Source organism: Apteryx rowi, unplaced genomic scaffold, assembly GCF_003343035.1.
Source record: "Apteryx rowi isolate R43461 unplaced genomic scaffold, aptRow1 scaffold_259, whole genome shotgun sequence".
Lineage (NCBI taxonomy): Eukaryota > Metazoa > Chordata > Aves > Apterygiformes > Apterygidae > Apteryx > Apteryx rowi.
In genome coordinates, this window is record NW_020448963.1 from 1,107,050 (window position 1) to 1,240,916 (window position 133,867).

Sequence of the window (133,867 nt, forward strand, 5' to 3'; positions counted from 1 at the left end):
TCTAAGTGTCCCTTCGGCAAGAGGGATCATCTCTGATCTCCTTACAACCGCCTCCTAATAAATGTTCTCAGTACTTTTCCCCTGGACTGTTGTACTAAAACTTGTACCGAAGTTTTAACTCCTTCTGGAGCAAGGTTGACCCTACGTGTGCTAGAAATGTACCTACCACTGGGAGCGACAGAAAGAGCAGTAAGAAGGGGGGGTTGCACACTTATTTCCAAGGGCACAGTACTGCCTAGCTCCCGACAGCCTGGTGTGGACCTCTCCATCGGAGCTTCTCACCTGGGCTTCCTCCCAGGCCACCAGAAACAGGCAGGTGCCTTCTGACGTGGCGTGGCCGGGATCGCACCCCAGGCGCGACTATTTCACACCCCTGGTGGAAAGGAAATCTGGTGCCAAGCCCGCCGTCCGGGGCCAGGTGGGACGACTCCCACCTCTGCTCCCTCTCAAGCGGACCCAGACACCTCTTCTGTGGGAGCCGCCTTGCAGGGGGGAGGACGGGGCCTGCTACGAACACAGGAGACCTGCAGCTTGGACGAGAATTTAAAGCATTGCTGGCGACGACGGCTCTTGCTTGAGGCGCGCGGGCAGCTCGAGCGCCAGCTTGCTTGTCCCTCCATGGGAAACCCTGTCGGTCGGCTTTTCTTGGAGATGCGGCAGCCGCGGCCCAGGCTCTGCTTCCACAGCCAACTGTTGGCCAACACAGCCAAGCTCCGATAGCTTCAATGGCAGAGCTAAAGCACCAGGCGAACGCACGAATACTCAACAGCAGGGCAAAACAAACGTCGGCTCGACCCAGGGCCTGGGAAAAACAACAGAGTTCAGTATCCTTGGAGCAGAGGATGCTAAAACACTCGACGGCCCCTGTTTTGCAGAGAAGGTGCGTGAAAGTCCGTGAAGGTGCTTCTGTTTCGTGGTCACGGTGCACGGAAGAACCGGACGGTCCTGCCTGCATCAGCTGCGATGATCTGCTCAGCTGCCTGCCCGCTCCTCTCTGCAATGCTGTGAGAAAACGCTTCCAGCAGAGCTCCGCTCCCTGCTAGGCGCCGCGCCGCAGCCTGCGAGCTCAGCCGGACCCCGCTTCACCGCCACGTCTGCTATTAGCCCTTGCGGAGGGCTGGCACGGGACAAGCGAGCGGTGCGTATAGCCTCAAGAAGCGTGCAAAAGCAAGGCTTCACCGTTCTGCGCGCTCGCCCGGGAAGAGAGATTTCCTTAACGCAGAGGTTGCCTTCCCCCCAGACCCTGCTCTCCTTTCCGATTTGCAGCCACGGCACAAACATCCCCGCAGCTGGGACACCAACTGCAGGCTTGGACCAATTCCTCTTTGGAAAGTACTGAATGGAGCGGGAGCTGGGTTTATTTCTGTTGCCGTTTCAGTGCAATTTAGCAGCTGGAAACGAGGAAGAGACACCAGTGCCGCATGACCACAGCTTTCCACAGACCACGCGCTGGGCATCCCTGCAGCAGCGTTTAAATAAGCCGACGTTATTTCAGCAAGCCGCAATTACGTGATCGTTACCACAGGTGGCAACCGGAGCCCTTGGAAAATACAAGGGAAGGGGAAGACGCATTCCAGCGCGTTGCCTCGGCTATCTGCAGGGGTTTAGTCACACTTCTGGCAGCTGACTGGGCTAATCCGGCACTTGCTGCGGTTACTTGCCCGTCGCCGCAGCTCTCCTGCAACGGCTCCTTGCAGATAATCTATCCGCAGAGCTGGGCTGGGACACGGGCGGCGAAGCAGGTCCCCCCCCCGACCTCCAGCCCGCGAGGCCCAGGCTCCGTCCTGCGTTCGATGCAGCTCGCGATCAAACCGCTGCTCCGAGTCCGGAGCAGGGTGCGGGCTCTTGCACGAGCCTCTGGGTTAGCACCTTATTAAGAGAAGGCAGCGTGCAAAGAGCTCGCGCTCCTGCCGACGCTGTTTGGCCAGAGGTGCCGCTTAGGTGGCCTGGGATCAGGGAGCAGCACAGGGCCAACATCTGCCGAAGAGCAAAAGTCCAAGCTGATTGCTTCCGCCTTAAGAAATATAAGATGGATGCAAGAGCATGGGAGGGTTCGGGGAGGGGACGGTGGTCTGATTTTGAGCTTTGTGCCCATAAAGCTGAACCCGTTTGCATCCGCGAAACAAATCCAACACAAGTGACCAGTGCCGGGGGCACGGCCCTAACGGCTTTTCTGCTCTGCAGCGAATAATCCTGACAATCCCACCGGCTTCAGGTCCCTTCATCTGTAAAAGCAACTCGTGCTGGAGCTAAACGGAGCGGCAACAACCACGGACACCCTTCTGGCAGCAAGACGCTGACATCTGCAATGGGTTTGAAATGTTTTCAGGATGCTCAAGCAAGCTAACGGGACTTTTTAGAGGCCCCGTTTTCCTTTATCACAAAAAAATGAAGTTGTCTAGACTCGGGAGCGAAAGTGCTGCGCGACGCAGGAACGAAGCAATACCAGTATCAGTTACTACCGACTGAAACGCGCATCGTGCGCGCTTAGCGTGGGATTAAAGGGGTTGCAAACACCAACCCAAACTGCGGAGGAGCAGCCTGGAGCCTACGAGTCTGGCGGACCAGGACCGATGCACAAATCCTGCCCCACTTCTGCAGGAAGTTTCTCCTTTGATTAAGCGTGGTGAGGTGGCCCTGCACCATCTGGGCTTTGCTAAAATCATGTCTCCGTCACTGTTCCCTCCTCCAGCTTCCCCGGAGCCGTCGGCGGGCGCGCGGCTGGCTAGCGCTCTCGGGCAGGTGGCTCAGGAGCACCCGGGCTCTCGGCTCAAGAGCGGTCCGGGGAGAGGGACCCCGCCAAGCCCCCGGCAACGCAGAGCAAGGCTGAAATTCAGTTTCAGAGGGAGACGGCGCGAGGCAGAGCCCGCGCCGTGGTCTGCTCCCGGACCCCGAGGCACCAGGGCCGCTCGACGGAGCAAGGCTCAGCACCGAACGCGTTAACGCGGGCAGGCAGCGCAACGTGCGGCAGGGCCAGGCGCCTGGCCTCGCTCACGGAAACGGCAGGTCTGTTCCTGAGGAAGCTTCCCTAGAAAGAAACCCGCCTTCGGCAATGCCTGGCCTGGAAATGTGCTGTTTGAACGCTTAAGGTTTGGAGAAGCTTTAAGCGATAAGCAGGAACACAAGCGACGCCTCTGCTGCTCCTGCCGATGCCTTCCAAGGACCCGCACGGGAAGGTCTTCCTCACCGCCGACCCGCAGCCGTGCTCGGTTACTGGGGCCGCGCAGGACGCAGCTCGTCCCCGTTCCTCGCCCCCGCTGCCCGACTCCTGCTGAGCGAACGGCGCTCGCTGCAGCCCAGCGCGCGGGCCCGGAGGTCGGCGCTTCGGCCTCCTCCGGTGGGTCCTGCTGGGTCAGACGGGATGCGCAGAGCAGCGCTTTCCGACCACGCTTTCCCGCGGGAATCTCTTGCAATGATCTTCTGTTTCAGGTATCACTTAAGGCCAGACCGAAAACGTCCATAAAACTCCCTTCCCGGCCTCTGCAAACAGCAGCAGGGCGAGTTCCCGTCGCCCAGGAGCATTTCACGTCGACGGCTCAAGCAAGGAGGGAGCCCCGGGCGCTCACTGCTCCCGTTTCCTCCAGCCAGCGTCTTCCCTGCTCCTTCAGTCAAAGCATTCGAGCTTCCCAACCAATTTCCCTGCCCCTGACGACCTCCGATCCCTTCGGCTGTTCAAAGGCTCTAGCAAATTCTTCCTTTCCGTTTCCAGGCGGTCGTTAAATAAATCGCAGGCCGTATCCCGAGCCTTGCAGAGCGGCTCCGGGCTCGGGCGCTCCCACTTCCAGCCCATCATCCGCGGGGAAATCCATCAGGCGCACCCGCCGACTCGGCAGACGCTCGGCCTCGCTCGCACGCTTRCATCCTCCGGCCGCTGCAAACCATCGGGTTCCCGCTCCCGTGGCCCGCTGCGCGCACACCCGGAGAGGGGAAGCGGCCGAGGAGGAGGAACAAGCCGGGTGTCACACAAGCGGATACAGACATAGGCGTATATTAAGGGTGAGATTTTTTTTGCTTTTCATTAAGTTACTAAAAAAAAAAAAAAGAAAAAAGAAAAAAGAGAGAGACGAACAATGCTCTAGTGTTTTAGGCCATGGATTCTCCAGCTCGGATTCACGGCAGGGAACACGTTAACAGGGAAAGCGTCTCCTGGACGTCTCCCCCCTCCAGCCGCAACCAGGCACCCTCCTCCCTTCCCCTTGGTGATCAAATAACATCCTTATGCAAGTACAGCAATTGTTTACATGTAAAAGTAAGATTAGGAAAGTATTTAATGTAGTTGTAGCCTTTTTTTTTTTCCTTGTTTTTCTTTTCTTTTTTTTTTTAAAAAAAAGAAGTGATTTAGCAGCTGGAAAGAAAGAGACAGCATCACGTGAGCAGCGAGCGCTGCCCCGACCACCAGCARACGCTCCCCAGGTTACCGGCGCTCCGCGGACCACAGTTCACGTCTCAGGGCTTCGCAGACCCCGCAGACGGTACCAGGGTGACGCTTCTTCACAGTGAGAGCCAGCGGGACATCTTTGGTCGTTGGAGAGACGCGCGAGAGACTTACTGCACGCGGAAGCAGCGCGGAGGACCGCGCGGGACCGGGCCGCGGGCAATCCATGCCGGGGCCGGGCTCCGGCTTCGGCCGCCGCTCCGGGAGGAGCGCCGGATCGCTCGCAGCGCTTGCGTCGCCTCTTCCGCTTTCTTTCTTCGCCCCGGCGGGTCTTTGGGTTCCTTCGGCACAGCAAGGCAAGCGGCAGAGGCAAAGGGCCGGCGGGCGGTCACGGGGCTCGAAAGGCTGCGGCCTCCCGAGCCGCCGCTCTCCCAAGTCACCGGCGCGACGCCGCGGCTGGAAAAGCGCGGCCGGCAGCGGGCGCCGGGCGCGCGGGAAACGCGGCGGAGCCGCCGGCTGCTCCTCGGCCGTGAAGTTCTCTCCGCAGAAAAGGTCTCCCAAGCAGCAACCCCCTTCTCACAAGTGCTCTCACCCCTCTTTTTGGCAGACGCACACACGGACGCGCGCTAGCCGTACACAATTCGGATCCGCGCAAGGGAAAGGAAGCCGGCACCGCCCAGGAGAGGTGCGCACATTCAGCAGCTGTCAAAGGAGAAGTCGCTTTACTTTCTTTTAAACTTGCAATGTTTGTCTTTATTTTGTTCTTTATATTTTGAAAGTGAAAAGAAATAGTATTGAGTCAATTTCTTTTTTTCGTTTTTTTTTGTTTGTTTTTTGTTTTTTTAAATATTTGTTCTATGTATTTACAAGCCTTAAAGTTGCTCTAAAGGTTCTGAAAGTATCACTAGTACTTTTTTTTTTTTTTTCCCCAGGGTAGCACTGTTTTGAACGAGTTATTTTCGGAGCACTCTGGTCCGCAGCGGTTTTCTCAAATCCATTTTCCTTTCGTTCCAAGGTTATGTACGTTTTGATTACTATTTTCTTTTAAATTTCTGAAGCAAGCTGAGAGGCAGGCAGAAAAATCTGATGACAATTTAAAAAAAAAAAAATTTTTGATCTCTTCCTCATCTAGCTTACCCCAACCCCCTTGAAAGTTTTGCCTATTTATCATGCTTTGAAACAAAACTGAGGTGCGTATGAAGGGGAGGGAAATTTATTTCTCTGCTTTCGTTCTATTATACAATTTGTTTACAGAAACTGCAAATTTAAAAATTACACTGGCATTTGCAGTCCTTAAAATAATAAATTAAAAGTTTTCAACTTTTTTCTTTTTTTTTTTTTTTGCTAAACAGATTTGTTTCGCTTCGTGTTTTTGTAAGTATGAGTCCTTGTTTAAAAAGAAAAGAAAAAAAAAGATTAAAACAGAAAATATTTTCTATAAATAATACATGTATTTTGGTTTAGTGCTCCCGCCCTCAGGTTTGAAGTTTGCTTTTTTTTTTTTTTCAAGTACCTTTTTTTTCCTCCATGATCACCTTTGTGTTTATCTATTTTTACCTCTCCCACTCGTGCATGTGTGGGGGAAGGGGGGGGTCTGCGCGAGAATTGGCCTTGCTGCACTGTGATTGGCGAAGACGTGAAACTTTTTAAAAAAATACTTAAATTGTTTCTTTTTTTTTTTTTCCTCTGTATTTTAAGTTTTAATTATCCTCCGACTCCTCTTCAGCCTCCCGTAGCCACGTGAAGAACGCCGTGACGGATTTTAGCGCTACTCCTTTCCCGTTCTGCTCCGCCGGGTCCTTGCTGCTCTCCCACTTGTAGAAGGCATCCTCCGATATGACCTCCTCGTCATATAGGCAGTCAAAAAACATCCGCAACAAATCTGCAAGAAGGGAATAACGGGAGAGAACGCCTGTAAGTACGGCGCGGTTTCCGTCGGCGGACAAAGCCGCGCGGGTATGGACAAGGGGATTAACAGGACCTTTAAGGCAAGACATGCAGACACACGTAAAAGCAAGGCCTGTTACTAAATTATGGCTTCCTGGCTGCTTGGACACAGCTGAGAAGGAACCCAGGTCCCTCCGACTACACGCTCCGTAGAAACGGGAAAGCTGGGAAAGCAGCCGTGGCTGCGTATAACCTAGGCTTGGCCAGCAAACGGGATCCACAGCGGCCAGTGGCCCTCGCACGAGGCCGCCCGACCCGACAGCCTGGCTCCTCGCCGGCGCTGATGCTTGGGGCAGCGCTTGGTTTTGTGCGGCTCGGCAGGAGGGATAGCGAGCGACTACCGGAAACATTTACAGCTAAGTACGATCAAGTTGGATGTTCTGGTGCGCTCCTTCCTTCTGGGCTGCAGACTCCCCGGGTATTCCCATTTCTTTGGCAACCCCTCCACCCTTTCTCCATAAACACTTTCCTACAGTGTTTCTGGGACAAGACTCATCAGCTGTCCAACTCGTTTTATTCGCTCCAAGGCCACACACATCTGTGGTGCAGCACCGCAGTGCAATTGCGATGAGTGGTGCTCTCGCATGTCTAGCTATTGTAAACCTCGACAGATAATTCTCTGCGTTTTCCTCTCTTGGCGTCACAGAGATTTGTTCTTCCTTCTCTACGGCTGCTTACAGGAGCAACCAGGAGAAGAGCACACCTCCAGCCAAGCATCTGGGGAACCGGACTTCTCTAAAAGCCGAAAGCAGAAACTACTGCAAGCTGCTTTCTCTCATCTTCTACGTACAAATGTAAAAAGTTGGCTTCGCTGTCAGGAAAAGCACATGCTCTTCCAGACTCTTATCCCTAGGCTTTACTCTCATGGAAGCAACTTTCCCCTAGGCTCTCAGGATTGAAACCCCCAGCGCAGAGAGAACACTTACTAGGAGGCTGATCAAGTTTTACTATTGATGCTTGTAGTGCATAAAGTGCTTGTAGTTCCTTCTCTGTGTCTGAGTCTAGGTACTTGAGTAAGATCGGCACTCTCTGTTTGATAACAGCAGTGTCCACACGGAAGCTAGAAGAGTCCGCTGAAGAGAAGAGAAGAAAACAGCGTTAGCTTTGGTAGATGGCAGCAGGGGCAGCTCTTTTATCACCTTTATTTATTCAGATAGAAATCACAGATACGGGTTAGTGCGGAGAGAAAAAAGGATGAGACAAAATTAGGAAGTGAGTATCTCTGATCAATGGCTACTTCTGGAAGTCTTGATTCTTCTTACTGCCCAAACTCCACCAGTATCTCCGGTGGCCCCACCAGGTCCCTAGCCAGCCTGCTGACACGAGCAGCAGAATTACTACCGTACTGTGCAGTGCAAATCATCGCTTTCCCACAGACAACCGGGTGCCCAAAGCGCACACAACGGCTGGAGCGAAAATCTCAGCTACAGAGGAGCTTTGGAGAAAAGTACACCTTTTTCTAAAAACACTACAGCAGAAACAGAATCATAAACTGCGCATGACATAGGAAATCAGAAATATATTAAAATACGTGTTAGAAGTCCCCTTCCTTCAGCAGCAACATGGAGAAATTATTCAGCGGCTTTTAAGTAGAACAAGCTAAAAACACGACTAAGAGATTTTTAGAAAACAAAGAGAAAATATCTCAATTAGAGGCAAGATAGAAAAGTAAAACAACAAGCTGTTACCGAAACACCCCCAGCAGAGATGCATCAGGGAACCCTTACACATTTGTCATAAAATCCTGTGTCATTTAGCCATTAACATTCGGTGGCCTCCAAAAGATTCTGTTTTCTAGGAAGAAAGGAACTGGGTTGTGTCTTTCCGCTCACATCCACGCAGTGGCAAGATGAAATTCAGACCAATCCCTCCACCGAGCGTGACTCTTAGAGCTAGGAGCAGAAACGGGTGCTTTACAAGCACAATTTCTTTGCCTTGCCAGATGCCAACAGTAAAATTAAAGGAAACGATGTGAACGGGCCAGATGTTTCCACTGGCTAGCAGCGCTTTATTCAACCCCCCGAGGGTCTGGTGCTCACACTTCTTTTTTAGCAGCCCACCCTCTCCTTGCAGTTCCAACCGACTGCCCTACCCCTGGGGCGTTATGGCTCGATGCACATTCAARTAATCCATATAAACGCTCTTTCCAAAAATGCCACACTCTCGGGACATGAAAACTATTAACAAGCCAGAGATGCAAGCTGGCTTCTCCTCTTCTGCAGCCCACACTTCCAACTCACACGTGGCAACCGGCGGTGGCAGAGCACCCACGCGCCCTCGCTGCCACAGGAGTGGAAATGCTAATTATCTTAATAACGTCTAGCGCGTTTCCACCGTTGCTGGAAAAGAATCAATGAAAAATCTGACGTTACTCAGAGTCGTCTGAAATGTCTGCACAGGCAAAGGCACCGGGACGCTCTGGGGAAGGGGCCAGACCGGGAACGGAGAACACCATCACCAGCAAAGCGCCCGGCTGCCGCAGGCGGAGCGAACACCTCGCTCTGGGGCGCTGGGATTCAATATGCTGCAAAAATCTTAGGGGCGTGTTAAAAAGCAGCCTGAGAGGAGAAGAAAAAGTGATATGAACCTAAAAAAACGGGAAATAATTCTTGGCACATTTGATTGGTTTGTTTGGTGTTTGCATTGCAAATTACTCACCTATAATAGCTGCTTTGCAAACTGCTGTCATTAAAGCTCTAAGGAATGTAGGTGAACTCATCTGGCTTTCATCTAGATTAGCCTGAAATCAAGAGTAAATGGACCAGTTAAAAACACTCCAGCGCCTAAGAGCAACTGTTTCCAAAATCCGCTGCYGAATTTGGCAGGAAGTGTAAATTCAGCAAAAGCTGCTGCAGTAGGAAACCAGTTCACCCCTTTGCAGAAATCCAGCTTCCCCATTCCCCTCTTGAAAAGGGCTCAGGTACGTCAACACGCAACAACAGTTCTCCTGCGATCAGGACAACCTATTTCACCACTCCCACCAGCTAGTTTGTCGGCTAGAGAAACCAATCGAAAGGATGACGCCTGGCTTTTGCGGTGCCTTTTACGTTTTCTGAGCGTTTTACACTTCAGCACGTTTTATGGAATCCTCCTCGGTAGGAGATTTGCTTTGTATAGAAGGAAATTCAGGGAATGGCTACCTAACTCATCCCAACCTATAAAGAGAGCCTGGGGGTGTCCCTAGATTTTCAGTACCGCTTGCACTCTGCTCCCCTCACAGCAACAGAAAAAGGACATTTCTAGCACATCGCTCCAGCGACGGAAATAGCTGCAACGAAGCTGACCAAGGTTTAGCTGCAAGCAGAGATACAAATGCTTCAGGCTGAGTATCGTGTCAGAAGCAAGATTTAAAATCTAGCTTGGAGGATGCAGCTGAAGTTARAGGGCAAAAAAGATCAATGTTTTTTGTTGCTGACTTTTTTTGGGGTCTTTTTTTCTCTTTACGCTGCCTGGTCCAACACTGTGGGAAAGGTACACACGCTCTCAGTGGCGGTCCAGATGAGGGACATTTTTAAAGCATGGCAGAGCAYGCAGTTGGGCAGGGGGGAATTTGCGTAGGTCGTGTCACAGAAAACAGTGAGGYGCTTTTATCCCATATCTAGGGATAAAAACACTTGGAAAGGGAACACTAGGCAAGAGTGTAGCAACATACTTGGTCTATAACGCAACTGCTAACCAGAAGCAGCGTTTCAGAGTGAAAAGTCTACGGTATTTAAATCAGCAGTTACCCAGCAGTAAGGTAATACTGGTAAAACTCTTTTTTCTAAATGTTAATTTGAAATATTTGAGTAATTATATATAGATTTTAATTCTTTGAAAAYGTTGCCGGCACAGTCCCCATCATCATTAGCGTCCTGTGCTTGGAGAGGAGCAAAAAAAAATCAACGTGGTGTATTTATTTCTCAATTCTGACCGTGCCTAGCTCTGCCRTTTCTCGCTACCCTACCGTTTCCTTCGGAAAGCGCGGATGCACCACGGCAGCGCGACGCCGCCCTGCGAAACAAAGGACGCGAGACGGCCCGCCACGACGGTGATCCGTGTCTCAACCAGACACGTACAGGCAGGGGCCGCGGACGCCTGAGAACGTCTCACCTCCGGGGAACTCGCACGGCAATGAGGAAGCTGCCGTATGCCAGCGACTAGAGATTATAGTTGGCTCCCGGCTGTTTTCCCCAACGGGCAAGAATACCTTGGGCCTGGCACTGCATAAAAGTAACGGGAAGACCTGACAGCCCGCAGAGACGCTCCTTTGGATGAGAATGTGTTTATAAAAGCGGTTAACAAAACCGTGGGCAGGGAGGGTGAAAACGGTCTTTGTACCTCTACCCAGTCAAAGATTTGTTCATCGTTCGCCTTGTCCTCCACAATGAGTTTTTCTAGCTGTTTGTTCAGCTCTTCTGCAGAGAGTTCTTTCTCTGAAAGTGCTTCTGAGGAACYGGAACAGTCGGACTCCGTGAAGTCCAACTTCTGCAACATCAGAAGCGAGGAGSAGAATCAGTTAAATATACTTTCCTATGCTTAATCAAGACAGCAAGCTRCAGCTCGTTCTGCTTTCTGCAACTTTCCAACGCTAAGTTATCATTACAACAATTTACATACTTTCTTCTGTTCCAAAGATTATAAAGTGTTTTACAAACATGCAGGAATTACATTAACCAGCAAAGAAACTGTCACCTCCCCAAACAAACTCCAGCCCTGCACAATATGAGCGTGCACCATGTGTTGCTCAACTGAAACTAGGGGGAGCTGCAATGCAATTACCAGAGTGGGCTTTCGCTCAAAAAAACTGGAGCTAATGCCCCAGCTCTTGCAAAACGTGATAGAGGATCTACGGTCCCTTCACCGGTCGCCAGGTCTTGSTAATACATTTAAATTCCCACAGCACAGTACTTCTTAAGTACTAAAACGGGGCCTTGGTTCCCTTGGGGCTCTCAAGGAAGGCCTCCAGCACCTTCCTTTYGAGCACCCCGGCACCTGCTGCAAGGTGCCCTCCATCGGGCTCCTGCTATGGCCTGGCCCCTCTCTGCTGCGAAACCCTCTGGGATGATAATGCAAGGTGGGAAGAGGAAATAATTGCTATCATTTATTCCAGTCCGTCTGCAGATAGTCTRTTCTGCTTGTCGATTATCTACAAAATTCATTCTTGACTTCATTCCCCCCTTTTTGGGGAATACATCTACTAGAGGAAGCCAGCTGATGGGAGACGTGTGCCTGGGATCATGGAGGACAAGCCCAGCCCTCCCAGCGTTTCAGAAAGGAGGCGCTGMAAATAATCTAATCTCGACTCGATGACGGAGACACTTCTTTCCCACGTCCTGTGCCAACAACATGTGAGGACGGGAGGGAAGACAGACAGACAGACAGGACTGGGGACCAAAAATCAGCAGACCAACATCATCAAGCAGACGCTCGCTCTCAACTCACTTGTTCCGTGAGAAAGGTATGTACATCCTCCCCTTCAGGTAAGTAGTCCTTCCAACTGAGACCAGTCTCCCTCCATAAGGCTCCCACTTTCTTATGGCTCTAAAATACAAACAGTTTGCTCGTTTTAAAAGACTCGGCAGAAATCCTCGGGAGCTWACACAGGCTGGAACGGTGCAGCTGTGCCAGGAGAAATAAAGAACTGCTCAGCCACCAAACAAGATGCCTAGCAAAAAAGTGATCATGTTTGGAAATCCCGTGCAAGAGAAAATCGTATCTGCAATCCTGCCACAGGTATAAGTATCTCATGAAGTGGTCAGACACCACGGTGGTGTGTAATGAAACAAGGTGTAACGTGATACATGGGGTCTGCAACAACTTCAGCCAGGGATCACCTATGGAAAGYGGGTATATCTGAGTAAGGCACAGCGTCCCATGGCCGTGACAGAGCTGGCAGTTAGATGACTTAGATCCTTCTCCTGACTCTGCCATTAACTTACTCCATGACTCATTCTCCCATGCTTTGACATTAAGACACCGGTAAATTATCCACYAGAAAAATCATTATTTACATGGTTGTTTTCTGTGCAGACATCAAGCCTCAAATGCAGCTACATAATACCAAGTTCACTCTTCAGTTCCTAGAATTTATTGCAAACCTTGAGGAAAGCTCCTTTACAGTATGTACAGTACAACCTTTTGCATCTTCTAATGTCACGCTGACCTTTTGGTATCCCGTTCAAAACGGCGCGTATGCAATTCGGACAAGAATAAAAATGCTAGGGACAACCAGCTATTCTCACCCTAATGCTCTGCAGAAACATTTATCCCATAGCACCTACCCAAGGAGCGGGGGTCACTGTGCAGCCAAAGCTAAGCACTGACATAAAAGCAGCCTGATATTTTGAATTTTAATATACAGGTTAGTAAAGAGATAATTATGCTGAGTCCCTGCCGCAATTCATCAGAACCTGAATTAGGTGACTGATACCAGATGGAAATGCCTGACTCAAAATGCCCAAGCGCAAGTGTATCGGTCTAGACAAGATYGCATTAGAAAGCTGTGGCAGAAACAGAAACCCAAGCCTGTGCTTCAAGCCCCAGAGCACAGCAGCTTTTCTTTCAGAGAACAGAGGGAAAAAAATGCCAATCAACTGTCCAAACAAGCATTAAGACTAAAATAAATAAATAAAAAGCCACTATCCGCACTGCTAGACTGAAATGCTCCTGGAACAACCAACCTTGTTTGAATGCATGCTTTAAAAACAGGGAAGTGAGGGGATTTTACAGGGCTTAAAATAGACACTAGCCAAAGTGCACTATTTAACCGGATTGGGAAAAAAAAAARAMAAAAAAAAAAAAGACAAAAATGGAGACAAGAGTYACAGGGAAACCACCAAACTGTTTGGACACACAACTGTGCAACGTGTAAGAGAGCTCTAGAAGTTACAGGGTGAAAAGGTGTCGCTACCCCTAGTGCCGGGTGACTCTTAAGAGTTGGCAGGTTTAGTTTGGATAAGCACCCGGAAGTCTGAGAGGCCATCTGAAGCTTATCCGAACTCTCAGAACCTCTCCGATCTGCAAGAACAGCTCTCTCGCAAGATTTCCGGTACTTGCTGCTCCTGGTCAGCCCAGAAATACCTCGAGAATGTCCCTCTTGCAGTATTTCAGCACTCTAGCTTCTGGAAGAAGCCAGGTGCAAAGGTACCTGCAAAAGGGAAAAGCGATGAGAGAGAAAAGTTAACTCGACTTTTTGGAACCTCGTAAGGCTTGGTTTGAAACTGGGGATGGAGAGGCGGCTTTCCTAGGTTATCAGGATTATCCTAGGGTTTCCTAGGTTATCTGGATTGGCTGGCCCATCTCTAAATACCTCCACGTGGGGAATGTGAGCGTGTAGGCTTCATGCATAAACATGTACGTGCTGCATCCGGCTCAAAGCTACGAGCTGCGTACCTGGGCACTTACCATTTGTTTGCATAGAAGGTGCAAGATTTCAGCAAGCAAGACCCCGGCTCTTCCCACAGGAAGCAAAGGTTTGCTAAATTCTCTAGAATGAAAGAAAAACAGATATTTTTCCTTGTCATTTGAATTGTTCCTGAAGATCATCACAGAACAGTGCTCCAGAGCCAGAACACAAGGCAAGGGGTAGCAATTAAACTACTTAATCCCCAAATAGCCGTTACACATACAACAATACYGAAACTCTGGTCCTGGAAGCAGTTTCCATTTTTGTGTGTGAGGTTTTGTGCCCAYGTTTATGGCCACGTCCGGATGGTAGTTATTACACCCAGCGACATAAACACTCCTGCACGACACCTTGCTCTCCTCAAATCTAAGACAGGTTCTCAGAGCCTGAGCGTGCGCTTGCATGGCTCTACAACACCGGGGTATTTTGCAGTTCAACCGAAACAAATGGGACCGGAGCAGATCTATGGATAAAGCACTACTCCCTGCACCAAACAAAACGGTGACTGCAGAACAGAGAGCACCTTCCCCACCACTGCTTTCACCTCGGTGCAAACCTGAAGCCCTGAACAACACGCAGCGAGTCTCGCAAGCCAAGCCTCTAATCCTATCGCGTTTTATCTATCAACGGGACCCACGCCGCAAAAATGCGAGAGCATAGCTAGGCAGACAGCTCAGGCTCGACTGTCACTGAAAGAAAAACAACATTCCTTACTGTATAAGTTCTCTCATAGAGATTCCTCCTTCTTTTAACATGGGGGTCACCAACTCAGCTAGGTACAACCAAATATGGGGTATATCTATGGCCATATCATCTGCCATCTCCAAGGTATCTGAAAACCTTTAGAAAAAGAAGGAAAAATTTCAAGCATTAAATACAGTTCAATTTGAGACTCCTTTCCTGCAAAGTAAATCTGCGCTGTATTAAATCCTTTGTTTTAAAAGAGAACAACAGCATCCCCAAGATAGCAAAGAACACTACTGCCATCTAATAYTTTCAGCGGTTCAAAACTGCAGGGAGTTACGATCTCTAGGCAGAACCATGGAGAGTACTTGAAAAGGCAATGCCTTCCGTCAAACTGGCATCTGCAGAAGACCCATCCAGAAAAGCTTTATTTACAATAATTCCTCCATCCCAGCAATGTGTTGTTCACTAACTAGTAAAACCTGTAAGAGTAAAAGGCATTTTTGTCGATGAATACATAAGGTCTAATAAACGGAATCTCCTTAAAAAAGTCCAAACATTAACAGAAGGGGGATAAATAAGAACAGAAGTCCAAATGTGAGGTAGTCAGCAAAATGTTCAGCTAATTCTTGCATGAGCCATCAACYATCTAAAACACAACACAAGGAAAAGTTCGATAAAGCAGGAGGTGGTTTTGTTCTTCCTCCACAAATCCTTTGCTCAAACCGGTCAGAGAGCAGACGTCCAGAAGACAAAACGGGGTAGGCTGAATTGCGACCTCATCTAGACGAGGYTTCCAGAGTTGCTCAAAACTCTCCGTTCCCCATAAAAGCCTTGGAGGTGGCTCTGCATTCCACGCCTGCTGCAAGGCGATCCGGTTTTCTGGCTCTCCAGAGTTTTCAAACCGATCCRCTTCTCCCTTAAAACCTTGAAAATTCTGGGGTCCGTTTTACACGACTATCGATTAATTTCTTCCCTTGGGCACTAGCGTCAGAAACAGCTTTTAAGCGGAAACCGTCTCATTCGCTTTGTTCTTTACATCCGCCGCTACTACTTCGACTTAGGTTCGTCCCAGCGTTTCTGCCAGCAATTGGTTTCCTGTCGCGCATCTCCCCAGACCTGTGCTGGGACCAATACTCATACCACGACCTCTAATTACATGGTAATTTGTCTTGCGTGAGTAAGTCCCATCGTTTGCAGCCGCCTTCTCCTGCGCCCGCTGAACGCTGCGAAGGGCACTTGCCCTTTTCTCATTTCACGAGTGGTTTCGCTTTGTTTATGCCACACTCAGACCGCAGGTCCCGGGATTTCAGCAGGATCCCACTGATTTGGCAGCACGGCCACTTATCCACACCCTGGGAAATGCAGTAACGGCTTTAATCACGATCCATTATGGAAATGCATCACTTAGTGCGAGTCGTTTTGACCATCAGCGGCTGCATGAACACAGACAAGTGCACTCCCTGTGGATGTGTTTTTTACTGCTGCTCCCTGCAGTTTCCATCTCAGGCTGCCTCATCTTTTCCTGCGAGCTACTGGGTTTTGGCATCCCGAAAATCCCCGCCGGCCACGGCTGCAGGGAGATCACCATCAGAGCGGTCAGCGGTGCCAGCACAAGACACGATTCCAATAAAAGCAGCAAGTCAGGCTAAATACCTTGAAACTCATGATCTGGAAGCATTATTTCATCTGCCAGGGTTCTCTGGCTGCTTTTCATAGCTATTTCTGTTTAATCGCCCTAGTCTAAGCTCCAGCAAGGACCGAGGGGCGCAGGAGAGCACAACTGCTTTTACACCCGGACACCAGTTCAAATCCAGAGGCAGGACCACGAGAGCCGAAACGAGCAGGCGGTCGAAGTTCAGTTCTCCGAGGAAGGTGCGACCTGTTCGGTACCYGCATCGGGCACGTACGCGCCTTCTCAGCCCCCGGGGTCGCGGACACACTTCAGAGGCGAGTTGTCCCGAGAAAGGGCATCGTCCGGATGAAGCCTGTTTTACCACTGGAAGAGCAGCTGCGGTTTTGTGGCTGCCCGGGATTTCAGTCTACGGGGCTTCAAGGCATTAACGCCACTCAGCTATTTTATCTTCTTCCTCCCCCGTCCTAATCGCACTGAGTGACTTGCCAAAAGGCAAACGTTGACAAATACATCACAACACGAAAATATAAACACGCACATTTGGATATATACCTACAGATTTACTTATAAATAAATACTTATATAAATACTGAAGCATTTACATTCATTAAAGCATCTGAAATATTTAAAAGTCTATTAAAATATTGTATTACTTATACCTAAGCGGAAACGCTCTTTCACAAAGGATGCTCAGGATATTGCTGCTAGCAAACCAACGTGGGAAACGATTACTGGCCAACGCAAAGCGCAGCGTTTGCAACGAACGCTCAACAAAARTATCCGTGTGGATGTGCCGAATACAAACCCCTTGAAGAAATCCTGCTTGCTCAGCTTTCCTGACTGCACCAACTGATATAATAACTGGCCCATGTGATCCCTGGTGATCTGGCTCCTCTCGAGCGTCGACTCCACTCCCACTCGCACGAAAACAGGCAGCAGATTCTGGGCGTTCAGCTCCTCCACGCACTGCATCGCTTCCTGCTCAAACACCACAGAGCATCGTTTATTTTGTAAAATATCGAGYCAAGTCAAAAAGAGGGTATTAGGTTAGGTTCATTACTGGTCCAACCTGGCCCAGTAATTCTTATGCTACAAAAACATATCATATAAGGAAGCAGAAAATACAYGGGTAACATTCGGAGCAAAATTTCCTCTTTGTAAAGCGTCTGTTTTCTGGCACATGCATTTTGTAACTTAAGCAAATAAAACACTTAAACATAGGCTTTCAAAGCAATACTCAATGTCATACTTCAAAAACCTCCACTGTTGTCAGTGAAGATCTTCAGCTGACCCTTTAGGTTCAACCCAGCAGATCTCAGTGGAATTTCTGACTAAACGGACTGGCTCTTCTTCGCAGGTTTGGCCTTTAGCTAGCAAGAACTGGCAGCCCCAGGTGAGTTTCTGGAGGTCCTAAATGGCCTTTTTCAGGAGCTCGGCAGACCCAGACTGCGCACTCAGGTCAGAGCGTTTCCACCAGATGCACCTGACAGATCCCCGTGTCCAGAAGTTGGACTTTAAAGTCTACCTCAAAAAGAAAAAGGACTGGAGACTCCTTTCTTAACCAGCTAATGTAGTTAAGACCTGCTAGACACCATACCTGCAGACATTGTGAATCAAATTGTATTTTTTCTCCAAATCATGATTTAATAATTTCTCCTGATAACTAGATGTGAACCCAAAACCACCCATCCTTAGGAATCTTCTTTCTTYTTCTGATTTTAATTGGAAGCACTTTAAAGTGCAAGCGACAACTCTGCTTTTAGGGTGCYGAACCAGAATGCCCTGGCGCTGTCATTTCAAACTTCGCGGGTTTTTAGAATTTTTTTTTCAGCAAAAGATCAAATCAATCACCTTTTGCAGCAAATGTAACATTTTCTTGCAAACTCCCTGGACATGCAAAAAATCCATTTACAAGGGAAACAAAATTGCAACCTTTAACTAGGAAGTGATGACAGCTGCTCAGTAATTCTCAATGTTTATTAAAAATACTGTGGAGTAGTTTGTTCAATATTTAGTATTGCTTCATCTGCCTCTGGAACAGAACAGCACATGCTTTGATAACTGAATGAAAACCTCAGTTTATTTTCCCACTAGCTCTCCTGCTTCCAAAATTGCTATTATTATGGAGTTGCTCAGTGATTCATGACAGCTCCACATACATCTTGCTACTTAAAACACACAAAGTGGGCTATTTTTCCCTATTACTAGCAGGGGCGCAAAACAAGGTGGTGAGACACTGCCTGAAACCACCCCTGGAGCTGCGGCCGTCCAAATTTTAACAGGCCGCACCATTTCCATTACGCCTGGAACAGCTGGGTGCTTACAAAGACACCGTTCCTGGAGAGAAAACATACTCAAAGGCCCACGGCTGCCGACCTTGATGCTGAGCAAGGTTTTCATTTTGCTTACCTTAAAATCATTAATATGCAAGAACTCATCAATGATAGATTTGCATTTTCTCTCTATTTCCTCTTCTGAYAGCGAAGGCTTGTCTTGTACGGGAGCCGGGGGAGCTTCTGGCTTGGCTGGCAGTCACGCAGAGAGAAGAGACATTTGGAAAAGGAAAATGAGCACCATTTCCAGCAAGACGTTCTGAAAACACAAGTCACCTGTTCCTCCTCCCGGAGCCGTTCCTGCTGGCTGGACAGCAGCGGTCAACAAGCTAGATTTGCTATGGTAACCGAGAGGATGCTGATTTGGAAGCGGTGGACACTGAAACAACCAGTGTAGAGCGTTTCGTGTCTCACCATCAGTTATAGATAACTTCTTTCTCGGTTTAATTCCCTCTCTCTATATGAACCCTCTGTATTTCTGCAACTGAACCTTAGAAACACTTGGCAGTGGCACAGGATTTAACATCTTCAAAGCACTCTATCAACATTAAGTAATTAAACTTCAGGCTGTTAGAGCAGCTCCAACAGCACGCCAAAAATTTCTAGCCTGCTGACATTGACGAGCAGCGACCCAAAGCAATCTCCCGATCCCATTCCCACGTCTCCAGGAGAAAGGAAACCCCAAAGACCCGGTCCCCAAGAAGCCCTTTACAAACTTGCCTCCCAGAGCGAACCACCAAGACAAGACGAGCTGCGCTGTGGCAGCAGTTTGAGTTTTAGATGATTCCCAGAGACAGAGCCAAACACTGCGCTCGCTGCAAAGGCTCTGTCCCCCAGGAACGCCGCCTTCAACGTCCTCGATACTTTATCAGCTGGCAGGAGCACAAAGTGGGAGCTGCAGCACTGACAAGGGGACAACCCACCCCCGCGGGTGTTAGCACCCCTGCTGCACCGGGACCTGCCGGGAAAGAGGGCTGGCAACAGCACGGTGCTAAAAAAGTAACGTGCACAGTCTGCCCCAGACCCCAACCACGACTACGGCCCTGGGAAATGGTAAGAAAGCGCCGATACGGCCACCTGGGCAAGGAACGCTGGTGCTTCGGTAACACGGTGATAAGCACTTAAGAAGCACCTTGCACCGACTACACCATCCAGCAGGACTGACCACGGATTTTAGCCTTGTGGATGCAGCATATATAAATCCTGAAATCACTGGGATGTGCGGCATGCGGCAGCTTGGAGGAAACATGGCTCCAGGCGAACGCAAGTGGCACTGCGCCCAAAACGCTCGGCTCCGGCGCTGTGCCTTGGGACCATTCGAACAACCACCTCATCTGCTCTGGCCTGCCGAGAAGGCTACGTCCCAGAGATGGGGCGACTGAGAAAGCTGGACCCAGGCCCGTTTTTATCCTCTAGTTGTGCCCTTTTCTGTAAAGAGTTGGTGATTCGCTAACACAACACATACAAAACCGAATCCCCCCAAAATAACCAGGAAGACAAAACCAAATCCCCCCAAAATAACCAGGAAGACAAAACTGAATGCCCCCAAAATAACCAGGAAGACCTGGTATTCAAAGGCCTCTCCAAGCATATGACATTCTACGTCCTGAAACTCCTCAAACCTCCGTGACTTATCCCAGGAGACAGGTTTTAGATACACGAGATTGTCTGAGGATAAGTGCTCAGGAGTCTAAATCAGCTGTGTTACAAACCTTCAGGACAGATTTCAGCGATCGAAGCTCGACGCTGTGCCGCTGTGGGCCGAATATTCACATGGCTGCAGGGAAATCTGTCATTTTTACTGATAAATTCTCCCATAAGCAGCTTCATGCGTTCAGCAAGACTCCCTGCGCGTGCTCCAGCCCTCGCGGAAGAGCCGCTTACCAGATTCCTTGGCTTTGTTCCTGTCCATCTCCAAGGTGTTTCTATCCATCTCCATGCCGCCCGTCAACTGCTTCACCGTCTCCAGCATCTCTCTCCGCTGCTCCTCTTGCGCCTGATTGTCGAGCAGCAGCTCTTTACTGCTGCTGCCCCGGAGGAAGGTGTTTGGACGGGCGAGGGAAGGCGGGAGAGGTTTGTCGTTCTTCTCCCTGCCTGTGCTCCCGCGACTAAGGAACAAAAAACACACTCACTTAAAAGGTCACGGCACGAGAAACCCCTGCTCACAATGCTGCTGATGTTAAAGAAGATACTGAACAGCTTTCTAGTAACCGCAGGGAAAGAAAAAACAGCACCACAAAACCAGGAGGATTCTTGTCTCAGCTTTTTACAGTTGTAGCTACACAGAATATAATCAAAATCAGTTCAAGTCTCAGGGAGACACAAACACACCCAACACAAACATCCACAGAGCGGACAGGCAACGCCACTGCTTCCTAGAGAACACACGGCAAAGCAACGACCTCCTTACAGCACCGATTTCAAATGCAGAATGGTGAATTTTATAACGTAAAGGCACGCTTTTACTATGGGATTGTGTGAATCTCTCTTACCCATTTATTGAAAAATAGCTTCAGAAGAACGAAGGCTACCTGCAACAGGTGACAACCATCTGTCCTGCCAACGTGTCAAGTAATAAGATGGACAAGAAAGATGATAGCAAGATGGAATAACCTTCAGAGAAGCCAGATTTTTAGGTGAAATAGGAGGGGAGACGATTGGGGAAAACTTCGGAGGGACAGAACTGACCAAAAGAGTCTGGCAGTGGGCGCGTGTACATTTATAAATCATGTCAAGAGCTAATTATTAAGGGCTAATGCATGTTCCATGCTGCAAGCTGGAGCGGCCGTCCTGCCGAACCCCCGGGAGCGTGTGAGCGCTGCACAGCTTCACGGGCACATCGCACCGTGGGCAAGCGGGAGCAGGCTTGGACACAGCTAACGGGACGGGGTCAGAGAGAGCCGGAGCATGTGAAGAGCCTTGCTAAATCCGTGCCTCGTTTAGGCGTGTTTTTCTGGATAAATAAACCTCCTGACCTGGCTGAATTCATGACCGCTGAATCCAATCTCCATACATTACCATTTATTACATTTTATCCTGAGAGTTATTAAACTGTTATAAACTACCAGTAAGCATATCTTTTTTATCTAAAGGGTGATTGAAAAGTGAAAACTAAAACATTCATCAGAACTGCTTTAAAAATCAATACCAGCTGCCTCTCCTATGATATTATAAAAAATTGATGTGTTTTAAGTTAACTCAAACTACACAGGGGGAGAAAGGCCTGGCCATTCCCGGAAACGATTCAATGAAAATCTACTCTATCTGTGCGCTGGCAATTGGAGCAGCAAGGGAAAAGCGCAGGCATACAAACAGGGGAAGGGAAACGTCACCGGCAGACTGAACCTTACCTAGTTAAGGCCCTGCGAGAATCTAACTCTGAGGATGCAGATGAGGCAGATACGGATGAAACTGGAGGCTGCAGCGCAGAAAATCTGTTCAGACTAGTGGCACTTGGTCGTAAGGAGTCTGGGAGATTGCAAAGACAGCACAGGGAAGAGGGACAACAAGGTCAGTGACGAGAAGGCGTCGCAAAACCATTTAAACAACTGCTGCTGCTTTCAGAGCGATGGGGAGGGAAGCGAAGGGAAAGGGCTGGTCCTGCCCAGTAGCAAGGTTGAGGGTGAGGACCTGTCCTGACTTACCCATCTCGCTCGCCTTTGCTCCACCACTGCTGCCCTTTCCCCAGCTGCCCAACTGGGCTTTAGGCACAAGCTGAATCTTCTCATCTATTGTGGGCTGTAAAACACATCAATATATACAATCAAAGGGAAGTTACATTATTTTATAAACTGGGTGTTTTTTTGCAACAATCCCAGGGCACCTGCTTTGGGAATCCAAAAATGCATTTTTAACACATTCTTGGAAGACCGAGCTCTAGCCAAAGACAGAGGATGCACCTAAGTGCACCACAAATAGCCTCTTCCAAAGCGTAAATGAGATATTCACCATGACTGGGAGCTTCTTTCTGTTAGAAGCAATGGAGCTCAGTAGAGGAAAAAGCATGGTATATCAGTACTTGAAAAATGTTCAGTTTGTTTGTAAGGAATAAATTGGTTCTGCTGTCCACCCAACCTACCAGTAAAGGCTTTGGTGGGAATTTGCACAGCAAAGAGAATTCAGAGGGTGGAGAATGACAGTGGCTTGCGAAACAGGAAGCAAAAAGCTGGACTGAACTTCTGGATCGTGGTCCAAAACCACTGTACAAGTTGGCACTGCTCTTCTCAGGCTACCTGAACCTTTTGAGCTGGGAGTGTTGCCATCTGATACGTTAGGAACATTTTGTTTTAAATTTGAATCTGGCATCCCCATTCTACTAAGAAGACGGTATCCGAACTTGCATTCTCTTTTCATCACTTAATAAAATGCAGTTTTTTGAATTAGAGAACTTGCAGGTCACTAAAAGCATGAATCTTAGGAAATGTGCATGCGTACTGCTTTTCCTTGAAACAAACAAAACAGGAATGTTTAGAAGATGATGGCATTTTTCTCCGTGCTTTATTTATGTACACTACAAACTTACAGGATTTAAAATACCAAAACATTGCCCCAAACAACTTTTGACCTGCAAGTACCATAACAGGCTTTCCTAGATAGAAAGGTGCAACAAGGTGACACCTGGGCACTTTTGCAGCTCTGAAGGAGCTTTGCGCTGGTACCTACCTTGGTGATTTTAAGGAACTTGGTGGGGTCCAGCACTCGGCTGTTCTTCGCCCCCTGCACAGTGTTCCAACCGCCTTCATCGACCCGCTGGACACCTACCAAAAGACAGACACAGTTTCCTTTAGCTCCGTACCTGCTGGCTCCACAACCATCTCCCAATTCAACACGAGGAGGCACAGAAGACGGTGCAGTTTGTTAAGCCTCCAAGCAATTCTACGCCGAAATCATCAGGCACGTCTCTTGGGGTATTTCTTCAGACTGAGATGATAGAGCTGCTTTGCCTGCCTTTATTATTCCAAAATAGCCTTGATACAAGCAACAATATTTCCAAGGGTAGATTTTTGTAGTGTTGCTTCCTGCTTCAGGAATGATTGCCCCGTCTGTGTTGCTGGTATTCTGATAGGGCTGCACACACTGTGCCTTAACAGAAGCTCRCAAACGGAGAAGAAATGCCTTTCTGCTAACCAAACAGTGTGCTTGTCGCACAGATTTCCGCAGCGTTAGGCTGGGCTCAGTGCAGAATCATTCAAGCAGTCAAGAGCTCCTTACAAATGCATATTGCCTTTACACCTTTTTTTCACAGCACTCTCATTTAATAACCCTCAGCATTAAAGAATCTGAAGATTACTTTCTCCATGCTTGGCTCTGGCCCACAGTCTTTGCTTTCCCTGCCTGCTAACCCTTTTTACTTACCTTTATCCCCAGAATCCTTTCCGTAAAGTTCCCTCTGCACTTCTGCTCTCAGTGGCCATTTTACTTCTACCTTACTCCTATTTATACTGCAACGGGTATTTTAATGTCTTGCTAGCAGCGATTCATTTTAAAATTACTCTGTACTTTGACAAAATGATTTCCAGCCTTTCTGGAAGGGAAGAAAACCTGATCATTCCCACTGCCAACTGGTGCCTTGCTGCCTTCCTGCAGCTGCTGAGGCCAGACGAAACAAGGGGCAAGATTTAGCACTAGCACGAGGGAACATGATGCTTCAGAACCAAAGAGACTTGCACGTTTTGGTCCAATGCCTCTGAAAAGCATCAGCCACTCCAGCTGCCTCTTCAGGTAGTGTTAACTCAATGGCTGTTAACAATTTAAGGTAAGGCGAAGACACTCTTTTCCATGTCGAGTTAATATCTCACAACTTTAACAGCTACAGACAACATGGTTATGCGTGAAATAAGATGCTGTCCCGTGCAAGAACGGAGGGCAAATCTGACTCCTATACAGCAACTTCTTGTAACAGATTTCTGGCAGCCTGTCACAAAATGGAATATGGTTTGCATGAATAAAACCTAAGCGCTATTGGCCTGGGATGTTTATTTTTACCAAGGGATTTGCCCCAAAAGCCCCCACAGCCAATCCACAGCAAGTCTGTTCCACTTCCAGCCCCAGCCATAACCAGGCCCCAAATCCCTCTTGCTCATTACACATAGGAAAAAAACAGATTTTTTTTCTTTTAGGTGGGATCTGACTATGGCCCTTGGATGTGTAGCAGTGAAATGAGCAGCCAGCTCAGCTTTTACTTTACCCGGTCTCCTCTTCTCTTTGGTCATGAGTTGTTGGACCTTCCTCTGTTCTTCTTGCTCTTCAATCTTGGCTTCTTTATGAATCTGCTCAATGGTCTTCGGGCCCTGGTCTGCTCGCCGCGAAACCCAATTGCACTAGGAAAGCAAAAAAGCATGAGCTCAGCGCTATTTCCAGGGGAAAATAAATGGGATAGTTTGTTGTAAATGGGATATTTTTCCATTATTTCATCGTAAATAGGATATTTTAGACACTGCGAGAATGAGGCCTTCTCAGTAACCCTTCTAATGTATTAGCAGGCCTGCTCCCCAAGGGACATGGGGGGATTCTGGGTCACGCTGTTGACATGGTATCCTACAGCCACAGGTCAGAGCTATCACCGACTCTGGTACATATGTTGGTGGAGAACGGAGGCTGCAGTGGAGACCTGACTTTGGAGAGACACAACTGAATTCAAAACATTTCAGCCCTAAGCATCTTGCGCATTTCCAGCTTTCACACCTTTCTAGGTCCAGAGGAAAGAGATGGACTAGAGGGAGGTTGTTGTTACTCTCTCAGTTTATTACTGGCAGTGTTCACTGGAGCCATTCCTCCAAGCTTGAGGAAAAACCAAAAGAAAATAACAAAGAAGCAAGAAGTGACAGGGTTTGATCTGGAGATGGTGCTTTGTCACTTCAGGGATCGTGATGGCCGAGACAGGAATCCTGTAGAGGGAGGGAGAGCTGTCTCTCCTCAAGAACATTCCCACTGCTTGATGTGTCTACTCAGCCGCTAAGAGAGAGATTTCTTACCTTTTCTGTGGCCAGACTACTGGGGTGATAAAGAGCACAGACCTTCCTCCTTCAGCTACTGCTCTAAGTGCTGTAACCCCGGCTCTCATGGAAGAGTATTTCCAGCCCAGTTGCAATAGGGAATACGCTCTTTTACTTATCTCAGTGGGTACGTACCAGCCTTAGGTCTATTACGTCCTGAAGCATGAACCGAATCCTCGAAGATGTTTTCCTCTCTTTCACAATCTTCTCCATCTGATTAAAATACTGGTCCATGCGAGGCTACACAAGAGAAACCACATCATCAGCGTATATCAAAAGAAAAATAGAACGTGCCCTTGACAGGCCATCAGCAGGTCCTGTGCTACAGCACTGGAGCCATCACAGCGCCCGGCAGGGATCCGGGCACCCAGACTTGCTCTCCGGCAAAGCGCGCGCCGGGTCTCATACACACTCACGGGTGAGATTTGAGCGTGCACAGCCCAAAGCACAGTACAAAATCACACAAGCCTCATACACAGGCTTATTCCTTTTCTTCCAGAAAGTTATGATGTGATGGAATCCATATCAATCTGCACTAGAGACATGAAATGGCACCATAACTCAGGAAAGCCTTCATTAGGTCCAAGTTTCACTTGCCAGGCTCTTAAACTTCAGCCTTTTTCCCCAAATGGGAGCTCCAGCTGTTTTAAACAAAAAGTTGCAGGGCAGTTTTGTAAAAATAAAATATTTCCCACTCCCTTCATTAAAAACTAGTTAAATCCATTGCCTTACACTTAAAAAAAACAAGAAAAACCCTATTAAAATTTGGTACGGTCTTGCTCTGGAAAATTTCAGCTATGATGGCAAGTGTTTCCAAAGCTAAGAATGACGGGAAAAAAATATTTAAAATGGACTTTTTCCAGAAACTTTAATTATAACTATCGCTAACACTTCAGCCTCAATAGAAATGCGTAATAAAATGTCTCCCCCTTTAATAGGAAATAAATAAAAGATTCTCATTCAACCTTGATAAAAATCGACAAGACTGAAACAGCACCCAGGACTCATCTAATGTGACCTCAGCCACCGCTCAGAAGTCGGACCCCGTTTTCTTCCCAAAGCACGTGGAGAAATTGAATCCCCACCGGTGCCACTTTCACACCTGCATCGATAACGCACATGCTGTCACGTTAACAGCGCAAGGGATTTAGCCCCGGGGGATCAGCGGCAAACTAGGCTGTTTCAGTCAATGCTACACAACATGATTTGGGAAACTGTTTCTCCGAGGGTTCCCTGGACGGATCAGGATTGATCCCCTGCAATCCCTGCAGCCCGGCCCGCTGCAAGGAACTCCCTTCCCCAAGCAGCTGAAAGCAATTAGCTCAGTTTGCTTCCAAAGCCGAGTCCGACTGATTTCTGGCAAAACCCTGGAATGCTTTTTCATCCCAAGCCTGGCTTTTAGGAAGGCCAAGCGGACAGTCCGTGCCAGCTGAAGCTCATCTAGCGCGTAAGGCGCCGTGTTACATATCCATTGGGTGGGAAGTCGGGAGGAGGACACGGCTGCAGAACATCTGCTTCCTTCCAGCACAGCTGGAGGTGACGGCACAAGGCAAATGTAATTGCAAAGTTTCAGGGGGGAGTTTTGGCCGGTTAACGTTTTCTTAGATTAAACTTGAACACCACATTCAGTGGTACATTTCTTGGGTAATATAAACCCTCGAAAACAAGGAAGCCACTTTAAATCTTAAGATTTTGGAAACTACAGGTAAGAGGAGAATTCTATTCAGAAAAAATTAACTCACAGTATTTGTCAATCACTCATGACTGTGTACTCGGATGAAATATTTGGAAATATTTGGGAACAAGTAGCAACTGGAGAACACAATGACACAATGATACTGAATCTATTACAAAGGGGCTGAGAGAGAGAACGAGGCCAGGTCGTGACAAAACATCCACCGAAGAGCGGATGGTTTCCCAATGCCATAACAAAAATTGCTGATGAAAAAATAAATCCTCAAATAAAAACAGTGCACGCCCAATTTTCCATCCTTGTCTGGCCAGCCTCGTTTCTCCTCCCAGGTCCTGCCCTACCTTTGCTTTCTCAAAGTCCAGGTCCTTGCCAATGGTAGTTAGCAGGCGGCAAAGGCACTCGAGGGACTCCTCATCATGGTTCTTCAGCAGCTTTACCACGCAGTCATGCATGATGGCCTCCGTCAGCATTTTGAGTTTAAAAAGTTCGCCAATGAATTTAATATTCCCAATAGATCTCCGTCGGGCTTTGTCCTTGGCCTCTTCCAGCTCGTCATGGAGCCGTGTCTTCTCCTCTGGCTGTAAAACAGAAAAGGGAGCTCTAAAAAGCACGATCACAGAGCACAAAACTCTTTAAAAGATCCAGTTCTGCATTGTAGGTGCTTTTGACCTCGTTTATCCTCTTTCTCCTAAAGACCAAAAAGAGGCTTTTATAAAAGCACCAATCAAGGCAAATATTTTTTATTACACGCAGCCGCAGTGAGAGGGGGAAACTCTCAAGAACTCCAAAATTCCCCCCGAATCAATGAAAACGATCTCTTTGAAGACTGCCAGAGAGACCTCTGAGAATTTAGGGGGAAAAATACCACTTACAGTGGTAGCAGCTTCAAGTTCTTTCTGCTTCTTTTCAAAGACATCGTCGTCAGCTTTGTCTTTTTCAAATTCCTTCTGGCAACGATTCAACAGCAACTTGCGGAAATTTACTGTGCTCCCAGGTTTGTCTGCCATAGGTACTTTCAGCTGTAGGAAGAGGGAGAAGAAGCAAGATTGGCTATACACCGTGAATTACATTTTATTTTGCACTTCGTATTCAGCTGTACAAGCCTGCAAGGCTACGACAGTTAAGCATCGTGTCACGGTTTCCAGTGGCGTTTTAGATTTCATATGGAAAGCCGTGCTCCGAACTTGGCTGGCACCACCTCTGCCTGCAGACAGATTGCATTTCCATTCACGGGATCCTTTAAAGAGAGGCACCGCTTAAAAACAATTCTTGTTATGCAGCGAAGGCTCTGGAGTCACGCTCCTTCACTGCGTGTTATGGCAAACCACCGTCGGAGGGAGGAGGGGGTTATTTTGTTCTAACTTCAGCATCCAAAAGCCGGCTGTCCAAAGCTTGGCTCGGCACCTTGGGCTCCCCTTTGAAGCTAGAGAGAGAAATTGGACTTTCCAAGGATGACTCACTGCATCTTGTGACCAGGCAGAGCCAAGTGCTCGGTGTCCTCAACTCCAAACAACGCGTCACTCGTAAAGCCTTCTGCCTGCAGGCATGGCCAGCGAACGCACATGAGCAAAATCTCTGATGTAAATTATTATTTAAGTTTGGAAGCTAACATTTAACTCTGGTCTTGCCATGTTTCCATCACTGTCATTAAATTCATGGGGATAACAGGCAGTAAGGGGAACATCTACTCAGAGGAACTTTCCGTTTGACTGTTGCTGCTCTTACCGTTACAAGACATCTACACATGTTCGCATACGCCACCGAGAAGCTTGGCTCATCAATAGCCTTCTCGAAGACCAGGTCAATGACTCCTTTCAGTCTCTCTTCCGTGTCTACCGTCAGGTCTGTTACTTGCTTCATTAGTTGATTGAACATCTGGGGCGTCAACTTGTTTAAGATGCTTCGTACCTTGCGGAACAGCTCCTAAAACGACAGGGAAACCTTAAGCACAGAGCACAAACCGGGCGGATGGCGGCTTTCAGTAATGAGCTAGGATGCTTTTCAAAGGTGAGCAGTGGGGCTTTCCTATAGGACTTTCTCAGGTGCCAAATTGCGCACGAAACACACAGACCTCTGAACACACATGAACCCTAAAGCAGAGACCCTCCACACAGACATTGTGTTACTGCTCATCAGCAGGAAGCCAAACTGCAGTTGGTGCCTTACAAACCCACCAGAGCCTTGCTATCGGGGTCTCCTCTCTGCCTTCGAACGCAGAAGGAGAAGGCAAGTACCACAGTCTCTCGCTTTCCCCTAGGAAGGACCATCGCACTTATGGGCAAAGCCAAGCAGAGTGAGAGCACATTTGCTTGTCCCCTTGCAGACAAGTTCATCTCCAGTGCTAACCCAGCTCCCCAAATTCAAGGTATAGCAGGGCAGGAGTTTTGGAGGTGTCCAAGATGCTTGTCCAACGCTTTTTTTCAAGCACGACGGAGGCACAAAGCCCTTGCTATGACCCAAATGAAACACTCTTTTTATCGTCCGCTCAATACATAGAGGACAGACATCTCCAGGAGATGTTCTTGATCGCCTGGAGTTTAAATACTGCTTCACTTACCTGCTTTGCCCTTCTACGGCAGAAAGGGGGAACCTAGGGAAAGGAGGGTCCTCCGGCCAGAGCCAGCTTTTGTAAACACCCCCTCTCCACTCATCCCCCTGGAGAAAACATTTTCACTGAAAGCTAAAAGCGTTCGTTTGATATTAATTCAGCTACGAGAGACCAAGAAGCGGACATCTCCCTCAAAAGAGGTCATTGACCTTTCCTGTGCTTACTTCAAGGCAGGCTGTTTTTCCTTTTCTAGCCAGAGGGATAACTAGGTCAACAGGGCTTCAGTGAGCCCCGAGAACAGTATTCCAGGGTCCTTTCAGGATATCCCACCTTATCGTCCCAATCCGAAGTCTCGCCGCCAGGCATATATCATCACCCAGAGCGGCTGCCCGTGGAGGAAGGGAGGGGAGAAACGCACAGAGAAAGCTTCAGCCACAGCGTTTTGGGGCCGAGCAGGAGGAACTGAGGGAATCTTACAGAGGAACCTYGGCATTGCTGAGGTTCAGGACAGAAACGTAATTTAAAAGGGGATGAAAAGCAAGTTGTGCGCTGGGAGTTTGAGGTTGTCTGGTTTTGGATCAAGACAGAAATATTCTAGTAAAATAGTAATATTAAAAAAAAAATCCTAGAAGAGAGGTAGTAGGTTGTCTGGTCTATTTAGACTCCCTTCATTTACAAGGATTGCAATTTAAACTCCAGATCAAGAATAAAAACAAAAAAAATATCAAGGTAGGCCAAAGCTGGGATTCAAACTGGACTTTGGTTGCCCTTTTTYACTGTCTTATACAATAGCAAAGGCAAGTTACCGTCCTTCTTCTGCTGAGCTCACAGAAGGGGTTACTAAAGCTCTCACCTGGGTTTTGACATTTTCCGGGTCCTCGGTCTGGTTTTCCCTTTTCAGGCTCGGCTTCCAGGCGTTCTCCGCCTTCTTGAGATGGACATCCTCCTTCACGCACACGGTGATAATCTTCCTGGGCTCTCGCCTCTGGCCCGGCTGAGATCTCCTCGGTCCAACATTCAACAACTAGGACAAAAACATTCCTTGTTATATCCCCTTTTCAACTCGCAGCTCAAGAAAACACTCCGGGGGCTCAAGCGAACCCCTGCCGATAGCAACGCCGTCCGTCAGCGACTCATCCTATGATTTTTAGGATTCCCTCCGAGGCAACGCAGCRGTCCGGAGTGGTCGGAGGGGACACGAAGGCGCGAAATGCACTTCTCTCGGGCAGCCACCGCCGCGGCAGACGCGGGACTGTGCATCCGCGATGCTCCAGGCGCCGCTCGAGCACGGCCGAACGCAACCCTACCGACCAAAAGGAGCTCTCGAAAGCCGGAAACTGTGATGACATATTTAAGGATTGAACAAGTCCTTCAGAGGTGTATCTCAAACACGCCATCTCAAGCAATTTAGTGATATTTTTGGTAAATCTGTTGATTTATTATTATGGTTTTACCAGAGCTGGTTTCAAACAGAGCCGTTTTGAGTTAGGAGTTATATAAAACACCCTGAAAAGCACATCGATGCCTCTCCTATACTGAAGGAACATGAATCTTAATAGCTGCGGGTCAAAAACTTTCTGTAGCTTCGCAGGAGAAGAAAGGGAAACTTGGTCCTTCCTTGGAAAGAGCATCAGCCACTTCTCTGTACTCATCTATCACCTGATGCTCCTCGCAGCCAAATCCAGCAGGGAAACTGCTGCGAGCGCAGGAGAGATTTGCACCAGTTGTGCTAGCGACAGGGCGCGACAYGCACCCAAACGCCTTCCTCGTCATTGGGGATCTCCCAAAGAAACACTAAACACGTCGAGTGTTGCGCTGAGGTTTGCTTTTCCCCCTCACTCTCGCATTTCTGAGCTCATTTATTAGAAACGTCCAACCTCAGTGTAAAAATCAGTGCAGTAATAAAACCCCATTTTCAGCAGAAGTAACTAATCTCTTTGGCTGGCAGTACGCAACCTTTACATGAAAGCTGGGCCATTTGAAACACTGCTCCGTTCAACGGAGCAATCCACCCGCATCCCGGAGGCAAAACCATCCGCGTTATCCAAACGGCTAAACTGGGCACACAAGGAAAGTGCTTCTAGCCGGCGCCTCGCAGGCCACGTATCAGCCCAAAACACGCTTTTGCCCAGTGAAAAAAAAAACAACCTTCTTAAACACAAGAACTTTTATTTGCAATTTGAACCGCTTTGCTTTGGCGATGTCGATGCGCGCTGCTGCTGAAAGCGAACGAACGTAATCCCTGTCGCTGCTGGAGAATTTCGGGCTTCATGAAGTGACGACGCCAAGAGAAGAAAAGGTTGGCGAAGGATAATGATCCCACACGGCGATGGGCTTTGCACGCCAAGGCCGAGCCCGGGAGAGGGCTGCGTGGCACATGGCCGGTCGCCTACGCCGGCCCGCGCGGAAATAAGCCGGCGAGCTCGCGCCGTGATTGCAACGGAGCAGCGAGCCAGCGGCGCGCGGGACCTTGCCAACTCTTTGGGGCCTTGCACCTTCTTAAAACAGCGGTCAGCCACTGCCCAAGGTCCCTCCCCGCCTCGCTCGAGGGTCTCCCTGGCCCTTCCTCGACACGGGGGCGACGCAGCGCGATCTGCCCCGCGGCACCCGTCTCCGTCTCGGGAGCCATCTGCAGCCACGTAGGCTGCCCCGGTTCTGCCCACGTCCAGCCGGGCAAAGGCGACGCTTCCTTCCAGCTGAGAAATCAGGTCACCAGACCTCTTCACACAGCTCCTCGCCCGCAAAAACCTCGGCAACAGGAGCCAGGCTGGCAAAACGCCTGAAAAACCAATATGTTTGGGCTAACGTCCCCCAGGAACGCGGGCAAAGGCAAAGCGAGAGGACGCGTGGCCGTCCTGCTCCTCTCGCATGGAGGGGACTGGCCCGAAGGAGCCGCCGACCGCGGCCGGGCTGCGACGCCTGCGGAGAGAGGAGCCAAGGAGGCACGACGCTTCCTCACGTACGGGTCCACGGCAAGCCCAAGCGTTTGCTTTTAGAGCAAATAACCCCCCTCTGAAGGCAGTCGCTTTATTTGCGAAGACGACGGATGCCGAGACCCCTAGAGCATCTCCAGCACGTGCCAGCGGCAGACGCGGGCTGCGCCTGCGCTGGCTTCCTCAAATCTGACCATCTTAGAGAGCAGAGCTTTAAACGCAGCTAATATTAACAAAACAAAAGCTTTATGATTGCATTTTTTACACCTGTGAAGAAACTTAGTTCAGCCTGGCTGAATGTTTGATTAGGTTTAAAATCAGTGAACAGATGCCTCCCTCGAACGCTTAATAAAATAATATACAAATCAAATTCTTTTAACAGAAAACTGTTTTCTTTTGTTCTGAATTTACAAAGCAGCAAATTAAGCAGGTGCCTGAGTTCACGTCTGGCCTCCTTTTTGCAACCCACTCCAAAGAAACGACAGTATTTCCGCAGCACCTGCAATTCTAACGCTACAGCTTGCGCTGAAATAATATTTTCCACAAAGGCGCTGAGAAGTGCTCACCAGATGCTGCCACGTTAACCCAAATTACCTGTCTTCCAGGTGAACGGGGGGAAAAGGCAAGCAGAAAGAGACACAGGCAAGTCTCCCAAAGAGGTGCCGAAACCTCACAGTAACAAAATAAGGCACGGTGCCGTTTAAGAAACGTCCCAGACACCTGTTGGGAATGACACAGGCGGACGCATCCCGCCTTGGCGTGCGGGGAGGGATTGGTCTTTCCCAACCCTGTTTCTCTATTTTTGCGTCTTGTTAGCAGAGTGGGTTGCACTGATTTCTAAGTTTTTGTCTGTATCAAAAAAAGCTGCTTCGTTGTATTTTGTTCCTGCGTAATTACGCTCCTTGGGTTGTTTGATTGGACATTTGTTATTTCTAAAAACAGTCAGACAACGTGTTTATTTAAAAAAAAAGAAAAGGAAATAAAGACAAAGCCAAAGAAGCAAAATAAAAGATTCTCATCTGCTGAAAGCTGGTTAGCGCTGAGCTGCTCGACATTATTGCAAGGGCAAGGAATAGGCAGTGGGTTTTAATGGTTTATGGGCATGGCCTGGGTAGAGGTGGAATGACCGAGCGGACAGACAGCATAAACGCGGGTTTTGCCATGCTTTACGAGAAGATAACGTCTGATGTTGCGCCGGGCTGCAAACCCTCTCGTCCTGCAACGAACCGACATCCCGGGACAGCAGGCGTGTTAACGACCGTTACCTTCAAACCCTCCTCGAGGAAAACGCAAAGAAGGGCTCTACTCTTTAAAGGCGCAAATGTAAGATGTATGTTATGTGCTGAATGCTCCAAATGAACGGGGTAAGCAGCACTTACCTTTTCTCCCCCTTTCCACAGGTCTGCAAAGTGCAGACCCCTCGCGGATCCCGCTCAGGCCAACGTCCCAGCATGCCCTCAGCTGGTGCTGTCCCACCCACCACTGAAGACTGCCTAGAGGGGTACAATGCAAGTCTTGTTTCGTTTGTTTTTTTGGTTTTTCTTTTTTGTTTTGTTTTGTTTTTTTTTTTAAAACACTGTTGCACCTTTTTGTAAAGTTTTCTGCCGGTCGTTCTTTAATCAATAACGGGTGTTACGGAAAAAGGCAACTCTACAAAAAGGTGCAAAGATGGGGGGGAGAGGGGGGGATTCGGCTTACCCCTATCGGCAGGTTCCTCAATGGTGGGTGAGGCGAGACCAAGAGAGGGCATGCTGGGGAACCGCACCGAGCCAGGGAAGGCAATCCAGGGTTGCTCTGCACTTTGCAGGCCTGCGGAAAGAGAAAGAGCAACACCGACATTACCAAGGCGCCGAGAGGCTGGGGACATTCAGCGCATTAAAGGCCGGAAGGCGCCGGAGTACAACCTGCAGCCCACTGCGGAGTCGCTAAATATAAGGAAGCGATGTCCACCTCAAACAGCGCCAAGGTTTCGGGAGCGGGTCGTGCTCTGAGACAAACTGCGACACCGAAGCTACTCGAAGGCAAGGATGCGCGCCCCAGAACCGAGCCACCGGCCACAAGACCGCTCTCGAAACAGAAACATGACAGCAACGCAAAGTCTGCAGCAAAATCAACGGCTTTCGTCCCGAGCCTCCTGCAAACCTGCACACTTGGAAGTTAAGGTTATTTTGTGAGCTCTGTTCGAAACCAGTAGTTTTGAGAGAGAAACCGGAGTTGAGACCTTTTCCAGCTAAGCGGGGCAGCCTCCGTCCCCCGGCCGCGGCYGGCTCGGCCCCTTGGGAGGCACCGYGCTCCGAGACACCCGTGCCCCGAGAAGGAGCAACAGAAAGGCAAGGAGGAAGAATCCAGGGGCTGGATTTTCGGGTCTGGACAAAGCCAGATGCAGGGAAAAGAAGAAAAGGTGGAAGGAAAGCAGAGGATAAGGAAGGACGAGGAGGGATGAAGCGAACGAAGCAAAGCGACAAGTGGAAGAACAGAGGAAGCAGGAAAATACACAAGCTGTTTTGGTTAGTAAAATGTATTTGCTCTGTTGGCATCGTCTATAAAGGAGGTTCCTATGAGGATACACGCTAACATGCAGCTCGTATTATTGTATGAAGAATGTGTGTTCACACACATGCCACTGCCAGGATCTCATGTGGAAACATGTTTCCACGCATTTCTTGTGCAGGAGAAGGGAAAGGAGCGGATTAAATCCCTTTAAGACCAATACGTACCAGTTAAAAACATCCACACTGCCTTTCAATTTGCCTACATTTTGACGGCCGAGAAAATATCAACCTTGTGATCAGCCTGACAAAACCAGAACCACGGGAAGAAGCTGAGGAGGCCCAAAAACGTGAGGACGGACTCCATTGGTATTAAGGCCAGGTTTTGAATTAGCAAGTTGGGGAAAACTCACACTTCCAGATACGCTTCTTCCACCGGAGGTTTGCCTCCCAAAATCGGCAAAGGCTGGCGTGAAGTCTGGTCCTCGAGGCAGTATCCGAGGGTCCAGGGTTCTCAGGGGCAATTTTGGCTGATTGACCTGCGCAGAGGAGCAGCGACAAATCAACAAGAGCTGTTTAGTGCGTGYGGTAGCTGTCACAAACTCATCCAAGTCTACGACCTCTGCCCGTGCTGAAACATCAACCAGGACATATAGATTTAATATCCAAATTAGTGCTTTTAACAACCTGAACACGTTATATATCCACACTCACACTAAAAATCAATTTAAAATGTCTTACACAGGTGGCTACTGTGAAAATACACGACAGGGCTACGCAGGGCTCAAACGTTTCAAGGCTGAACGTGACTTACAGAGGACAAAGCAACGGCGACGTGGGCCTGTCTTCTGCAAAATAAATGCGCCAGGCTTGGTTCAGGATCGCAAAACTGCCATCTTCCCTCAAACAAATGTCTTTTGTGCTAACAAGACAGATGGCTGACCAAGCATGGGAAGCCCAAAAGTAGAGGGAACAGTGAGAAGCAACCACGGAAAACTAGTAGGTGGGTGAAATCATTTTGGGAACATAGCTGTGTTTTCCAATTTGTCTGTGCATGAAATTCAGAGCGGAAACGTTTCTGCACATAAGAATCACCAATCTCCCGATTCCTCCTCGAATCTTAAGGGTGAATACGGAGTGATCACATCAAAAGCAATGAAGTACGTTGCTCTAACCAAGAGCAGACTAAGGTCCTCGTGTCAGCACTTCAGGAATAACAACAGTAATTCAAAAAGTCCCGAAACACAGCTGAGAAAACCACACGTGTAGTAACGCTGGATAAAATCGCAGAACTGTTTCTGCAAGCGAGTCACGGTCTAAAGAGCTTTTATTAGACCGACTGATAAATCCGGACACGACTGTCTCAGGCCAACGGGAAAGCTCGCTTGCCCAAAAGCATGGCCCTGCTTCCTAACCGTAGAGCGGATCCAATAAGAGATACTGCCGCTCCCTTCAGTCTTGCTTTGCTTGGGTCTCCCAGGCTAGGAGACATCATTTTAAATTCTAATAACAACTCGGTATAACTTAACCCAGGTAAAGGCCATTCAAAGCGCTTCACTTTCTAAGTCGGCTGGGCGCAGTCAGTAGCCTCTGATGCCTTTACTTGCACAGTCTTGTGATGTGACTTTAGCAAAATATTTCCCCTCCCGGACAAAAATCTTGGTCAAAAAGACRGTCAAGGAATGAAGCATGCATTAACCCCCCAAAAAACACTGAGTTATTCCTCAGAGCACAAGCAAAAGCACGTGGCTCTGCTAGGGGCATCAGGAAACTCAAAACCTTTCTTCCACCCCAATTCGATTAAAAGCTTCCGAGCGTAGAGACGTTTAGTTATTAAAGAATTTGCACGCACCTGTTTTATGGGCTCTCCTCTCACCTTGTCGAGAACCACATCGCTTATGGGAGGCAGCCCTTCCGGCTTCTGGATGCAGGCGGGCATGAACTGGAAATCCAGTAAAAACTCCCGGTCGTACTGCTTCTTGCCTTCGGGGTCCAGGGGCTTCCACTGCTCTATAATGAGAGGAGCCGACTGAGATTCACAGGGAACAAAACCAACCGCGCTCTCGCTTCCGGGTCCTTCAGCCCCGTTAAAGGGCTTCCAGACCGGCCTGAAATCATTGCGACTGCGTCGAGTGCTTTCGAAAGACATCCGCTGAATTATGGATTAACTTCAAGATGTGCTTAACTAATGAATAGGTAAGCTAGTTTAAGTGTGGCGTAAACCATCGAGAGGCCTCTAGGTTTTCTCCTAACGATACAATATGGTCAAATTAATAAAAGAAAAGCAGTTCAGGTCTTTGTAGGAACAAAGCCGCACAGAAGTAACAGCAGCGGGTGCTTCCTCCCAGTATCGTGTCTGCCAGGCTCTCAAGGTCTTTCCTGATTTTGTTTTATGCTCTTAATTTCTGGCCTCCAAAGAAAATAACTTAATTTATTTTGAGGAAGCTTCGCCTGAATAATAAATGGCTTAAAAATTGGTAGCAACTGAAAGGTAAGACAATCTCAAGGTCTCTCTTAATGAAGTGAATTTATGGAGGTTCAGGACTACAAATTAAATATCTTAATGAATAACAACAAGAAAACCCCTTAGGTAGACCATATATAACGCTAACCAGCACAGAAAGCATTGCATCCTTTGAGCCTGCACTTAATTCTTTTACCAGAGGAATTGTGTATACCCACAGCTTAATACTAGAGCCCGGATCGAAAATGAAATGCGTTATTTTTGTTTTCCTTACTCTCCTCGAAATTTGAAGATCCACAGAATTGCTTAGCCAGGTAATTAAATACACATAAATGCACATGCTAATGAGCTTGTTATTTAGTACCCAATTAAAACTGCCAAATCTCTTATTTAAAAGGTACGTCTGCTTATGTGAAAGCTTCCTGGATCGTTCTCAGCCGGTGATCAAGGGCAACCAACTCCCCACCATTTCCACCGCGCCGCAGCCAACATCCACGCGCGCAACAGGTTCAAGCAATCGGGGATTTGCTTTTCCCGTTGCGCTCGGGCTCCGCAGGCTCCTCTTCTCTTCGTTGCCAGCCGCGGGAGGAAAGCAATTTTCCTCCCACGCTGCCCCAGAAGGTCTGAGGCTGGTGGTTAGCGAATCCCACCGGAACCGGCCACGGTGAAACGTTATCCCTCCCTTGCGGCACCATTGCAAACGTCCTTTTTCCCTCCGGGAGGATGCAAACGCGTTAGCCGGTCTTCAAGGCGGAGGAAAGCAGAAAAACAAGCAAGCACGCGAGAGAGCCCGCAACGGGATTTACCTGGTTTATACTGGTACACCGGCCCTTCGCTGGAGCTCTCCGCGAAGCCGGAGTTTGCGTCGGTGCCTTCTCCCTCGGAGACGCTCTCGGCACCGTTACGGACAGGTTCTGCTTCCTGCTCTCCGTTTTCCTCCACGGCTTTCACTTTCTTAAGTTCTGGGGGGTCTTTCTCCAGTGGGAACCCATGGCTCATCTTCTCCTGTTCGGATTCAAGTACTTTGTCACCTGAAAGTTCCTCTTCTACTTTAGGCTGAAGCACAGATGGAAACACAGAGGTTACGTTAAAAACACCCCGCCAAAACTCAAAACACGCCAAACGGCTCTTCAGAGATACATGCAGCACGTTTTGCTCGTAACAAGGACACATGCATCTTCAACAGTGACCTACAGATCTGTAATAAAGCCCAGAGCAACGGGGTGATTTATTGGAAGCCCTGCACTTTGTTCCCAGAGAAAACCCACTGCTAACGAACGGGGCGACCGGAAAGGCCGAGCGTCGCCCGTGCAACCTGCAGGAGCYAGCGAGAACGGACGGAAAAACCTGCTAAGCCCTAGAGTAGGGCAGTCCTGAGTAACAGCTAGCAATCAAAGCCCGTAAGGACAACCTCGCCTTCCGCTTTTCCTGGAGCTCGGCGGCTACTTTCAAAGGGAYGCGGTGCTCGGTTTGCCGGGCGCCGTTAAGTGCAAGCGTCCTGCTGCTAATTGGAGCGGCTTCCGAGCGAGGAGGCAACGTTGCATACAGCTGCAATTYCAGCATCTCCATTTCGGGAAAAACCGACACCTTTTTACAGTGTCCCTTGCTGTTAGTTTTAGAGCTCTCCAAGGACACAACCTTATTCTGAATTCAAAGCCGCGGAAGCGGTAGGAACTCACTTCCGCGGGGAGAAAGCGCAACGCATCCCTCCATGAAAGGAAAGACAGAATTGAGTTGGGATGCTCCAGAAGCAATCCTGGATCCTTTCGCCTGCCTACCTAAAAGCGCTGCATCTCAAAACGCTTTTTGCACGGTTTCAAGGAAACACCCCATAGAACTGCTGCATCCTTCTCCGAGCACATTTAGCATCAGCGAAAACGGTCCAGGGGACCAGACTCCTCCAATAAACGAGGAAGAAAACATAGAGAACGTACAAACTTGCTGGCGCAGCCCCAACAACGTCCTTCGCTCTCTGGCTCGAAAACRAGCGCAGAGGGATGCTTTTAATTTTCTTGCATTACCCAATCATCAGCTTTTCTGTTGAATATAGCCCAGCTGCCACAGTGGGATACTTTGCATGCGAGTGCGTTAAGCATCTCTTCCCCCCGCCAAACTGAGGGGAAAGCGCTTATATACTGTTCATTACGTGTAAATTATCCTATCTGCTGTTTCAGTGGAGAAACAGCCAACAGTTGCTTGCAAGAAGGACGAAGTACTATTAGCGACTGTCCCCTCTACGCAAGATCTACTCTGCAACGAGGTGCTTTCATAGTGGCAAGGTAAAACGATGCGTGTGGCAAGGAAAAGTTGTGGAGTAAATAGCGGAAGAATAATAACTGCACGAAGAAGGTCCTTCTGCAACACCCCCACCCAGCAGCGCAGGAGCAAGCCTGGACTTCTGGAGGGTTTTACTGAAAAGCCCGGGCCAGGGCTGGCGCGTGCAACGCACACCAGGATCGTCCCTAAAGACCTGCTCGACCGCAGTCATCTGCAAAATCCTGTCCGAGGAGAAGACCTGATTTTGGTTCAGCTTAACTTTGGCTTCAGGTGATAACACGCGAAGGACCGCAAAGCTCGGGGAACACATCTGGGAAAGATCTCGGAAGATCCTGCAGCACGGCACCCGCGGTGCCAGCGTCCTTCCCGGCCAGTGCCGCGGAGCTGCCTCTTCAAGCCGCAGCCGCAGAGACCCTACAACCCGCTGGGACAGATGATTTAGGACATTTCTTTCCTACCGTCTTCCCTAAGCTTCTCTTGCTGCAATCTAAACGCAACGTTATTTTCTACGGTGGGTTAAAATATGCCAAAAGACGGCTAGCGGATTAAAGCGTTTTTTTGGAAAGTTAGGAGGACTGTTAAGCGACGCTGGCTGGAACAGCTCTTGCTAGAGCGCTTAGGAAAGGCAAAAGTAAGGATGTCCGCTGGCGCCGGAGCGGACCTCAAGCGGCAGCACCCGCACCTTGGCACGGAGACGCCTCGCTGCTCCTGCCCTCCGGCGAGGCAATGGGCCGCGGCTGCCAGGCGAAGGGAGAGCTTTGCGGGCCATTAACGACCCTGCCTTCGTTAAAGCCGGGGGCCCCGGCTACGTAAGGACTTTTTGCAGGCCGCAGCGCGGCCTCGGGCAGAGCTGCGCCGCTTCGGAGCGCYGGAGACACTCGCCGTTCACCCAAACGTCACCCCGCGGCGGCTCCTCCGGCGGGCGGCAAACGCCGTGCCGGGGCCRCGACATCACAATGACRTCATTGTGCGGCACGGGACGCGCCRKCATCCGCGGGGCCCCGGGGCGGCGCCGCTCCAAAGGCTCCGAACCGGCCTTTTTCCATCTAATCCTTCACGGGAAGCATGGCAAGGGCTTGAACGCTGGGGGTGCTTTAATTGGGCAAGAACAMCACAAACTTTGGAGATTGAATGGGAACATGGGAAGAAGAGTTGTCTAAAGCACGTTGGGGACCATCCCACCGTTCCTGCCGTAAAGTCCGGCTTGGATGCCGGCGAGGGAGCTGGGAAGGAAGCCAAAAGGCCCTTCCAGAGGTTCGCCGAGCCGAGGAATAGGAAGAGCATCGCCGCTTACCTCCGCGTCCGCCTCCGCGGCCTCCTCGGCGGCTTGKGTCCGCTCTTTTGGTTTCTTCCACGTCTTTGGTGCAGTTAGAGCTGCCTGGGCTGCAATGCAAGCGGACACCGGTTACGACGCCACGTCGCCCCGAGCAGGTGCCGGCCAGGGACCCCGCAGGCCCTTCTTGCGCGCCGCCTCGAGCCACCCGGGGCAGCGGAGCAGCCGCGGCCACGCGGAGGACTCGGACGGCTTTACCCGCGCTCCGTTTAAATGCGGGAAGAACGAAGTGGTTAAGAGCAACGTTAAACCTGCGGCACCGTCTGCTCTGGCAACCTGGTTCTCCTGCAATAAAGTTTCAAAGCAGGTTATTAACGCCACCGTCCGTTTTCACCCGCCCATTGAATCAATGAAAACACCATATAATATTTCTAAGGTCAGCGCCGATTTACTCTGATCACTGTTTTTTTCCCCCCCCCCCGAAGGGTCAAAGAAACCACACGCTGCATCACGAAGAGACAAAAGCATTAATCCAATACGTCTGCAATCCGTTGGCGCCGCCACCACCTCGAACCCCGATCCCAGGCGCACGCGTACACTGAACGTGGATGCATTTCACCACCCAGGTTTCCTGCAAACGCATTTCCAGCTCAAGCCTTCGGCGTCTAACTTGCTTCCTAACCCCTAGGAAAGCAGGGCGCGCACGCAGTTTATCACCGCAAAACAGCGTTTCGAAAGGCTCCTCAGCTGCAGATCAATGAAAAGCGAGCGACTGGAGACAACATATATTCAGTATTTAATGGCAATCGGATCCTCAGTTGACGCCAACTGGTCCCACGTGCAAAGAGGAAACTGCGCTTAAGCTCCCCGTGCCCCAAAAGACGCCACCGGGCTTCAGCGGCTGGCGAGGAGCGCGTGGCTCGAGGGCGGCGAGAGACTTTCGGAAACACGGCAGCCTGCAGGCGTCGGGAGCACGAGCACGCCGGGCAGAAGGCAGAGCCGACGGGGAGCTTTGCTTTGCATGCTTAACCCTGCAAAGGCGGAGGTTAATAAAAAAGCGGCGCAATTCAAACAGTTTTGCAGAACTCCTGCGATTAAGGCTAGCGGCGACGTCCAACATCAGCAAGGCTTTGCTAAAGAAAAACACACACAGTTCATATTCTGCAATTAAAAACACACACTGGGGATTTTCTAGTGCTATTTCTTTTAAATCGGCGATCTGATAAATAGAATAAATATCAGAATAAATATCACCCTATTTTCCCCCTAGGGAAACCAAAGCGGAGGGAAACCAAAGCGTTTGCCTTCGGGCGCCCAGGAGGCTCGCGGAGGTGCTGGAGGAGAAATACCGGAGGTCTCTCGAACTCTAGCCCCCAGGACATATCCACCCGGCACTATCTGCAAATCGAGCCTCACGCTTTAACTTTAAGGCCTCGCGCAAAAAAAAAAAAAACCAAAATGCGACGTGGCCACCATGTCTCTGGGCAAGGGAAGGCTCAAGACGCTCTTGGTCTTTCTCACAATTTTCCGGTTCCCTGAATGGAGCGTATCAAATTAAGTGTCTCTGTGTGCACGTTCGCCATCGAAGCCTTTCCTCAAATGCAGGTTCTTTTTTTTTTTCTTTTTTTGCCAGCATTCGTACATTTTCCGAGCTCCTTTGCAGACTGCTTTGGCGCGTTAGGCGGTAATTGCTTTCCGTGGGAAAGCTGACACCGTCGGATCCCAGCACAGCGCTGTTTAACCAACACTATTTATTGCTGATAACTATTAAAAAAAAAAAAATTGGGGCTGTTAAGAATACAGCAAAGACCATCTCCTTACGTCTCACGGGAAAGGGAATATATTGCAGCGGGAGAGGAAAGGGAAAAGGGGGCACCTGATTCCTCTCTCCGGCTCCGTGCCGAGAGTGCGGGCAGATGTGCTCTTACATTATATTCCCAGCCGCTGCCCCTCGCTGCGTGTTAGCCGCCTCCGCAGCTACGATCCACAGGACTCCCGCTTCGCGTCAGCAGGAGTCAGCCGGGAACACCTTGCCTCGAAGCGCTCTGCTGAGAAATTAGCTCTGCAGGAAAAACGCCCTTTGAATTTCGGCGAGTATTAGGCTTTTTTGGCTCCCTTTGCTGCTACTTCTGCCCGGGACGGACATCCGTCTGTTATCTCCCTCTTCTCCTAACAGTCAGGATGGACAGAGGACATCGAGGCATTTGCAGCGTYTCTGGTGGGCTTCTCCTTCGCTAAATCCCCCTGCATCAACACGGGTTTTCCTGTCTTGTCCCTGGGAAATGTGGRTCCCTTACCACAGCCAGCAAAGTTGCTTGAGAAAAACTAGAATTTAATAACAAAAGCAACCGTACGCAGTCGCTGACTTACACCGAGTGCGATGGTTTTGGTGAGGATCACAGCTGAAAGCAGAGTTCCTCTTTTGATAACATCTGTATTTTTGTTTTCTTGCAACAGAGACGGGATTAATCATTTTAAAAGCCACGTGCTCTTGCCCTTTGCAGGTAACAGCATGGCCAATCCCAGAAATCTCGAGATATCGTTCATGCACGGGCAGAAGCGAGATCTGTTGGCTGAATACTTGCAATAGGACGAGCGTGTCTCATCCAGCCAGACCCTTTGCCGGGTGTTCAGAAGGGCAACGCAGTCACCAGCGAGAAACTGTACGCTCAGGGACGACGTACTGCTTGCCGGAGGAAAAAACCTGCACTTCTGTCGTTGGTTTAATGCTCTGAAACCCACCGACGAATCTTCCCCGTTTTGCAGGCAATTGCTATCGTGCAGGCTAATGCAATGTAAGACATGAAGAACGGAAGAAATACCTGAATATAGTGTAAAATAAATACCAAGCATATTCCGATCATTCCAAAATACGAATGTAACATAGATGCTCCCGTACGGATACTCTGACGTTGCAAGTCTGGTGAAAACCTAAAGCCAGTGGAAAAGAAACAGGAAGATTCCCATCGACCGCAACAGGGTCAGCTCTGGCCGGCTCCGGTCTCCTTAGGTGYGCCGTAAAAAATTCCTTATCTTGGGCTGTAAAAAAAGAGCTGCTGGATAGAGATGTTTAAGCAAAAGCCTCCATGGTCCGCATGTAATTCTTTCCATATATAGTATGGTAGAGCAAAAAAACATATTGCTTCTCCGACTTTTACAGGGACTTTCACCCACCCCTCAAATGCAGTCACCTCCAACGCCAAATACAGGGGACAAAGTCTTACCAATCCTGCCCACGACTTCAGGGAGGGAAGGGGATCGATTGAGCACTGAGAACCCCCCGAAGTGTTAGGATTATAAATACAGAAGGTAGAAATTTGCTGCGGGAGCAAAGCGAAGACGCCGGCAGTAGCTTCCCGCGGCGATTCGGTTACTCTTGGAGGCCTTTGCTCCGAATATTCGCCAAGTCAAACGAGACCAGTTCCCATTAAAGGGAATAAAGCGGCAGGATTTAACGCCAGGATGGGCAGCTACCTAAACCGCTCTGTAATAAGCCCACGCTTTGGCCGACAGCCCGCACGGCACTGGAAACYCCCAAGAAATATTGCTGAAAAATGACGGAGCTCCTGCTTAGCGGCACATGTTCAAGAATTCCAATTTCCATCCTATTTCCAGAGAGCATAAAGAAGCCTCATTATAGGATGGGGAAAGTATAAAAATCTGCCTTGGAGAGTATTTCTCCATCCTTGGGTACTCAACTTCTAACAGCAGTCACAGTTTCAAGCGGTGTTTTTGGCGACTCGAGAAACAGTTGTTTCTCGGTAGCTAAAACCAATTTATTGGCTAATGTGTGCTGCCTAGTCTAATGAAATTAGACCATTATAATTAATCCTCTGCATAATTAAAAACCCAAAATGCTGTATGCAAAAAAAAATTTTTTTTTTTAATTTAAACTACAGGACATTATAAAGCAAACGGTAACGCTGCAAGCTGGAAGCTGGCTGGGTAAAACCTTATTTATACCAAGAGCCCCATCTCTCTACTTTGTAAGGAAATTAATTTGTGTTATGAAGCAGCTCAGGTGGGAAGAACTGCAAGAGCAGCGAAATAACCTGAGCTGAATAAAAAAAAGAGAAAAACATTAATGGAAAAAAAAATCCGTAGTTGGCAGAGCAAAGGGATCTTTCTGCTCTTTTCTACATTTTGGATTCTCTTCAAGACACCGGACTGGTAAAATGCAGCGTATCGATCTCGCACAGCGTTACACAAACATGGAAGCAGGCCAGGCCCAGCTTTTCATATAAATTAATCCATATCGGAGCGCGGTAATAGATGCTACTGCCGCCATTAGACAGATATCATTTGCCTGCGAAAGGATTAACATATCACGGAGATCGCGATGAAGGTTTTCTGCTCCGTCAGAAGCCACCAGCGTCTCTGCACAAAACGGAGGGCGAAAAGCTGGCGTCTGGGGAAAAACCCTTCCCAAACCAGCCAGCGCGAGGGGAAGCCCTGGAGGACTGAATACGCTATAAACTTACCCAAAAAACATGTTAAAAACAATCAGCCTCAGATGCTTCTCCGAGTCTTCACGGGAGCTGCATCCGATCACTCGAGGCCTGAATCTCTCATTAAAAACGTGAAGTTGGAAATATTCAGGACAGTTAAATTATGGAAAATATTAAGTGTTTTGTTAAGGAAAAGGAAAAAAAAAAAACCTTACTTTTCCCTCAGTCTTGTCCAATCTTCACCTGTTTCATATTCAAAGGACATTTAACAATTAAAACAACCTCAGCTTTGCAATTTTGAAACGACTGCAAAACAGGGTCTAAAAGACTCGACACATTTATATGTTTAACACCGCTACGTAGGCGTAATAGGCACCTTTATAGTCTCTCAGACAGCTAAATGCAAGAAATTAATTGATTTAACTGATTTCCCACAGTTTCATTTCCAGGAACTCCTGAAAAAAGAAAAAAGCAGTTCTCTGTAGAAAATGCAGCAAAGAAAATAAGACTGTCTGAATTAATCTACTAAATGCTTAAAACAGTGATGAGACAGGACTCTGAAACCAAAGGCAGGTAACGACACTCACAGAAACAGCATCGATTTTTCAAAGGCAGCTTCAGAGCTTTTATTTTTCAGCTACTAAGTAATTCCTAAACAGCCCTTCCATCTGCAGAGTCCTGTTTTCGGAAAAACCCAAGAACAGCGAAACAAGGCAGAAGAGCCGAAACGAGGGGGAAGAGGGTGTTTTGCGTCCGTGTTGCTTTCGTTGAGGAAAACGGATGCACAGTTAATCAAGGCTGGGCAGATCTAGGTGTGTGACGCTCAGTATTTCAGGCACTTAAAATCGGTTTAATGGTCCGTTTCACTTACCCGCTTCCGATAACATCACGACATATTTTTATAGTTAGGAAAAAAAAAACCACCCACAGGTTCCCCCAAAACTGCTGGGGGTCACAACGGTGACCTGGCAYGGTTAGCTTTTCTCTGGCACATACAAAAGGAAACATCTAATAGAGAAACGACRCCTCTCCTTCATCCTCAAGTTGACCAAAACCACGAGGCCGAATGCTTACCTGGGACAGGACTCTTCCTAGAGTTCAAACTCGGAGACTCCGTGCTCTCCTCCGCTTGCCCATCTGCTTCGGTCTCTTCCTTCTTTTCAGTATCTTTTATGTCTTCGCTAAGAGTAGTTCTTGTGCTCTCCTCCTCTCCTTCTAAATCTCCCTGAAGACCAGGGAGGGCACTAGGAGACGGAAGAGGAGGTGGAGGAGGAGTCGTAGTGGTCACAGCAGCAGCAACGGACAGAGGAGGAGGAGGAGGAGGAGGAGGAGAAGGAGAAGGAGAGGTCGGCGGAGGCGTCGGCGGAGGCGAGGGAGCGGCGGGAAGCGCGATGGAAGACGGCACGCTTTCCGCTTCTGCCGGAGGTGCTTCGGGTGGCTCCGATTCAACAGTCAATGGCGCCACTTCCTCTGGGGCTACATCTGGTGTAGTCTCGGCAGCAGGTAGGTTTTCACTAACTCCGTTCATTTCATTAATTAGATTAGTACTAGCAGTCACTGGAATATCACTAGATGCTACACTACTAGGCTCCTTGCACGTGTCGGCGTCAGCCTCTTCCGCTGGAGAAGGGTCCGACGTGTCCGCGCAGGGGGCGGCATTAGATATAGGCATTACCTCCTCTTTTGGGGAGGCGAGTTCACAGCTCTCCTCCGAGTCAGCTGTAAACGCGGATTTACTAGGAACGGCCACGACAGCAGCAGCAGGAGGAGTTACGGCCGCCACGGGAGCCGCCGGGGTCGGCGAGGCAGCAGGAGGAAGGTCTGGTGGGGTCTCCACGGAGGCAGCCTCACTCGTCTGGCCAGCTTGATCTTTCTTCTCTCCGGTAGGTTCTGGTCTGAGGACTGGAGAAGGTGGTTTTAATACTGGATCTGGTTTTGGCTTCTCTTCTGGGAAAGCAAAACACAAAAAAATCAGTGTTACAATGGCAGTCAATCCCACCTTGCCTAGCCGTATCTAAGCCACCTTCCCCAGCCATATCTAAGCCACCTTCCCTGGGTACTGTGTGCTATTCAGGAAGCTCATATGAAGAAAGTAGAAGCTTCTGAAGCTCATCTTTGTATCTAAAGGCAAAAAAAAAAAAGAAAAGAACAGAGCACCTGCGGCTGGCAAACCTTAAAATCCAATGGCTGCTTCTACTTTCCTGAACGCTGCCTTTGCGGTAAATAGGAGGCCTTCAGAGAAAAAGCCCGCGAGCACATCACAAAACGTGGAACTCGTACAGAGACTCTGCCGCTGAAAATAGCATTTTCCTTCACAGAAATCGCAGTAAGATGGAAGACAAAAATATCCTTCAACTGGATTCTGCCTCAAGGGGAGAGTGGGGTTTTAACACCGAGACCCAGGCAAGCTAAAGTCAAAGATGCCTTCTAGCAAAGTATTCTCTGGGTATTTGGGGTATTGCATCTTTGCAGCACGGCTCTGCAACCCAGGTTAGACTGGTAGCATGAAGTCAACCATAAAGGTTCAACGATGCAGTTTCAAATCACTCTTAAGACGAGGTCACTTATATCTGTCCTCAGGGAGGGAGCTCTTCCCCTCCACGGATGGAGGTGGCCCAAGTCTTTCTGAGCACTGAAATGACGGGGAGCTACTTTAACATGATGGCTGGGGGGGGACGAATAAAAAGGCGGATTAAAGTAGCCCAACCGACTCTGATCCTGAAGGCTCCGTGTAAGAAAAATCGGTTGAGAAAAGGAGACGCGGCACCTCTGATTTTTGGACCATCTTCTGCAGACAACGCACGGAGCGTCCTCAAAATTCAAAGCTCGCTCTAAACAACGGCCTGGATATTCTCTCCCTTGACTCAAAGGAGATTACTCAAAACCAAAAACATTTGAAGTGTCTAGAGAAACATTCTGTGAGACAAAAAACACAGCAAAAACATACATTTGCATTTTAGACACGTTTTCTTCAAACCACCCCTTATTTGGAGGACGTTTTAGCTACTGGATACAGGCAGCACGTGCAAAATTTCAAGAGAAAAGTCGTTCGGGAGGGCGTTGCAGAAGAACGATGGGCAACCTGAAACCTCAGAGGCGGTAAAGCGAGAGGTAAACTAGAAAATTAGAGTAAGGATGGACGCCTGCCATCTCCTCCATCCAAAGGCATTAGAGCAGCAAGAGGGAGCTGGGTCGCTGGGTGGTCGCAGCGGCAAAGGCCGCCGAGGCTGGCGGATGGGAAGATTCGTCTGGATGCAGGAATCCATTTGTACTTGGTGGTGTTTATCCGAAAATAATCGCTGGGCTCGCTGCCATTTTTCCATCTTTTGTCCCGCGACAAACATTTGCGAGGCAGCACTAGCGCTGGCTTCGCACACGGTTTTTGCAGCGCGCGTTGCTAAGCCACGGTGCAAGCGAAGGGCCCCGGAGGTTTTCAAGCTTTGGGAGCTCATATTAATCTATTTTCCCCAAACTGCATTATACATTCTCCGCGTCTGATATATCTCGGCATTTGGAAAGAGGCTTAAACCCCCCCCAACACACTAGTACTCCAAACATCCCACCGCGCCTGCACAATCTCTCAAACTAAGTAAAAGTTGACAGCTCTGATTTCACGCGCAATTATACCCTATTGCAACTCCTGCGACAGCCAAGGCCTAAAGCCAGATATGTGCCGGGATCGGCTTGACCTATATTCGGCAGCAATATCCTTGCATTTGCAGCCCTCGAGGACTGGCGATACTTATGCACCAGCGGGACTCTAGCACGGACCCGCTTTGAGCCCAAATAATGCCGCTTTTCAAGATATCACAGCAGGAAGGGTCTGCCTCCCCTGCGCTCCCCCAAATCCTATCCGACTTTGCAGCCTGGCAGAAACCGCTTCAAAAGCGGCAAACGCAGCTCGCCGATGCTCGCCTTTTGCAGGAAAGCCAGGGAGATTAAACGCAAACACAGTCCCCAACTCCACGTTCTCGCTGCGCCTTAAAACACAAAAATAACAGGGGCTGCAGACTGCTAGCAGCGAAAAATAACAGTGGCTTGGTGCGCCTGCACAGCACATGTGCAGCATTCCCGATCCTGAACCAAATGAATAGGCCAAGTGCTGCACGCGGCTATTTATAACCGCAAAATGATCACTGCGTATCACAAAATTAGAATGGTAGCTGTGTACCAAATTTCGGCTGATGCAAACGAATACGCCCGCTGAAGGGCGCGGGAACGTCTGAGCCACAAAACGAACGTGGTGAAGGGGACTTACGGGAAGCGATAATACTGGTTTTAACATTCGCTTGCTTTCTTTGCAATGCAGTTGTATCTGTGTCTATTCTTACTTTGAGGGAAAAAAAAAAAAAACACAAAATGAATGAATGAAAAGCAATTCTGATACATGCATTTGTAGACATGCCCTTAAGTCAAAGGCTCTAGCCCAGGTTAAGTAATTTTAAGGCTAGCCAAACCTCCTTCCCCTTCACCTTGCTCCGTATTTTGACCATACCCCACGTCACCACGGCTCTCCCCCCATCCCCAGCTCACAGATGTGTTATTTTACACCTCTTTCTTGCTCTCCAATGCTTACATAAAGGCGCTATGCAGCAATTTTTGGACCGGAAGAAATGTTGGACTCTCTTTCTGGGATGTAATGGAGATAAACATAGGAAAGCTTATCAGCGTTAAACCCAGGTTAAACTCCTGGTTTATTTTTAAGCCGTTCGAGTTAGACCCGTGCAGTTAAATAAACGGAGACCGCTTATTTCCCATTTACTCAGAGATGCCTCCAAAGGGATTAAGTTAAATCGCAGCGCGTGGAGGGAGCAGAGGGAGGACGACTCGCTCGTCCTGGAAATGAAAGTTCTCGCCCATAAAGTTGCCGTACTGTGACGGGACTGGCGCAACGGCCAAAAGCATCCTGGATACCCTGTGCAGACAAGGCCCAAGATACGGACCTGAATCCGAATCACTCCGAATTTATTATAGCTATATCTGAACTTTTTTAAGAACTAGACGGTCTCCAAAAGGTCCCTTTCGACCAACGTTTCTGCAGCACGCTTGCAGGAACCATAGCGGTCTAGAGGTCTATCTGTAAAACAGCTTTCAGTGAGGAAGAAGCCCTAAAGCCCAAGCCGTGTCTGCAAAAGAACAACGTTTTCAGGAAATTTTAGAATCGAGCGCAAATTAGCCGCAGGGACGCTTTGCTTTCTGTCGAACGCCGGCTCCGCCGCCGCTTGGGTCTATCGGCATTGGAGGCATCAGACGGCAGCTTTTTCCCTTCTTTTCTAGAGCCAGGCTCCTCTGGGGCTTCGTCTGCTTTTAGCAAGCGCTCTTAAAAACCGTGGTAGTCCGGCGGTTTACGGGAAACATTCGGAAGGAAAAGACGGCACTTCCCAGCTTTCTTGTACCCACTGCTACGGGCGGCGAGCTCCGACGCGGCAGCGCAGCGGGTAAACGGGAAGCAGGCAGGGATGTCAGCTCTGCACTACAGCACCCGGTCCATTAACGCGGCACAGTACTCACGTTATTAACTAYGGCTTTCCAGCGGCTTTCAGACAGCTATAAAATTGCAGTGCGGGGAGAGACTTGGCACGCACCCTTCCCAGGACACCTTTTTTTTGTTATTTTTTTTAAAACAGATATTTTAAAACTCCATTCTAATATATATCCTTATATACGAGAATGAAACGTTATCATTTTAAGCAACTTTTTTCATCTGGGCAATTTTAAAAGCTTTACTAAGCACGACTTGGTAAGTCGCTTATGAGACACTGCGCACAGTAATATTTTTTCTAATTACTATTTCCCACAGACCGACTAACGCTGATGGTTGGCCAGGATAAACCAACAGCTCTGGAGGAGAAACACGACGATCTGGTTAGGTGTCATTGCTGACAATTTGTCCAAACGATATAAAGTTTCTGCGGCTAAGAGCGTTTTCATAGTCAATACACCCGTTTCTGAAGGGCGGAACGTGGGCGAGAGGAGGTTCGTGCTTCTAGGGGCTCTGAAACGACGTTTAGGAAGCAGAAGCTTTAATAAAAATTATTTTTAACCAGTTTCACGTCGGCAAATTTCAATTAATTCCCTTAGCAACGCATTGTTAAATGTTCCCGCTGGAGAAAAAGAGGTTCCTCCCCTCCTATTTCTGCCGACTGCTCCCCTGCTTGTCTCCACGCCAAAACTATTCAAACGCCAACCAGAAAAAAAGGGGGGGGAAAAAAAAGACTAAAAATATCAGGGAGGAAATATCCTTCAACAAACCTTGCTTCGGGCTGCTAGTCGCGGGGGCGCCGGCGGCGAGGTGGGGGCTCTCCACGGTCCCGTAAAGCGCGGGGCTGGGCTCCGGGACCTGGCTGGACAGCTGCTGGGATTTGAAGTACAAAAAAGGGTGATAATGAGCGTGCGAACACAAAAACTAGCAACATGGAGCGCAAGCAAGCGAGGGCGGCAGACCAGGGTCGGGCGGGATAGAAAAGAAAAGCAAAAGGCGGGGGGGGAGAAAAGAAAAGGAAAGAAAAGATATCCAGACCGATTGAATAAATTCAAAAAGTACATGGGAGAGGGAAGAAGGAAAAGGCAGCAGGAAAGGGGGAAAAAGAGACAGTTACTGTTAACGACAGCAAGATAAAGGCAGCACAGCACAGTTATTAACACACTTCATTCTCCTAATGTTTCCCCCATGAGCAGCAGAAATGCTACTGAGAGCAGTTTAAAAAAAAAAGTCGGGTATATACCAAAAGACTCCCGGAGCTCTCCGTAATTTAAGCGTCTTTTTTGGACTCGACTCCATCCTCAACTGATGGGCAATTTCCAACATCTGGGTTTATTTTTTGAGCAAAACGTCAGAAAAGCGCAGGTTGAAATGGCAGCTACCGCTAGGACTATCGTGAGATATTGCTTTGTTAACCATAAAAGTCGGCCGCACTGACGAACTGCAGGCTGGGTCGGTTCAAAAAGCCAACAACATACATACATACGTATCCATATGTGTGTGTGTGTGTGTGTGTGCCTACACATATTCGTTATCACGCTCTAGGAAAACAACCTACATTGGTTATACCTGCATGGTTGCACAAAAAAACAGCTAATACCTTCTCCAAACAGACTTATGGATGATACTTACTGGGGTGATACTGGGAATTAAAAAAATTGTGTGTCAATCTAAAGAAGAGCGGGAAGAGCTGGTTCCCAATAAGCTTAGAGCGAGCCTGATGTTTTCCATATGGAAAAAGAAAACTGCGGGACTGGCAAGTGACGAGACTGCAAAAGATACAGCCCGTTGCCAAGAATATATATGGAATATATTCCACGTATTTTAACTCTCTCCCCCCCAACCAATTAACGGGACGAATGATCGCTTGACTTGTGTTCATCAAGGTTGGAGAAAGACATTAAAAACCACCCCGTATTCGTAGGACTACAAATAACTGCACCAGACTCGCTCAAACTTCTAGGTAAAGCACTTCTGCGCATTAGAGCGAACATAGCCTGGGGGGAAGTTCTGAAGAGAACCATTCCCATTCGGGAAATCCCTTCGAACACAAACCAGGGGGCATGAAAAGAAGAGAATCCGACTAGATTTAATTCCTAAAACCAAGAACGACCCAGCTTATTGCAGGCGGATGGTCTAGCTAGCAACCTACCTGCGCTGACTTCTCAGAAGATCTACAGGAAAAGTTGGGTTTTTTTTTTTTTAAGCAATCAGGATAAAGCAGATTGCCCAATACACAGATGTCTACTGCCTTCAGACACCTCAGAAATTCACGCAAAAATTATTTTCCCTAACTTCTTTAAGAAACGAACCCTCTGGCAACCTGCTCATTTTCCTAGGACCCTCTTTTATTCTCCTGTTTTCCAGCAGCTACTTCTGATCAGTGCAGAATAAAGAGCAAATTATCTTCAATACACATTATTTTGACCATTTTGGGTAACAGAAGGGTGAAGGAGGATTGTGAAAAAGCACACCCGAACAACAACAACAAAAATCTAAGCAAGCAGGTTGAAGGCTTGAAATTTTACTTGAGATTGCTCCTCTTGCAGGAATGAGTTTGATGAGCTTGGCTGGACTATGGATGAGGAACTGCACTTGGACCTTCAGCCAAATCCAAAGGAAGCCAAACGAAACACAATTTTACAAACGAGCACGTTTCAAGAACACTTCCCCCTCAGCCGCAGCGGATCATTACGCAAATTTTTGGAAAATGAAAGGACGAAAGCAATGGGAAAAAGGAGAATGCAATAAGAACCACAGGAACCAAATGAGACTGGCGGACAAGAAACCTGTAAGCCTAGAAAGAAAATACCTCTACTGACCCAAAGTTAAGAGCTTTGGAAAGCACTCGTTCATTTTGTGGGAACCGCAGTGCAAAGCGATATAAATGGTACTTAAGTAATGACCCTGACAGGTCTCCCAGATTTAAAATGGAGCATTTAGAGACCTTCTAGGAAAAAAACACTCCAATTACTTTCATGATTTATGATGCTAAAAGAGCCTCTCTCTGCTCTTCTATCCTACCACGGCCTATAAACTGAGCAAACACAAAATGTGAAAAATTCATCAACACGTGGAAAAGGTTTGCCAGGTAAATAAGAGCACGTCTTACTCTTTAAAATATGGTCTTTTATGTATGTCCGTGCTGAGCAAATACTGCAGCCAGGTTCTAGCAGTGGTCCTGGTTTCTATTTTCCTACTTCTTCCAAGCAATTTAATGTGAAAAACAGCATACTGCTAGGAATATAACTGTAATAACATCTCCACTTACTGCCAGCTTCTCTCATCCAGGAGCTTTAAAGACCCCGTCCATAAGCACAGGTATCGCCTGCCCTTCGCCGCCTTGCCCTGAACACACTGCCAAATCGCAGTCCGGCGACTCCAGCCTGTACCAGCTCCCGCTAAGGCTTCCCTGCAGACACCTGCCCGGAGAGCAGGGAAGCCTCTCCCCATCCCTCTGGCAGGGACGAGCAGCAGCAGGAATCGGGCTGGCCCTACGCCGAGCCGCGGCCCCGGCTCAGCGTGACTTGGACCAGGCATCAGCGCGACGCAGCGAAACGAGGCGGCAGGCGTACCGAAAAAGGGCCATTTGGGATCGTCTACCGTCTCTCCCAGCTCGCCTGCTTCGGAATCGCTCCGCTTGAATCTGGATCCGTTCCCGGCAAAACGCACTTCTAGAGCAAGTCCATTCCCTCCGCGGCTGGGTCACTGAACTGCTGAGATTGCGGAGGCGGCTATGGGCAGTGGGCACAAAGGAAGCGTTACTGGAGCCCTGCATCCTTCAAAAACGCCATCGGAGAGGGAGTCGCCTCCATTAGGCGATGCTTCTGCCAAGCCTGGAGGCGGCACGTTCACGTTTTGAGTGCGAGGCCAGCTGAACTGCTATCAAAACCACCAGCATCCACATCCGACGTGAAGCAGCGCTGGAACGAATGCCCTGTGCAATGCTCTTCTTGCATCTTTTTTGGGAGATGTCCTAAACTGTGCGCATTTCAGCATATTTTATTTTCGTATTCAGCTCATCCTGATCGTTCAGAGTTTTTATCAGCCGAGGAAACGGAATACAAAAAGCCCCGGCAAGTTTCAAGCAAAGTTGTGGCTGAATATTTCAAATTCACCAATTTTAGACAGCTCAAAGTTACGACGGCCGCAGCTACTGGAATGCAGCCACTGAGCAGACGTATTAAGGCATCAACTGAGCACCACCGAATTCATCCCTGATACTACACTTGCTCAAAAGAAGTGAATTATAGATGCTGTTGGGACAATAACTTTGAACCTCCTGGCTTAAGCAGGCTTACATTTTCAGTTACGTTGCACTAATGAACTTTTTCTGGTGAGCTCTACTTCAGAGCTCTTTGGTGATTAACAAAAGTGGTTCCAAGTACCTAATCAAAATGAAGTCTGGATATGAAACAACAAAGTATTTGCATACCTTGCTTAGAGTAGATGATTGGACATCACTGGTGTGCGCTGCACAAAAATTACAGCTGATAACAGCTCCTGCTTGTTAACCTCCTCTTGAAAAAAAATTTATTTCGTCCTGTTTGACTTAATTGTAATGTCTTAAAATAGATTCCAGAATGCAAAACTGATCTAGTAAGTGCCTGTATTAGCTGTAGCACCCATAAACACAATCTGAAACCCTGCCTGTTTTCAACTCTTCTACACTTCTAACGGAGTAAATAATTCAACACAAAGTAACCGGCAAGGTCTCACTGGCGTGCAAACAGCATTTACAGCACTGACGTCTTCTCTCATGGAAAATGCTTGGAAAGGAGTACTATCAATTTTATACGTATACAAATTTATACATAACCAGCTCTTTGCTCTCTCCCCTTACAGCTGTAGCTGCGAATCGCCAGGCCACTGTCTGGCAGAAGAAGGTTTATTCCGCCTGAGTATTGCAGACCTGGTATTGGGCGTTGCGAAACCAGCTCGCCGGGAATTGCTCAAGCACGGGGCCGTCTGCACGGCCTTGCCCCTGCTTGCCCAGGTTGAAGACCAGGAGGAGAAAGCCCACGGCTAACTGCGCTGCCTTCGTGTGAAAAAAGGGAACGGTCAAAAGCCAAATCCATCCCCTTTTGTCTCAACAGAGGGGAAATCTGCAGGCTGAGCTCTTCTTTCGTCTCGATGACAGCACTGCAAATGCTTTTAGTGACTCCGCTGTGATCTTTTGTGAGACTGTCTTCATGCCAGGTTTCTGAGTGGAGGGCAATAACCTCCAGTAAAACAGAGCCAGCTTTCAAGGCCCATGCCAAAGAGCAGGTCCGGTTTCTTCTTCTCCATCTGTTCTGAACAGTTTAGGTTCAGCAGCCTGTGGCTGAGCAGCGTCTCCCCTTGCTTCCCGAAAGAAAGGAAGAACCGAGATAAGGTATGGGGCGACGAGCAGCCACGCCAAGCCGGCAGCCAGGAAGAGGGCAGTAGCTGCCATACGGCTCCTCTTCAGCTGCAAGGAGACCAAGGAGGCATCGCCTCTTTGGGCCGCAAGTGCGGAAGAGAGGTGGTCAAAGGCGAGAAATCATTTTCTAATCAGATAATGCAGCCACTTCAGGCGGTTCACGTCAAGGTGGACTCACGTTTGTGTCCGGACTGCTCCTGTCGGTTAGTCTGAGAGAGCTCTTTCGGCCCCGAGTCAAAAAAGACTAGACCAGGCTTGGATATTCAATCAGCTTAATTTTCAGACATTACACGCGGACTTATCAGATGAAGCACGATACAGAGGCTTAGAAGAGGTCAGAAACTATAGGTGCACGGCAGACTGCTTCAAGAGATTTACAAGCTATGGAAAATGTCAGTGTGGGATATTTACGCTTTTTCCTACATTAGAAAAATGCATTTTGAAGGCTGAACACACACACAGAGACCAGATCTGGAAGCTTGTGAGATAAGATTCCTGAGCTACGGTTAACCTGGCTTTTCTAAAACACCACCACTAAAGCAGAAAGACGTTAGTATGGACAGGAATTGGCTATAACAGCCAAGGAAAGCAGACAGTGCCGACAGAAGGTCATATTGCCACTTTATTACCTGAGGTGGAGTAGGTGTGGAAGTGGGTCTCACGATGGGAGGCGTTGGGTTCCTGCTGCCCCCTCCAGACATAATTTCTTCCGTTATGTCTTTGCCCCCCTGGTTCGGATCCCGGATTCGGATCTGCAATATTGAATAAAGAAATACTTCAAACAAGTCTGCCCCTGACACGCCATCCTTGGGGTTTACAGGAAGGAGAGCAAGCACAGGACAGATTTCCATCACGCTCGGTATGAGCGACAAAGCAGCTTACATTAACCTCTACTACACAAGCCAGACCCAAGTGCAAACCAAAAAGGCTCCGGGTTGAACGGATATTCTGCAGGAACGCTGGAATGTGGTTTGTTTCAACCACTTGAAATGCATGGTATGTCATCCCTTAATCTTAAAGCGTTATTTAATCAAAAAGCTCATCAACCATACCAGTCAGGCCAAAGCGTGTGCACCTCTTCAAATTCTCTCAGATGCAAAGGAAAGGTGGAACAATTTTAAAAAGATATATGTGCCTTACAGTGCATGATCCCTTAATGCAGAATATGGTCCTTACTTCTGGAAAATAAGTTTACTGAAGCTTAGAAAATTTACCAGACAGTTTAGAGCTTGCCGGTTAGTAGAAAGTGCAAGAGGAAAAAAAAAAAAGAAAAGAAAAGAAAAAAAGAAAGAGACAATTCAAGAATTTATTATCCTGATGTGAAATTCAGTGACCTTGCCAACCCAGCTGCTGGTAAAGGGGGAAAGCAAATCAGAGCTGCTTTTGTTTTTCCCTTCCACGCTGAGAAAAATCACACCAACCAAACAAAAGAAAACACAAAAATGCTGGGCAGAGGAAAGGGAAACAGAGGGAGAACAAACAGGAGTCCTACGAAACTCATTAGCATTTAGGAAACAAGTATGTTCCCCGAATCTCTTTGTACCCTCAAAACAGGAAAGAAAAATATTACCCAAAATAAATCACTCGGGAAGGAACTCATCTGAATCCTCGACCAACATGCGAGCCAATCTACGCCACTGAATAGGGGGATCAGTCAAGCCGTCTAGTTTCATCTATCTGGAAGAGGTTTTTTTTTATCTTCAATATGAAAACTGCAGATTTCCATAAAACTGAAGGCAGTGCTACCGTTTGTGCATGTCTGCCAAACCTTCTCGAAAGCTCTTGGTTGCGCTAGCACTCTCTCTACAAAACGCATGCAGAAGGCCCTGCTGCGCCCACTACGATGCACCAGCTGCAAGCAAACCCGGACACACAACTCTTGGGAGAGCGGGAAGCAGCACTGGAAACCGGGGTGCTTTTCTCAATCAACAACATATAAAGTTACCAGCAGCAGCAGAGTTTTGCAATCTGGTCTACGGACTTCAGTATCATGTGGCATTTTGGGGATTCTCTGGGTTGTAGCACAAGCGAATACACGCATGCTAGTTGGGATGTCGACAAGATGCTCTTGGTCTTCTCTTTTATTTTTGACTCAGTAAAAAGAAGAAACTAGTGTTTTTCTGCTACATCTTTCAGTTAATCATAGCAACAAGGACTTAGGAGTTGGCAGGAATTCTTATCTCCTCCTGACAAGCAGTCAAGAGCATTAAAACATGCTTTCCCTGCCTGAAAGCTTGTAGTACTCTAATACTCAGCTAACTTGTGTGTGGACATGTATACACATATACATTTATGAACATTATTGCTCTTTTAATTGCTCTCATTTCCTCAGTTGTGACATGTGTTAGCGGGCTCTGTCGGAAAGAGCACATCCAGAGACAAGCAGCTCAGTCATTTAAAAAACACTGTTGCTCTTCTGCTTCAAAGAACTTAGTTTTGTTGGCATGAAACCGCAACTGTCTTAACCACAGTTCTGTGTTTCTGAACATCTTTGCATTTCAAATGGCATCAACGATCAGGCCATGTCATGTTTTGGATGCTGAAAAGAAAGAACAGTCATGACTGAGGAGGATGGTGAAGAGGTGGCAGAAGACTTGCATCACCCTTTGATGACAGCAGCTACAGAAAAGGCCTTTCGTGCAAGTCCAGCTAACTCATTGTTCAGCTCTTCCCGTTTCCCAGATCAAGCGTCATTTATTCTCACAGCTCATCTTCAAAAATCAAAGGATACAAATATTCTCTATTTTGAGACATGCATAAATCCCATATTTCTGGCTGGTTAAGAGTTCTTAATAATGTAATTCTCTGATAGAAAACATCAACATTAAATTCCATTAATCTGGCCTCCTCTCTCACCAACTCTGACCAGTGAATTGGGAAGAGGGGAAAAGAGGTCTTCAAGTCTCTACCCACTTCCACAGTGCCATAGTTCTGGCTCTTTCGGCCCTTGCAAATGAGTCCACAACTTGCCAATGCTACTGCCTCTCTACCTTTTACAAGGCATAATATTGAACAATTTCTCTTTTGTTGATCTGAAACAATTCCCAGCAGTCTGCACTGAAAGCGCCAAACTGATCCGAGTTATTTTGTTTTACTCGTCTTTTCAGCAAAACTCAAAGCGGTAGCGCAAGCAATTGAGGATCCGCAGGCTCGGGCAGACAATGCTGCCTTCATTTCTGTTTGTTACAAAACTGGCAAAAATATTCCCATTTCCAACTGGCTGAGATGTCACGAACTCGCAGTAGAAAGTTCCAACAGAAAACTGAAAATAAGACACCACTGCAGCAGTGTGCCATGTTACATGGAACTGCAGAAGGCTGAAAAATAGCCTTGCTGTGAAGACAAAGCTCAATTTTAAGCTAAGATTATTAGATCAGTGATTTTGTTCAATATCCCAGCCTTACAACCAGAACAATTCTCAGAGAGGATGTTATCGGTCAATAAAAGCTCCCTTACCGTTTTCTTCTCTCTTTTAGCTGGCGGAGGCTGCTGCTGCTGCGTAGGCACTATGATGGGTGCTGACTGATACACCGGCTGACTTGGGTAGAAAGGTGTTCCTGGGAAAGGACAATGACACGGAAAAACTCAGTTAATTTGCAAAGGAAAGCAAAGCAAGCAGAAGACCTGCGCTGCCCACCTTGCTCCTCCCTCCCTTCTTTTGAAGAACACGGCTTTTAACACCCAAGTGGAAAGCGGCCAGTGCTTCCTCCTTCCCCACTTCCCTTAAAACAGAATTTGATATTCCATCAAGACAGGTGATTAAGTCACTACATCCTTTTTTTTTTTTTCCTCTCTCTCTCAAGAATGGAAAAATTTATCAGGTGCATCAGTGTTGGCGAAGCTGCTGAAATCACCAAGGCATTAAGAGACAAGAGGCCCATCGGTGGACTCCTTTCACTGACAAGCAGGTGGCCCTTTGTGCCTGCGGAGACGGATTCACCCAAACCATTACAATGAATTTGCAAGGGCAACTGCAACTTATCTTCAAGCGTAGCCAGAAAATTTAATTACAAGCAACGTTCTTCTCATGCAGCAACATCAGAAAGCAGGACCACGGTTATTCCTGCAAAATTACACTGCACTGTTGATTACACTCATAATATCCGATGCAGTTTCATTATTTTTTCTTTATGGAATAAGACTGGTTCGAAATGACTGAGCGCTTTAAAGACGTGCCAGACATAAATAAAGGTGGCAAGAGCTATATTCTGTCTGCATGCTGGAGATCAGGTGAACCTGTAAGACAGTCCTGCCCTTTTTTTTCCCTTTTCTAAGTATAGATGCTAGATGGACTGTCTGCCCTCACTTGCATCTAAAGCAATCTGATTTATTCTTCAACCCAAGTAACATTTAAACAGGAATAAAATGACTGTATTGTAGTTCCCTGAAGAAATTCTTTATTGTGTCCGTGAACACTACAACCAAAACGGGAGCCTGTTACTAACACGAATGGTGAAATCCAGTAAAGCCAACGAATCCAGCCCCGCACGATCCGATTTGCAGCTTCAAAGGACGCGTTCCTCGCACAGAAAACTCGAAAGCAAAAGCCTGGCGTGGCTTCCCGATCCGCACGCTCAGGACAAGAGCTCCTGCCCTGCCAAAACAGCAGGGAAAGCACGGCCGGGCACCGACAGCAAACTGCTCCGACCGCCGCGTGGATCCGAGGGGTCTAATTCACACACGGGCTTTGCAGCTAAGGTAGCTCGGACGCTGCAGTTAAGCGAGCCTAAGTCGCTCGGTGATCTCCGAATTTTGAGCACCCCAGGAAGCAGCATGGCTTCAGACCCGAGCTGTCCTCGGGGCACAGAAACCATCTCTGTCGAGGTTTCCCAGCTCACCTGGTGTGGGAACCAAGGACCCTCCTGCCTCTCTCCTTAAAAATAGCTGCGTGTCCTCAAAACCCGTCTGACTACCGCTTTGGCCAAGCTCTCACGGCTGGCCAGGCGTACGACGAGGAGAAGAGCTGGGGTAACACGAGAGGAGAGGAGCAAGCCCGGCAGCCCTGCGGTGCGTTCCGTATCCAGATTTCTAGTTTCCGAGAAACCGGATCTACTCAGATAGCCTGTAACATGATCCGTGCCGCAGAGACCTACAGCGCAACCTAAGGAAGGATTCTTCCTTTATGGAAAGCATTTTAAGGCGGCAAACCCTGAAAAGCAAGAATAACTTTGGCATCGGCGGCGGGAAGAGCTCCGCAAAGCAGCTAACTACGGGCGAGAGACGAGGGTTTCCCACCTCCGTCACGCGCTTCCAGGCTGTTGCAAATCGGCCACGCTCGCGGCGAGGCTCTTCGCCTCCCAAAAACCCGAGCGGTGCCCGCGCCCGAGCAGCTCCCGAGCCCTCTCCGAACGGTGAGGGAACGACGGGACAGCAAGCCGGACGATCGGAGGCCAATCCGAAGTCAGCCGGCTCCTCGGCTAAAGCCGTCGCGGGCTGCAATTCGAGAACAGGCTCTGCGCGACCGAGGGCTGCGATCCAGCTACGGGGCCTCCGGCTTCGCCCCCCTGACGCTCCGCAGACGCGGCGACGGAAAAACAGGCCGGCGCTGAAAGACTGCAAGCCTCCGCGGCCAGAAACCGGACGGTTTCAGGGGCAGAAAGGAAGCAGAAGGGAACCTTTTCCAAATTCCCGAAGCGCAGACGGACGAAGGGCGCTCAGCAAGCAGAAAGTAAGAAACCAGACCTGGAACGGCACAGAAACTTTAAAGGAGGAATACGTGGGCAACTTCCTCGTCCTGTGGATCCGATTTAAAGAGCCACTGCAATATTTATTCTCCTGGTTTTTTCCCCTAGGATAAGCAAACAGGAACTAACTGCCTTATAATTGTTATCATTTGGTTTATTCAGAAACCACATAATCAGTGTCAAAGGCTCTGTGGCTGCCTTTTGTCAAGCTCAGTTGTCACATTAGCTCTATAAATCCCCCAAGGGAAAAGAAAAAAAAAGAAACAAAAAAGAGATAAAAAGAAAAGAGTCCAGACCTTTAAAAATGATAAGTAAAGAAGAAACTGGGGGTTTTCTCCCCCTTTAAAATGAATCTGTATCTGTGAAGTGCAAACATGTAACCCTGCCAACGCTGTTCGGCAGGCGAGGTAATCATTCACTCCTAACGCCCAGAAAATACCAGCAGTTAAAGCTGCGTGGAAAGCTGATAAGATCGCTACGCCCAATAGATTACAGAATTTGGGTGGGAAGGGAGCCATCAGACTTAACAAAATAGCTCAGCTTTGATATCTAGAGGTGAAAACCCTTAAAAAAAAAATGTACAAAGGGGGGACAACTTGAACAATCTAGACCCTGGTGGATTTTTCAGGTGCTCCCATAAATCAGCAAGGGAAGGTTAATAAAGAAAACAAAAACCCAACCAAACTCTCCTCTGTAAGAAAAGCCTTCTTTAAATATTTCAGCTCCCCTAAATAAAAAGCTACTATCCTGCAAACAAGGCAAACCCCAAATCCACCAGCCTCCAACCCCCTATCATGTTTCATCAAGTGCTAATGTCAATAAAGGACTTGAGGCCTCCTTCCAGCTGTGACAAGCTGCTCCTCAGAAAGCGGCTGATCTCCTGCCTTGCAGCCCAGAAGCTGCAAGACACCCGGGCCGTCACGCACAGGGTGACACGGAAAAGTCAACGGCCAAGAAAAGAGAGGTGGCGTGGGACACCCAAGGACAAACGTCCACCGTTACCGCCAGGTCTGCAAACCAGAAGCCCAACGAGGGGCGGTCGTGAGGTCTTGAAGGAGTCAAGGGCTGGTGGCATAGCTCAGTGGAAACCAAGGCGGCCAGATGTATTCTCAATACCTTAATAAATAATAATGATTGAGCAGGGAATAATGAATAGCCGCTATTCTTGTTCACATGTGATTACGGGTAGCTCCGAGTTGCAGCCTTTCCATAAGTATTCATACAAACAAAACCCTGTTACTGTGAATTTTTCAGGAGCAAATAATAAGGGCCCCAACACAACCAAACTGAGCAGCTATCTGAAGTTCAAACAAATGCTAATTCAGTTCGGCGTTATAAATCTTCAACCTGACAACATAAAAACACACCCAGAAAATACCTTCAAGAAGTCTCCGACCAGAACTCACCGTAGGCATTAGGGAATTCTCCAGGACCCGGTCCTGGATAAAACGGGCCCGGCCCTGGTGGCTGAACAGGATACTGCTGTGGGGGCCCAACGTAGGGAGGACCGCTATGACGATACTAGGAGGGAAAAAAGGACCATCAGTCGACACAGAGTTGGGCAACAACGCACCGTCGCATACAGAAACAGCAACAGTGCAGCTGCCCCCCCAAAATCTATAAAGATCAGATTACGAAACCGAGTAGTTGCTGAACGTGCAACCATCACTTCTACTCCCCCTCTCCCCAACTCTGCTGCAAGGTCTTGAGGGAAACCCAAGGGATCAACCAAGGGTTGCTTTGCAGTTTCGGAGACGCCCGGACGATCTCTTACCTGTGGTATACAGTACTGGGGGCCCTGAGGCATCGGATACGGCATTGGCAGATGATTAACCATCATGATGTGCTGGTTGGTTTGATACACTGCAGTTGGTGTTTGCGCGCCGGGACGGATGGAAGGGCTGCTGTTCTGGATGGTGGCTCTTGGAGGCTGTATTTGAGGCCTCTGAAAAAACTGGGGCAGGAAAGGGAGAGAGGAAGGAGAGGGGAGAAAAAGCAAAAAAAAGAAAAACTGGTCAAGCTTTCTGCAGAAGAGTTTGCGGTATCATTACAACAGCAGGCAATACCATACTGTAATTACAGTACTACTTCCAAAGGGTTGCCACACGTTCAGAAAACTGCAGGACAATTTCTTTTTATCTGCAAATAGCAAGATCACGCTACAACCTTCAATTTTACAAGGTAGAGAGAGATAGCAAAAGGCAAGAGCAAGCGTGAAACTTTAAGCTCAAATAATTGTTAGTTTGTATCTACTGAATTACACATCCCCACCTTTCAGAATGACAGTTGGAAAAATGATTTTTGTCATATATATATATATTTTTTTTTGTATAAGGTGGGTTGACTGCCAGAAGCCATCTTTATAAATGCGCTAAGGAAATAAAAGGTCAAGACAACCGTTCCAATATAACCCCGGAACAGCTAAAATCCAGACCTTATGAAGGCCAGAGGTGCCTCATACCTATCCCGTGTTCAAACTGCGATGGGCAACTTGTCCTGCACTCCTTTTTCAGAAGGGTGGCAACCTCTTGCAGAGTGGCACYGAACTCTTCTACCGTGTTCGCATGAAGGGATGCCCCGCGCAAGCGGACCAGGTCCAGGAAACCAAGCAAGCCACTGGCACCCGCGTGGTTCTCCACGCTTAGCGCCGGGAAAGGCACCAGCGCCCACGGTACGGAGCATCCRTGGCACTGGACGCCCTGGCTCCAGTTACTAGAGTCTTTGCGATCTCCAAACTCGGTTGGCAAGATGTGCAGCAGACATCAACGCATTCACTACCGCGCTAACGATACAAGTGATAAAGAGACACTCAGGCCATGCAGAACCAGGAGTTAAAATTACCTGTATAGGTCTGAATCCTCCCTTCAATAACGAAGCAAGAAAGCAGCAGGAAACAGAAAGAAAGCCAATGGAACAGCTTACAGATCAATAGGAAGGAATAGGATATAACATGCACCCTAATTGCACACAATTCCAGTCATCTTTCTATCCTGCTTTGGCTAATCCGTTACAGAAATAGCAAGAAAGAGACTGAACCAGTATCAAGGACTCTTCTATCAGAATCCCGAGTCAGGGGTCAGAAACCCTTCTGCAAATGTTTTATATGGAAGTTAAAAAAAAACCACCATAGACGTAATTACTTGTAGGAAATATGATACTACAGAAAGACTTTACGTTTACTTTGTTCCTAAATCATAAAGACATTTTTCTCTTCCTTTCTGGTCTCTTTGAGTGATACAGAGATAGCGGAAAATAGCAGTAACTCATGCTCAAATCATGGATTTGGTCTCCACTTCTGCACCAAGACTGGAAGAATAAGAAATTCCATGTATTTAATTGCTAAGCAAAAAAAAAGAAAAAGAAAAAAAGAAAAAAGAAAAAAAAAGGTAATCATACATCACTTGACATAGAAGACTGCTGATTGATGAAGTGTATGCAAATAGTCTGTGGGTAACTATATCATGAGTAGCGAGAAGAAAAGAGTGTGGTAATTATTAAAGAATGAAAGAATGAGCTGGGCTTATCTGCCTCGGCACTGGGAAAAAATGAGGTGGGGCAGAAGGATGCATCTATACTTGACATGACAATGAAAGTAAAATGGTCATTCCGGCATTCCTGGGGACCGTATGACACCTACGTTGTTCCCATACTGAATGGTTTCTCCAGAAAAGCCAGGGACGGCTCCCTGTCTCAGAACCCACATGCAATTAAGAGAGGAACGCAACGATTTGGCTTCCAACCCAGGTAATCTGGATGAAGGACTGTCACCAGCAGAGGGGACAACGTGACCTGAATCGTGAGAAGGCAACTGTTCGGGAAGAAGAGGCTGGTGGGGAAAGACAACCAGAAGAGCGACTCGCTCCTGCGTTGACAAAAACTGTGCGACTGCCTAGATGTAGGGGACTACGCCACTGCTGCACGTAACGAGGACACACTAAATTGATGGTGATAATAACTAGAGTTAACACCCTACGCGGCCCCCACCATAGCGGGGGTAAATCCAAACCAGGAGGATTTCATTACTTCTAGGAAGAGGGACACAGCAAGAAGAAAATCAGATCTGTTATTCTAAGCAACAAGACAGCCAAAACTGACTGGGACAGCTCTCTGGCAAAATTCAAATTACTTTTAGATATACAAGTTCCCATCAGCAAAGCTAAAACTCTGAAGAAAACCAGATATCATCAGAGCACCATGCGTCTGAGCTGTGTATGGGTTTCACTGTTCAAAACAAGCACGAGCTGGTGGGCAGGCTGTTTTCTGCGCTGTCCTTGCTCCCATMCCTCCGAAGCCAAGCTAGCAGCACTCAAAGCCCTTCTTGGAAACGTTTCGCTCTTCTGACTTCATTTGCTAACGGATTCGTCTTGCGAGGTTAAGCAGACGGGCRCGCAGACAACATTTTCGAGCAGCGCTAATGATGTCCCACAGGAGAACRCAAGGAGATTAAAATCTGAGAGGTTTTGCCTCTATTTCTTCCAATAATTGCAGGATTCACGGCGGAGCGCATACAGCACCCCGCCAGGGCCAGAATTAAGGTACCCTGGCCCACAGCACGGCTTCASTTGGAAAACCCTTGCTATACCAACCCTTCCTTGACTACGTCCTTCAAAAATTAAGTCCTGCTACGCCTAACGATGGTCCAATTAGTGTGAAACCCGTCGTTCGGCAGGGCAGCCGGGAACTGAGCCTCGGGCTCCAAGTCACYGTCCGGTCCCTGATCTGTCTTGTACCACTGACCACTGTCCCCTAATCCTGTTCCTAAACAGATCAAGTCCCTTCTTGAAAAGAGTTTGGCTGTTCGCCCCTGTTGCTCATATTGCAAAACCTCAAAAAAATCAGTTTACTCGTGGTCAGGCTTCTTCTTGAACGAAGAAACGACCTCCTCTTCCTCCGTGGGGTCCCTCCCCCAAAATACTTACGGAGCTCCCAAAAGCTCAACTCTGAGCTCCTACGACGTATAATAAAAACTCCTCCTTGGCACCAAAGTCTAAGGGCTTCCTTGCTCTTTGTAAAGCTGAATTACCYCTCGCTTCCAGCTCCCCCACGTTAACCACATTCCCTAGCTTTATATTCGTGAAGTTTGCTGCAGACACGTATCTGTTATTTGTGCCGGGGTAATTAGCACAAATATTATGGAAATCCAGTAGTAACCTCCCTCGTACCCTCTCGGCACYGCCCTGCCATTTATATTTAGTCCGATTTTTATATATACCTTAATGCCCTTCCATTAAACATCATCATCTCCAGCTTAACTTTCTCCCCACGTGAGCCCATGTCAAACGTCTGCTGAAGGCCAGCCAGACGAGAGGGACCACRTTTGCCATGGAGAAAAAATCGATGATCAAGGAGAGGGACGATCTCCTGATAAAGCTCCAGCGCATTTTAATTGATTTGCTGTTTACTCCCGCATCTCTGTTTCTAAGCCCTCGCTTTCCGCGAGACATCTGCGGAGCACTCCCTACCGAGGCTAAAAGCTTCCCTGAGAAATAAAGGAGAGTCAGCACACGGAAAACAAGCCTTAGCCTAACTAAGGGGATGCGCATTAGGCACTGATCCACTTATTTCCAGGTCAGATTCGAGCCTGGCGGCTGCGATGGATCCACACGGCCCTGCAAAAGGTTGCGAACAAAGGAAGCAAAAGGAAAGTTTAGCGAGTTGTCAGCAGCGCTCTCGAATCGAATCACGCATCCAAGCCCTCGTCTTCGGTTAAGCCTCTTGGATACTAACACAGCGGTGTTACTAATTTTTAAACTTTCTGGTCCGGCTAAGACGACCGGCGGGATAACCTGACCCTGCTTTTCCCTGCTCAGACTTTCCCAGCTTTATTATTTAATAAATAATAAAATGGAGGGGGAAAAAAAAGTCCAAACACCCTTGTGTTGACCACAGGCTTTAAAAGCGATACCTCCTCCCCACGCCTGTGGATGAAGAGAGAGGATTGCTTATAGCAGCTGTGGCCGATCGCTCTCTAACCTGAGATGTTCCAAGGAGCTGCAAAACGGTCAGTTTTGAGTCAGCGCAGGGAGTGTATTGCTAACTTTGCCAAATCGCGAGGCTTTTTAACAGCAGCTCGTGGCCAAACCCAGCTTGCTTTTGTGTCAGCTGCAGTCAAAAGAACTCAAATAACCTCGAGCTAAAACTGGAACAAACTACAACTGCAACCTCAAGCTAAGTTAGTTTGCCGTAACTAGTAAACTAATCTCAAACACAATTACAAGTCAGAAAGGGAAATATGACATTTGAGTTTATACTCGTTCTCAGTTCTGTTTTTAATTACACTGGCCTCTTCTGAGCATCCATTTCAAAATAGCCCCTATGCTTCTGCAGTCGCTCTTTAAATTAAAGGTTAGCCGGCATTTCAGACTGCAAAACTTAGAAGCAAACTGCTATTTCCAGCTGGGCTTTAGGAGGATCAGGAGCAACAAAGCGACTCCAGAGCCTCGCGGAGAAAGGCAAGGGGTGCTCCGCGCCGCAGCGGGGGAAACCCAGCACCGGACCCCGGCGGCACGGCCAGCCCCGGCACAGCGTCCTCGGCTTCGCATGCCCAACCTGGCATCCAAGTGAAAACAAGAGGCGACAGGATGTTTAAAAACTTACATACTTAGAAAATATTAAAGCAAAACTATAGACTATATATACTATATTATTACTATCACTACACTACCTTTTAGACTTTGCTTATACTTTCTATAGCCCCAACTGGCTTGAACCAGCCAGCGCAGGCGGGTTCCTAGCACGCCCAGCTGAAAATAAATTCCTTATGAAGCTTCCAGTCAAGTGCCTAAATCATGCCAATTTGAGTACTTTAAAGCTATAATAATTACAGGAAACAACACTAAAGAATAATCTACTAGTTCACGGAAAAAGGCACAGAATCAATAAGAAGCATACGTTAATAAAACCATGCTGGAGTTGACATGGGAATCGTTGCAAACCTCGTCTTTCCGCTGCTTTCTTAGAAGAGCATGTCATGTTGTTATAATAAATGTTAACACTATGGTTGAGGTACTTATTTAGGATATTTTAGCCGACAAAATCTCAATTCTAGAAGCCGGCTGCTCACGTTATGCAACATTTAATGATTCCAGTGTGTTAAAGAAGGTGAGTCCGCATTTCCCAGCTCCCACGAGCGGAATAATTTCCTTCGGCCTCAAGAACCCTCTAAGCGTTATCAGGACTGGGATGAATTTGCTTCAGTCGCCATGTCCCTCCGCATGCACTGCCGGCCAAACCCCCTCGCCCCGCGGGCACGCATCGAGGCCGGGAGGAAAAGAAATAAGGGTCGCCGTGCCCATCCCCTTCCGCTGCTCCGTCYGGGGCACGACGGGCGGCACCGGGAAGGAAGCCCGCACGTTTTCCCAGTTGTGACAGCTTCTCTCGGGTAATTACATGCAGACTTCAAACGGAGTCAAAATCTAGCTGCAATACGGTTAAACACGTAGTGCTAAAATYGGGCAAACACTCGGAAATCCAAGTTTGAGCCGGGAGGCAGGGTGAACCTGGGTCCAAAGGAAAATTTGCAATCAAGCTGCAACAGGTTGCTGGCAGGGTCGTGCCAGCAAAACCGAACACCAAAATCGTCTCCTAAAGGCCGAGCTGCCTCAAGATTTGAGTCTCTTGGTGCAAGTTCTGCTTAGGGTGATCTCACCAATTTTAACATGGGAACCTGGTTCGCACCGAGTGTATAATTTGTCTCAGTAACAACCTACGAAAGAACTAAGGAGTTTCTGACCTGCGATGCATTTTCAGCATCTCCTTATATAAACACGGACCTGAAGCGAAGGTCAGGCACAAACGTATCTAAACACGATACTAATTCTGTCGTTCTGTACAGCGCTCAGTAATCCGAAAAACATTCCTCTGCTACCGCCCGTCACCGCAATCCCTTGCCACGTGCAAAAGGCAGCAGATCATTTCTCCCTCCCATGGGATGTTTGGCTATGAGCAGAGGAGCACGGCAAAAATAAAAAAAAAGCCTCCTTCTGCTTTTTAAGCCTCTTTTTATCCTACTCTGGAAGGGTGCCTGCCTCCACGTCGCTCTTCGAGGCGGAAGGAGCAAAGGGATCTAGCTTTTTCGGTGTCTATGCCTGCTGATGGACTTACCTGCTGTCCCGAGACAGTCCTTTCCCAAAGGTGCTCACACCCCTACGGTATCAAACTGCTCCGACTAAYGGGAGCGAAATGAGAACAAAATAAGGGTTTCCCCTAGGATAAACTTTCCAAGACTAAGCACCAGTCCCAACGCCACCAATTTCTCCGTTAACGTGGTGAGAACAGACTGGTTCCTTGCAAGCAATGGGAAAGGAGAGTGCCGCAGCATGAGGCGCAGCTGGCAGCGCTCTCCTGCGCYTTCCACGCTTCTCCTCCTCTTTTCCACCCATCCCTGCTCCACCTACCTCCATCCCCTCAAAAATACCAGCGGGAGGAAGACCAGACGTAAATCCAGACTTTCTAAAAACGGCAAAYTGCCAGCCCGAGTTATACGCAAGGTTTCTAACGTCGTCCAGAGGCGCAAAAGCCTGAAGGACCCCCGGCCGCGACCCGCGTGCGGTCTCCTTCCCTAGCAAACGGCGTCAACGGGGCGGTCAAGGCGGGCAGCCCGCGAGCAGGGTTAGGCAGCGGGAGCAGCTGGACTCGGAGCTGTTCTGACTATCCGGTGGGATGGAGGCTCGTGCCCGGACAGCAGTTAAGAGCCAGGCAGACCATGGGCACGGCACGAGCAACTCTGCAAGGCAAAGGCGACTCTGCACGTGCTCAGTGCAATTGCATTTTCTTTTATTATTATTATTATTTTTTTTTAATAATAATTGCAATATAACCCTGCAACCCTGCTCCTTCACGGGTAGGATTTGCCCCTCGGCTGAAACCGAAGGAGCCGGATTAGCCCGTGCCATCCCCGGCGGACCTCGGATAGGGCGCAGGAGGCCCTGGTTCCGCTCCCGAGCTCCGGTTACTTGGGCGCCTTCCCACCCGCTTGGGTTATGCGGGGAGGAAAAGTATTCAGAAGTCGACATGCTCAGTAAACAGGCAAGGCATTTTCCAGCAAGTAACTGATTGCTAAAATAGAAATAAAAATGAATGCAAGAAATGGAAAATATAAAGAAAGGTGACACGGTAGCCTCTTTCCAGAAACCAAGCTAGGCCTTTAAACCCTTAATGCAACCAAGCTGCGTGATGAGAGCAGATAATCTATTGACAACGGCTCAAATAATTAAGCAGCGTAAACGAAGCTCGAGCCTTCTGCGAGTTCTTATGCTCAGCAGCAAAACCCCGCACGCCTCTGCCTGTTGCTCGTCGCAGCTAATTAGGAGCGCCAGGCACGTGCCGGAGCACGCGACGCGGCTCAGCTCAGCCCAGCCCTGCTCGTTCGCGCTGCGCTACGCTACGCGCGGGGCCCGACCCGGTACCGTTCGCTTTCTGCCCGGGGGCTGCCGCACGGTCTAACGGAGAAGCGCCCTGAAGAAGAGGAGCACGCACATCGGTGAAGTTTGTATAGGCCGTATAAAAACATCAGGGACACTTAAACTGTTCCTAAATAGGGACCAAAACTGACTACGGATTGTTAATTTTCTTAATAAGAATTTTTTCCAGTAAGGAAAAGCGGAGCGGGGTTAACTTACAGCCCTACTTCCCAGCTATTTTAATGCCATCAAACATGAGAAGCGAAGTATAAACGTTCACTGATCCAGCTGAATTTCTCCTTTATAAACATTTTAATTGCCTATGTTTAATAGTTCCAAGAGCAGTTTACTAACACCAGAGTATCTTACAGTGCTTACGTATTCCTTCTACCTTGGATGGAAAGTCATAAAAACCTTCAGAAAAAAGAAAATACTCCAACACAGACTGTTTCTACCGTCACGGTGTAAAAAGAGTGACCTGCACTGATTCACGAACGGTAGTTTTCCCGCCCCAGCAGACACCCTTGGAACAGCCTTCCTAAGCCTTCCAGTTAAGAAAAGCCTCAAAGCAGCATCAACTCACGAGACTAACGCCCTGAAATATCTGCTTTAACAGCAACCGCAAGACGGGAGCGTTCAAGGATTTTCAGGCGTCTCCCAAACCCTACGGGGGAGAAGGACAGCGGCTCTGCTGATCGGTCTGCTGCGATGAGAAATGGAAACCCTGACTGGGTTTAAAGTAAGAGTTGGAAGTTTACGTCTTAAGAAGCTAAAGTGTATTCCGTGGTAAAAAGTAATATGTGTTTCAAGAAAAAAAAAAAAAGCCTCAAAGTTAGTGAAAAATGCCCTAAACTATTGTGGTCACCATTGGCTATTGGTTTTTATTTTATTTTTTTAATAGTTCAGGTTGACAGGATTTATTCCTATTAGTGGCTGTAAGCAACAGAACAAACTGTAGTCACTGCTGGCTCGGATTAAAAATAGACACTGTGGTTTTCTTTCAGATGAAGGTAGTAGAGAGAAAGGAAAACTTCCGCGCGAAACCTGGGCGCGACACTTCTGCCCCCCYCCACGCTCCTTACGGCGCCGCTCGCTGCGCAGCGCCTGCCCGGGAACCCGGCGCGCTCGCTCGCCGCCGCCAGCGCGGGCAAATAACCACTTCTCTCCGGGACGGCTGAACCGGCCGCTTGGGTCCTTCCCTCTCCGGCTACGGCTTTTGGCAGACCTCCTGCGATCGGAGAGCTTGCGTTCAAACCAACCGGTGCCCGGGGCTGGCGCGGACGCTGCCGCCCGCAGCGGGGCCRAGCGGCTCTCGTTTCATTTTTGCCTTCCCCCAGGCTGGAACTGACCTGCGAAATCCTCGATGTCAAACACAAACGGCACTAGGAAACTAGCTGGGAAAATACACGGAGCCGGTTGGATTGCAAAGGCGGCTGTCCAGGAAAGAACAGAAAAGCCCGAGCTGTGCAATTGCCAATGGCCCTTCGCTGCAGAAACGGAGCGGAGGATGCGCCGGCCGCTCGGCGAAGCGGCGCCTCCCYGGTGCAAAAACCTCCCAACCATCTGCGGCACGGCCGGCGCTACGCTGTGGATCTCGGGTGGCAAAGGCGGTCTCCTGCTGCCTTCCTCCTCCCCTCTTCCCCCTCCCCTCGCCACCAAAAAACACGAAGGTTTTGCAAAAAAAATAAGTAAATAAATAAATGAAGTAAATCGAGCCCAGAACAAAATGCAAGAGTAGTCTGGGCCCAGCTAGTCTTGCATTCGTTTCGGGGTGGGGAGGTGGAATGAAATGTTATGCGTGCGACTTTTAGTAATGGGGGTGGAGATGGTCGCTAGCAGAGCAGATGGCAAAAACTGCATACAGGAGAGATTAAAAAAGTAAAATAAAATAGTTCATGACCACAGAAAAACGGCTGACAACTGCAGACAAATTCTTCCTCCGTACCTCCTCAGTAACGGGGCCAGATCCCTACAATTTAAACGCATTTTCGGCCAATTTGCCTGCAAACGTTATCTGTCGGGTGGGAAACCCGAAGCCGCCCTGGTCTCTGGCCTACCGGATCAGCCCCTCCCCGCTGCGGTTCGGCTTTTGGAAGCTCTTCCACCACTGACACCGGGCAGAAACTGCCACGGCAGCTCGGGCTTTTAGGCAAGAGAAGCAAATCAGTGCGTTTCTGTAGATCAGCCAACAAAACGAGGTGGTAATCAAATAAATAAATAAATAAATGAATAAACGGTGCCATCGGCACAATCGCCTGCAAGAAGGAGTACAGTTTGTTATATTGCTTACAATGCAGTATTTTATCCAGCCTCTTCCAGCCAGGGACCTGTAAACCGGACTCTGTTCCAAAACCTTCCTCCTCTTCCAGTTGTCTGTGCAATGTATTGGCACTGTTCTGCTGGGCTGTCAAAAAAACTGGTTTAGAGATGCAGCTCTTCAGTCAGGTTTTGCTCCAGTTCTAACCATATAACTTTATTTTCGCTTTTCAACAATTAAAGGTAAAGAAGATGATTATACTTACTGAGAACAGATTATTTTTTAATTATTATTATTTTTTTTAAACCATCTGTATCCCACATTACTGATCAGAACGGGGGACTAAAGGGAGCGGGGGGGGAAGGATCCAGGGACAAATTCGCAGCTGTCCACGTTGCAGAAACATCACCAAAACTGGCATTAACGGGTTGCCTCGGCACGGAGGTCGGCAGGCCTCGGAACTAACCCTCCTGCGAATCCCCCGGAGGCGAAACCTCCAGAAGCGGGGGCAAGCGCAGCGGTGCCGCTGCGGGCTGGGGGAAAGCTTGCCCTGTGCTMTACCTGGGAACGGGGACAAACAGGTTTGCAGGTGCCACGTTTCGGCGGCATTCATCTCACTCTAAAAAGAGAAGAGCGCCCGGATTCGTGCAGGGTGGTATTTTGGGGGGGTTTGGGGTGKTTTTTTTAGGCAACCGGAAGGGTTACGACGCAGATGCGGATTTGCAAGAGGCACGGGGCCAGCTGCTCCCTAGGCTAACTGCGCCTTCGGACGCCGCGTCGGCGAGCCAGCGCGCCTCCGGATGCAGGGGGGGAGCACGCGACGCCGGCACGGGAAGCCGTGCCACGAGYGGAGATTTCCTCCCCGAGAGCCCGGTTTAGGGAACCAAAGGCCGACGGCAGCGGAGCGGTCTCACTCTAGGCACAAAAGATGACGAAGGACAACCGAGCCCGAGGCTGGATGAGAAGGGGCTTACCACAAAACGATTCGGATACCCAGAAGCTCTACGTTAAATAAATCTATTAAATGCGTGAGCACCTAACGGTGACAGGCAGGAACGGTTCGAACCGAGCCGGTGGCCCTGATTCGGAAGCGACGCCCGCAGGCCGCGGGCGACTGAGCGCTGCTGCAGAGGATCGCTTTCCTTCACTGAGCTCTGTCCTAGCACTTTACCAAAATACTTCCTTCAAGAAGAAAAAAAATAAATAAAAAAAAAAAGAAGCAAAGAGAGAAAGATTCTGGTAATGAATCTAAGTTCTAAAATGAAGTGAACCTGAAGGCAACTGCGCTAAAAATAAATGGTGTTATTTGAAAGCAGATGAGAATCCCTCCATCGCTTCTTCTCTGACAAGCCACTTGGAAAGGAAAGTTCTCCTAACAGGACAACGTCCGAAAATTCGATACGGCTTCGCCGTGTGGAACGGGCTTCCAGGGCGGTAAAACACGCTTTCCTGAGGACCGGCCGAGCGCCACGAACACACGCAGAGGCACAGAGAAAGGCACAGAGGAGGCAGGAGGAGCAGAGGGTAAGGGAAACGCGGGCGCCCTTACCGGCGAGCGGGTCTGAGGCTGCGTGTTCATGGTCTGAGGGGCTTGAGGATACACCAGCGTGGTCGGAGCCGCATTCTGTCCTGAGGGGTACGGAGCCTGCCGGGAACAAAAGCACACGAGCGTTTCAAATAATTCATCCCCAAAAGAAGAGCACCGATGACGTCAGCGGGCGCGACGCTGACTATCATTAATATAAAGATGCCRCAGAAACACAGCGGGTGGAGAAGACCTTCTCCGTCATGGTCCCAACCTGAAGCGCTGCAGGGGAAAAGCGCACCTCGGCTCAAAAGCACGCCGCCGAAACCCCGCGCTGGCCGAACCCCCCGAAAGCTTGGCCGAACTTCCCAGTATCCCGCTCTGAACCCGGCCCCGAGGAAAGGCGGAACGGCGAGGCGTGCTGCCAACAAAACGCCCCGAAGCAAGACGAGCACCAAGAAACAAACTCGACCGCGTTGAACGCGAGCCACCGCTGCTTTGAAGGGTTTGCAACGCCGTGAAGCGGCCCAGAACTATTGCGGCTGGCAGACAGACCGCGGGGTGCGTAAAGTTTCGTCGTTCCGCCGATTTCAACGGACTATAACAATTTACGCTACCAGATGCTCTCCTCCGCGCTATCTGCCYGAAGCAGCGATAAAGCGGAGCCGCGGAGTTATGCCACTTACGCATTTTAAGCAGACATTCAGAATTACCTTTCCATTTTTCTTCTTCCTTTTAAGCAATAAGTTATAACTTACCTTTTCGTTAAATAGCTTATTACAGCACAGGCAGCCACTAACCTTCTGGCTRCTCCTCGTATCATCAGGTTTACCCGACAAATTAAGAGCTCATCGGGTCTTTGGCTCCACAAGGGGAGGCTCTTGGGGGCTCAGGATTACGGGGAAGGATATGCTTAAAAACACAGCAGTTTTTCTCCGGACGCAGAATTACCATACGCGCGCGGTGCACGTTGCGGCCGTGCTGAAGACCCCGTTCTCGTCCTTGCATTTGGTAAGTCCTTACGTTAAAATTCAAGAGCGGGTCGAAGGAATAAAGGCAACCGTTTCAGTCTGCGACGCAGGATCTAGAAAATCTAAGCTCTAGTTGGTAGGCCAGAACTGTTTGTATTAAGGAAAGAAATGAGAAACTTATGAAACTGCAATTTTGCAGCTATCAAGACAGGATTCACGCTATGTGGCAATCCACCGCGAAGTCCAAAGCGCTGCTCGAGGCAAATGGCGCAGGGAGCGCTTCAGCGGCTGCACAACGCCCCAAAACTCGGCGCTGAAGCCTGCGAAACTTCTGAGCCRCAATGAGCAAATTATGCCAAGCGTRACCAGGCCAACKGGCGTATTCTGGCTTTCAAGGGAGACTCACCCGGTCCTTACAAGACGGAGGTAGAGCCTGATGCATGTTTTTTACGTCCCTGGACGTAAAAGCCCTGCTTGAGCTCCTGCTGATTCCGATTTAAGACAAAGTAAATGCAAATAAATTTCAGAGAGAATCTGAACCAAGGGATTTTTCCAGTCTTGGGAAAAGAAAAACCCCAGAACAGCAGTGGCAGGGGATGGCGGTGCCGAACATCACCCGAAAGTCGCCCCGTCCCAAACACCTACGGCCGCAATATCTCCCCATCCTGCCGCCTTCTGGACCACACTCAAAAAAATCATCATTTAAGAGCAAAAGTTGCACGCAAGTACACAAGCATTAAGGAGGGTGTTCCAATACGCACCCAGGCAGGAGGTTCTGCTATTTTCTACTCGATTTTCACATTGTTTTGGGGGTCGCAGAGAAAATAAAATGTCTGTCTCCAAGTCCATCATTAGCCCTTCGCTGTGATTTAGGATGCCAGAGCACGTTTGGGGGTATATTTAGCTGGAGACTCAAGCAATGATATTCTGCGGTAGTTTACGTCAAAAGAGTAGAAAAATACTCTGGTTCAGGAGCACTGCAATGTTTTAAGCAGAGAGCTCCTGGCAAGCGAGCAGGGCAGGTTTGCTGCCGTCCCTCCTCTCGGGCAGCTTGGTTTGTCCAGCTCTCTCAAGGCAACGCTTCCCTCCCTTCTTGCCACCGGCAAAAGCTCTAATTCACATCAGCGACTAACTGGCGAGAAGTCTTCTCAATTTTTGCGATGTCAGATGCAGCATCAAATATTTTCCCCTCGTATTTGACAAGTGTGATTTTGCCCGAGCTGTTTATGCCACTGCCGTGTAATAAACAGTATGTCCCGCATCTCACAGCAGCGACGACACCGCGGCGATGAGCGGTCGCGGCGCGGGAGAATCGAGCGCTCTTAAGGCGCCGGTGAAGTCTATCACCTTTCCACCTGGTGAGGTTCAAGTGCACTCGTGGTATCTTGCTCCAGGGTTTCCAAAGCTGGGATCTCTGCCAGATTCCTCCCCTTGGAGCGTGAGCAGCTTTCGGCGCCGGTCCGCACCCCTCGCACAGGGTCCTGATGCTGCCTTTGGATGACCAAGTACGCGACYGGGGATGGAAATACTATGAAAACTCACGTGCAAACGGACTGGTCGACTGCCCGCTCCTTGCACCGCCAGTGCTCTATCTCAAGAGAAGCGACCTTACTCCGGGCAGTTTGAACTCCCGTGGGATCCTCAGCAAAAAGCAAAGAATATACCGGTTATTCTTTCCCTTCTTAGGGCTTGTGAAAACGCGCTCTCTTCGGGCTGCAGGGAAAGAGCTCAATTTGCATGCAAAAGAATAAAACCTGAAGCGAAGTGTAACTTCCGTGCTACTCCCGAAGTGCAAATCCATGGCCAAAACAGCTAGAGTTTGCTTTTAACCAGCTAAGCAACAAGGAAATTCAAAAGGAAAAAAGAAAAGCAGCTATCACTAAGACTAAAGAACTACGAGCTTTACCAAAACGACCGTAAAGCAGGCGTTTTTAAACACGGTGCCAAAGGCGGCCACGTCACTGAGAACAGATGTCATTTTTGACACTGGCGGGGCTGAGAGGCAAACGCAAGAAGATGCGACGTAGGATTCAATTTGTTTTAGTATTTAAACCCCATCAGGGTAAGTACAACGTGAAGTCATACAAAATAAGCACATGAAGGCTTAAAAAGAAGTTACTGAAGGGTTTCTCCTGCCACGAAGCTGTCGTCGGAAGAAGGGACGCTCCGGCCAGCCAGCGCTGCTTTAAGCGAGACGACGGCCCGAAGCGCTCGGCTCCGAACTGCAGCTGCGAAGGGCGAGGGCAACGCAGGCGCTCGCCGAAGACGCCCGCCAGCAGCTAAACAAACACGTTTCACAACTATTACACAACAACAAACGCGTCTGCTCGGCATGCTTTAAACCAGATGGAGGTGTGCCTCCGCCGGGATCTGTTAAAACGCTGTAACGGGGGGGGAAAAAAACACAAAAACACTTTATAAATTACTGCAGGTATTAGGTTCTCGTGCAAGTACGTGGTAGCGTGGTAGGTTTAAAAAAACCACCATCAAAACAGCAACTGAATAAATCACAGCAATCCCTCGCTTTTCAGACAAGTAGGCTGATTAAAAATATTCCATATATTCATCTGTCGAAAGGACTTTTTCTGTGCCAGGCATCTAAATAGGTACACGAGGTAATTATAATCACTGCCGGTCACGCGGGAAATATGTGGCTTTTAGGCACCGCGGCTGAAACGCGGAGGAGGAGGTGAATGAAGAGACGGGCAACAAAACACTCCCCAAATTCCCTAAAATAAACCGCTGGGGAGGGGAAAGCAGGGAAGCAAACATTGCAACGTATCCCGTTTTTCCGTTGGAAGCTTCCAAGTGTCGGCCCTGCGATCCCTGACGGACGGGAATTGCAGGCCGGAGGGCTGCTGAGCTGCTCCGCTTCCCTGGCAGAGCAACTTGCCTGCCCTAAAGCTCCCGCCGGAGCAATTTAACATTTCGGATGCGGCTCTCTGCCGGGGCGAAGGCGATAATATTTGTGCCTYTACGTATTCCAGCGACTTGCCGGCAGTGGGGGGGAAACCCGCGCTCCGCGTTTCCTCCGCAGGTTTCCCACCTCGGGCTGCGCAAAGGGAAAATCGCCAGCGGCAAAGAGAACGAGAAAAGTTATTCCCAGCCCGGTGTCGGAGCTGGTTAACAACCAGCGGGCGCCGCCGCGTAACCCGACTCCTGGGCGCTGCGAGGGCCGGGAAGAGCCGGGCGGGCGCGGAGAAGAGCTGAGTCACGCGGCTCCCCCCTTCCCGCAGCCGGGGCAAGCGTTTGCCGGAAGAAAACAATTCGGCGACAGCGGAGCAACCCCAAAGTCTGTTTTTGCGTTTAGGCAAATGTATTAAATATCCCAAGGCGCCTCGGCTGCAAAGTCYGAGGATAAAACTGATGCACGTTTTCCCGCAGCCCGGGGAGCGGATCGCACCAAGTTAGTTCCCGTAAACGAACGCAAACCTGCCATTAACTAGCTCCTGCCCTGTATTTCGCGAACCTGCTTCATTTTTCTTACCCGTTTGGTAACCAGCTAAGCCGAGTCTATCTGATTCCTGGCCCGGTGTGCCCTGCGGTCGGCAGAGCAGGCCGACGGCAAACAGGTTCTCTGTGCAGAGCGTGGAATAAAAATCGGCTCTATGTAACGCGTAAAACCAGCTAATCTGCAAATATTACAAACGATGGCGGACAAGATGGGATTATTCAGCGTATTCGTTGCTCGGGCTTTTCTACGCGCTAGCTGCTCACAYGCAGGAAAACACGCTCTCACGCTGCTCCTGCGGCGTGAGAACCCGATTAAGCTAATAAACAAGGACAATTCCTCTCTGAATGCTCCCAAGTTTGACTTTCACCATTTACAGTAACGCTTCGACTCCACATAATCAGACTGTTCCGTTTAAATATAGACCCTCRCTCTGTAACGCCGCTACCTCTTCAAAACACGTAACTTCTTGCATGCATGGCCTCAAGAACTTCCGATTGTTTCGGCATCTCATTCGCAATTTATTYGGCATCACCGAGATCAGCGTCGTACGGATCACAGCGACTCTGTAAAATAWAAATAAGACGCAGCAGCGCTACTCCGCAGACTGTTCCTAGGCCACTGCTCCTACCCTGCAAGATGCATCAGCAGCTTTCGAACACCGTCTTGCATTTTGCTGCATATATTGGTATGCAGCACGTTGAATATTCAAAGTCCCATTAAAACCAGTGGTGCAAATACCACAGCTGTTCTGTGGCACTGAACAGGTTTATGCAGATTCGAGACTTCCCGTTTCAAACGGGGTTGAACACGAGATCTGCAGAATCGGAGCTGACGGCACAAATACCCCGTTTCCGATGCAGCGGCTGAAAGGGGCTGCAATAGGCCYGCAAACGGGTGAAACGGGTGCAAAGTCTTTGCACGTAAAATTCATCAGGAAGCTTCAAGGTGTTGATTTGGAAGGATGTAAACAGGAACGGTGCCTGCTCAGTGGGTTTGTTTAAATATTTAGGCTTTTTCAAAAGCCTCAAAAAGCCACATACCTGATACTCAGGTGAGTATGGTCCGTTCTGGGTGTCTCGCTCTACGAAGGCCGTTTGACCTCTCCGGAGGGATTTCAGCGATTCACCTGCTTGCGGCTGAGGAAGAGGTGGACCAAGCACTGGGACTTCCACCGCATCCAGCCAGGCTTTGCAGCCGGCAGGAATCTCCTTCTGGGAGCCCGAGGCTGATGCCGTAGCGAACCTCCTCCTCCTCCTCCTCCTCCTCCCTCCGAGCACGCCGGGGACCTCGCGGGCCGGGCGCTCACGCTCTTCCCTTTTCCATAGCCTCGCCTTTAGGAGAGTCCCCGTGTCGGTAAATGTTAAACTCGGTCTTCAAAAGGATAAAAATATCCTGACCCAGGAGGAATTACTCCTCTTGCAAACGCGTCTCTCTCTTCCTCTGCAGCAGTTTATCTCAGGGTCTCTCATCTGTGTCATTACCTTTCCCGTTAAAGTTTTAACGGCCTCTTTATGGCTTCATATGATTTAGCACCACGTGTTCAAGCAGGCAAACGCAGCGAGCTGACCAGGCAAACAGAGTCCTAAGTAACAACCACAAAAATACGCGGGCATTTTTCCTACTTTACCAGAAATAATCACATTCCCGCTGATGGAAAAATGCGAAGGAAGGAAGGTTTCCTGTTCCCTAGACAAAGACGAGGGCAACACAGACACAAGATCCGCACTCGCTTGCTTCCTTGCTTAAGGCATGGTCGTGGCTTTTTCTTGTATAGATGTTACAAAGCAGGAGGGCAAAAGAGAAAAGCGAGAGAGAAAATCCCCATTTGCTGTGCTATCTTCCAGAAGTTTTGGTTTACCACGTGTTTTTATCCGTTTTTTTAACTAGGCAATAATTTGTGTTTTTAACTGGGGAATAAATCCAATTCTTTTATCAGCAGCTACATTCCTCAATATAACCTCCCCTTAACCCAGAGCTTCAAACACAGGTAAATATAATATCCAGCTTTCGGAAGGAAAGAACAACCACCGAGCTTTCCGCTTCCTAAAAAAAAAAGATAAGACATTCAGGCTGATAACCCATGTGCCAAACCTCCGACCGCCGCGACGTGGTCAACCGAAGATGCAGAGTGCAATATCCAGCGCAGCGCAACTTGGAGACATGTAGGTGGAGAGAGGTCCTGCTGGTGGCCGTCATCCTCCCAAAGACAGTTGTTTATGGTGCCCGTCACAACCCATCAACACTGAACATTATCTGCCTACCTTCAAAAATTGTTGTTAACRAAGGCACCAGGGCAAGGTAATGCCACAGCAGATTATCATTTCATAACATCTGTAAATACTAGCACAGATTTATAGTTGGCTTCCTACAGAGCCTGAAATGACAGTCCCCGCCTCGGCTGCAGCATATGGTTTGTAGCATGGTGGCGGTCTGGTAACGACCATTCTATAATTAAGTGAATTAGCATTTTCCATCATAAAGGCACTCAAAAATATTGTGCGCACGTGTGGGTCTGTTGGAGGAGAAATTCCAACATCTCCACTGTTTGAAGCAGACCAGTAAATCTCAGCAGAGAGACCCTTGTGCTTAAGAAGTGCCGTTCGTTTGTCCTATAAAAGTTCTGTCCCCGTTTAGTCGGAACGGGAACTTGAAAAATGAGTACTTTTTGCTGAGGAACACAAACCACAGTCAGTGGAGGCTGCTGGCTGATCCTATTGTCAAAACAGAAGCAGCAGCAAGAAGGCTCAAGATTAAAACTGCTGCTGGTGCATCCCGGGAGAGCAAAAACACTAGTACTAGCAAAACTTGGGTTTTCTTCACTCTTAAGCAGCAGCACACAGAGTTACTTTACAAAGCTTTGGATTATAGGAACATGCAATATCCCATATCGATCCGTGTGGGACCCCAACACGGTTCCCTGTTCGGCATCTTCAGGGGTTGTGCCTGTTTCCTAGCCCCGCTCTCCTCATACTGGAGCGAGTCCAGCGAAGGGGCACAAAGACGATTAAGAGGTTGGAGCATCCGACCTGCGAGGGGAGGCTGAGAGAGCTGGGACCGTTTAGACTGGAGAAGGCTCAGGGGGGATCTCCTCAACGTGCATAAATAACGGATGGGAGGTTGCTAAGGAGACGGATCCAGACTCTTCGCAGAGGTATCCAGTGAAAGGACCAGAGGCAACGGGCACAAATTGAAACACGAGAAATGTCATATAAACTTAAGGAAAAAACATTTTTCCTGTACGGGTGATCTTATCATTGCAACAGGTTGCCCAGAGAGGGAGTGGAGTCTCCGTCCTTGGAGATATTCAAAACCCAAGMGGACACAGTCCTGAGCAACCGGCTCTAGCCGACCCTGCTTTCAGCAGGGCACTTGGACTAGATGATCTCCAGAGGCCAAGTCCAACCCCAGGCTTGCTATGATCCTGCGACATCAACGAGACAAAACGTTCCAGTTTTACTGCCTTACGCCGAAGCAGAGAAATGCCATCAAGTTGTGCACAACTTTGTGCAAATTTGGACAATTTAAAGCCACTAATTAAAATACTGGAGTCCAACAGCACCATAAGGATGGGTCTGTGGAGAGCATCAGCACAGTCCTTTCAAGCTACAAGGAGCCCGAAGTAAAATTACTACTCTGCAGCAACCGAATCCTTCCGTGCTCTCCGTCACGAGGGGAAAGCAGCATGTTGAGAGTCCTGCTTGCAAGAGAAGCACCGTGTTTATCGATCTCAAACCTTCGCCCCTGTCGGGCAGCCCTCGCTGCTGAAGTTAGAAACGGCTTCAGAAGCTGTTCGACACCAGAGTTAACGGTGGGCTCCGGTTATTCAAGCGCTCCGCTTTTAAAGCTCGTTTTATGGAAGCGAGTGACAAGATCCATGTGCTGGGTTTTTACGAATCCCAAGAATCGGGTTTTGTTAGAAATCATCTTTGTAGTGTCAAGCCACTTGAAAAGCTGTTCTAGCTGACAGACAAACTCTGCTCCCCCATTTTAGTTAGTTACAGAGATATTTTATGCCCTCTATATTTACAAGTACAGACTGTGTAACGCTCTTTTGTGCTGACTTTGGTGTTTATTAGGACATACTGCCTTCTGCAACACATTGTGTTTGCTTAAAAACTATGTATTTTATGAAGCATGTAGGAAAACATCCATTAAATTGCACGAAACAGAAGGTATTATTACAGAAAGAATCCTAAACCAGAAATTATTGAACAGAAGAAAATGGCAAGTTGCCTTACATTATTTTGTCTTCCTATACTCCGAACAAAGACCATTTCATCAAACAGTAAAGTCTGAAAAGACTTCCAAACACTTCCAAACAACTAAGTCTGCACCAGGGTGGACGGGCTAGGCGAGACGCAAAGCCAGACTAGCATTGCTCCTGAATGGAAGAAAGCTCAAGCATCTACCACGTATCAGCCCTCAATCCAGGAGCAGGAAAACGAATCATTTCTAACTGGGCACACTAGACCACACGGAGAGGCATTAAATACTGTGGAAGAGGCGATGTGGAAGAGGAGGTGGGTCTGCAAGCAGCCAGGAGAAGGGCGACGGGAAGGAGACTGCACTCTCTTATGGAGCCTGCCGTCCTAGCTAGGCTCAGCATTTGCGCTCCAGGCTTCACTTTGCAAGCGTACGTGACAAAAATCATACTACGTTTTTTCCCCTTTATGGCTAGAAAGAAAAGGCGGCTGTGTTTCTAGTCCTTCCCAAGCGTATGAATATTAAAACCGACTCATTCATCCCACCTACGCCTTGACTCTGTGAAGTTAACTGTTTCCAAGCTAAAACAATGATTAAARTTAACATTCATGTGGATATGAAGCTATCCCATGCCTTTCCCTCTACGCCAGATCTCCTTTCCCAAAGGCTTACACCTTTTACACCTAGCTGCATCCCCCAAATTAGATGATACCTATGAAGCTGAGCATTCATATATGAGTGCATCCAGAAGCGCAAGAGGCACAGGAAACCGCTCAGGTGTTGAGATATGGACATGCTTGTACTTTCCACGGCACAGATTTGCACAGATTTAATCTAAAGGAGGTAAAATGCACAGCAACGAATCAGAAAATAATAAAATACATCATATGAGCAAATATTCCTGGCATTACTAAACCAATCAAAACTGCTAATCCTATTACAAAACAGCGAGTTCAGCTGTACCTTCAACAGGTCTTTGCCACAAAAACCAAAGGAAGATTACACCTTTCCTGCATTTATCCGCTATTAAATAACTCACATTTTCACATCTATAGCTGCACCCATATATTCCTGCAACCTAGAATTCGTGCGTTGCATTGAAGACATGGGGCTTTGAAGAAATCTGACCCAGACGTACAGAAGCACGCACGAGGAGGCTGAGAAGGCAAGTTTCTGAATTCTTAGAACGATACATTAAAGCACAGGTTTGGAGGGCAGGTTGCTGCCCACAAGCACCATCAAGAGTTTATTTATTTACATTTTCTTTACCCTCACTATACGGGTCATCCCCGACTTTGTCATTTACGTAAGGAAAGTTTAAATCTTTTGCTCTGCGTTCACATCTTTGTGACTGCCAAGACAATCGCCAATTAATCTCGCGACTGACAACCGTACCTGCTTTACAAGTTACAGGATTCTGTGCGTTTTTAATCGGCATAAAATCCCTGACATAAAACCCAGGAGCTTCCTGTACGGAAAAGCTCTCCGGGGTGAAGAGTTCAGCGGGAAGCTCAGAGAGCCGACTCCGACGAAGGCGTCTGCAGAGACGTTCTCCAAACACAGAGGCAGAAAAGGCGAGAGGGGGCATTTGCACAAGTGCGACGATAAAATCAGGGAGCCCCTCCGGCTCTAGGGGCAGTGGAAGTTTATTACCTGACTTGACGCAGACTTTCACGTCTTAGCAAAGCGTAGGTGCGTTCGGATAACGGGGAGGAGCTGCATTTGGGGGAAGACGAGCATAACTCAGTTGACGGGTTACAAAACCCGGGAGGCAGCTGCACCCAACGTGAGGAGCGAACAGCTCCCGCAACACTGCAGCTGCATCCCGGGGCACCTGGCTTTGCACAGCGCCCGAATAGGTGAGATCACGATTGACTTACATCCGTGCTTCCATTCCAACTCATGAACAAACGTCGCTTTATTGCGAGCATCCAAAATCTAAATTGGGCTGCGGAGTCCTGAATAAACATCATGGTTATAACAGAATTCCAGCTCCCGCAGAGAGGATCCAAGATGATTAAAAAAGGGGCTTGGGGGCTGCCTGTAAACATGGCACACGTGGCGCCCAGACGTGCTTCCCGGCACCGCATCTCAGACCTTAAGGTACTAAGGAATGTCCAACTGCTCTTAAAAATGCTAAATTAGCACTGGTGACATCGCTGAGGACCGAAACGAGACTGCAAAACTCTTTTCACTTCAGGCAAAGAACCAGATGGTAACAAGTTGCAGCTAGTACAATCTGTTTTGGGTTTACATCAGCCACCTAGAAGTCGAGGTCTCCGTACACCCAGGTCCTGAGAATCCAGCTCCGTTGCACTTTTATTGTCTATGGATGTAACTCGACATTGCTGTAACGGGTTACTAAACACAGCTGTCAGTAACCGCAACAGCGTTATAAGGCCTCAGTAGACGCCACTGGGTCCTCTGCTAACAGGATGCTCGATCATTTTAGCCTAAAACGTGGCTGCGGGCACGAAGCGCTGCCCTGCCTTGCGCACGGTGTTTTTAATGGGACCTAAAGCTCCCGCTGAACACCAAAGAAATCGCTGCGGATTCACCCCAGAGCTGCCAGCTGGTGCTCACAACCCGCAGTCCCGGCCTCGGAGAATCCCTCGGCGCACACAGCAGAGCCCACGCTTCTAAAGYGAAGGCAGAGAAAGCCGAGAGTCTTTTTGGAACGGCATTTCTAAACCCTTCCCCTCTCGGGTGGCTTCCTCACGTGTGCCAGAACCCGCCGCACATGTTCCCCGGATCCTCCAAAACACTCCTGGCTCTCAGGGAGGAACGTGAAATCGTCTCTCCTGGTCTTCCAGGCTTTTGCACGCTGCCTCCTACCTTCCCCTCCCTCTCGCGGCACAACTGGAAGAGCCGCTCTTGATTGCTCGCTGGACACAGGGAAGCATTTTCCTGTTGTCTCCTTCCAAGTCCCAGGCCAGTTGCTTTGGAAGAGCTCTGCTTTCTCATTACCCCTGTCTGAAGACACGGCTACGCAATAAATTACTGCAGCATAAAGCCGGGGGGGGGGRGGGGGGGCAGATTTACGGTGCCTCAGCTGCTTTGTGTTAACTGCCTGTGGGGATGCTCTTTGCTTGCACTACTTGCATCGAACTCTCTCTGGTTCCTATCGTGGGACAGGAGTGGCCAAACCAGCAGCTTCCCCGCAGCAGCTCGCATGCTGTACATCCATGCCCTACCTCGTCTCCCGATAACTTGCTCAGGTAGCCACGCCAAGAGAAAACCTCGCTGCTCCTTTTCACCGGACGCTGGGAAAACGAATGGTCTCAAAGCAGCCCGTTCTCTGCATCTTCTCAAGCCTGCAGCTCAAGAAAGGAAGCCAGAGAGAGACGCCAGCCCTTTCCCAGTTCGTTCTGGGGGCCCTTTAGCGCAAAGAACAACAAAAACATGAAACTTTCTGTGTTCGGGGCCACATCTGGCCATAACGTTACTGCAGCAACATGTGCTGTGCATTCACAAAGGCCGGCGGAGCTCAACGCATTCCAGAGAGCGGCGGGATGATTTCAAGGCCATGGAATTTGGGAAGGCCGAGGGAAGCAGAAGCGCCGGCTCTCGCTGCGGGCCRGGGGGTGTGGAACAGTCGCTCATCGCTGCCGAGTTCCTCTAGTTTCGCTGCAGAAACTAATTCGGGAGGGCAGCGCAACGCCCAGGGCTGGTCACTAGGAGAGATTCGAGAGGAAGCTGAACAGCGAGCCTATCTCATTTGGGCTGTGTTAAATGGAAAACGTAGAAGAACAAGTGAAAAAGACACCAAGCAACAGGGCTGCACAAATCAGCCATTTCTGGTTATTCAAATAAAGTCAAAGGAAAGCCAACTGCATAGGCACAACGTACATTTACCCCTGACATTTCTCCCCCACAAGAGATACTAAATATCTCATACTTTCACAACGCTGCCGCTGCAAGCTCCTCACTTTAAGAAACTAGCGGGCAGCTCTGATCCTCGAGCGGAGGAATGCTGAGGTACTTAGGAGATAAATCAAAACCGAGAGGGCGATCTCTTTGCTGAGCACCTGGCTGATAATCAGCACTCAGAGCAATTCGTGGCTACCAAAGTCAAACGCGAGTTACACATGTTCTACTGCTTTGGTAAAACGGGTTTTAGATCTTAAGCGATATCTGAAGCCCCAAAATATAAGCACATATTTGCATTTACTACTGTCCAGCCAGTGGCTCCTACCTTGAAAACATTCAGTTTTAAGAAAATTCCTTCAGGCATGGTTCTGGGGGAGAAAACGTCAACCCCAAAAGCAGATGCTAGTTCGAATGAAGCRGTATCTTCCTAAGCTTTTCAATTACTGTATCACAACCGGAACGCACACCCCCGCGCTGCACACACACACGCAYGTGTCAGGCACCACTGCGCACAAACGCAAAGCCGACCTCTGCTCAGCGCTCAATAACCGCCCCGGCGTACGGTGTTAAGATGCATAAAGAGCCGTTTGTGAAACGTGATATTGCTGTTGGAGAAATCGGTGGTAAACCATTGATCAGAACGTCAGCGTCAGCTCTGGTCTCTTCATCTCAAAAGGGAAACAGGGGGATTTAATGGCTCTAACAAACAGATGAAAAGAACAATTACAGCAGGGAAAATCTTTCACGCGATGAGAGATTTAAAAAGATTTTGACTGTTTACCTAAAAGAAAACAAGTAAATGAAGTCATGACAAAATACAAGTGGTCTGGAGCTAGCAAACTTCCACTCACGTTGTTTGGTGACACGAGCACAAGGAGACATGCAATGAAACCCCCAGGAGACGGAGAGATGCAAYGAAAAGGTAATATTTCCATCCAACACCCTGCTGAGCTGGGGAACTCGCTATCATAATATAATACTCAAATTCAGCATTTGACGGGTGTCAAAGTGAGATATAGGCAGAAATATTCAGAATTATTGTGTCACGACTCCCCAAAAGTTTACCCAAGCCTCTAAATAACTCAGGCTTAAGTAAAAACTGTCTCTGGGGACTGGTTACCCCACAACTGCCTATTTCAAGAGTCCTGACCGCCTTTGAAGCCTCACTGAAGCCTCACAACAGAGCCCTGCAGTCAGGCGCCAAGTGTAGGCGTTTCCGTTTCGAGTCTTCACCGTCGGTTCCACCTGCAGAAGAGAGGGTCAACCGATGGGACCCYGCAACAGCGAATTTACCCGGTCCGAGGCGAGGAAGTGCTACGAATGACCAGAAACCCCTCCTTTTGCTGTTTCACTACATGATCCAAGCTTTGCAGGCATCACTTAGCAAGGACTGCCCAGACCTCACACAAATCAATCAAGACACCTCGCTCCCCTGCCGTACCTAGAGAGTGAGTGACGCTTCGCCTGCACCCTGGGCCTGGATTATAACTCTGGATCTTGCTTTTGCTTCCTCTCACCAAGTGTGTAGGAGCCGGCCCCTTGGCATCAGGGGCCAAACATCCTCCCCGGGAGCCCTCGGGGTCCCTCGGCTGACTCRGAGGACGCAAGGTCGAGCCGCTCCTCCAGCGACGTCAGAGCGACACAAGCTGACGCTCATTTCCAAGACGATAAGAGCCAGCAGAACAGGAAACCAACGTTTTCCTGGCTGGCTAGAGCGGTAATTTGGCACGGATCCCACTGTCTACGTATGCACTGACTCAACAGGAAAATATTAAGGGAAGAAGAAAACCTCAATGAGAATTTTTATGAGATTGTCTAGAACGTTCCCTTTCTTCCCCTCTTATCTGCCACATGATTAGCTCCCCTCGGCTCACCAGGTTTCCCAGGAATGAATTTCTTGGTCCATGACACAAGCCAGACGACGCATTACGGCTTTCTCCGCAGCCCTGCTGCGTTCTCCTCCTTTCCACGTGATGCTCGGTCTTCAAAACGGAGCCTTCGTTACCAGCCACCGTGCAGCGGAAGTGCAAGAAATYGCTCAGAGACCGCCGAGCAACGCCTGCAAGCTACTGGCGATCCCAAATAGATACTTCGGCTTCTAATCTCCCACTCCATCAAGGATGAGCATTTGCACGTTTTCAAGCATGACCACGGGTTTCCAGTTTTCCCACTAAGTGCCGCCAGACATGCACCGCTATGGAAGTTTTATCTATAATGTATAATATTGAGATGAAGTGTTCCTTCCATGACCTTATTGGTTTTCACACATCTCTCAGTCAGAAAGGTCAGCCRTAGTTTAATATTTCATCCAAATTGAAGAGGCTGGCAGGAAGACTAGGAAGCACGCTSTCCCCCAGCGCGACGAGACGCCTGAAGCTCTTATCACCACCTTCCCGTGRCGTGAGGCCATTTCCAAGCAATCCCCGGCTCACCTCCCTGCCGACCCGCTTAACTCCTGCATCTTGTTCAGAACATAACTGTGCTTCTTAATATCCGACCTGCTCACATCTTCCTAGATTACTCCATTTACTCGAACAAGTATAAATTAAACACGAGCGAGCTAAACCACGAGGCTTTCCTCTGTCTTAATACTTACGCCTTAATACTTTTACCCATCCCACTCTCCCTGATCCCATCTTTCTTCTTCCGTCTCCTTCAGTGCCCCCATTACCTGTCTCTTTTGCCCCTTCCTTTTTTAAGATAAGCTTCTCCACTCTCACGTTAGCCCTGCAGAACCCTTGTCTAATAAAAACTACAAAAAACCAATTTATTCCCCATATCTRTTAAACGCTATTTCTCCCATCCTTATTATAACTTCTATTTATCTCCTCTTCTCTATTTTTTCCTTATCAGTCTTTTGTCTCGTTTCTTTTATTAGCATTCATTTTTGTAATTCCTTTTACTGCCCCACTTCTAGGAAGAATRACAGAATTCTGCCAGAACTCCTGCACAAAACGCTCGAGATGGAAAATCCCTAACGGAAGGGACACAAGACACTATTGTTTTTAAAGTTGGTGCTAGTACAAGCGTTTCATTAAAGAATCAACAATGAACTAACGGCTAATAAACCTGAGCGGCACCGATGAGTCACTGCAGGGCTCGAGCTGCACGAGACGACATCCATTACTCAAGTTTTATATACCGGCCACYGAGCGCGCGGATACAGCAAATTTGAGCAGCGAAGCCGAGAATCGGCCCAGGTTAAATAAAGAAAAAGCGGGGAGGCCGGGAAAGCTCTGCTCCAACGCCCGCTCTTACCTGTGAAAGCCCAGGGGACGCCGCATGTCCCGGTGGCGTGGCAGCAAGGTTTGGGTGTCCCTTGTTTATGTCATGTGCAGAGTAAGGGGACGGGGCAGGAGGACCCGGCTGTCTTGCTACTTGTGTTACCTGTGTGGAGATAAACTGTTAGTAAAACACAGTATTAGTAATCCAGTCTGTAGAGCCGTGACCTTCCTTTTAACAACGAAGCTAGCGCCGTCTTTTTTTTTTTTAAGCRCAACGCCGCAGAAGTTAGTTACTCTGCGGCTCAGGAAACCGGGGAAGGTTCAGAGAAGAAGAGCATCGATTCGCGTCGCTGATGGAGACGTGCAGGAACCGCGCGAGCTTTGCCGATGTGGCTTTGCGTTGCAATAGCCCTTCGTTTTCAGGCTCGGGACCTTCTCCTCTCTCAGTTATAAGCCATATCAAATACTATGGTGATTTTGCAAAGGGATGCACAGATTCCCAGGGACCCAAGCAGACAAAGTGAGGGGAAAATTTGTATCCTGCCCTCCAAAAAGAACTAGAGGCTTGCACGGAGGGTTTCTCATCTGAAGGGCTTGCCATCAGTAAAGAATGAAACGCCAAAGCAATTCTTGCACAAATTTATCTACTTCCTCAGCTTCTAGGAAAAATACTAATCAAAACACATTAAGCAAAATATTGTAAAACACGCCCATGGCACATATGCTTGCTTCCACTGTAGCATCGTTATGATGCAAGTGTTTAATATGCAGATTCCACAGTCATTATAATAAGAAAGGGTAAATCAAAGGGGGGGAAAAATATATATATACACACACACAACGCTTAGAAAGGGACACCACCACTGCGCAGGTAATTATACGTGTATCTCGCACTCATCCAGCCAGCAGAAGGCATACCGGAAACGGAGCCAGAGGCAAGTTCCCAGCTCTTGATCTCTAAAGGAATATTAGCGCCGATCTCCAAGAGAGTATGAGAAATGCAAGTCCCAAAGTTTATGACCAAACGCTCTTCCAAGACATTTCACTGTACTCCAAGCGCGGACGCCTTTCGTTACGTCACCTCACTGGTGGGTAAAATAAGAGAAAATCCTCCCTTGCCCCCGTCACTTCTTCTCTTCCCCAGGGAGGAATCACCTCTTGCTCTTTGGCTGATCTGGATCGGCAGGTGCGTGTGCGCACGGCCGCAGTCAACCGAATCGAAACCAGCGGTAGAGACTAGCACAAAGTACGTACACTAGTCCCCGTAAAAGCAGAGCCTCCCAAAACGCTCTGAGCACCGAAGAGCCGCGCACACCCAGTCCTTCGTGCTCCATCAAAGCTGATGGTGAAGAACGAGCCGCGCAACCGACGTTTTACAAGTGCAACGAAGGCACCAATAAATAATATCCTAGGATAGCGTCAGCATTCAACAGCGCTCCTCGGAAATTAAAACAGCTGCACGCAAATAACTATGGTCAGAGATTAAAGACTGCAAGGAATTGCTCTCCTGAACTGGGTGGGAAACTTGGGAGCCAAACCAAAAGCAGAGCTGTGCAGCTGCGTGAATGATGGTCCATGAAACACATTGGCTGCTGCTGAGTTACACAAGGAACCGAAGGGTTGTGGAGATGGGTCTAAACCTCCAAAAACTTGCTTGAAAGCTTGGTTAATGAAACAAGCATAAAATCACGCCATCTTGATATCTTGACAAGTAACTTGGACAACATCCGAGTGGAGTCCACCACTGACCTGGTGGGGCTTCCTACCATTAACCTCACAAGATTTTGCTCGGGGGACACACAAAGATGATCAGCCCTTATGAAGCTACGCGTTCTCAGTCTTCCCAGCAGACCACAAGCATAAGAACGGAGACGGGCTCTTCTCTTTCACGTAAGAGAGCACAAACGGAAGACTGTCTTTCCCCTCGTCTCCAGGAAGGCTTCCAGAGGAACGTGTAGCATTCCCTTACTCTTCCTGCTCGGGATATTGCCATGAATAATTCAGTCTTCTACAAACCTTYTGACTGATCGGTGGTTATCGCCTATCCGAGAAGGTGCCAGCTTATGTAGGTGTAAGGGTAGGTTATAGATTTGAACGTAGACAAGTGATAAAGAAAGAGGAACTTGCTAAATTACTGTGCTTGTTCCATAATAAAAAACGAACACGGGAGAGACTCTCAGAGCTCGTTACATCTGTTCTGGGGCGCTTGGCCCCAAAGGCCAGGGCTTTGGTTTTCTGTTTATCAAATGGGATCCTGCAGCACACAGAACAGGTCTGAGATTATTAAGTAAGCAAATACACTTTCTAAATCCAGAAATGAAATTATGCTCCTAAACAGTGGATATATGAAATTAAAAATATTAACGTGCTAGGGCACCCCTTCTCTTTCCTTGACTGAGCAGCAAGAAGCTGTAACTTTTTGCCTTTAGATGCTTCAGTCCTGTTTTTTAAAGCAAATACTGCAAGCTTCAGGTAGGAATTTCTTCCTTTTCCCCTGTTTGCAACTTTTGTTCTTAATTTTTTTTGCAAGTCTTGGATTATTCCCTCCCCCACACAGAGGTAAATTCAGATACACAGTCGTGCCAATGAAATATTGAGGTAAGGTCACAGCTGATGGGTCATGCCACATACAAGCAACCCCAGCTTACAGGGACTGTTTATCAGAACAACTACTCTTTTCCTCAACAAAGCAGGAAAAAGGTTCCGACTTGGACACGAGCCCTTTCCTTCCCGCATTCAGTTCACGCGCTTGGGCCGGTGCAAACTGCTTCCAAGAAGCACTTAGGGCCCCGGAGGAACGGAGCATCCTCCTCGCACACTTCGCAGCCTCCGGGCAGGAGACCGCGGCGGCCTCCTGACCCAGATCTCGAGTTTAAGCGCACGGGGGCCAGAGCGGCTAATCCTCTGTAATCGCTTTTCTACAGGATGCTCTTCATTGCGGCAACATCCCTCTAAAGGACACAAAGGCAAAGCACAGCACCTCTGCTGGGTGCGAAGTTACTGGGGGGCTGCCCACGGTCCCCTGTTGCAGAAAAGCTTTTTTCAAGGGCTTTTGGGGTTTTTTTCAGACGTAGCAAGGTGGAGCGTTGCCGCATTGCCTTCCATCTACGGGGAGCTCAAGGGACTCTCACAACTGAAAACGTTGGAGAAGTGGGTCCTTCAGCATCTCCGTTTCCCATCGCCGCTTTAGTTCCCATCGTTAGCTATCGCTGCGTTGGGCAACTTGACACAACTGCACTATCTGCTCAAAAGAGACAWGGAAGATCTGAATTAACCCCGACTATTTAAACTAGCCCTGTCTCGAGTTATGCTGCAGAAACTGCATTCAAGGTTGCACCCAAATGACCTGCACTTGTCTCCGCGCTTTTAGGTACAACAAATTAACACATACTTCTACTCAGGTTGCATCCAGAAGTCAATGTTGTTGTTATACTTAAAAAAAGAAAAAAAGAAAAAAATACTTCTGGTCCAAGTTTCAGCGCTTCAGATYGCAACCTGTTGTTAGGGCAGTTACGAACCTCCGCCACAATCTGCCAGAAAAGGTTATTTGCATGAGAACTGGATGTGCATTAACACCGTTAGTTATCTTATCTGATTCTCGACTCGTGCCTCATGCCGAATCGGAAGAGCACATCTGCTTCTGATCATCAGGCCACACTCGTTTCGTTTGCAGCAGGCCTCGGCCCCAGCAGCCGGGGTGCAAGCACGCACGATGGCCCGCTACGCTGAAGGTCACCTTCGCTGCGGTTCCGGCATTTGCCTTACAAATCAGCTGCCTTCCCCCAAACTCCAAGTCAAAAAGCTTCTCTGGATATGGAAATATTTTACCATAGAAACTGGTTTCTCCTTTCCAGACTCCACAGGTTTTGGATGTGACAGCAGACGTAGAAATAAATGCCTTCAATAATTTCTTGAAGTATAGAGAATTAGTAAGCGCTGCACAGAAAGCTGCTTACAGAAGGAAACCCTAAATCTTTATGTCCAAAAGTAGCTCTTCTGATATGCCATTTTCCATCATTGATGGGGGAAAACTATYACAAGACTAAGATTATTTCATTGAAACAGACTATTCCTGAGCATGATTTGCTTTAAAATAATTCTACTACAGGATTTATTTCAAAAGACAACTACTAAATATCAGTATTTTCCATAGAATACTACGTAAGGTAAACGAAGATGATCTATCCGCAAGTTAGGTGGTTTTGTTTTTAATGCACGTACAGTTTCACTGAGAAGTGGCTTCTACCAAAGTTCTGCTGTGAATTTTGTGCCTCTCCAAGAGCTCGGACACATTTGGGTTCACCTGACAAGCCACGCTTGCCTGCCTGCTCCTCACCTGCCATCTCTGCTCTATGGGAAAACAAATTTCTCACATTTTGGGTTGGGGGAGATCATAGTGAGAGCCCCAAGATTTTCCATTCCCATTTTTTGGCAATCAGTTTTAGTTCTGGAAAAAAACGAACTCACGAGCGTGTGACCGAGGTCCTCATAATACCCGTGAAAAGGCACGGAGAGGATAACTGAGCTATTCTTCATTTTTATTTAACTAAAAAGAGCCGTTTTGGCTGGGAGTCACCACTATCTTGCACGACTCTTCCTTCCCGCCCCCGTGCACAACGTGCTATAACCTCCCAGGAAAACACCGCAGACCTCTTCCTAAGCCAGCAGTCCTCCATCAAAATAGACATTTCGAAAGCCGTGATGTGTCCTCCGTGTGGAAACCCACAGAAGATGACCGAGCAAATAAAATACGGACGTGAAAAAGCAGTCCCAGGGCGGAGGGGGTGATGCTCCCGCACCTTCGTAGCACGCGATTTTCTGAACAGCTAGATAAACTAATATATAAAACGAATCATAAATAAAAGTAAGACGTATTTGTTGCAAGCCCAGACCTCAAATACACGGCACCGTTGCTTGTGTACTTACTGCAGAGACCTGTGATGAATGAGTTTGTCATGTACCACTGATCGCGGGCTGCCTCCATCCTAATTCATCTTCTCTAGGACTCGCTCTAAAACTGCAGCTTGCCAAGGGCTTCAGAGAGAAGCTGGAAAGGAGCCTCGCTGAGAAGTCTCCCCCCTTTCCCTAAAATGCCAAGTTTCCCTTCAAACTCGTGTTTTCTTAAAGCCTCGAACAGGGATACTCCCAGTCCTGGCTTCTATTCTTGTAACATATCAAAGAGTGATATTTTTCCACACTGAAAAGCTATTTTAGGTCATTCTTCACAGTTACTGTTACATTTTACATTAATTTAAATTTTTACAGTCATATTTTCCCAGAGGCATCTGAATTATGTCTTTCCAGAGGAAGGAAGATGAAAAAATAACTCTTTTTTTCCCCCAAAAAAAGGCCTTCTAATATTCTTAAAGTGGCTTTTAAGTGCTGCATGGGGTATATAYAGAATGATGGCAACTAAACGACTTCTTAGGACTCTCTGTAAATCCCTGTTCTTCGGCGCTTGTTTTACATACGTATACGTACGTGTGCTCCGCACACCGCGGAGCTGTAGCCGATAACCCCTCCGCGCGTTATTCATGCACACAAGGGGAAGGATGCAYAGCAGCTTATGTTTTTCTATAAGCAGCTTATGTTACTGTATAAAATACAGGGAATTTCTCGCATCTACAGCTTTTCTTCCCATTTTCCAAATAATTAAAAGCACAGCTTAAAAGCGCTTTTTTTTGGCATTAAAACTATTTGCGCTATCCCACCAGAAAAGCAAAATATTACTTTCCCAGGGCTGTGCTGATTTAGCAAAGCTTATAAATAAGACTGTGCTTCCAGCTATTACTATTTGGAAAAAAAAGAAAAAAAAAAAGAAAAGCTACGAATAAAAACAAAATGGTATCATATGCTCACAAATAAACACTGCTACATTTCTAGGCTAAATTTCCGCGATAATGAAGCTTTATAAACAAACACGCAGGAGCGGGAGCCAAAAGCACCTATCCTGAACGCTCAGCCTGCCACCAAAACATTTCTTTCGCTCCATGGCTCTAAACTGGGGAGGGTTTAACAAGAAAAACAAACCTCAGATTATTTTTCTGGTAAGAAYTGTGCAGCGACTAATATATTGAATCAAGTGAGACTTTGAGAAGCAGGAGGCAGATGAGGGATGGAGCAAACAGGCTGAAAATAGGCATTTTCACGCAAGCGGAGCCGCGTTCGGAAAACCCACTCTAACATCTGCTAACGGACCCCGCGGTCCCGAGACAGCATTGCAGGCGTTCCCCAGCTTAGCGTTTTGTTGTATCCTCTTATTTGTTCGCGTGCAACAAAAATGGCATTCCTCCAGAATCACGGACAACCGGGGATTTCAGGAGGCCGATCAAGTTAGTTGGGTTTTTGTTTGGTTTGGGGTATTTTCCTTACTCGCGCGGGGAAAGCGGAGCCGGCGGAGCCCCGCGCGGATACTCACAGTGCTGTACACGGCGGAGACGGTCGGCGTGAAGATCCGCTCCTCGAGGGGCTGCTGCACGGGACCGCGGGGCAGCCTGCAACACAGCGAGTTAAGGAAAACASCGTGGAAGGAGGGGTGGCGCGCGGGGCCGACGGCACGTACGGCTCGGGCACGTACGGCGACACTCACGCGGCTTCGGGGAGATACTGCGGGAATCCAGGGGAAGAAAAGACTTTACAAAACAAACTCAGATCATCCAGCAGCCAGTTCACTTGCGGAATAAAGCAAATATAGGGATGCAAGTATTAAAAAATACCCCACTTTTAGCTAACGTTTTGTGGCCCTGGGTGCGGCACACGGCTACTCAACGCCAGGCTCCCACGGCCGCGGGAGCTGGGCTCGAGTTGCCGAAAGCCTTTCCAATCAAAGCCATACTCGGATTTCACCTTTCCGCTGTTTACATTTTATACGTCAAGCCTCTCGGGAAAACTAAAACAGYGCAATTGGTGCCATTGCTTCCGCACACGCCAGCAGTGCAGAACCCACACGTCCGCATTAGGGGGGACGCTGGAGTTTCCCACCATTTACATTCCGCTCTTTTTATTTCTTTCTTGGGAAAAAAAAAAAGGAGCTCACGAGAACATTTTCCAAATTTTCTTCAGCTGAAAAGAAAAACACCCAATCCCACAGGTAAATTAAATTTTCAGTCCCAGCTGCTAGGCTCAGTCTTGCAAGAGCCCTCCCTTTCCGCTGCGGGTTTTGACTCCGAAGACGGCGAACCCGAACTGCTCGTCAGCGAGCCGCGYGTCCCCCCTCTGCCTTAAATCGCACAAAACGCTTGATTTTAAGGTTGAAATAACTGCGCTCAGCCAACGGCTTGCGGCGCCCCGTGGCCCAATCGCTCCCTCCCAGGCATCGCTCGCCAGCGAGAGCCGGGTTTTAGCAGGGTTCGTCCCCGGGGAGGCGAGCGGATCCCGTCGATCTCCGCGGGAGCTGCGCCTGTACCGGGGGATCAGCCGAGCCCCGCTGAGCATGGACGGCTTCAACGTTGAAACCGCAAGCTTCGAGCGGAGAAGTTATTATATACTGGAAGTTATTATTTATGCGGCATCGCAGAAGTACGTAATGTTTACGGGCGTTAACAGCAGAATGACAAGTAAAATCCCRGCTCTGGGGAAGCTACGGGGCGTTTTGAACTGCTGCCCTTCCGCCACATCCGAGATGTCTCACCTCGAGGCAGTGCTGACCCCCAGCCRAAGTAAGCCATTCTTCCAAAGCTATCGCTCCCAAGTTTGGGAAAACTGGTTTGTCCTCAAGGAGGCTGGGATTTATTTTCTTGTTTTAGAACTTAGATAAGCTGGGAGAAAACCATCTTCTCTGAGCAGAGGAACCCCTCTTCTTCCACCCTCTGAGGAACGAGCAGCTCAGATGAACTTTCAGAGTTTGGGGTTTCCATTTAAGATCACTTCTGGAAAGCGATAATTCGCATCAGATTAGAAAGAAACCCCGTAAGTCCTTTGGGCTAAAAGACTCAACCTGCACGCGAGACCGAGAGGGACAAAAATGCTTTAAATGTCAGCAAACCTTAAGGAGATACGAATGCTGCCCTCCCGCTTCCCCCCATCAGATGCGGGAGGTTTAAGGGTTAAAAAGTATAACGCAGGCTGGCTCCACGGCAGAGCTCAGTTAGCTACAGCGCGAAGAAAACAGGGATATGCTGAATAATCCAGGCATCTCTTTCATGTTGCTATTCCGGCATGGTTAGATCCAATTCAGGAGGATCCTGCACCTTCCCACCTCCTCCTCCTCCTCCAAAACCCTTGTCACCCACTGCCACCCTCTTTGGCTGCACTGAGTCAACTACTCGTGCAGATCTCTGAGATGATCCATTTCCAAAAAAAAATGCAAAAAATTGGGGGAGGAAGGGTTGAAAAACAGAACTAAACCCAAACCTCAAGCCCTTTTCCCAGCTCCTTCCAGCAACGCAGGGAGGAAAGATGGGGTGGGCGATGAAGCAGAAGAGCAGGAAGAAGCGGATGCGAAAGGGAACCTCTTGGATCAGATCTGCAGCTGGCGGGTCGGTAAGGCGGAAACTACAGGCTCTGCTTCTTGGGCTTCAGTCGCTCTTAATGACCCTCTGCAGCTTCCCATCCTCCATCAGCAYCCAGCCAAAAATCAGAAGCAGAGGCGGGAGGACGACAGCCAGCAGTTAATCCTAACTCTGGATTCTGCTCATTGCTGTTCAGGGCTCATTAACTCAAGAAATATATATATAAAAAAATCCACATAACTGAGATACTTCTGGCAGATTATTAAAAGCACGCTCAGGTGCAACGGGAGATCCACCTAGTCCCCATCTGGCTGCAACAGTGATTGCAAGCTGGGGAATTTCGGGAACTATTAAAGACCCAGCAGGAGAAGGAAGGCAGACAGAGGAACATTTGCAAGCAAAACAAAATTTTTCTAAAACCCAAAAGCTGCCGTAAAAGGAGGATGCTCTATCTTAACTAGACAGGCATAACCACACTCTGAGGACTGTGAGAAGAKGAGACTTCTCTTTAAGGCAACCCCCCCCCCMAAAAAAAAMCCCAAACCAGAACTGCCTGTCAGCTGGAGTATTCGGAGGCACTGAGAAACGCAGAGGCCTTAAATAACAGTCAGGAGGAATTTCTTGCGGGAATTYCCCCCTTGTGCAACGTCTGCCTTTTTGCCCCAACAACGCCACAAAACCGAAACGCTGCAAGATTTTGTGCACTTTTAGATTTAGGCCACGGAGAACCCGGAAACACGTAGTAAGAGTTAAAACAGGCTCCCATGGCAAGAACGCACACAGGTTTCCCTGCTACGCTGCTGTTTCCGAGACCAAATAGAAAAAACACTGTTGTATGTTCTTCCAGAATGGATTTATTTTCCCTAGAATGTGCTTCTCACCTAAGCTCATTTTCGGCAGCGACCATTTTATCCCTCGCCTGCGCTGATGGCCTTTTTCTTCGATTACAGCCYGCTGTAACAAGCTTCTTTCCAGGCGAACAAAATTACCTGTGAGGAGCAAAGGGCACATACGCAAACCCGTATGCAAAACCGCCCCAGAACTAACGATTTTCACCCTTGCACGGAAACGTAGCAGGTCTTTCCCCAGCTCTCCCGAGGGTCAGACAACCCCTACGTYGGGAGTCACCGACTTCTCTAGTTACTTGCACACAGACCGAGCTGCAGGCAAACGCCGTTACTAAGCTCATTTCTATATTTTACAGCCTAACAGAAAGATTCTCGCCGCAGCACGCGGAGTCGACGCTCGCGACCGAGCTGCCATTCGTCACATGTAAACATTTGGAGTGGATCGCCAAAGGGTTTCTGCGAGCCGCCTTCTGAACCCTCAGTCTTACTTTGTGTGTTAAACAGCAACACGGAATACTCCAAGTTTTTCATTTATGGGTTATTTTAGATTTTTAAGAAAGTTTCGTCTCCCAACTGCGAGCAATTTCATTGCTTATCCCAGATTACGCCCCACTTTAAACGAATCGCCCCATCGTAAAACTTTTCCCGAAATTCATCTTAAGCTTTTTATGTATCCTTAATGTTGGGACCAGCTTTTCATGATCCCAAATGCTTCCTCTCCSTCCTGCCTGCCACGTTACGTCACCCGATCTACGCTCACGCCGAGCCGAACAGGAACAAAACGCCAGTTAAGAGCTTGCAAAAGCAAGGGGCAAACACATCCCAGCGAACCTTGGGGCCTGTCGGAAGCCAGGCTTCCCGAGGCTCCTCCGAAAATTACAGCTCGGAAGTCAAACGCGCCCTTCGAACGCTTACCGAGAAGCACGAGTGCCCCTTCCTCCTCCCAGCACCGCCACCGCTCCTCACGCTGCTCCGATGTCTTCTCCTTTCCCGGCGCGAATTAATCCGGAGGGATTTTCGCTGCCTCCCCTCCAGCTGCTCTTGCATGTGCTCACAGCTACGCGTACGAGCGCGCCGGTGAGCTGCAGGACGGCACACGACACGCCGCTTCTTCCCGACCCAATGCGCCGGAGCTGCGCRGCAGCCCCAACGTTACAAGCGCATACGCTATCCGTACCCAGACCCATCTCCCAATCCTCCACCTCAAGCGCTTTTTTAAGCCGCCCACCTCACAACATACCTCTTACCGCATTTCTTCTTCCTACGTACATCCGTCTTGCACCACGCTTTGCTCCGCGCTCCCCTTCCTAACGTTTGCGGGTAAAACACCGCGTCGCGTTTTTGTACCGGCAAGGCCTCCGCGACCCCCTTAACACCACGGCAAGAACGCGAGACGCCGCTTCCCATCTGGCTAATCATTGACGGCGATAAATTAGAGCAGGCTTTCAGCGCTGCACGAGGCACTCCAGGCGACATCCCCGCGTCACGCAAGGCTTATCCCTCGCCTTTCCGTTTAGTCCGCGGTCCACGCTCGTCAAGCCAACCGGGAACGCTACCGCACAACGGGGAGGTGGAGGAGAGAACAACCCAACTCTTTGCCGCAAACCAACTGCGTTTCCAGCGTCTCATTCATTCCGTAATATTTTCAAATAAAAAAGCAGGAATATTAAGAGCACCAGCTGTAGGCAGCTGCACCAGCTACACCTGCAGACAAGCACCTAATTATCCGGAGCTCATTACTTCCAGGCTCGGTTTTGCATCTCTGAATTAAAAAGGAACGGAGACGGCTCACCAGCGCGTAAATCATCGGCAGCCCTCGCCTCGCCCCGCCGCGTCTCCTTCAGCCCGCGAGCCATCGCGAGTGAGTTATCGGGGCAGCTGTCAGCCAACRCGCCAGATCAGTGCAAACGCGACAAAAACCCCATCAATTATTTTGCCCAATACCAACGCGTTTCTAAGGGCAACCTGATCCGGTTCCTCAGTCTCTGTCTCTTCCACCTGCAGCTGAAGCGCCAACGCAAAGCTCCTGCTTTCAGCTTAGGCCTGGCCAGGTTGTTTTGGGAGGGGAAATTGCATGTAAACCCTGCTAATCCTGCCGGAATTTTTCTTGGAGGGTGGTTTTGGTGGGGATTTTTAGGACGGAGAAGCAGGGCTGCTTTGGGTTGCTCTACGGAGGGGTGCAAATCATGAGCAGCAGCAGAACGACCGAGTATTTGCGCGGTTGCGAGCTTCTCCCATGTGCGTTTTTAACCACGGCATCTCCAAGACATGGGTTTTTCAAAGCCCAAACCGAGCGAGATTAAATCCAGGCTTGGCCTGAGCTGCCAAATACCAGGGGAGAGAATTGCCACAACCCGCCCGGCATCGCGTCTGTGCCAGCTGAGGCAGCAGGTAACGCAAGGCGAAGCGCCAGAAACACAGCCCTGGCACRGACGGCTGCATGCTCGGGCACAGAAAACTTTTCGCTCCCTGCCTGGCTTAAAAATAAGTCTCTATTTGTTTACTAGTCCACTTTTCTCTGCAGAACATCAGGCACTTCCATTTTTTAAATTCATATTTTATTCTTACACTATATGGACTCTTAGCAGCGATGGAAAAAGTCAATAGATTTCATCAAGTCCCTTCAGGTGGAAATTCATGGTATTGCCTCCCCAGAGAGGCAACGGCATCGTGGGGAATATGCCAATGTAGCCTCGAACTTCCATTTAATTTTAGGAGTGTTATTTATGATTGTACGCGTCCGTGTTAATTAAAACTCCCGTTGTGCTGCGGAAAAACTACGCTTAGGAACTTGAAAGAGACCCATTAGTCTCCGAGAGGCCTGTCCTACTCGGCCAYCGCTCCCATCGCTCAGAGTGATTTCTAACAGTCCTCCAGCCCCCATCYCAAATTAAGGCACCTTTGAAGGAGACCAAAAAATTAAGGTAGGAAGGAGGCAGAACGGGGGCTCAGTGACGAGCGCTAGAGCTGGCTGAGCTCTGGAGGTTTTTCCATAAGTTACGAGGAGGGTCACGGATTGCATCGTTGAGGGCCAACAGCCCAAGGGGAGATGCCAGATGAAGGCTGTGCTCCAAAATACGCCAAACCAAGCCGAAGCGGAGCCGCGGCACGCTGGCACGGCGCGCACCCCGCCAGCCTGCAGCACGGCACCAAAAACGACGCCCAACGGCACCAGCCGGGGAAGCTGGGCTCAGGCCATGCAATATTGGGCAATATCTCTTAATATTAAATGAAACTACTGCTGATCTTATCTGCCGGGCGTGTGGGAGTGCGCTGCTCTAATCGCTTATTAAGCCTTCCTCTGCTTTCTGCCCCGTTGGGTACGACGGGTTGGGTGGTGCAGCCCTTTACAGCTGTATATTAAAGGCAAAACCTCGATTTTTGTTCCTTTCTCATCTAAAGAGGATATAAAGCAAGTCATAATTTCCTTTCTTAAAATATGCACAAACTGATAAATACGTGTAGCCATAACAACAGGAATATATCTGTAAGCATCCTACGGTATGAACAGGCACCTCTAGAGATGACTCGGGCAGCTGGATGCTCTCCGAGCTTTTTCTAGCTAGTTCCTAACCCAAAGGGAGGACAGACAAGACTCTGCTCTCCAGGCTCCTTGGGGGGTAAAGGAAGTCAGAGGTAGGATCTACAAGGACTCAAGTGGTATCGAAGCAAAGTTACTGTCATGGACACGTCATCTAACTAGCCCCGGCCTGCAGGCAGAAGGACACGAGGAGACAAGAGGCAGCGGCGCTGCCAGAGGAGGTGGCTCCTGTCCTCTCACCGCCGTTTGCCCCGTGCCGGCACAAGCACGTTCGCAGCTGCTCACTGAACCAGACCAGGCATCTGGTTTGGATTAAAACGAACCTCTTCTTCCACTCCTGCTTCGCCACCCAGCCACACCAACATCGGCACCAGCAGAAAGGAGGCGGCAGCAGGCGGACGGGACCGAGCAGCAGGGAAGGGAGCAAGGCTGCTCGCTCCAGCGGAGAGATGCAACTTGCACCAYAAAATGCTCTTGATGCTCCTGCTACGACTTCCCCAAGTGCATCTGTGCCATACGACATACAAGGATGTATTAACTTTAAACATAACATAGCGACCCTGAAAATTATTACAACTGTAAACCACCACAAAAAATGTGGTTTTTTTCCCCCCACCAGGTATTTCACTCTCAAACCAGAATGCAAGTGGATCTTGTATGAGAAATAATTCTCTTATTAAAAAAAAAAAAAATAGTCGGAGCCTTCAGTAACCGAATGCACAGCCTGACAGCCAGCGAGAGCTTTACAAATCACAAAAGCCTTGGGAGATTCATTCAGACGACGGAAGTTCAGAGGGGCTGGGAAAGGAGGAGCAGGGACACAYGCTAAGGAAAGGAGCTGAAACGCTGCTGCGTTGCGCCATACCCGACGCTCTAACTTTAGGTCGCGAGAGAACTTTATTGAGACGTCACTCGGTGGGAAATGAAGATGCTCTAGGCATCTCCAACGCAGCTCACGCCACACCGCTTTGGTGACGGGGCACCGAACCRGAAGGCATGAGTTTTGTTTCCAGCTGTGCCACTGAGCTGCAAGGCGAGACAGCCAAGATAACAGCGTGGGCTGCAAAATGTTTTCTTCGGGTAGAAGACACCGTCCACCACCTCCACGTGCAGCCCACTGTGGTCCTCTGGAAGGAGCATGACCCATTTTGACCCATCCGCTCCCTCACCTTAGAGCATTAGAAGTGAAAAGACCTCGGTAACATCAAGGTAAYGATCGAAGCTTTAAATATTTTTCCTTCTCAATCACAGAAAGGCCGCCTTTCTCTCATTTACACTCACCACCTTCGAAGGCTGCCCGTGCTAACCGGCAGGCTTGAACAAAACACCAATTAACAATCTGGAAGCTATGAACACCAACGGAAAAAAAAAAAAATCAGAATTGGGTAAGTAATAGGCTTTTTGGTGACCAGAGGCTGTGATTTTTCTCCCCAAATTATTCTTGTAGTTTGGCAGCACCTACCAAATCACCTTCTGCACTCCCAGATGATCCAAACATCTGCACGTTCTGGCAGGAAGACAGCAGGTTTTCTACCCCAGCGCTGGAAACTCAGCAGCTTATGGATTAGCTACTCCGGACACAAATATATCGCAATACCGATTTTGTGGTCCTGACACAAATAAAACCGCCTGTACCRTCAGCCTGCCTACCGGTAACCTCCAGAAACGCTCTAGAGCAAGACTGCAGATRGGAAAACATGCCCCAGCTCACCTTGCTTATCGCTGCCCTTCCCATAGAAAGCGCCGCGCTCGGCCTGTTAAAAACATCTGCTTCTGTTCACGATACGCAAGCTCAGGGTATCAGCCAAGTTTATCACGCGAGCAAGTTAGCGGCTCTTACTATTTTACACGGCTCTTAAAAACGCACGTCCGGCATTACCGCCACACCTGGGACGTGACTGGGTCAGAGTCTGGCGCCAGGCAGAAACGGCCGGGGAGAAGTCCAAGTCCGACGGCCAAATGCAGCAATTCCTTCATTAGTAAATGTTTGGGTGGGCAGGCAGGGGAAAAGAAAGGGATATTTCAAAGGTTCCTGAGCTTATAGTTTCAAAGGTGATTTATTCCCCTCCTTCCAGCTCCACTTGAGTGGCGTTTAGAAGACTTCTGCCAGCACTTTTAACTAAAGGGCCAAACGGAAACCATTCCAGGTTACAGAGCAGTCCTCGCGTCCCTGGGAAAAAGGAAAACCAGAGGCATCGTCCCTGGAGAGCACGGGGCTTCCCTTCAGGGTCAAGTTTCACCCAATTCCCAAAGCAGCCCGGAGCCACGTCTGGCACCTCCCTGCCACAAGGATTAACCCTCATACGCCTGCGGGGACCCAGCTCGGCCCGGTGATTCAACAGCAAACTACTCTGGTTTTGGCTGGGTTAAGTTTTCTGTCCATTCCACGAGGTGATTCCCATCACCGAACCCCAGCACGACCACGACGCCCCACGCAAGGGAGCCAGCACGGACGTGCAGCCCAGGGAAGGCGGAAAGCAGATCCAGCCCTTTCGGCTGCGGCTCGCAGGTAAATCTGTTTAATCCCAACATGAAACTGCAGCCTGCCTGGCTGATCGGATAAACGCGGGGCAGCAAGGCCCAGAAGGTGAAACGCGCAGATTTCCTCATCTCCGCACAGTTTGAAGCGGAGCGCAGCGTTACGTACGTACCCCAAAGCCAGGTATTGAGAGATGGGGAAGCACCACATCCAGCGGAGCGCCTGCCTTCACCCACGGCATCCGAAAGCCCACATTTGGGGACAGAAGCTGCCCCTTTCTCAGCTGAAGGAGAAKGCTCGGTCTCGCTCGGTGGCTCTTCCTCTTCTGCGCTCAAGCAGAGGAACTAGGCACGGCGTGAGGTCCAGCAGCACGCGCACCGCAGGCTTTAACGCTTCCTCATCCCCCCTCTACCTCCGCCAGCCTCCTGCGGCCTGTGTCAGAGCCAGGCCCCAAACCGACTTCCGCGACCTACGCGGGGAGAACCGAAAGAGCGGCAGGCACGTTTGCGCCAGCCGCGGCACTGAGGAGCTCGGCAATCCTCTCGCATCGTGTCCTTTACGCAGGAGAGCGGGGAGGTAAATCTGCAGAAGAAAGCGGGGCAGGACACGGCCGATTCCTGAGGGCACAGAGGCAGAGAAGCCTGTTTAAGAGAGAGAAATAAAAACAGCAAAACTCAGGTGAAAAAAAAAAAAGTTTCTGGGGCCTGAAGGACAACAGTTTATACGTAAAAAATGATCAAGAGGGGCAAAAGCCCTGCGAGGTTCAGCTCCGCAGCACCATCAAAGCGGCGCAGCATACGGGGCAGGAACACGTGCCGGCATCCACGGGGAGTTCAGGGCCCCGGGAGCCAGCCAGCCCGGGATGGGTGCGCAAAACCTGCCACGCACTTACAGGGAAAAAGGAAACAACAAGTGGGGGAAAAAATGACATTTGATCCGAGAGCAGATTTCCCACGGATTCCCTTAAACACAGTTATCTGATTTGAAGTCTTATGGCACCTTAATTAATAATTCATTTGAGCGCCACTAGTTCATTAACCAAGTCAACCTTTCAGGAGAGGTATTACATACCGGCACAAACGTGCCAAATCTTGCCTCTCCCTGCCGGCAGCCAGCTCTGGAGCGGCTCGGGCACCCTCCGGCCACGAGCAGCGTCCCACGCTCAACACGAACCTCAGCCGAGGCCCCGCCGCCATGCTGGTGCCTACAAATACTCCTGGGGTTATTCCAAAGGCGAGTTGCTACCACTGAAACGTGTTTCAGGTCGGCCTGTTCCTTCAGGGACCCTCGGCTGGAGATGCATCTATAAACACCCTACGGGGTGAAACCCAGGTGGCAGCGCAAAGCCGCTTTAATAAGCCATGTATTTGGAAGGTCGCGCTGTGCTGTTCACAAATTCCAGCAGAAGACAAGGATACTCCCRGGTCAAGCTGCATTTCTACGTTATCTGCCCGGCTGCAGGCTGCCGTGCCTAGAAATGGGTAAATTCTCCATTTTCTGGTTTAAGGATGAAGCGCTCCGGGAAAGGAGCCCCCGGTCACCTATGGAGCATCGGGGACGGAGAGCAAGGACAAATCACGGCCAGGTCCAGCTGGGTGCGGGTGAACTCGTGCCATGCTCCCTGGGCCCGACGGCGCCCTCGGCGGGGAGCGTTTTGAGGAACACGATACCAAGCGGAGCGCCGCGCTCTGCTTTACACACGGCGAGCGGTTTTAGCGGACGGGTTGAACAAAAGGCRCCAGTTAGCACTGAAAAAGCAAAAATCAACAGGTGCCTGTCGTCAAAATCCGACGGGGGTTCTCAAACTCAACACACGAGCCACCGCCAGCCGGTACAAGGAGCTGCAGGGCACGTGTCCCTGCAGAGGCAGCCACCTGCAGCGAGCTGAGGACGTCAGAGGAGGGGAGAGGAGGAGATGGCACGCCACTAAACCAAAACTTCCTGGGGATTTTAACACAACGGACTTGGAGACGGAAGGCTGGAGCCCTCCTAAACCAGGAGATCGGTGTCATTTAGCCTTCCCTCCGCGTGGGACTTCGGCTCGGAAGCAGCCGCGCACAGCATCAATGACACCTACCTGTAGCTCTTAACGAGCTTATCGTTGACCTAGGCAGATAACAGGGAAGCGCCTGTATAATCAAACGAGGGGGTGACCAAGGGACACGGCGTCTTTAAATAATCCCCRATGTCAGAGATAAGGGCCTCCTACCCGGACAGCTTCCCCTCTTTTGTATYGCACCGATGATTTCATCCAGACGTCCTTGGAGGAGAAGCAATGCCAGTACCGGAAGATGTCTCCTAGGTCCCTGTCCGCTGTTCGAAAGCTCCTTGCTGAGAAAGCCCCAGCCTGTGCCACTTTGGTGCGTGGAGTTATCTGGCACAGCTCGGGAAAGAAWAATTTAGCCGCGGCTTGCGAAATCRGCTGCRCTCTGTTCTAAATTTATGCAAGATACGGCGTATTATCTCGGATCCCGGGCCCGCGTCTTCGCTAGTCAAGAAGGTCCCTCGAGGCGGGAACCAGTTTTCCTGCAACGAGCGGGCCTGGGATCCGGCGGCACYGCCGGGCAGTTCACCAGCCCTCGGGTATCGCGCGGCGCCCGGGCCCCAGCAGCCTCCTAGCAAAGGCAGCGGGCAGAAAACCCCCCGGTTTGGGACACGCGAGCAGGGGAAGGGCTTCACTAACCCAATCGATCRCCCGTGCACGGATATTTAAGACGCTGTTATGAACCTCCAGGCTACCAGATTTACGGGGAAACGTTACAGCCTTTTTTTCCTTCAGGAACAATTAAAGCATCCCCACGTCACACGGCGGAGATGTCGAGAGAGATGTCGATTTTTAAGGCGATTTTCACGGATGCCTGAAGYGCCGTATTTGGCTTTCAAATAGTTATTGCATCCCTATCCACATAAAGAGCGCTTATTCCATAATCTTCCATAATGCTTTAAGACGAAAAGTGTCCCGCCCTTCCCCTTCCTCCCCAGTCATTTCACCCTCCGTCCTTTCCTATTTTCACAGCAAATAAAAAGCCTGCAACACACTGCGATTTTCCTCACCAAATAACGTTGTTTGACGGCACAAGAACTGAAGACCATTATAACCACTTAGGTTAAAACCATTTGGTTGCATAAGCCGAGCATTTCCGRGGCTGGCTCCTACCTGCGCAGCACAAATCGCGTCCTTATTTTTCAAGTAAGGAAGAGCAATGCTGAACCAGAAAGCAACATAAAGAAAAYACATTTCAAGTACAGCTATGCGACCTGCTACCAGCAAATTAGCTTTTAATTTCCCCAGATAATTCTAAATATATTCCTTGGATATTGTGATAGAAACAGCAACAGCTAGCCAGGAGCACGAGTCAAGTTTTACAYCCAGGTTTGAACAAAGTCCTATGGAGACACTTGCAACATCTGCTTTCGCGGGCAGCCTAGCTAGCAAACCCCTTCAGGGACTGCTTCAGCTCATCAAAACGTACCGTGTCCAAGCTGGCCGAAGCTGTGCACAACTTTTCACGAGCATTCGCTAAAGGGATGACTTGAAAATATAAATCCCATAGAGCAAGAATAACTTGTGGGAAGAACACGCGCATCTTTTGAAGATTTACTTAATTGCAGCCACTTCTGGATGCACCCGAAGCACCCACGTTACCTGCTGATTTCTTACAGGGTTTCTTAGGCACCGGCATTGGGGCAGAGTTTGTTGGAGACGCGGCTTCTCCGATCGCTCAGTTAAAGTGAAATATCAAATACAATGTCTTTTCTCATTTTAAATGCAATCAGAAGCGCATTCATCTTGTCATGTGTTTCTCCAAATTTTGGGAGCATTTTGCCAAGAGAAAATATTTTGCAAGGTCAGCCGTTTCATCAGTAATCCCTATTTTTATCTAACACAGGCTTTCTTCCATTTCGTTCCACGTATTAACCTTCTTCGCCGTATACTGATCACGACCAACAGCTCGTGCCAGGGAAATCCAACTGGAAATCCCCAACAGGATCCCTGGGCCTTAAATTCCCATTCGTTTAATCAAACCTGCTACAGCCTGAAGTACTTGGCTTTGCCTACGTGCAAAGGCTTCTTTTTTTTTTTTTTAAACAACAACAAAAAAAGGACACTTGCATTTGAGCTGACTTATACCAAACTTGCTTAGAGATGCTTCTTAATATATCACGATCAACTGATACAAGGCCCTTTAATCAACTGTAACAGAAAGCATTCACGGAGAAGTCTGCACCAACTGAACTACATTACGTTTTAAAAAAAAAAAAGACAAGAAACCAAAACCCTTTTGCCAGCACAAGCAAAGATTTGCGCAGAGATAAAGAGCAGAAAAAGCTGTTTTCCAAGCAAAGCGGTTACTCACCTAGTTGGGTAAAACGTAGTGTTTATACATTTATGGGAGCTGCCTCCTCCTACACACTACCTTGCAGTACCAGACCCCTACGGCAGCAGGGAAACCACATCGCTCCGTTACCTTAAGGAATATTTTTGTCAGCAGTCGGGTTAGCCGGCGCGGCGGCACCTAAGCTGGAAGACGACGGGTATAAAGACAGGCCGGTGTCTACAAACACACATCCCCACGGCTGCCGCTTCGCGTTAACTGTGGGGATCCTGCCGGCAGGAGGGACTTTCCTTCCACTGTTTCACCGGAGAATAAAGTCCTTGTTATGGCAGAGAGACCAGCCCCGGAGAAGGCGGAAAAAAAAGTCCCTTCGGACTTATTTTTCCCACTGGAGAGACCGGTGCATTGTGCAACTCAACCCACAGATGCTTCTCTGCCTCCGCAGCGGAGCCCCTCCGCAAAGCACCGCGGGGACGGAGCGCGCGGATGAAAGGATGCCGAGCCCGGAAAAAGGCAGCRCGGGACCAGAAGGACGAGGCGCTCCACGAAACGCTCCCGGGAACCGCGGGCGATCGTCGCCTCTTCTCGCTCCGCCCGAGGAGAAACGAGGCCGCGAGCCAAGAGGAAAAAGAAATATGAAGACTGCAGCCCAACRTCGATGGAAAAAAGTCAGCATGTCACCGGGCAGCTTTTATTAAACATCGCTGCGAGGCATTATTTTCATTACGGATACACTCCGGATTCTACAAAGATTGTTCTAATTTCACATTACGTTTACCTGATCTGTTACATTTTAACGAGGTTTTGAAATACATCCCAAACCATCGGCTTCTACCCGTTTTAAGCACTGCCGGGTATATCGTAACCTCGCTGCCGAAGGAGAGAGCTTTTATATCCCTTACAGTTGAAAATAATAAGCACATTTTTTTCCTTCGGTGGCATTAATCCTCTTTGCTGTAGACAACATTAGGAGAGCGTTCTGGGAGAGTTCCTGCTTCSCGGCGTCTTTTAAGAGCACAGAAGCTGGTTTATGCGATCGGAACAAAAGACGCGTTATTCGGCTGTCGTGACCCCGGAGGCTTCGCTTCGGAGCCCGGCTGAACCCCGCTGCTCCGTTCACCTCGCTCCGGTATCCTCACCGCGTCAGGGCGGCGCGGGGTGAATTCCTGTATCCTGCCTCTCGCGGGCTCCCGAATCGCGGAATTAGCCGGCTCCCGAGACAGCCTGCGACTTCTTCCGGGCCTCGCGCGCGTCAGCGGCTCCTCTGAGCAGGGACRGCCGAGTCGCTCCTCCTTGGCGGAGACGTGGGTGATGGTGGGGCGTAAGAAACCTCCTGAATCCGATGGGCCAAGCCACATATCACATATCACAGCTTGTTCTGTCAAACACCTAAATTTTGCCCAGCCTGTGCTGTTTTTTTCACATGGGGCCATGCCAACAAYCAGGCGCCCAACCTACTCCCCTACAAAATCAGTCTTGATGTACCTATTTCTAAGGTTCGCATTTTCTGGGAAGGAAAACGTTAGCAGAACTCAAGACGGTAGATGTCTGCAACGGAAGAGTTCGCATGCAAAGCGGCGCTAGGAAAATAAATAAGAGGATGTGCAAAAGCAAGCACCTTCATATTTACTTCCTGGCAGAAGAACCGGAGATGGGAGGGAAAATTACGGAAGAGGATGAAAAAAAAAAGAAAAGAAAAAAAGGAGAGAGCTGATCAAGCTATTTGCAGCACAGGGAGACGCATGAGGTTCGCCCAGCAGTTGTGTGCGAGCCTGGCACCTTTGAGCCCAAGACCCCTCTCRTCTGGTCATCTCCTGACCCATCTCCTGCGCTTTGTACTCGAGCCGTGCCAGGGAAATAGTAAAGCTTTCTCCAACATTCATCCAAAGAGGAATGCGACTATTGACCAAGCTTTAGCAGCTGCGAGCGTTATTTATTTATTTATTTTAATCGCCGCCTAAGTCAAACGCACACATTTAATACGCTGCATTTTTCTGCTCAGGTGGCGTCTCCCACCGGTGCTTTTGCCAGTTCCACCAAGCCACTATTAACATGCACGCAACTGGGGTTCGGGGGGGGGTTGTTTTGGTTTTTAAAAGCTTGGCGTCGGAAGGGCTTAAGGGACTAAGGCGAGGGACGTCCCTGGCGCGGTTCATGGGGTCGAGACGCCGCGCGGTTTTGGTCAACTCGCCTCCTACCACGACAAAAACACCTATCCCCGCCAYGCGGCAGGCGGGCGGGCTGCTTCTCCCCCTCCGCCGGTTTTGTACAGCGCTGCCGGTAATTAGTCAGCCCGCTCAGTAATCCCACGCCTACGGTTACCCGCTTTTTAAAAAAAAAAAAATAGTAAATAAATAAATAAAATCTCCTTTCGCTTGAATTAATGAAAACCGAGTCCGCGCGCCGGAGGCTTTCAGGCCGGAAGCGCAGTCGCGTCTGTCTGAGCATAACAGCCGCCTGCGGAAACGGCCGCAGCTATGCAGGGCTCGGACATCAAAGGCAGGAAAAGCGGAGCCGGGGAAAGGGCGCTCGAGGTCGGCGGGGCCGCGAGGGCTTCGCGGCCCGGGAGTTCGGTCACGGCGCCCTTCCGCAAACACGAGCGCGCAGCGACGCGGCGGTTTCTCCCCAACAGAGAGGGAAAAGGCGGCTAAACCCCTCGGAAACGCCGGGCGTTTCGTCACGGCCCCCGCGAGGAAGGAACCCGAGGGCTTTCTGCGGCGAGTTATTCCCAGCGGCGACTCGCCTCCGCTGGGCCGAAGCGCCCCGCGGTTTCGAGAGCTTTTGGGGCGAAAGCGGGTAGAACAGCAAACCTTACTTTGAGCAGGGCTCCGGCGTGCCAAAATCTAGCAACTCGGGTCGAATCGCGAGGTTCGAGGCAAGCCCCGGCGAACGCGGCTTTCCGCACCGAGAGCGGCAGCCAAGGCACGGAATTTCGCTCCCTGAAGTCGCTAAGAAAACAAGCGTCATTTTTACTCTGTTGCAAAACTTTTGGCATTAAAAAAAAGTAGTGGCAAGGACAGTTTTCTCAGTGCTGTCCCACAGCCATATTCCGTCCTTTTAAGCCAAGCGAAGGCCCCTAGGCCTTCAAATTCATTTCCCCTTTGATGCGCAAGGGCCTAAATTTATTAGGCTTCGAGACGCGCCGTGCGGCTCGTCGCTTTGTACAGGAAACTGGAAGCGATTCAGACCCRGCTTTATTTAAAGTTCAGACTCCCCCTATTGGGCTACGCTGCCACACAGCAATTTTACCCCGGGCATTTACTTACAAAGCTGAGACCCAAAAAGAAGAGGAAAAAAAGGAAAAAACCTCAACCCTAGAACCAGATCCTTTAACGCGAACAACGGAATTAAAGACAACATTTACCAGAGCTCGAGACGTGTTTGCGCGGTCGCCTAGTTGCTAAGTTCTTCCTAGCTAACGGAAGGGTCTAAAGCAACCAGTTCCTAGTAATTAATAAAAATATTAGATTTGCAGGTCACGTGGTTAAGGACGCTTCCCAAACGCGAAGCTGAACTGGAGATGACGCAGAACTTCCTTCCCRAGCGCAGAGGCGTCACCCAGCTCCCGCGGCACGTCTGCTTGGCCAGGCTAATAACGGTTAAAAAAATGGGAAAGGCAACAGTAAAAAAAAAGGCATCACGGAGGAATATATGCTTAAAACGAGCGAGCACACTGCAATCGGGTAGCGCTGTGCTTCTCAAGACGGGTGCACCAAAGTCATCAGCGTTCTGTTCTCCCAGATCCAGTGTTTTATCTAATGACACATTTGATTTTGGGACTCCCCCTCGTTCCCCCCCCCCCAAAATGACTGTCCGTGTTTCCAAACCCTCATTCCAGCTTGCTCCGTACTCTTGGCAGCATTTGCGTTCACTTTTGCAGGCCTGCTTCGCATCAAGCCTTTCAGTCACCTGCTTCCTACCGTTTTATTTCCAGGAATTAATTCCCACGCTGATGTTTCACAATGAGGAGATACAAACGAGCGGTAGCTTAAACCAGTTTAGGACGATGCCAAAGGACTCTACGAGTGTTGAACGCTACTCTCCAACTGTACGCTGCCGCTCAGCAAAACCAGCTGTTTTAAAGAGCCGACATCTTTAGCTGGTGAACGCAATAAAAAAATTAAACGGGACAACGYGGAGAACTAACCCAGCGGGGAGGAGGGGAAGCCCTTTAGTATTCCCGAGAGCCGGAACGAGCCCTTTAGCCCCCGCGCGCCRGCTCCGCAGCCATGTCCCGCTCCCGCGGGGATTCGCCGCGGTCTCTTTACACGATCCACTTTGCTAAAAGCACGGAAGAAAAACGCTCCGCAGGCAAGGCGAGAGGCGGCGCGTCCTCTCCCAGATTTTTTTTTTTTTGCAACTTTTCCTGCGAACGGAGCGAACGAGGCGAATTCACCAATATCGCCGCCGCTCCCGCGATGTATGAACAATGCGGCTCGGGGCTGCCGAGGGAGAAAGGGGGGGACTGAAAGTATTCACAAAAGCCCGCAGCGCGCTGGCCGCGGCTAAAGCCGGCGCCTGAAAGGGCTCTTTGTCCTTGCGGTCAATGGGAGCCTATTCAAGGGCCCAAGATATAGCGGGGAAAGCGAGGGCGGGAGGAAGAAGAGCGCTGTCTCTTTAGGGGACGTCTCCCCGGCTGCCAAGCGGCGAGGGAGCGAGGGCTCTCGCACGAGCGCGGCGCGGCTCTCCGAGCGGCCCCGAAACCCGGCGTGGCGGCCCCGGCGCCCACCGAACCACCTTCCTTAAGCGGGGGCACGCGGTCCGGCGACGGGACGGCTCGTTCCCGAAGAGCCTCCCGAGGGCAAGATAAACAGCGAGCTGTAGCAAAGCAGCCCCCGTTTCGCTTCTCTGCCGTCCCTTCCTCCCGACAACGCGCTATTGTTCCCCTTCTGGGGCTGAGGAAATATTTGCGTTCCTTCTCCGCGGCCTTGGCGTTTAGGAGCTGCTCCCCGTTTCGAGAYAGCTACCCAGCAGGCTACAAAACACGCAAGCCTTTCCCAGTTGAAAACGGAATAAAAACAGGATTGCATACCGATTCCACGAAACAAAATCTAAAAAACACCCCCTCCTTTTCTTAGCATCGCCAGCGGCTAAGCCAAAGACCTAGCCAACGTCAAGGAAGGGAGAAGGAAGGTCSCAGGTGGTGCCGTTTCACGCAGACGCGCACGACCCCGTCGGAAACGCGGCACGACGGAGGCGAGCGTTACCTCGACAGGCCTGGCGCTTGCTGGGGGGATTTTGCTTCCCCCAAACATCGAAACGCAGCAATGCCCAAGTTCCTCAGCTCGGCTGCACCCGCACACGACCCTACGGAAACCAAGGGGCCGGATCCTCCGCGCGGTTCAAGACGTGGCCTGGAAGCCCCTCCAGCACTTCATGTGAGCCGCGTGCCCCGAGGAAGGGAAACACTGCGCTGCAAAAACCGACGGCCGCAGAAGCGCCCGCGTCTCGGCTCGCTCCTTCTCCCTCCCGAATCGGGCGCTCGGCTCGCGCGGTGCCTGCYGCAACCCGCCTTCCCGGCGCGGAGCGGAGCGAGGTCTGAACGCCGCCCGTCTCCAACGTCCCCACCGCTGCAAAGGGGTTTCTGCAACAGGGCCTCGCACGTAGCCACACGGAGGGAACGCTGCTGCTGGAAAATAAAAAYGCAGCGCACGTTTCCACCCCTTCCGCATTTACGCGCCTAACCGTAGGACGCAAGGGGACGGCAGAGAGATCGCCCAGCGAAGCCGGTACAGAAAAGATCTCACACGCTCACATACCCCAGGCGCAAAGGCAGGACRCATGCAGACACGCTCGGAAGAAATCCGAGCGCAGGCGCCGTTTTAGCAAAGCAGGTTTAATTTGGGTAACTAAACAAAACACCGAGTTAGGAAAACCCTGTGGCTTTGCACCGCCAAACACACTCACCTACGCCGCTGCGTTTAAGCACGAGCGTTTCACTTTTGGGGACTCTGTACCTATTTCTGGAGTTGGCCGAGGGGCAAGAAATTTCTTGATAAAAAGAATTAAACTAGTTTCTTTGCCTTAAAGACAAGGGGTTGTTAAGTGCCATCACAGCAATAACTCCTGCAAGAGCAGCTTGTAAAGATAAAACTTTTCTTCCCCCCGCGCCGCAGCTGGACCGAAGGGAGTAAAACTCCGTCATTACCACTGTTTTAATTAAACGTGATTGATAGCCCATTACTGCAGCACGCACAAAGCTGCGGTTTCCTTTCAGGGTTTTCGATACAGAGAGACTCCAGGTCTAAACCGTTCGGATAAAGACCTTTTTTTAGAGGCGCTGATCTGCTGGCTCCCTGGAAAACAGGGGAAGGCCTCGTTGAAAAGAGCCGGCCGGGCAAAAAGGCACTTATTCCCGCGCGTCCTGGATGCGACCGGGGCACGGACGCCTCCGGGATGGGGGGGATCCGCACCAAGGGGACAACACAGGAGCCCGTTTGCATAGGCGCCTCGCGGCACCGAGCCATCCAACTACCCAAACGCCCTCCCGCCGGCGGCAGGAGTATTTTTTTTTGGCATTTCTTTGCGTCTTTGCAGGTGGGAAGTGGCTCCGCCGAGCGGGCCGCTCGCAAAGCGGGAAAGGGGAACTTCGCCACCCAAAACCTCTTACGCAGCAAAGAGCGGCTACGGCCCCACGCCGCAAAAGCCGGATTTCACAACACGCTCTCRTATCGCCTCTTTTTTTAATGCCAGGGTGCTACACGTCCTCACATCCACATGTCCGGCTACCGAAACACCCTCAAAGGCGGCATTAATCAACACGGAGGCGGAAGGAGATGGAACAGAAAAGCAGAAAGAGCAATAAAAAGTCACCCCGGATAAATGCAGGTAATTCTTTACGTGCTAGAAATTCTAGCAAAGGCAGCAGCTGCTACAACGTGCAACTCTGACACTCAAGTCTTGGGAGAAACGTGCTCCGTAAAACAGCGATTTCTGACTGGCAACGGCCTGGACTTTAATTTGCAACTCTGGCACTACACACAGAGACGGTATATCGACAGGCAATTTTCTTTCGCCACGCTAACTATAAGCGAAAGACCGTGGTGCTGATGATTAGGAATGAAACGCAGCAGGGTAGGTTTTACTTGCATATATTTTTAAACTCGGCACTCATCAAGCGGCAACTTAAATACAAAGTCTTTACCCTGAAGCTTTCGTGTTACCACCATAGGTGCAAGAACATCCATAATGCCTGCATGAAAGTACGTTCTTCTGTATTTGTTCTACTTACTCCTGCTTTATACAGACCAGAAGGACTGATCAAAGATAACAACATGCATTTTGAGATGCAATTATGAAATATCAGCATTTAGAAGCCAAACCATTTATAATAGAAGTTACTCAATTAAAAAATGGAAAAAAAGAAAAAGCAGAAGTTCTCTTGTAGTCTATTACATGGCACTTGAGAGCTATGCGATGCCATTTCACTTGAATATTCATCTAAAAAAAAGATCAAGACATAAGAAAAAAGCAGATAAAGAACCTCTTAAATTTATTGAGGCCAYTGAAGGAGCAGAGCTGCCATGGCTCGGGTAGCTTCAAGTCCCAGCTGCTGGGCTCTTTGCCGCTTTCAGTACGAACACATAAGTTGCACAACAGCGTTCTGCACAAGGCCTAGCGAACCCGGCACATAAACAGGCTTTAAGGGACGAAGGACAGGTCTGAAGGATGTGACAACCAAAACGAGTCTCCTCGAAGCACTGTCAGGAAAGGTTTCCTGCTTTTACGAGCCACAAGCTGCGAAGGGGACGACGCGCACTTCTGGTATAGAGATTTTAATCAGTTCGCTGGTTTGAGCTCAACCACGTTTTGCAGCCGCCTGGGTCTGCTCCGAGATTGCATTCGGTTTGAGAACACCCACACGGGCAGGTTTTCTTTTAAAATATTTTACCGTCCCCTGATGTCAYGCGAAAAGGCTACAGAAACCTTGCACGTGCTTCTCACGCGGGCAGGAAAAGGAGCGACCGTCCCCTGATCTCGCCTATTCCAAAGCCTAAACACGCTGCATTTGAGGCCAGCCAACCTCTGAGCAACCTCAGACCACGGTTACGTACGAGCTCTTCCTCGGTGGCGTAACAGCCCAGCAGACAAAACCAAAACCGAAACCAAAACCTCGGGGTGGGTGTTTCGGACGTGGCAAAGGGAAGCCGCTCCCGGGAAGGGCGATGCACAGCGCACACATTCACGATTCCCACCTAGCGCTGAGTAACTATTCGTTTTAAAGCCCTATGAGATTAACTCCACGCGAGCTTTGGCCTTTTTTGGGCCACGCTGACACAAGTTGCTAAGGGGAAGCCAACCTTACTACTACATACAAATAAAATGATGTTATTGAAGCGGGGGCACAGGTATTGCTAATTTTTGTTTTTAGGGCAATCGCTCTTTTCACTGGAAAGACTACTTTGTTGCAATTTCCCTGTTCTTACGAGCAATTTAGCAAACCAGGCGCTCTGGTACTCTCTGCAGAATCGGGGCACGCCAACAAAGTAAGGAAGCTCCTTTAAAACAACCCAGATTCACTCAAACATTCACCTCTCGTGGAAGCAATTCCATTTCCTCTGTTCAATCCCTTCGCAACCCGGTTTCTCTTTGCCCACAGTGAAGAGCAAATATAAAAACTCTGCTGCTGCCCCAGAACCATTTCCGAGCGGACGGTCAACTCGGTGAAAGCCTTCGTGTTGCTGATCTTAAAACTGCTGGTAGCTGATTTCACTAAAAGACCCTTCGAAAAGACACCTGGATTTTCGACTCTCTGTCAGCACAGACCCTCAAATTAAGCATAGTTTTCACCTCTAATTCCTCCAGGCACCTCTCCTGGTCAACAGCTATCACTTAGGCTTTCATCCAGGTAAGACCTGCTATTTTCTTGAGCTGGAGACGTAAAGCTACAGCAAAGCAGCAGTTTGGTTCCCATGATAGAGAAGACACACAGCTAAGCAGCAGCTCCAACACCCGGTCACTGCTGCACCTTGCAAGGTATCAAAGGATGCAAAGAAAGCGAGCGCTAACCTCCCATTTCCACAAACCCAGCTCCCCTTGAGGCCCGTAGCTGAAGTTAACACACGGAAAAGGCTCAGGACGTGGCAATTCCCACTGTAATACTTGCAGTGGCGGCTGGAGAAGAGGGCAGGGCCGAGGTGACATGCTGATGCTAAGTGAGTTTTTGCAAGAATTTGGCTGAGGAGTTACCAGCGCTTTGAAAGAGGAGAGCAACAAGTCTCAGGACTTGCAACATCAGACCATTAGGCCTTCCGACAGGAAAGGCTTTCGGACATCAGCAATAACTGAAGCACCCGCTTAGGCATCCGCATCCTGAAGATAATTCATACCTGAGCTTTTCTCTTCCAAGATATCCAAGAGCGAAAGGTGATTAAGTTTACAGTGATTCACAGAGCTCCTTCCCACCACAGTTTCAATGTTTCTTGAATGCAAAAGGAGCTTAAGACCTGCCATCGACACCACCACACTGCTGGACTCGCTTCTACTTAGGTATTTGAGCCGCGTTTTGGAGAGCAAACCTCAGCGCTGCCTCGAGAACGCCTTTGTGCTGAACAGCAACGCCGGGCACAATGTCTTTAATAAACTATGTGTTAATGGCACGAAACAGCAAGGGTAAAACCGAAGAGGATCCACTCTGTCAAACGGCATTTTGATCAGGCTGCCTTCAGAGCGATGGTATTGACTATTTGGGGAGCGGCGCGTACCGATTCCGGTCTAAAAATAACTGGATTACAGGAGCGACAGTCAATTCTAACTCCATTATTCAAATCTTGATTAAATCTAACGTCGAGCATGTTTCTTAATCAACCTGCCTCAAGTGACTACTTGAAGGCTAATCTCTCAAAGCCTTTTTCCAGCTTAGAGAAGATTCTTCTACAGTCTTAACACACCAAGGAGCAGGTAGAACATGAAAATGATTATCCACAAAGCTTGTTCTTTCCAAAAATATTTGGCAAAGCACTGGATTTTTTTTTTTTTGTCTGTTTCATATAAMCACGATGTAAAATGAAGTTATAACAAAGTCTCAAAACGCCCTTCAGCATCTAAAAACAAACTAAGCTGGGAGGGAAGAAAGCCTCTTGAACAAGGCACTTCGCAGTATGATGCAGCAGAAAAAAAAAAATCCTCGGATACTCTTAACTGCATTTATCCTTGCAATTAGCTACAACAGAAGGAAAAAAAAMCACATTACCTGAAAGGCAGAGATATCTTAACACTGCTTTCTTCTGCGAGGTTCTTCTATGCTGGCCTCTGGCTACTAAGCGCTTTGTAAATGTTAAAAAAACATATTTACGTGAGAAACTGTTTAGCAGAGAAATGCCTGCACATTCGAGAGGCGACTCTGCCCGCTGCAAACCTCTCTCCGGGGACGACGGAGGCAAAGACGCTGCCAGAAGACGCTCCGGCTGCTGCTGGCTGCAGACGTTTCTGCCCCGGCTGATAACCACCACCAGCACGGTCAAAGCTAACCGCACCCCCGGCTTTGTCAGTTGAAAACCATCCAACTCCTCCCCAGCCAGCTTCTAGAAAATGATCCTGCTTAAAAACCTTTAAAGATGGACGTGGACAGAAGGGTTAGGAGAAGAAAGGATGGGCAGGGGAAGCTCCCCCCCGGGTCGCTCTGCTAAGCCAGGCTACGGAGAGAAGCAATTGCAGCCGTCGCCACGAGCTGATCGTAGAGATCGTGGCCTCGCGCTGAACGACGACTGCGTGAGACCGAGCAAACGCCTTGGCAAAGGCTGTAAAAATACACAAAGCACGGCTGCAAGCTCGACTGAAGCCACACGGCAGCAATCGGGAGAGTCACGGGAGAACGAGGTCTTGAGCTCCTATTTGGCCGAGYGACACGCGGCAGCCCACTGCTTTCTAGATTTACTTCAGCTTTTGTCCTRTTCTAGAAGTAACAGCTACAGTTCTGCTGTCCTCTAGATCTTTAGTAGCATCAGATGCCTAGCTACGKCTAATTTAGCAGGAAAAAAAAACTATTTTAATAAAACGCTACAGACAAGGAACGAGGCCATACCTACCTTCCACCTTTCACGTTCAATAACACAACCGCTGATACAACATTAAGGTTATATATCGTAAAATACCTCCGTATTCTACTCTTTATCATTGGGCTTAAACAATTCATACCACAATATCCAAAACACATAGCGAACTGAATCAAAAAAACAGATACCCTCAAACGTAGCCCACCTCTGTCCCATGATTAGCAGCTGAAGCAGCAGTTTCTGGCTCGATACCAGCGGCACGCACGCTGGCCGAGAGGCGCAGACCCGCATAGACCCTGTTCACGCGTTGCTTCGAGGTAACCCGATAAACACGCTCCCTGCTCCGGGTCCTGCAGCCTGGAAGGGCTGTAAAGGGTTTGGGGAGGGCAGCTTGCACCAGGCAAGAAACCGCGTTCGCAGAGCAATTCCTCTGCTCCTAAGAGCCGCGCCGGCAGGGGAAGATTGGGGTTGTTTGCCTCCCTCCCGCCTCCCCGAGCGGTTACTTAACACACGCACAAAGTTATTTCTAAACAGAGTTTATACTGCAAACACATAACCAGTTAAGAACGTTAAAAAGTCCAAATAGAGAAAGCAAAGAGGGCTGGACGGCATAACTGGAAGGCTCGTCGAGGAAGAGAGACCAGAGGGACCCTTCTATCTCATCTCAAACCGCGCAAACAGAAACGACTGTGGTGAGTATTAAAAGCAGTATCAAGCTGTAGAAAAAGATATGCAATTTTACTTTTCCAATGGGAGACTATTAGATACCCCAGGAAAAAAAATTCTTTGGTTTTCTAGACAGCCTGCTGAAAAGCCTTCCCTCTACCTCGCTATTAGTTGGCTTTTATCCAGCTTGCAGCCTGGTGCAAACCTCACACGGGCATTACCGGCTAGCTTCCCCAAAACCGAACTCATAAAGCAAAAYCTTACGGCTCCAACTTCCCTTTAGTACCGGTAATTCTTTGCATCTAGGGGCACGTTGCTACAGGACTGCGACAGGGGGAAGCTCCCAGGACAGAAACGAGCCCTGTAGCGTTCAGCAGTGCAGTTTTCACCCGATACGAGAGAGTCCAAATTTCAACATGGTTTTCTGTAATTCACTGAAACACAGCTTATTCATTTTTATCATCCAATGCATTTTATTAACGCAGGACTCTCCTCCCCCGACTATTTTACTCTCTCATTCACTGGGCTACGTTTCCTACCACCTCTCTAATATTTCACGCTGCGACTTCATGGTAAAACTGAATGCTCGACCGGTCGAGCTGTCAGGAGGCATCGCGGTGACAGCAGCGCTGTCACCCAGCCTGGTTGTCCCTCCATGAGCCCAGCAACAAATTCCCGCAGCGCGTTCCTTGAGAGCATTAACGCTCATCTCAACTCCCAGTTTTGTAACGCCTCGTCGTTTTCCCCCATAATCTTTATTTCAGCGGTTTATCAAAATGAACTCAAATCGTAAGTAGCCTTTTGCCACGTGCAGACCATATGACTTCTCCTAAGTTAAAATCCCGTGCTATGCAAAATGAAACCCTGAAAAAGCAGGCACCTATCAGACAGAGCGATACAGCTTATACCGCTGCACAGAAAATCAGAGTTCATGGAGCAATGCAGGTTGGAAGGGATCTCCGGGTGCCTTTGGTCCAATCCTCCACATCTTCCCTTCTTCCTCAGAAGGCCTCCCAGCCGCAAACTCTGCACGCACCTCTACAGGATGCTTTACGAAAAAGAATAATAGCGGCAATATATTTAACAGGAACACGACCATGTTAGATGTCTTAAGTGGAAATCCATACCATAACATCCTAGTCTTCAACACACCTACAGATGAAGGGACACTTCTGAACCCCAACACGCGCTCGGAGCAAACGGGACCGCTCCTTTTTTGACGAGCGTAACATCCCAGCTCCGTCGGTGTCGGCACACAAGCGGCAATATCGTTGCATTCGTAGCGGGAGACTGCAAACTTCTGAACAAGCACCCGTGAACGTTACCCAAGCGTTTGGCTTTCATCACCGCCACGGCAAGGAGTGACRCCACCTGCTAAAACACGAGCAGGGAGGTACTGAGGACTGCACTGGTTATTCACGCTATTTTAGCAGCCTTTTATCTGTTTAACCGTACTCAAGACAAACGCTAAGGCACGGGGCGGGGGAGGAAGAGAGCGTAAGGATTTGCTCCAGTTTGAGAGCCCTGAATTCGGCCTTCACCACCAACCATACAGATGAATTCGGTCTCATCCATACGCCCAGTGGAAGTATATGGAAGCAAGTGATGGACAGCAAAACATGGAAATAGTAATTACTAGTCCAAACAGCGAGAGAAATTCTAGTAAAGTACATACAATACTCATTAAAAGAGCTGTCCTCCCACCTCGATCAGACAGGCTGGTAAAACTAAGAGGTCCAACTAGCGCACATCAGCTTCATCTGCAGTTTCCCGGAGGCAAGCATCAGCTTTAGACTTCAGAAGCGCCCCTTAAAATTCCTCTTTAATTCCAAGTAACGAGAAGGTCGCCAGGCTAGCAAGAATTGCAGCTTCTAACATTCCTCCTCTCCCGTGGTAAGAGGGCATCCTAAGCCTCGCGAGCCGCTTCACTGTTCGAGAGCTAGCTTGTGGCGATGCTCGGACCCTACATTTAGCCGCCCAGAGTTTCCCCAGGGYCCGACGGGCTCGACCAAGTCGTTTTTTGGTGGTAAGCAGCTACGCCTGCTCCCGGGGCTGTCTCGGACACAGCGCCCCACACCGCTCCGGCCTGTCAGCCGTGTATTTTAGTATCGCCAAAACTTTGCAGTTGCAGCATATCCAGGATGCACATGCTCAATTATACGATTCACCGAATTATTCTGTCGGAACACTTACACTTCCGATTCTTCCTATGCAATCCAGGGACACGTTTGATCCACCTGCAGCAGGGGTGGATATTACAGATCTCCTACCTCCCCTATTCCTAAGCAAAATCACTAAGCACAACACAATAAAAATTAGGACGGAGCTAGACAACAAGGAAAAGTGGCCCGAGCCTGACGAGCGAGCGCCTCTCGCTCTCCACTGAGAAGGTATTTTCAACCTTCTCCTGCTGGAGGTGGAAGCTTAGCAGACCGCCCTGAGATCTTCCAAGTCCTGAATGACCTTTTCACATTTTAGCTCAGCTGGTGAGACTTCAAACTCCCTGGCGCAGGCTAAGTTATCCCCTTGCATCACTTCCCGGCAAGGCTATATCCCCCCACTAACATACCCCCAACTGCAAGCAAGAGCTGCATTGCCAAGGGAAGAAACAGCTCTCCAGCCCTCTACAGGTCCTCCCTGCTCGCCCACTTCCATGCTGTGCTCCAGTTTCTTTTTACGTGCACTTTACGGGTTGATTAATACTCATCTCAGATGACGAGATGTCTAGTAATTCGGGGTTTTATATCACTCCTCACCATAACGCTCGCTACGGCATACGCGTTTTACTAGAAAGCTTTTTGCTGACTATCCCCACGACTGACGTCCAGGACATTCAATAAGACGTTCTGGACAGAGGTCCTGGCTATAAAATTCGCATGTTCTTACTCTGCCAGAATCTGAGTTTGGTGACAGTGCAATTCATTCATTTATTTAATGATATTAATGTCAGTCTGAGTGGATAAAGTGTGCTTTGGCTTCAGCAAGCAAAGATGGGGATTGAGCCAAATACCGGCAGCAATTATTTTGGTTAATGCCTGCAATACCAGGTACTACTGTGACAGACAGTACGACAAAATTTAAAATTGGTGTGGGAAGGTGGGAGGAATCATTTCAAGTTAAACTTGGTACACAAAACCTCACAACCATCTATTTAAACATACAGCAAGTAGTTTATTTGAGCCRATGAACGTTTTCTAAAGGTTTTATTTAAGATTTTTGGAACTATAATCAATACAATTAAGCTGAACAGCTTAAGCTCACAAAACAGCCTATAAATTATACTTTGCAATATCCGCATATCAACAAAAATGGATTTTTTTCTTCCAGAGACAAACATAAAAGCACTTTGAAACCTAATTTAAGACACAACGCCAAAGTAAAACACACAAAACGCAAGTTGCACAGCCAGGTCGAGAGCTGAACTATTCGCATTTCACAAATCTAGACTACAAAACGCAGAGCCCAGACGAGTAACATATTTGAAGTGAGACCATCCAGTAACTCCTATTTACATTTCCGTAAGCATCAGCGACAAAGGGTGTCTCAAGCTGATACTAACCATATATCCTAGAGCAGACCAAGCTCAAAAAATGCCTCTGCAGCTCAAGAAATAGTACATCCATAATAGAGCCTTCTACACAAGTTTTACAATGCTAAAATTGGGCATGAATCACCAACTACTGAAATCCCTTTCCCAATGTATTCCAGAGCTTAAGATGCACCATGAATTTCACATTAGAAGCCAGAAGAAAGAAGCTTTAAATGCCTCTTGATTTAGGTTCTTGACTTCCCCCAAAATAAATGGTATAGATTATCCAWCCTCAGCGATAGTTCCCTGCCAAGTTCTCTTTCAAATATAATATACATATTGAGTCTGCCCAGTTTACCAGCTGTACATAGCAAAACAAATTTCTACTGTCAAGCCTTAAGCCTTCATATGCTACAAGCCAGAATAAAGACTTCCAAAAAGTCTTCAGACAAGATTTCAGTCCAAATTGTGTGTCAAGATTTGACAGTTCTGAGGAAGATCTCGCCGTAGCCCAAGGCCAAAAGGACTAAGTCTCTCCACTTAGTGGGAATACCGATTTTTACAGGCATTTCCCCTCTTCAGGATGTTAGGATCCTGTTCAAGTCGGTGGCTGACTAAAAAAACAGAGCTGCAAGTAGTGACACAACAAATTCTTTCCCTTTGATTCTTCCAGTAGGAGTCTCCCATTGGAAGGTCTGTTTAATCCGAAAAGACTGAAGACTTCTGCCTTTTTTTTTTTTGCTTTTCAGCAAAAGAACAAGAATAAGCCCAGAAAAATACCAGTTTCAAGACACAGCAACTTCTATGACTTCTTTACATCACAGCCTCGCATAAAAGAGGGAAATCTCTTTTTCAGACCACCCTTAGCACAGCCGTAGCATCAGTTCAAACATATTTTCAAAAGCCCGCAGCAACACAGACATTTAAATCAGACCAGTTTCAGTAATTCAGTAACTCGCATAGTTACTCTCGCACGCGGATCAAACCGAAACGCAAGCAAACATGCAACCTTTTGGCAGCCAGGGAGAGGATCAGTGCAATGTTTATTAGCTTCCACTTTGCTAAGACTTTCCAAACTCAGGAAAACTTGCATTATTTAATTAAGGTCTTGAACTGTATTAAGTCGTCTTTGTTTGGTGTTTTTATAGCATCAAAGAAACTCAAAGATTGGCAGCAAGATTTCTTTTCCTGCCACACCAAGGAGGTAGCACATGAAGTCCCCTCCCCTGGTAAGAGTGGGATGGCCTTCTTGGTGGAGATTTCTGCACAGTTACTCCCACACGCTTATATTATTATTATAATACTCTTATTCCAGAAGAAGAGAGTCTCATTCCTGCAGAGTTCAACCACTTGGAAAGGAGCAGCTGCTCTGTACATGTAGACAAGTCTCAACCCATTTCAACATTTCACGGACAGCTTTGGAGAATGCTACCGATACTGGTCAAGGAGAGCAGATGTGTTTTTCCTTTCGGGACGCATGTTTTAGAAGCCACTTTGCTTTTCTTAAGGCATATTTAAAACTCTGGAAATATTTTAACTCTCATCCAGAGCAAAGGTACGCAGAGGTGTTACAACAAACAGCAAAAACATTATCTTTGGTAGAAGAAGAATTGGTATAAACGTGATGCAGTCTAAAGAAGCCTTAGTGCTTTGCACTGGGTGGGAAACTAGCCCGTTTCTGTCCATCTCAGATGACTACAAAGAAGCCAAAGGTAAAAACAATTTTTATAGTACAATAAGAATAGAGAACATGTAATTTTCCTTTCAGGAAAGAAAAAAAAAAAGGCTGTCCCATTAACCTAGTTATATGCCCAGCAGCAATTTGACTCAAGTCCCATCAGCAACAACATGCCATCACCTACTATGAAAAGGGAGAGTGCGTTCTGGGACACCTTCCAAACGTATATAATAAAACATAAGAATAACATGTACAAGAAAATTTCACTAGCCTAAAAGCTTTTTTTTTTTTTTTTTTTTTTTTCCTCACCTCCCTTTGGTCCTTTTCTTTTTTAAGAATCTATTCTATTTTATCCTTCCAGCTGCTCCACATCACCATTTGCTACTTGGGAGGCCAAACCAAGTCCACAGTTCGGAATGGAAAGCTGTGCATATGAGAAGTTCTTGGAAGTACCATCAAGTGCAAAGCACACTACTACGAGAAGTCACATCAAATACGTTCTCTTATTACCTAAGTATGTAATTTAATATACAAGTCCCTTATATACAAAGTCCCTTTACAGTCTTCCCCCAGACCATGGGGGCACACGACTCCTCCACCTAAAGCTCACCCTCTATAATGAACACTAGCTCTCTCTTCCCCGTTCTTTCGAGAATACTCTTTGCAATTGCAAACAAAACATATTCAAGCCACAGATGAAGTTTGCTATTAGAGAAATGCCTGTAAAACAGTGATACTACCCATCTATAATTCCCCAGAGTCAAAACCATAGCAACTCTAATCATACTAGAGGATTTACACACAACTAAACTTGACAGTTGACTAGCCCTGAAATTGCTGGATTAAGGATAGAAAGAAAATACAGGTTGCCTACGTCTTCTAAGGAGAAATCTTCACTGGTAACTCTCAACTATCACACAAAAATGAAGAAGATGATACACATTCGGCACATCCAAATATTAGCTAATGATATAAAAGAGCCTTTCAACCATAAGATGATTGACAAAATCCACATACACAAATGAAAATCCTTCCACTTACCAACATCTAAAAGGGAAGTTATTTGTTTTAAGTCTCTTATTACTCTCTCACCAGCTTCTTACCACGGATACAAATACAAACTGTGTTCCAAGATCAGTACTGCATATTAAAATATATATATATAAACGCCTCAAGTAACCTTCTCATGCAGATGTCTGCCAGAGAACATATACACTCGTGCCTTCAGACATAGGAAGAAAATAAACCATTTCAAATCACGTGTTTGAAAGAACGGTTTTCTTCAAGCCATTTCCCCACAAACTCTTACAAAGCTAGTGAAGTGACATATCTGCGCTATAACACGATTAGCCTTTGTCATCGAATCAATCAAAGCTATTTCTGCTTGAAAGAATGCTAAGATGTGCCAAGGCTGGGGAACATCAACAGTGGAGATGGCACAGRGGCCTAAAAGCACTTAATTTTTGGCAATACGTTCTTAAGCCCGTGCCCAGTCCTCCCCTGCACAATAGCCACCATCAGGGAACGGCGGGGAGAGACGCTGCATTTTCAGAAACTTCTCTCCTGCTGCAAACCCTCCGGAGATGTACCATCTCTACTGCTTCAGACACTTCTAAAAACACRTCTCGGGCAATGCTGCTTCCCCTTCTTTCCCTTCATCTGGCCAAGATTTCAGAGACCTCACTCCTGAACTCAAGTCTCACGCTCCAAACAGACAGCAAGGAACGTCTCTGATCTTAACCCAGTTCCTCTCCTCCCGCCCGCCTTTCACCACTCCTTCTCTTTTATGACAGTAACTCTCCAAAAACCCTTCTTCACGAGCGGCTGTGACTGGCATCTGGAAGAGAACTGCTGACCGAACTCTTATTTTAGCTCAAATTCAAGGCAAAAGCGGTGCAGAAGCTTGAGTCGATCCACCTGAGGCACGGGGATATCGCGCTCTGCACAAGAGCYGCAAACGCGCCTCACTCCGTCCTGACTTTTATGCCCCAGCAACTTCTATTACCTGCCTAATCCCTGGATCCTCATCTTCAAAGTCATCAACAGATAAACCCCAGAGAGCATAAAAAGACATTGCATCACATGCTCTGGAAAAAAAACACTCATAATGAAAGTAAGCAGCAAGAGAAGATGGCGTTGGTCCCAAACTCCCAGAGGGCATCGCAGCAACCCCGAGCCTGGTCTCCTCCGGGATACGCTGAAGATACTCTCCTCGGAGAAATTCGCAGGTACTTTTCCCTCCCGTGTTAACGTATTTGCATTTCTGCTCACTTCTTTGCTCGCTAAGCTGTCTATGAGCAAAGATAGAAACGCCACGCAGCCGACACCTCGTCAACAGTCTTATTTTAACTAGGAGACTACCAAAGCAGGCCTCCTCCGACAGCACAACCTGGCCCGCGTCCGAACACCGGTAAGCGTTGCCAGAACCTCACCCCGACTTCACGCACGTCTCCTACGTGCCTGACAGCGATCCTGCGTTTCTTGCTCTTCTCCCAGGCGTTTGGGAAGCAGCTGCATACCTCGATCCTCATCCAGGAAGATGGCAGGAACTGCCTGACGGACCCAACGGAGCAGGAGCCAGCCTGCTGCTTTCTGACAAGCGACCACGGTACAGTTAGCTACAGCGCCTTGCAAAAACAACAGCAGATGCTGAATTATCAAGGTGACTTCGACAAAACCTGAGTATCCCTACACAACAGCGACATATTTCATGCAAAAAACCCAAAGGCAGACTCTTCTTCTCAGCCTCTCTCGGAAACAGAATTAAACGAGAGGGGGGCGGAAAAGAGGAGAGAGAAACAGATTTTAAATGACTGTCTCTTAAAAACCCATCCTGAACCTGCTATAATTGCCCGGCTGCAAAAACCTGCAGAACACCCGTGCTGAGAGATACCCAATCCGGCAATGAAACAGCAAAGGTGATTATATTAAGGTCAAGTTTACTGTGCCTGCACAGAGCCCATCAACAACCAGGAAGCTGAACTCACTCCAAATGCAAAGAAGTCTGAAAAAGAAAACAAAAACCTACTGACACCAGCACAGAGCCCGAGATGGCTCTAACTTGGCTCCAAGGTACCGTGTCAAATTAACCCTGAAGAGCCAGTCTTATAAGCAGACCTGCCACGTTACCAGAGTTCAACACTAATCAATCTGCTTGTCCTTTACAGCGCACTGTTTGCTGATGTCTAGGCTGGTGCTGCGAAGAAACTGGTGACCCAATTACACCGATCCACAAAATTTATCCACAGCATGGGGACTTTAAAAAGAGCAGCTTATTATAACACACACAAAAAATCACTTTAGGAAACTCTTAAGTGGCAGCGTGAGGGAGAGTAAAGAAACACTGTTTAGTTTAACACACGTCAGAAGTACCATCAAGCTAAAACCTGAAGGTCTACAGCAAGCTTGCAAGCTATAAGTGTACCTTCGTTATTTTACATTTTCATGAAAGAAGTCTCGCTGCGGAACAATAGAGTTCCTCTGGAACTTATTCCTCAGAGGTAGTTTGACAGCCAAAGCAAAGATAGGCAGACCTGGATTTATTTTTCGTAATAATAAACCTCTGCATATCATTTCACAGGGACACACACATACAATCCCTCCCTGCCCCCCCAGGAAAGGTCTGAATTCAGCTGGAGGTTTTGTTCAAACCGACAACTTTGAGCACAATTTCTGCCTCAAATCAGGTTTGATTTAATACTTGCCACTACTAGGGACACAGAATTATTTCACGTTATTTTTACACAGAAAACTAAACTTCTTGAAGCCATTATATGCTAAAGAAATTTTTCAAAGCTCTTTCTTGTCTTGCAGCACCTACAATAACTTCCCATGTAGCACAGAACAGAACAAAACTCACATCAAAACATTTCTGTTCTTTATGTCTGCCCATCACTCTCCAATTTCACTTTCCTTCCAGAAATAATTTAAACAATCCTTTCTTCTCCCTGCATTTTAGTTTTCTCTCCCTGATCCCTTTCTACAAAGGCACATGAAATAAGCAGTCCTCAGTCGCCCTCCTGTCCTCCCTTTATCCCAGTTCCTCTTCTTCAGCCCTACAGATAGCCAGTTAATTTCATGATGCACTGGATAATAAAAACACGTGCATTTCCAGCGGTACCAAGTTCACCACGTGAAAACAGTTCCAGTTTAAAAAGCCTGAGTCAGACCTTCAGTCTACCTATTAACGTATAACGAATGCACTGATCATTTGCATCAACAAATAAATCCTTGCATTGCCTTCGGATGGAAATACAAAGATCTTGCAGCGCACTGCTCGCTCCGAGCTGCCAGGAGAAGCTTGCAATTGTAATTTATCTGCTGTAGGGTAACGCTGCCTCAATAGTCATATCAAAAAAAGAAAAAGAAGAAGAAAAAAAAACAGGGCTAAAAATAAGGCTGAACTTAAATGACCCCGTGCACTTCAGTAAATCACAGATGAACTATGCTCCCAAAGCCCTGCTTTTGCAGCAAGGCTTATAAAAGGTAACAGCTTTTGTTTACTATCCGGAAGCACACGCAAGTTGCAGTAGAGGAAAAGCCAGCCAGGACACCTGAACAGAGTTAACTGGAAAGGTATCAGGAACACAGTGTTTGTATATATTACAAGGACAGCTTATTGCTTTAAAAGTTAAGGAGTTGTATCGGTCAAACACAATGTTTCCAAAACAGACGCTACTATAAATAAAAATAGACCGTATCACTTCAGCCTCCCCACACTTACACCTCTCACTTGCCGCGGCCACCCAACGCCTCCCCGGTCCTCTCTACCTCTTGGTCTCAGCATCTCGTTGAGTCCAAGTGATGTGACATGCCGCCGCACCACCGCTGGCTCCCTTAGGAAAGGATCTGCCCGTTGCTTTTGGGCCGCTTTCGAAAGCAAGCCCAAGCTTCCTCCCCCCAACAGGCGCACCGTTTTCTTGACAACGCTCGCCAAAAGCAACGGTGGTCTCTTCTTTCGGCTCCCACGGTACAGCCACCGTCGCCATCCACTGCTAAGCTAGCGGGCAATGATGTTGGAAAAGTATTCAAACCCCTCCAAGGTGCTTTTAACTGTTACTTGAAAATACAACGCCTCAGAAAGCCTAGCACACGCGTGATCCCAGACCAAGGGAAACTTCAGCCATTTAACTGTCAAGACACACAAGCGTTGGGTACCGAGTTAAAACAAATCCGTTCAGACAAACCAGTACCTGGCCGGAAAGATCAGCCGAGCACTGATTTTTGTATGTGCAAGCTGGCCACCGCTCCCACTGTAACACTCGGCGCATCGCTCAAAACCGAGCAAAATCCCCCTGAGCAACAGTTTCGCTCACCACCACCCTGCTTACTCTGCAGTGACAGTACCTTTGCACTCTCTTCCTAAATAAAGCACATGCTGGAATTGCAGAACAGCACGAGCTAGCCAAAAAACACCAAGCGACGAGTACGTCCCTCCGCAGCACTCTCGAGCCTTCAGAGGTTTCACTTGACCCAAACAAATCTGTAACGTCAACAGTCTCATGATTTAAGCAATGCATTTGTGGTCATGGCAAGAACGATTCTTGCCGGAAGCTCAAGAAAACAATGGACCTAAACTGATTATAAAAGGGCTCGGTTTTCCCACCTCAAAAATGAAAGTGAGAGCGATAAAACATCCATACACGGAGAACACATTTCTTGAGGAGTGCACACGTTGCACAGCTGAGACAGCCAGCTCTCAGCAAAAATACCCCACACTTCCATTTTAAAATGTAAGTCATTACCACCAATAAATAGCAAAACACACACTCCTGACTGCCCCCGGCGCAGCAGACCTACTGTGTAGGACACCGTTCCAGGTTCACGCAGCCGTGCAATATTGCACTTAGGACATTTTTCACTTCACGTTCTCCCCAAAACTTCCAGGGCGGAAAAGTCCATTTGTCAGGGGATGCTGTCCAACACTGGAAACAAAACACATACACACATGCACGCTCGCTCGCTCGCCGCCTCACTTTCCTGCTGAGCCCTGCAGTATTTACCTCCTGACTTGGGGCCTAGTCGCAGAGAGCCGGAGACCTTTAAAAACATTTCACAGCAACCCCGGCCTCTCTTTGTAGCCGCGGCGATTTTTTGGTGGTGGGGTTTCCAGTGGAAACCCTCCTCCTCCTCCTCCTCCTCCCCACCACGCAGGGCCTTGCGGAGAAAGCCGCTCAGCACAGCATTCCACCTTAGATTTATTTCCACCGGACAAGTTAAAAAAAAAAAAAAAAATCACATGAAAATCGGCACCAGCCGGCTTTAAATTCGCCTTATTGCAAAAAAAAAAAACCAACAAAAAAAAACAGCAAAAAAAAAAAAAAGCACACAACGAAACCAAAACAAAACCAAAGCACTTACCTGGCCAGGAGGAGGATTCGAGACAAAACCC

At 48.7% G+C, this 133,867-nt stretch overlaps 1 protein-coding gene across 16 annotated transcripts; it reads right to left on the minus strand.

Annotated features, from left to right (window-relative positions):
* Positions 1-4,027: 4,027 nt before the first annotated feature.
* EIF4G3 (eukaryotic translation initiation factor 4 gamma 3) lies at positions 4,028-121,037 on the minus strand. Of its 16 annotated transcripts, XM_026067418.1 has the most exons (35): positions 120,967-121,014; positions 120,802-120,867; positions 90,989-91,117; positions 75,257-75,352; positions 73,741-73,854; positions 63,824-64,003; positions 63,456-63,570; positions 59,822-59,922; positions 56,995-57,117; positions 51,735-51,837; positions 46,557-47,429; positions 41,056-41,144; positions 38,291-38,540; positions 36,873-37,030; positions 35,434-35,559; positions 34,230-34,340; positions 30,452-30,622; positions 28,776-28,973; positions 27,923-28,069; positions 27,392-27,628; positions 25,493-25,597; positions 24,550-24,682; positions 23,025-23,119; positions 22,007-22,100; positions 21,713-21,830; positions 20,247-20,470; positions 18,439-18,554; positions 16,835-17,007; positions 14,424-14,549; positions 13,709-13,790; positions 11,747-11,845; positions 10,643-10,789; positions 8,981-9,062; positions 7,249-7,395; positions 4,028-6,257 (listed from the first exon to the last, which is right to left on the minus strand). In XM_026067418.1, exons 4-35 carry the CDS (start codon positions 75,284-75,286, stop codon positions 6,076-6,078), a joined length of 5,049 nt encoding a protein of 1,682 aa, XP_025923203.1. In that variant the 5' UTR covers positions 75,287-75,352; positions 90,989-91,117; positions 120,802-120,867; positions 120,967-121,014; the 3' UTR covers positions 4,028-6,075. The 16 variants fall into 16 exon arrangements, 14 of the variants coding, with proteins under 14 accessions (XP_025923203.1, XP_025923208.1, XP_025923206.1 ...); XM_026067423.1 differs by having other exon boundaries at positions 36,897-37,030; positions 51,735-51,834; positions 120,802-121,024; XM_026067421.1 differs by having other exon boundaries at positions 51,735-51,834; positions 120,802-121,024.
* Positions 121,038-133,867: the final 12,830 nt, after the last annotated feature.